Source organism: Sphaeramia orbicularis, chromosome 6 (assembly GCF_902148855.1).
Source record: "Sphaeramia orbicularis chromosome 6, fSphaOr1.1, whole genome shotgun sequence".
Taxonomy (NCBI): Eukaryota; Metazoa; Chordata; class Actinopteri; order Kurtiformes; family Apogonidae; genus Sphaeramia; species Sphaeramia orbicularis.
Window position 1 is genome coordinate 19,621,656 of NC_043962.1, and position 110,153 is coordinate 19,731,808.

General features: G+C 35.4%; 1 protein-coding gene across 8 annotated transcripts; it reads left to right on the plus strand.

Moving 5' to 3' along the window:
* The first annotated feature begins 18,395 nt into the window (after positions 1-18,395).
* Positions 18,396-106,031, plus strand: LOC115421492 (receptor-type tyrosine-protein phosphatase beta). 8 transcript variants are annotated; one of them, XM_030137397.1, is made up of 51 exons: positions 18,396-18,602; positions 55,444-55,465; positions 55,582-55,770; positions 57,552-57,809; positions 57,978-58,238; positions 58,428-58,688; positions 59,031-59,291; positions 59,969-60,229; positions 60,573-60,833; positions 61,511-61,771; positions 61,961-62,221; positions 62,565-62,825; positions 63,503-63,763; positions 64,107-64,367; positions 65,045-65,305; positions 65,495-65,755; positions 66,099-66,359; positions 67,037-67,297; positions 67,487-67,747; positions 68,091-68,351; positions 69,029-69,289; positions 69,633-69,893; positions 70,083-70,343; positions 70,687-70,947; positions 71,250-71,510; positions 71,754-71,993; positions 72,758-73,027; positions 74,631-74,900; positions 75,002-75,262; positions 77,687-77,944; positions 78,051-78,308; positions 80,553-80,819; positions 82,298-82,558; positions 82,651-82,917; positions 86,039-86,302; positions 88,611-88,871; positions 89,553-89,810; positions 90,586-90,732; positions 90,838-91,039; positions 95,150-95,265; positions 95,356-95,443; positions 95,532-95,576; positions 97,449-97,457; positions 97,585-97,672; positions 97,963-98,053; positions 98,290-98,366; positions 98,548-98,682; positions 101,657-101,773; positions 104,050-104,210; positions 104,337-104,472; positions 104,578-106,031. In XM_030137397.1, the coding sequence occupies exons 1-51, from the start codon at positions 18,537-18,539 to the stop codon at positions 104,734-104,736; spliced, it is 10,722 nt and encodes a 3,573-aa protein (XP_029993257.1). In that variant the 5' UTR covers positions 18,396-18,536; the 3' UTR covers positions 104,737-106,031. The 8 variants fall into 8 exon arrangements, 7 of the variants coding, with proteins under 7 accessions (XP_029993257.1, XP_029993261.1, XP_029993263.1 ...); XM_030137401.1 differs by lacking the exon at positions 67,487-67,747; XM_030137403.1 differs by lacking the exon at positions 65,495-65,755.
* The last annotated feature ends 4,122 nt before the right edge of the window (positions 106,032-110,153 follow it).

Consider the following 110,153-nt stretch of genomic DNA (forward strand, 5'->3'; position numbering starts at 1 on the left):
GAAGCTCCCTCCCAACTCTCCATAAAACTCACAGCATGGATCCTGCCCGACTGGGTCTTGACCTTTGGATTAAAATACAACAAGAGTGCCTCCCTCCCAGGGTTAATAAGTTTGTTGTGTCCCTGTGTGGCTCTTTGCATGATTTGGAAAGGAAATTTATGAGACTGCATGTTGCCTTTTGGGTGGAAATGAAAAAAAAAAAAAAAACATTATAAGAAACTGCAAATGTTGAGTGAGTTGAATTTTGTGTCTAATGTGAAAATGTGTAAACTGAGGCAAATGAGACAAACACCTCCCAAATTTAACCTACACAGACTGAAACAGCCACCATCCACCAAAACCAACAACTGATCTAAACTGTTTAATACCTGTTGATCCACTAATACTATCGATACATGTAAATAACTGGTGCAAAATGCAGTCATTCATCTTAAGACATTTCAGGTTGTTCACATTTTTTTGTTAAAGGTTAGTCTGTAAATGTAAATACTTGTGTAATTTTACCTTTTTTACACTAAAACACAGAGAGAAATTTGTGGTTTTCTTTATTCATAGGTTATTCTGATAGTATTTTACTGGTCTGATCCACTTTAGATTGACTTGACCTAAAAGGATTTTAACATCCTTGATTGTTAATATCTTCAGTGTAATTTTACATTTCACAAATTCCTCCCAAGGGCCAGACTGGACCCTTTGGCGGGCCGATTTTGGCCCCCGGGCCGCATGTTTGACACCTGTAATACAGATGCTCAAAACACTCAAAGCAAATCCAAAACAGAAAAAACTCAAGCAGAAGATAACTTTTTCAACTAAATATATCATTTAATGAACCTAAAACCAACCATCTACACACCTACAACCACTGTAATTTGTCAAACTGCATTGTATTTTATTGGTGAATCAGTTTTGAAGAGGATGTCAGTGAAAACCTGAGAAACTGTATTTTACCTTCATTATTTAACTGCACTGATAGGATTAGCAGTTCAGAGGTTATTAACTCCAAAAGACCCAAACATCCACTGGAATCCAAAACCAGTGATGTAAAATGTTTAAAACCTGTTGATCCACTAATCCTATCAATACATGTAAATAATTGATGTAAAATGCAGTTTGTCATCTTTTCATGGTCATCAGATATGACCCATTTGGACGTTCAGTGGCTCTGTAGTGAACGTGGAAACATGGTCATCTTCTACAACATTGATTCACCTGTAAAACCCATGGAGTTTGACAAATGACAGTGGATGGAGACACTTGGTTTATGTTCAGTTAATGATGTATTTTGTAGAAAAAGTCAAGTTTTCTTCATTTTTCTCTGTTTCTGATATTATGACAGTCAATTTTATTCTGAGCTTTTATGAACATCTACATGGTGTGTAAATGAAATATGGGAAAATACCTGATTTTCATTGAAAAAAGGCAAAATACAGAGGATGCTATAATAATAAATGGCGATAAATCACTTAAAAATTCATTTGGGAACTGCCACAAAAGTAGCACTGGGTCTTAATGGGTTAAGGAAAACCACACCTTAGCTTTGGCATTCTTCTAAAAGATATTACCTCATTTTGATGATGGTGTTGGAGAAAACATTATAATTCTGGAAGAGACCACAGCACACCATCAGGATAGAAATGTTTCGTCACAGTAAAAATGTAGTCACTACTTTGTACTCAATTTCAGTGACACTTTCCTCTAAGGAGACGCAAAACAATAGCAGTAAAATACACTTCACAACACAACAGACTGACCTGTTCCTATTCGCTATAATGGTCCCAAATTCAGACCTTTAACAAAACTTGCACTTCTGACTCATTACATTTTTTTTCCATATTTCTGTAGATTTGTGCAGAAAGTTTTTGCACAGCTGGATTATCAAATATGGATACTTCGTAGCTCTGAAATCCAATCATAACATCCCTCTCTATGTAATTATTGTACTGTTCTTGCACCAATAGTCTTAGTCACTTGAAGAACGGTTGCGCATCTGTTTTTCCTTATTTATTACAATAATGCAAGGCCATCACACTCATAAAATGTGCAGCCTTGACCACATTTCCTGACTGTTTACTGTCATCATTCCCGAGGATCTCAGAGCAGATGTCTTTTCAAGGAACACTAGCCAGGTGAGGTGTATTTGTGACTGAATCTCCTGCCGTTCATACGCCATTAATGAATAACTTCATGGTATTTTTGCTCTTTCTATCTTCTTCCAAAATCAGAATCAACTAGCTGAACCAAATCACTTAGACTACACACACACACACACACACACACACACACACACAAAAAAATCCCCTTGTTTTTATGGAAAAAAAACTGGTAGCTGTGGTTACCAGAACAATACTGTAAAAAACACATCAAACCGTAAATGTATTTACAGAGTAACAGGTACAATTAACATTTTAAACATATATATTTAACATTGGATTTCGGTGATATTTACATGTTTAAAATGTTAAATTTATCTTTTTATTACTTTATTTAAAAAAAAAAGTATGAGAATAGGCTTTTATTGCAACATTATGGTCTTGCAATTTAAACTGCACCATATTATTTTTCAATTTACAGTTTTATTTTCTCAAAATAATAGAAATACATAATTTCTACAGACAAATGTGGTTTTGTTAATATACTCTCCCTGTAAAAACTATATATAAAACTATATTTGATTTAATCATTAACACAAAAATCTTTTCAAATAAACAACTTTGCATTGTATTTTCACTTGCAGTTTTTTAATGATGCAATTTTACAACTTTTTGGTGTTAATTCTATGGTCTTTTTTTTTTTTTTTTTTTGACAGTGTAATTCACTCAGACTTCCAAATTACCAATCATGCTGGATGATAAGTTAAAGGGGTTATATGCAATATTTCCACTTTCAAATGTAAAAAATTACCTAAAATGATCACTAAAGTGTTGAGAATACAGAATTATGAAGTTATGCCACTGATGGATTCGTTGGTGGTTTTGGTGCTTGTAAGTGTGTTCTGGTACACGACTTACCCCTGCTGTTTGGAATATACACATAACCTCTTTAATCATCATCATCATTCAAACTCCTGTTGTGTATTTAACCCTTTCATGCATGAATTATGAGAACCTTAATCAAGATTTTTTTTTTCCTAAGTGTTTTTATTCGTCTTTCAGCAATTATTTAAAAAAAAACAAAAAACAATGCAATTGAAATTTTTTTTATGACCCTATTTTTCATGGAGTTGCAAAAATGTCCACTCAGCTGGACACCATGCATTTAATTTTTGAAGCAAAGAAACATGTATTTAGTGACATACTGTGTGAAAACTATGAAATACATTTTTTTTAATGCTGCTAATCTGATGTTTTCTCACATTTTAACATACTCTAATATTAGTAATTAGTCACTTTATGGAGTTAATATGCAAAAAACTAAAACTTGTTAAGAAAAACAGTTAATTACAGTCCAATAACAATAACAAGCAATTAATTTACACTAACACATGTTGCTGCAGATCAGGTTTATCAAGAACAGCAAAGTTACAGTAATGGTATGAATTGCATTGTCTGGGATGATGCATAGGCGTCCACTGTGTTGTCTGATATGAAACGAAAATAAGAAAATCCATGAATATACAAGAGAACAGCTTTTAATAACTGTCCACTGTAGTGACCACTATGCATGAAAGGGTTAAGTCAGGGTTGATCACTGTTTCGGTAACTTTAGATGTGGGTGGTTAAGTCATTTGTTAGTTCTTTCCCTGCTCGATCATGATTATGCGTTCAGTGATGACAGTCTAGTTATCAGTTGACAGAATCTTTGGCCGTAATGACTGCAGTGTTCCTGTATGTAACACTTAAAGACTAAATATTTGCCTTATATTGACTCATCTACGTTTACTGTACACATTTTTCAATAGCAACCCATCTTTATCTCTGATAAGCACCTTCAGATGGAGTTTATGGCTGGCGTCCAACACATATAGTCACTTTAATTAGGAAATTCCTCCATTGTCTTCAGTATTTGGTCTGGAACTTGGAATGTTTTGGTTTCTTTCCTGCTTATAACATCTTTGAAGCAGTGAAAACATTCAGAGGATCACCTTTTCAGTCCGATTTGTGAACTTGAACCTAGTCACAGTGTGCAGTTCTTTGAAGCTCTTTCAAGCTACTCAGCTAAAATATGCAACACAAATATGTGATTAGGAATCACAGGACACACGCTAATGTAATCGGACAACCTTTTTCTCTCTTTGTTTAGGTAGTTTTGTCTTTCTCTATTTCCTTCTTCATGTATGTGGTTTCATTTCCGTAATATAAAACACATCATGGAAAAACGGAAATTCTAAAATGTTGTAGCACACACACACACACACACACACACACACACACGCACACACACACACACACACACTCACTCACTACTAGTCAAATTCTGAACTCTTAGATTCCCTTTCATACCTAAATATAATTACGTGTGGTGAGATTACAACACATATAACTATGTAATAAGCCAAAATATGTGCCAGATAAGAGAGGGTGGTCAGATATAAAACAGTATTCATCAGTAGACCATATAGCAGTCAACAATGAACCACCTCCTCGCACAATTTACATGAAAACTGGACCTTGTGTCAGCCTTTTACGTCTTGTTTAGAGCAGCTGATTATACCACAATGAAAGAACTGAAATCAGCCAGTGGAAAAAAAAACCAAACAAACAAGAAAAAGCCAAAGAGGCGACATGAATTTGCATCATATTTGCATTATCACACAATTTCTGAATACTGTCTCAGAAAAACAAACATGACAAATTCAAAATAACCTCAACAACCATGTGGAATTCATAGCTCGTATTACCTAAGTGACCTTTAAAAATATGTAGACAAATATTAAATGACATAACTGACCAGACCAGAGTTAAAAGAAGGGCAAATGATGAGCCTTTATCTGTGTCTGGATGTCTATGATAATGTTTGTGTGCATGTTAAACACAACCACATGAGCTTTGGATCAGCTGATAGATTTACTAGCTCCGCCAAGGAGGTTATGATTTTGCCGGCGTTGGTTTGTCTCTGTCTGCCTGTCTGTCTGTCCGTGTGCAAGATAACTCAAAAAGTTATGGACGGATTTGGATGAAAATTTCAGGAAATGTTGATACTGGCACAAGGAACAAATGATTAAATTTTGGTGGTGATTGGGGGGGGGCGGCACTGATATGCCTTGGCAGAGGTCTGCGCTCTCTGAGTGCTTTTCTCATTTATTATTTATTTTTTATTATTTATTTATTTATTTATTTATTTATTTATTTTATTCATTTATTTATTTATTTTTTAACCCTTTCATGCATGAATTATGAGAACCTTAGCCAAGATATTTTTCCTGAGTGTTTTTATTCCTCTTTAGGCATGGAAAAAGAAAAAGTTTTTTTGTTTTTGTTTTTTTAGGGAGTTACAAATACGTCCACTCAGCTGGACACCATGCATTTAATTTTTGAAGCAAAGAAACATGTATTTAAAACCTTCTATCAGAAAGTGATACGAAAAACTATGAGATAAAAATATTTTTAATGCAGCTACTCAGATGTTTTCTCACATTTTAACATACCCTAATACTAATCGTTATTCACTTCATGGAGATAATATGCAAAAAAAAAAAAAAAAAAAAAAAAGCCATTTTGCTTTAAAAAAAAAAAAAAAAAAAAAAAAAAGCCCTGTTCATTACAGTCTATTAACAATTAACAATTAGTTTCCACTCAAACATGTTACTGCAGATCAGGTTTATCAAGAACAGCAAAGCTACAGTAATGGTATGAATGTCAGTGTATGGGATGGTGCATAAATGTCCATTGTGTTGGCTGATATGAAACTAAAACAACAAAACCCATGAATATACAAGAGAACAGCTGGAGAAGAACTGTCCATTGTAGTGACCACTGTGCATGAAAGGGTTAAATTTTGGGACAGAAATAGGGCAGTTATGGCCACTTTTTCAGCCAAAATAAACTGTGTGTCTGAATTACTTTGTTCAGTTTAATGTTTTTTCCACTATTCTTCACTCATATATTTTACTCTACTAAATGTCAACCAAATGTCTAGATGTTTACTACATTCAGGACACTTAAGATCCTTTTACACAGCATTTCTGTTGTGGGAATATTTCACCTTTATTCCAGAACAACGTCTGTGTAAACAAAATGGTGGGATCATTTGGTTCCACCTCTGTAACACCTCTGGAGGTAGGAACAGAGCTGTGATAATGGTGGAATCATGATTACGGAAGGCTATGTAAAAGGAACACCTCTCGTTCCAAGGTGTTGTTTTGATGACGTATTGCATGTGTGACCCTCGTGCAAGGGGGATTTAAAAATGAACGTGGGCCATGTACAGTAAACAAACATATCAACGCGACCAGAAAGATGTCGAACTGGGGAGACGCCGACATCTGCAACCTGTTGTCATTTCATGTGGAGGACTCTGTATATGCTAACATTTGTGGAACGGTGAAAGACAGGTCAACTCTAGAGAGGTTAGCAACATCGCTATGCTCAGGGTATTTCCAACGTGTAAGATATACGTCACACTATATGCAACGCTGCATCATTGCCCCTTTGATTCCAGAACGCAGGTGTGTAGAAGTCCAGTCTGTCTCACCTCTGTTAGTCCTTTGGCTTGGCTGTGGAAATCAGTCAGTGGTGGGAAAAAAGGTGGGATCTGTTACGAAAACACAAGGCTTGGGCCCAAATGCATGAGACACAGACAAAATGAGCTTAGTTTGAGTATTTATTAACTCAAAGAATAAAAGTAACAAAAATCTCTTTACAATCGTGGAATCAAAAAATGAACACAAAAATCTTCTCAATCGAGGTATCAAAAGTCTAACAAAAACATCTTCACATACGTGGTAACAAGAAATAAACAAAAAAGTCTTCTCTAACGAGGTATCGAAACATCTAACTAAAAGTTCTTCACAAATCGTGCTTTTAAAAATTAACACAAAAATCTTCTCAGTTGAGGAATCAAAAATATAACAAAAAGATCTTCACAAATGGGGAGCCAATAAACTTACAAAGTGTAGATAAGCAGCACAGGAGAATGTCAAAGGAGATCTTGACTTGGCAAAGCATGGAAGACACACTGACAACAGACACGAGGAGAGGAAGGTATATAAAGGGTAGAGAGGTAATGAACCCCCAGGTGAAGACAAACAAGGGAATCAGGGAGGACGCAGACAAGACAGACATAGTGCACACAAATGAACAAAACCCCTCACCAAAATAAAACAGGAAATGAATGAAACCGACAAACATAAATTACTAGTACTGCTGAGGGTGGTGCGTCACAGGATCACCATCTTGGCTTTTTTCCAGGATCTCTGTGCAAAAGTGGCTTTACACTGCTCAAAACTCGCAAAACCTTGGGTTGGGAACAGCCTAAAACTTTACTTTTTAGACTTTGACAGATATTAGTGAAACTGAAATGCCACCAGATGAATATAGGTTGTTAGAAATGATACTCTGAGTTACTTGTCATTTTTGCAGACTTTGGTTGCAGAAGTATGAGCAGAAGACCACTGGACTTATATCTGCGCATGTTTAACTGGCGGAAAGGATCATTAACCCATAAAAACCCAAACAGCCACCGACGACCAAAACCATCCACTAATTTAAAATGTTTAATTCCTGTTGATCCACTATTCCTATCAATACATGCAAATAATTAGTGTAAAATACAGTTTGTCATCTTTTCATGGTCATCAGATATGACCCATTTGAACGTTCAGAGGCTCTGTGGTTGCCGGGGAAACACCATCATCTTCTACAACAGGGATCACCAATCCTGGTCCTCGAGGGCCGATATCCTGCTTGTTTTAGATGTATCCCTCTTCCAACACACCTGATTCAAACCATAAGCCTATCATCAAGCTCTGCAGAAGCCTGATAACGACTGTCAGGTGTGCGGGAAGAGGTCAAATATCTAAAACATGCACAATACCGGCCCTCGAGGACCAGGATTGGTGACCCCTGTTCTACAACATTGATTCACAAGTAAAACCCATGGGTTTGGATCAATAACAGTGGATGGAGACACTTGTTTCACATTCAGTTAGATTTTACAGAAAAAGTCACTTTTTCTTCATTTTTCTGTTTTTGATTTAATAACCATCAACTTTAGTCTGAGCTTTTATGAACATCTACATGATCAGTAAATTAAATATAGGAAAATACATGATGTTCACTGAAAAAAGTACAAAATACAGAGGATAATGTCATAATAAATGGTGATAAATCACTTAAGAAAAGTTAAATACAGAGAAAAAAATATTTTTGGAATGGTCATAAAAATAGCACTGAGTCTTTATGAGTTAATATGATTAGTGACTGTTTTTACTGTCATGTTAAATATATAGTATACTACATATGTGACAGTTGTAAAGATGTTTATCAAGATCAGTGGTGAAGTTATGGGCTAAAGGAGTGAAAAAATAACACTGTTGGATATGTAGGGGTCATTGTGTATTTACAGAGACCAAGTGGTGTTGAATTTCTGTGGTTACAAATTGCACTAATCACAGCAATACACAGCAATCAAAAGCTGGTTTACTGCAAAATATGTAAAGTGTTATACTATATAACTGTATCATAAATGAGGTGATGCCTGCCAGCTACATGAGGCAGCCAGTGTTACAGTGCACTGACTTACTCCTCTGATTCCAGCATAAAACCACAGTGGTGTTCTTAACCCTTTATCGGGCAAGTGACTATGTTTGGTAATTTCCGAATGCATTACAAGACAGTGACAGCAACAGTTACAGTCCAATGTGGTCTACAGGGTCTGTAAGGTCCACCTCTGCATGAACAGTGAGTGTACCTGCTTTGTTAGATACCATGAAGTAACAGTACTAATGTAAGATATGATGTTCAAAGGGATAATGTGGATGTGGACAGGTGTCTGGATCAGCACTTATGTTGTTGTAATGCTCTAAAAGTGATGTTCTAATGTTCTAAATTACATGTTCCTTTCACCTTGCATGTATTTTTCTTGCATTTTTATATTTATTTCTTGTTTCCTATTTATTTATTTATTTATTTATTTATTTATTTTGCTTCCTTACTGTCGTGGACCAAGCAGTCAAAGCACAAAACACAGGTTTAAAGTTCTAGAAAAAGGGATTTATTTCCCAAAAAAAAAATCTTTACAAAACAGATAACTGAAAAAAAGAGTTATAGGGCCCTTAAAAGAGGTCAACAAAACATAACTCTACTGAAGAAAAATGGCAACAAAACTAGACACCAACTCAACTAACAGACCGGTCAGACAGAGACACTGGGCCGTATATATACCAAAAGAGCAAACCACAGTTAACACACAGGGGGAAAGTAAATAGACATAAACTAAAACTAACACAAAGAAACCCTAATCCCCCCCCGATGTACAAGCTCTTGGTCTGGTCCACGGGAGGGACTTCAGCATAAAAGCCTGCTCCGCCCTCAGCACCATCTTTTGTCTGCAGCAGGAAATACCACCCAGCAGCCAGGTCACTCAAAGAAAAGAAAAAATGAATTAATAGCAAAATGACAAACGATGTAAACTAAATGTGCATGTTCCATCTACTGACAGTGTATTATCAAAGTGCTAATAAATCAATTTTAAACCAAAAACAATGAGTGTTGTATACACTTAAGTGACTGCGGCTCAACATAATTCAACATGAGGTGGTGTTTGAGAGTGTGACTGCTGCAACCTTTTGTGTGGCTGTGGGCACGGCCATCACACTTACTGTTAAGGAACCAAATATGGTAACTTCATTGACCTTGATTTTCTACATAACAATAAAAAATGAAATAAAAAAGTTATAAAGTCTTGTTATGTCCTCCAATAACACTCTAAAGTCAGTGTGATATCATGAATTGAGTAAATATACACTCCATTCACGCCGCTTTAATTGGCGTGTTATCTGGACGCATTATAAGCTTTCCGCATGTATGTTTATGCTGTGTCAAATACCACGTGATTGGGTTAGGTTTAGGGTTAGGGCTTTAGGGTTGGGGTTAGTGTTAGGGTTAGTGGTTACGGTAATGTAAACCAGAGACTTTGGTGTAAATTAACAAATGGCGTTGAATAACATGCAAAAGGATGAAAATGCGTACGTATAGCATGCCAAATGTCATAAGAACTGGCGTGACATACAATACGATTTCATGAGATCAGTCTGCTAAGGCTGAAATTTGGAATTTCAGAGTATTTCCCTATATAGCGCCCTATAAACACGTTATTTCACTCTCCACTGCTTTTGCTTTCGCTGCTGCTGTTTGTGTAGCATCTTGAAACTCCATCTCCATCTCAGTATCCACCTGTGGGTTCTGAATCTCACCAAGGTTATTATCGTTAACGAAAACTAACGAAATGACAAAAACTAGACTTGAAAGAAACGTTTTCGTTAACTGAAATAAATAAAAACTATAATTAAAAGAAAAAAACGAAACCTAACTGAAACTGTATCGTGTGCGTACAAAACTAACTAAAACGGATAAAAATTATGGACAAAATTCCCTTCATTTTTGTCTTTGTCAGTGTTGGATTGATATGAAATTGATTTATTTCACTTGAGCAGTTTTAGCTAGCGGCACCATATGACACTTCGCGGTCTGTCACTTCTTGTCACATGTCGTTTAGAGTCGTCTTCTCATCCCCACTCTACCTGGAAACATGGAGACTAAAGTTGGGAGAAAGCAGCAGAGTCCTGTCTGGGATTTATTTGAATACGACAGCGAGGAAGAGAAAAGTTGTAAAAAAAAAACAACCTAAAACTAATACTAGAACTAAACTAAAACTAAGCATTTAGGAGAAAACAAAAACTAATAAAAACTAGCAAACCTGCTCTAAAAACTAATTAAAACTAACTGAATTAGAGAAAAAAAAGTCAAAACTAATTAAAACTAAACTACAATGAAAAATCCAAAACTATTATAACCTTGAATCTCACCTCCTCATATGGGGTTACTTACAATCACTGCCCCCCACTCTATGCAAGCTCATCCTGCTGTTTCATCCTCAAGGTTGGAGCCAAGATGCCAAATTTCTGCCTTTGCATCATCAATTCCACGTGAGTTGGCTGAATAAACTTCACTGAGCATGGTTTGTAGATGTCTAAGTATTACATGTGTTCATACGGATAGTTTAACGTTGCATAAAATTGTTTGCTTACACATTAGTGGCATCATCTCATACAAGAAACGACTTTATTTTAGATGCTGTGTGATGAGGAAATACAGTAACAGTAGATAAACGTAACATAAACAAGTACAAAATGCAAATACTGTTGATGGTAAAAGAAGAACAAATGAAAAGAGCAGACAAGAGAGAGAGAGAACAGACAAACGTTCCCTGGAGGATTATGTAACAACATTTTCTTGGGAATGGTAGGTCAAAGCGACCAGTTCATATCTTCTCTATCTCCATTAGCCTCATAACAGCCTTTATGGAGCTGTCTGTTACAAAGTCATGGGGAAAAGAAATAAATGACGCACTCAACACAGCGACACTTATTTTCATATCTGAGCAATGATTAAAAGAGCGTTGCATGCCACATAGTTCAGGTAGATGGACTGAACTGCTGCTTTTAGTCTTGGTTTTTAACATTACTTCAAATTATTATGTTATTTTTGACTATACTGGGCATCTGATATAAAGGTTTGCATGAATTCTGAACACAGTGCACATCAGTTTTGTGCATTTATGTATGAATAAATGCTTTTGACTTCATACTCATGCAAAGCAGTGTTCTTGAACCCATTGTTTATCGTAGTTCACCCAAACTCAGCAAATCAGAAATGGTTTTGGCTTGTTCATTTGTCTTAATCTATACTGTATTTTGGTTTAATTTGCATTTCTTATATCTTTTTTTGCCAGTTCCGATTGCTCTTTTTCAAAGTAGTTTTGAACCCTTTTATGCATAGTGGTCACTCCAGTGGACAGCTATTCTCCAGCTGTTCTCTTGTATATTCATGGGTTTTGTTGTTTTAGTTCCATATCAGCCAACACAGTGGACATTTATGCACCATCCCATACACTGACATTCATACCATTACTGTAACTTTGCTGTTCTTGATAAACCTGATCTAGAGTAACATGTTTAAGTGTAAATCAATTGTTGTTATTAGTCTGTAATAGTTTTTGTAAAAATGTGTGAGTTTTTTTTAAATATTATCTCCATGACGTGAGTAATGACTGGTATTAGAGTGTTAAAATATGAGAAAACATTAGATTAGCAGCATTACAAATAAATGTCTGGTAAAGGTTCATACTGTCTTCCACATATCATTATTGTAGGTAATTCATTCATCAGATAAACTAGTAAAGAGAGTAAACAAACAACTACCCCTGTCTGATAAATGAATTACCTAAAAAAAGCATTAAAAATGTTTTTATTTCATAGATTTCACACAATATATCAGTAAATGCATGTTTCCTTGCTTCAAAAATTAAACGCGTGGTGTCCAGCTGAGTGGACATTTTTGCAACTCCATGAAAAATTGGTTCATAAGAAAATTTTCTTTAGGCATGGTTTTTTCATGCCTAAAGAGGAATAAAAACACTCAGGAAAAAAAATCTTGATTAAGGGCCTCATAATTCATGCATGAAAGGGTTAAAGAGTATTTCTCACAAACTCCCCTATATTGCAAATTTAAAAATAGATAATCACACATGATCTTCTCAAATGTCTGTTATGATTATGTTGATAAACTCCAGATAAAGTCCTAGCACCTTTATTATAGTATCTGTGATCAACTATTGAGAACGATGTCAACATGTTTCAGATTCTCTATCGTTATTGATACAGTTCATGTATAACACTGGTCAACAACAAATTTGTTGTTTAAGTTTTTTGAGCTGATTTAGGATAATTTTGGTGTGCTGAATCCAAAAATCACATTAATTTTGCTCAATCAGGTCAACTTTCTGAACTATGCTACATATTAGCTTTTTAACATTTTTGCTTACATTTATGGGCATTTTCACATCATATGATACAAAATTCTTTCATATTTCTTGCAATAAATGAGTTCTGAAGATTTTACTTTTGCCAATTTATGATTAATGGTTTTTTTAATATTACAGGTGAATGAAATGGCTTTGACTAGAAGATCTTGCAAAAATAAGCCTGACGTATTCTGCTACATCTGCGGTGAATACACCATTGTACCTAACAGGAATCCTGTTAGAAAATGATTTTTTTTCTCTTAAAACCTATTTTGGGTGAGAACTATATAAAAAATCAACTGATAAAGTCACAAAAATGTAATCAATTTTGTGAGAAGATCAAATTTTTCAAAATCAAATTAGCAAAAAAACCTGACCTGATTGAGAAAAACAGATGTCATTTTTGGATTTAAAAATGGTCCTAATTCAGTTGAAAAAACCCAGACAACTTGCAAAAAACATTTTTTTGTAACCCAGTGTAATCATCCCCACAAGCTACATATTTATGGATATTTTTTCAACAGTTTCGGATGTTGACGTGAGATTGTAGTAAAAAGATTATCCCGAGAGTTAAATTTTACAGCGATAATGATACTAATGCTGTACTATCATGTTACAGCAGTCGTTGCTAGAGTCAAAAAATGACTCTAAAACTTGTTTCTTCACCTATCATCTGATCACTTTCTGTTGCTTTGGTCAAAAATGCCATGGCATTAGTTTTCCTCATTATGGACGACTGCCAGAGTGACTCACTACTCCCTCTAGTGGTTACATAAATCTGATGGTCTGAACAGATTTAGTTTATATCTCTACAATCCAATACATTGTGATCTTTGGCAGAACTTCCCAACTTTTTCTAAATGCTAATGATAATTTAGGTCTTTTTTGAAAATATTTGAAAGTAGAAATATTACATACAGCCCCTATAAACTACAAATGTTACCGAAGCTCAGATAAGTACATTTATTTATTAACTAAAACCAAAAAAATTCCATTTGCTGAACTACAACAACTCTTACACTGGAGAAAAAGAAATGTCTAAAAATGCAAAATCTAAAATGAATGAAACAGATGACTAAAAAAGAGTGAAGAAAGTGGAAAAACAAGTAAAGTGACCAATTTTGTAACATATTACAAACAACTGAATGCTACTCTGTGTTGGTTTGGTTTGACTTTATTTTAAAAATAAGCAGCAGTTAATTTTGAGATTTAATGTTGTTTTGAAACTACATTTTCATCCTCTACCCAGTGAAGGCCTGCAGCTGTGTGAGCTGTGGGTTTACTGTTTCCTGTACAGCACTGTGTGACAAAACTGATAAAAAATGCTTTAAAAATAAACTTTACATGAAGGCAGTGATGAAGAACAGCACCATTGTGTATTTGACTGCATTTGATAAGCCGTTGGGTAAAAAAGAAAATGAAATTATACGCGTCTCCCCTCAGCTTCCATTTCGCACGTGTCCTTGGAGTGTTTTAAGCACATACACAAAAAAGTAGCAAGTCATTCATTCATTCATGCATCCAAGTCCTTTTCCTCCCACAGGCTTTTTGTTTTATTTTCATGCACAGGAAATAAAAATGATACATTATAGGATGTAGGTTTGCTACAAGTCCTGCAAACCCACGCAGGATTCAGAAACAAAGTGATAGAATGGTGTATATCAGTTCAAGGCCAATTTATAGAAGTCTCAACAAAGACACAAAATAATCCACATCAAATACGATCTTTGAAAAATCCATTAAATCCGACATGCTAAGGAATTATGACACAGGAAATTAATTTTGGGAGTTGAAATGTAATGATGTGTTGGATGATGTTTAGTTATAAATGATGGAATGCAGCAGTAAGTGATGGCAGATACTGTAGTGTACAAAGAGATTTCACAATTCTGTTTGAAATTACCACTGTAAACATACAGGTATTTTGTGAAATGGGTCAGAAAATATAATGCTGTTCTTATTTCTGCTCCTTTTTACTCATAATGTAGACATTCTGCTAAAATGTAAAGGCTGATTTTTTTGTCTTATATCTTTCTTTTTCTTTTTATGAATGAAATAAGCAAAGTAAACTAAAGTAAACTAAACTAAACAGGTGCTTTGACTTGTTTTTTGTACATCACATGCCATGTTTTTGCGCGGGGGTGTCAAACATATGGGGCGCCGCTATCAATTGTGGGCCCCATGAAAGGTTAACGGTGTGGACCCTTTCATAAAATTTGGGGGGGGGGGGTGTATGTGGCGGTGCGGTCCATACATAATGTCACTTTGTGAAAACAAAACTGAAACTTAACATACTTCCAACGTCCGACTCTCAACTTCTATGTCTCTCTTATGCAGCGGATCTTACACGAAATTTTCACAACTTCTAACCTGTATCCACTGGACCCCCTCCACTGCTCTATGGGGCCCCCACAAATGCTGGGCCCCATGAATTTGTCAGGTTTACCCACCTCTTATCAGCACCCTAGCCCATGGGCCAAAACTAGGAACTATGCAAAAATTACATTAAAGATATGAACTAGAAGCACTCGGAGAGCGCAGACCTCCGCCAAGGCTGATCAGTGGCCCCTCCTGTGGGCCCCCCCACCCCCGATCACCACCAAAATTGAATCATTTCTTCCTTATCCCATTTCCAACAAACCCTGAAAATTTCATCCAAATCTGTCCATAACTTTTTGAGTTATGTTGCACACTAACGGACAGACAAACAAACAAACAAACAAACAAAAAGACAAACAAACCCTGGCAAAAACATAACCTCCTTGGCGGAGGTAACAATCAAGGGTATTAAAATCATTACAGTTCAGAGGCCACATACAACCCAATTTGATCTCAAGTGGGACAGACCAGTAAAATCTATATATAATACCGGAAGGTCTCAGAGCGTCTGTGTATGTGTGTATCTGCAAGGTTCTGAGAAAGTGAGATGTTTTTAATGGGCCAATTTGGTACCTACAGTTGAAGAATAGTCCCATCTCCACATTAAATATCTCTGCAAGTTGATAGGACCAATAGTTTGGGAGAAGTGAGTAATTTTGGAACACAATAGCCTTAAAATTATGTTGCTATGCACATGACGGTTGACAAGAAATGCCGTACCACATATGACCGGAAATGAAGTTAAAAACAGGAACGATGCATTTACTTTCTTCCGTCCCTGGATATCGGTATTAATATGACCCGTGCTTCCCCATGGGTCAACACACTAGTACTATTATAATAACCTACAAATAATGATAACGCTAAATTTGTCTCTTTCTTTTAGTATAAAAAAGTAAAATTATGTAAAAAAAAAAAAAAAAAAAAGTTTACATTTATAAACTATCCTTTCACAAAAAATGTGAATAAACTGAACAACAAAGTACAACATAAAATTTCTTCAGAAAAATTGATGTAATTTCAATATTAAGCTTGTAAATATATGTTTTTTGCCTTTTTAGATCTGCTCTAATCTGTAAGTTGTAATGCACATGTGAAAATGATAAACTGAGGCATAATATTGCGTTAAAATTGCACTTATTTTTCTTAAAGGGGTCATATTTTGCTAAAACCCACTTTTCTTAGTCTTTGGGTCATTTATTTGTGTATTTGGACCCTAATAGTTCCAAAAGTTTGAATTTGAACCCTTCAGTTGCTGCAAAGTTACCTTTATATTCATTTGAGTAAAAATCAAGTGGGTTTCTACAATCTGTTGTAATTCCTGCTTAATTTGTTATGTCTATAACTAGTTACATCACAATATTTGCACATATAAGGTCAAGACTTCTGATGAATATTTCTCTGAATACGTCATAATTGTTTGTCAGCAGCAGCGGTTGTAGTAAAAACTGAAAATACGTCCAAACTTCAAGCCAATTTTCTAAAATGTTCAGTTGTTGGTTGAACAGGACAGAGCAGCACAGCCAATAACCTGGAGGGGGTGGAGCATGAAGTGGTTCAATTACATTTAAAGGGCCAGCGCTCAAAACCACCCTTCTGGTGTCATTACTCAGAAATAGGGTTGAAGATGGACCTGTGGAGTTGAATTAATGAAGAATTCAGACCCAAACATAGCATTTACAGTTTATGAAGACCACAGGGAAATGTTTTAAAATGCATTGTTCTATTTAACAAAAGCAAAACATCACTTCGTTAAGAGATTTTAAGGTTATTCATGTTATTCATATTTTATAAAGGATAGTGTGTAGATGTATGTATGTATGTATGTTCATAATTTTTAACCCTTTCATGCACAATGGTCACGACAGTTATTCTACAGCTGTTCTCTTGTTTATTCATGGATTTTGTTATTTTTAGTTTCATATCAGCCAACACAATACACAATACACTGCAACTGATAACATTACTGTAACTTGGCTGTTCTTGATAAACCAAATCTAACATGTTTGAGTGTAAATCAATTCCTTGTTATCATTATTAGACTGTAATTAACAACAAAAGTTTTTTTTTTTTTTTTGGCATATTATCTCCATGAAGTGACTAGTATTGGAGTTCATTACAAACAAAAGTTAAGGATATTTCTTTTTTTTTTTTTTTTTTTCTTTTGTCTTTTTTGCCATTTGTAAATAAAACTATGTCTGCTCATTTAAAAAAAAAAAAAAAGTGTTTCAATTCAATTCACACACAAAAAAAAGTAAAAAAGCATTGTGCAAAAATCCCAATTGAAAAAAACAGCCCCAAAAATTTTAAATAGCCATAACTTTTTGTTTGTAGTGTATGTTAAAATGTGAGAAAACATCAAATTAGCAGCATTTAATGCTTTTAGTTTAGAGTTTTCACACAGTATATCAGTAAATACACGTTTCGTTGCTTTAAAAATTAAACGCACATTTTCGCAACTCCATGAAAAACAGCTTCATAAAAAAATAATAATCTAATTGTTTTTTAAATGCCTAAAGAGGAATAAAGAAAAAAAAAGATTAACGTTGTCATAATTCATGCATGAAAGGGTTAATTTTTTTTTTTTTTTTTTTTTCACTCTAAAACACAGAGTAAAGTTGGGAGTTGACATTATTTTCAGGTTTTTATGTTATTATTTTACTGGGCTCATATATGGGCTGAATGTGGCCCCTGAACTAACATGAGTTTAACCCTGTTCTTGAAACTGGATCATTTCAAGACTTCATGAAAACCTTCTCACGGTCCACGGTGACACATTGGTGATAATAGTGGATCAGGGGAATGAAGGGGTGGGGTGTGGGGGGGGGGGGTGAGTAGAGGGGAGGAGAGGAGAGGAGAGGAGAGGAGTGGTGAATTTCACTGCCGTGGACTCGAAATTAAAAAAAAAAAAAAAAAAAAAAAAAAAAAAACCTTCCCCTGGTGGTGACGCGCCTGTCGCCTCCTGCCTCCTGCCTCCTGCCTCCTGCTGCCGCTGCTCCTCCTCCAGCTGGAGGAGCACAAAGTTTCCACTTCTAACTTTATTCTGCTGATGTAGACACGGGTCCACCACAGCGATCGGACCGAGACACAACGACACGAATCCGCTCTTTTCCACGTCAGAATCAAGTCCGGACATGAGAGCTCTTACCGGGTAGAAAAGACGCTCGAATCAGTTGAATTCCACCGCGTTCCGCATCATGAAGCCGTCTGTGCGCTTCCCACTCCCACTGTGGACTCTGCTGGTCTGTAGTGGACTTTTCAAGGTAAGGGATCGCACTTTGCATCTTCCTTTTTTTTTCCTTCACAGAATAAAACAACACGATGCTTTGTTCGAGTAATGAAAGCTGTTTTTTTTTAATCACACGGATGTGAGTGCACCTGTTGCGCAGGTAGATGTAGTTCAGCTTTCATGACTCCTGCACTGCTCAGGTATTATGGGAACAAAAAGTGGGTAGAAGTGAATTAAACACACTTAAAAGGATGTTTTTGTTGTTTAACCCTTAAAGACCTAAAACTATTTTTGAGCTGACTTCCAAATGATTTTATCCTCTGTTTTTAACTTCTATTTAGTCATATATCACCCTTTATTATCATATTATCTTTTGTATTTTGCTGTTTTTATTACAGGAAAATCCTTTATTTTTCTGTCTTTTTTCCCACTGATCATATAAACCAGGGGTGTCAAACTCATGTTAGTTCAAGGGCCACGTACAGACTAATATGACATAAAGTGGGCCGGACCAGTAAAATAATATAAATAATAGGAAAAGAACTGATAAATAATATCAACTCCAAAGTTTTTTCTTATATTTTTGAGTGAAAAAAGTCAAATTCCGTAATGAAAATGTTTACATCTACGAACTGTACTCGAACATAACACGAACAAATATGAACAACCTGAAAATTGTTTAGAAAAATAAGTGCAATTTTAACAGTATTACGCTGTAGTTTATTATTTACACATGGACGTCACAGCTTGCAGATCACAGTGGATCTACAAATACTCAAAACATTTAGTAAGAGGCAGAATATTGGTACAATTACACAGACTTCTCTTAACACATTTCAGGTTGTTCACATTTTTTTGTAAAAGGTTAGTCTGTAAATGTAAATATTTGTGTAATTTTACATTTTTAAAACTAAAACACAGAGAGAAATTTGTGGTTTTCTTTATTCATAGGTTATTCTGGTAGTATTTTACTGGTCTGATCCACTTTAGATTGAATTGACCTAAAATGATTTTAACATCATTGATTGTTAATATCTTCAGTGTAATTTTTACATTTCACAAATTCATCCCAAGGGCTGGACTGGACCCTTTGGCAGGCCGGTTTTGGCCCCCAGGCCACATGTTTGACACCTGTGATATAGAGGCTTAAAACACTCAAAGCAAATCCAAAACAGAAAAAACTGAAGCAAAAGTTAACTTTTTCCAGCTAAATATATCATTAAATGAACCTAAAACCAATCATCTACACACCTACAACCACTGTAATTTGTCAAACTGCATTGTTTTTTATTGGTGAATCAGTTTTTCAGAGGATGTCAGTGAAAACCTGAGAAACTGTATTTTACCTGCATTATTTAACTGCATTGATAGGATTAGCAGTTCAGAAGTTATTAACTCCGAAAGACCCAAACATCCACTGGTGTCCAAAACAATCTACTGATGTAAAATGTTTAATACCTGTGGATCCACTAATTCTATCAATATATGTAAATAATTGATGTAAAATGCAGTTTGTCATCTTTTCATGGTCATCACATATGACCCATTTGGACGTTCAGAGGCTCCGTAGTGAGTGGAAACATGGTCATCTTCTACAACATTGATTCACCAGTAAAACCCATGGGGTTTAATAAATGACAGTGGATGGAGACACTGGGTTTATGTTCAGTTAGTGATAGAATTTGTAGAAAAAATTACGTTTTCTTAATTTTTCTCCATTTCTGATATTATGACAGTCAACTTTATTCTGAGCTTTTATGAACATCTCCATGATGAGTTAATGAAATATGGAAAAATAGCTGATTTTCATTGAAAAAAGGCAAAATACAGAGGATGATATCATAATAAATGGTGATAAATCACTTAAAAATTCATTTGGGAACTGCCACAAAAGTAGCACTGTTTAATACCTGTGGATCCACTAATCCTATCAATACATGTAAATAATTGGTGTAAAATACAGTTTGTCATCTTTTCATGGTCATCAGATATGACCCATTTGGACGTTCAGAGGCTCCGTAGTGAACATGGAAACACCGTCATCTTCTATAACATTGATACACCAGTAAAACCCATGGAGTTGGATCAATGACAGTAGATGGACACATTTGTTTTGTGTTCAGTTATTTATAATTTTGCTGAAAAAGTCACTTTTCCCTCAGTTTTTTCTGTTCCTGATATAATAACTCTCAACTTTAATATGAACTTTTATGAACATCTACATGATCAGTACATTAAATACAGGAAAATACATGATTTTCACTGAAAAAAACGCAAAGTAAAGAAGATAATATGACAGTAAATGGTGATAAATCACTAAAGAAAGGCTAAATGCAGAGAAATAATCATTTGGGAACTGTCACCAAAGTAGCGCTGGGTCTTCATGGTTAAACATTTTAGATCAGTAGATGGTTTTGGTTTAACAGAAGATGTCACGGCTTCTACAATGAACAATGGTCCTCACATTATAATTTATTTCATAAAGTGATGAATACACTGACCTTCAGTTTGAGAGGTTTTAACAATGGTGAGCTGTGTATTGGAAGATGTGAAGATAATAACACAATTAGAAGACAGTTTTCTTTATTGGACATTTTTGGCACCCTTTAAAAACCTCTTTATTAAGGAAGATGTGAATGTGTTGATTGAGGAGCACAGTTTTTTCAACTACCCATAGACATACCCGTTTCTTTGTCTTTTTTTTGGAAGCAGCAAATTATTAACTCGTGATTTCACAGGTCAGCGTTTGAGTGTCCTGACCTGTCCTGTCAAATGTGTTAAAATGCTCCCCGTTAAACAAAGCTTGCATAACAGTGACAGATAAAACCGAGGCCTCCAGCAGATACAGACCCACCTGTCCTGGTCCCACTGGTCTTTCTGGAGACAGAGAGAAAGGTTGAGAGAGGTTGCGCTTGGTATGTGAGGATGTGTGTGGCCGTTACAAAGGGGTCAGGAATGGAATGAGGTGCAGCTCTGTGTGTCCCTGTCACTCCACGGCTCTTTATGCCAGGACACCGCATTAACTGCATTAATGCTTTTAACAATATACGGCTGCAGTCAAGGAGGATTTTGCATGATTCTCCTGGAAAAAAAAAAAAAAAACACGCTTTCTCTTGTAATCTCTTATAGCTTAACCCATAAACATTCCAAACATCCACTGATCTAAACTGTTTAATACCTGTTGATTCATTAATCTTATCAATCCATGTAAATAAAAGGTGTAAAATACAATTATTCATCTTTTCATGGTCATCACATATGACCCATTTGTACGTTCAGAGGCTCCGTAGTGAACATAGAAACTCCGTCGTCTTCTACAACAGGGGTGTCAAACTCATTTTAGTTCAGGGGCCACATTCAGCCCAATTCAATCTCAAGCAGGCCAAACCATTAAAATTATAGCATAAAAACCTATAAATAATGACAACTCAAAGTTTTTCTTTTCATTTTAGTGCAATAAAAAACATTAAATTATGAAAATATTTACATTTACAAACTATCTTTTCACAAAAAAGATGTGAATAACCAGAAAAAAAAAAAAAAATTAAGAAAAATAAGCAAAATTTTAACAATATTATGCCTCAACTTATCACTTGTACATGTGCATTACACACAATGTTACACAAACATAATATTGTTGAAATTTTGATGTTTGGAATGTGTAACTAAAATAAGAATGTCTACAATATTATGTGTCAATTTATGAACACAACTTACAAATCTGATCTACAAATTAACAAAATATTTAGTAACAGACAGAATATTGTTAAAATTGTACTTCATTTTCAGGTTGTTCACATTTTATTGTAAGGGTTATGAGACTATTGTTTTACTTTAGATCACACTGGGCTAAAACCAGTTCAAAAAACCCTTGACTGTTCGTATCTTCAGTGTAATTTTTGCACTTCATAAAACCATGCCGTGGGCCAGATTGGAACCTTTGGAGGGCCGGTTTTGGCCCACGGGCCACATGTTTGACACCTGTGTTCTACAACATTGATTCACCAGTAAAACCAATGGAGTTGGATCAATGACAGTGGATGGAGACACTTGGTTTATGTTCAGTTAATGATAGATTTCACTGAGAAAGTCACTTTTTTCTTCAGTTTTCTCTGTTTCTGATATCGTAACCTTTGAATTTACACTTAACTTTTATAAACATCAGCACAATCATTGAATTAAATAAAAGACAATACCTGATTATCATTGAAAAAAGGAAAATATAGATGATAATTGTTTTTTTATGTTTCTGATATAACCCTCAACTTTTGTCTGAGCTTTTATGAACATTGAACATTCTTGATCAGTGAATTAAATATAGGAAAATACATGATATGTCCTGAAAAAATGCAAAATACAGAGCATAATGTCAGAATAAATGGTGAGAAAAATAGAAAAATTCATTTGGGAACTTCCGTAAAAGTAACACTAGGTCTTTCCGGGTTAAGGTCAACTAGTACATTGACCCATGGGTTCTAGATGTGGTAGTTTTTATGCTGTTGTGTATTCGTGCATGCTGCACCGTTATCGTCCAGCAGTCACTGCCAAAGCGTTCTGGTCATAGCAAAGTGATGGTAAGGCTATTGTATTCCAAAATTACAAATATCTCCTAAAATATTGGCCCTATCAACTTGCCGTTTTTGCTAGTCTCTTCCTTGATCAAAAATATATAGATATGCCAAACTGCAGCAGTCAGCTCTCTACGGATTTTGGGTGAATCCCCGGATACACACATGCACACAGAGGCCACGATAGCAAATCATCTTCAGACCCATCAACAAAACCCTGAAGGTGCGCTGAACAAAAACACCCCAAAAAATCAGCACATTTACTCAATCACTGTAAGAATCTGTTGTCAAATTACTGCTAACTACAACTGACTATGACTGATTAATATGTTTGACAGATGAACCGCATCAACAGGACATTTTACAAACTATCATCATCAGCAGAATTTGGCTCTAATATCAGGACACGTCACACCTGCACCATGTAGGACCTGGTAAATGTTAAATCATTATTTCTTTTTGCATAATTATTAATCCCTCCTATGTTCCTGATTATTCATCTTTATAGTTATTGTCAGAAAAGGCTGTCTGAGCAAATACATTTTAACATAAAAAAGAAGAAAATACGCCTTAGGTGGTTTCTGAATTGAACTTCCTCCAACTAAAGGGAATATAATATATAATATAATCAACATAACATTTTTATTATTGAGATAGCATTATTAAACATAAAGTTTGTTCTTCTCCCAATTAAAATTATATATTTCTAGTAAGTTTGAGGCTATTTTTTTATGAGTGAGAATATGAAGAAACCAGGCAGTTATTAGTAGTTTGAAAATGATGATTTATGGTTAAAAGGTGATTTTTTTTTTTTTTTTTTTTTTTACATGAATGTAGAGATAGAACATTTAAAACAATTACAATGATAGACAAACCAAATCTGAAGCATTTTCTGATTGTATCAATGAAATATCAAATATGATATTATCAAATATTATCAAAGCAAAAGAGCCCTAAAGACGAAATGAACATGTTTATCACAATATGTAGTGAAATTATAACCTTTGTTATTATGGTTTTGTAGTCCAGCTCCATTAGCAATAGAAACCTGAACTCAATATGTTCCAATACTTTTATCAATTTATTGGATGAAGTTTCTCAAGTGGCATTGCTCACATTTAGGAAAACAGCTATAAATAAATAAATAAATCACCCAGAATCACCTGGATTTTTTCAGTTGGTGTGAAGTTCAGTTCCGGATTGACTGATTAATTCTCATGAGTTTGATGTCCAGTTATTGACTGAGTTATTCACTTACGTATTGATTTAGATGTGAGATACAGTTATCCAGTTTCTAATAACGTGAAAAAAAGGCAAACAGTGCTGAAGTGCTTTCAGGGCTATGTTGATACCAGTCGGTCAATAGGTTATCTGCTTTTTGCTGTTGGAAATGTTATTGTATTTTATCATCACTTTTATATCAACCATTTCTAAAGACTAAATCAGGCTTTTATCATTCAACAGCTAATCTCTAATCCACATGTTTGGAATGCATTTTTATCAGCCAACGGTCCAAATCTTAACAATACTTCTTAGATTATTCCACAAACTGGTCAAATATCACATTTAAGAAGCAACTGTGTATCAGTTTTGCTTGAAATATCATTCAAATAAGTAATCTGTCACAAAATAACTCCCAATTGTTAATTTGTTGTAACTTACAGTATACTGTCTCTGAAAGGGCTGTGGTCATATATAGTTATTTTGTTAATTAATGATAAATACTGTAGTTGTGTTTCTGTTTGGGTAAAATAAATGTGTTTTCTCACAGTAGAAAGGCTTTGGCACTGAACTCATCTAAAATAACCCTACAACCCAAATGTCTATTTAATTGAATGTGTTTATTATTATTTTTGCTGTAACTGTGCAATGCAGGTGATTAACCCTGTAAAGCCTGAACCATTAAATTATCGACAGAAAATCCAAGTTCTTTGAAACTGGAGCCTTTATTGGTCTTTCTGAACAACCAAAAAACTTTTTTTTTTTTTTTCTCAAATATCAATTTCCATGAATGATTTTCAATTTTGAATCATGTTTGATACATTGTGGTCTCAATGCTCAAATATTCTTATTTTTGAACAAACAAAAATAATATAACACAAACATGTCTAACAAACTGGCAATTCCTATTCAAAATTGGCAAAGTTCTGCCTCCTGACAATCTTGTAGTGTCACTGGAAAGGCCTCTGGTGAACAGATTCCTCCCCCCTGGTGGATTATCTGTGTATTGCATGTATCTAATTGTATACATCAGGTTTTTCAAGAAAAAAAAAATTGCACTGATCATGTAGAGGGCTTCAAAACTCATGTATCAAATATGATACAGGGTGGGGAAGCAAAATTTACAATATTTTGAGGCAGGGATTGAAAGACAGTGTATGACCAATTAGTTTATTGAAAGTCATGAGAATTTATTTGCCACAAGAAAATTGACATAATAGAAAATGTTTTTATTCTATGTGTCCTCCTTCTTTCTCAATAACTGCCTTCACACGCTTCCTGAAACTTGCGCAAGTGTTCCTCAAATATTCCGGTGACAACTTCTCCCATTCTTCTTTAATAGTATCTTTAAGAAAGTCGACATTGCTGTGTGATGTTCTATTGGGAGCATGTTCTAAAACGCCCCAAATAGCAGAATCCAGAGGGTTTAGATCTGGGCTAGAAGGTGGCCATAAACATGATTCCCAAAAATTGCTAAAGTTGGATTTGTTGCTGTTGTCAACAAGTGTTTTGGCGTTCTTGTGTAAGATTTTAACTTCAAATCATATTTTACTGCATTTCTAACGGTCTTGTTGTCTACCTCAAGTTCAATTGCCATTTTTCTCATGGATTTGGTTGGATCCTTTAGGATTTTGGATTCGAGAGCTTTAATAAAAGCTTTGGTACGTTTTTTGTTGCTTCCTCCACTTCCAGACTTTCTCGTAATAGTTTTGCTCATAGTCATTCTCTTCTTTATATTATAAACAGTCTTTATGGACACTCCAACTATTTTTGAAATCTCCTTTGGTGTGACGAGTGCATTCAGCAAATCACACACTCTTTGACGTTTGCTTTCCTTATTACTCATATGGGCAAAAGTTTCTGAAAAGGTATGGATAATAGTGTTAGGTATGATTATGACATCAATATATGTTTGGTTTCAAAACAACTGACGTAGTGCCTGCTGAGAAAAAACAACTAAATGTTCATTGTAAATTTTGCTTCCCCACCCTGTACATTCAGCATTATAGGGTAAAATAGGAAATTTGTTGTTGAAATTATGTTTTTTGGCAACACTGTTAGCAATCTATGTGAACTTCATCCAGACAGTGAATAGTGTCATGTCATCAACAAGACAAGACAGGTTTTTGCCACTGTTTCAATATAGCGTGTGAGTGATGCTTTTCAAATGAGGAACTAGTAGCAGCATGTTATACCACTGTGTAAGTGAGAAGAATGGGTTAGATATTTTTAAAGATTTTGACATCAGTGGTTCTTCCCAGTAGTTGGTAACTGCTGTCAGAGAGGAGGAGGCAGACCAGAAATCACTCAAGGGTCTTTTCTGTGACCAGTTTTATTAATACAAACCAACACTTACAAAAGCACAACAAAAAATATACTTAGTGGTGACCTCCAGCACACCCCACCCACCCACAAACCAAAACCAGCGTCTCCAGGGGTCTGTTACAACATACAGCAGGAACAGAAGGACTGGAGGTCAGTGGCGCTGTAAAGAATTCGTTCTTCCGCCTTCAGTTGAATCGTTGAACAGTATATAAAAGTTTGGCGCCACAAATCCTCACTGCTGACCTTCATTAACAATATCACTAGAAGTGCTTTTCCACTGTATTTGAGTCACTGTGAAGGGGTTTCCAGTCAGATTCAGTCATTTGTTTCACTGCAGAGGTTAATGTTAACCCTTTAAACCCTGAGCCTAAAATGGTCTGTCTGGACTTTTTTTTAAAATTATTATTATTTTGACAATAAAAAGGTTAGAACACATGCTGTGAGTGAGTCCTTTTGCCCATTTTTCCAGAGAACTTTCAAAATCTAGCAGTCATTTATAGGGGTGTAAGAAAATATCGGTTCTGCAGTATATCGCAATATTTCATTTCACAATACTGTATTGATATTAAAAAGTACTGTATCGATATTTTTAGGTATTTATTCAAATATAGATATATTTTTTTCTCTTTGTTTGTATTTTTGTATTATTATTTAACACTATTTTCTTAAATAATGGTAGTTCCTTTGTTGGGATTGTGCAAAAATAATTTATGAACTAACAGAATAGGAACATTTGAGCAGAATCTTAAACAGTAATGTCTGTAAAATATAATTGAAGTTTTAACAGAGGAAAATGTTGTGATATAACATTAGATCCTGTTGTGATCAAATAAAAATGTGTTTAGTGTTTGTGCAAATTTCTGGTGTAATTCAATTCTTCCAGGAAATAAAAGAAACAAAACCAGTAAAAAATTACCTTTTTAACAGTATCGTGATATATTGTATCGTGATCCTAGTATTGTGATTTGTATCGTATCACCAGATTCTTGCCAATACACACCCCTAGTCATTTACAATTTAGTGCGTGTTAAGATACTGCTAAAATGGCTTCTTCTCCAGCTTCTAGTACAGGCATGAGTGGAATTACTGTAATAATTCACTAAAGCCTATAAAGTGCAATGTCTCAGGTTTTAGAAGATGTTAGAATTTTTCCAATTACACAAAAAGTGAAAAAGTTACAGCCATCCAAACTGCATATGCACAGGGTGTGTCAGCGATGACGCATCAGGTTTTAAAGAGTTAAGAGGGAATTTTTCCAAACTGACATTATATGCACTAAAGTATCATCAGAAAACAGCTAAATCTGTAAAATACTGTCCAAAAATTAATGGTCACCTCCAGATTAAATTACTGGATTACAGAACATGTTTTCATGGAAGTAGAAAAATGCATACACAGTAAAATATCTGTCAAAGTGACCCATATTTCAGTTTGCAGTTATTGTCAGAGTCTTTACCATAAGTGCTGTGCTGGCTTGTGACTAGAGGGTTGTTGGTTCACTTCCTAAAACCAGCAGGAAAACTGTTGGCTGATGTGCCTTTGAGCAAGGCCCTTAACGCCCCCCCCCCCCCCCCCCCCCCCCCCCCCCCATGGCAGCCCACTGCTCCTACATTCTGCAATGTGTGATGTTTTCCTGCATGTCCAGTGCGTGATGGGTTAAATTTCAGTGCAGAGGTTCAGTTTCACTGTGCTGTATGTACACTATACTGACAAATAAAGAGTTTTAATTGTTAATTGTAGTGATTAGCACTACTGTCTCACAGCACATAGGTCTTCAGGTTTCCACCCCATTAAACAACAACATTAGAAAACATCTACTGGCAAAGAATTCCTAGTATGTGTTCACGTACTTGGCAAATAAAGATGATTCTGATTCTGATTAAAAAAAAAGGGGCATACATAGGTTTTTTAACTGTTGGTGCCCCTAACCAAGGTATCAATGAATATCTGCAGATGGTCCCTTAGTGTCTTCAATGGCTGCTCACTGCTCCACTAAATGCTAATGCTAATACTAGGTGTAGTGTGTAATAGCATGGGTAAATAAAATAATAAAGTGAGTTAAATCTTTATGTCTAATTGCCTTTTATCATATTCTCCTTATTTAGGTTAGCATACATATATGTGATGGAGTGTCAGTGCACTGTAAAAAAAAAAATCAGTAATTTAACAGAATTTTCACTGTTTATTTTATAGATTTTTCCTGTATTTTTAAGATACAGGAAAATATCAATGAAATGACAAACATTGACTGTGATTTTACATGTCAAATGTAAAACAACATGAAAGAACTGTAACTGTGAATAACCAAAAAAAAAAAAAAGAGTTTTTATCAGTGGATTGTACAACTTAGTCTCATTGAAAATTATTTATATATATATATTTATAGGTAATTTGATTGTTTTAATACATGAAAATATTCTTTATTAAACATTAAAAAGTAAAAAAAAAAAAGAGCAAAATCTCATATAAAGTTAGGGCAAAAAACTGTATTTTAATTATGGAAAATTACTGTATTTTTATGAGATGGTTATATTCCGTTATTTTACAGTATTTTTTCGGCACCCCTGATGCCGGAATAATACCATTTTTTTACCTTTTTTTTTTTTTTTTTTTTTTTTTTTTTACAGTGTGACATTTATTAACATGATCCAGCAGTAATTTGTTTTGTGTGGTTGTAATTTCTGAAGTTATGTTATATAAAATACAATACACATTTGCACACCAATAAATACTTTTTTAAGGAGTGGAACAATTTCTTTGCAATTCTAATTTGTACTTATTGCAATAATGGGCTTTAAGTGTTTTTATTGTTATATTCTACTGAAAAAAAAAAACAACTTTCTCATTCTCAAGTTACATTAATGCATACGGTTTGTCGGAGCCACTGGGTACATAAGCAAATGTTTTCAGGGTCTAATGATCAGGTCTAAGTGAAAGTATGTATTTTAGAATTGAGGAAGTCTTGTTTTGTGTTGTGGGTGTCACATCACATCTTCAGGAAATTTTCATCAAAGCTGTGCTGAGTTAAGAAAGATAAAAGCAGGGTGTTCAATGAGATATTTACGCCCGGTGTGATCAGAGACAGTGTTCAATGATGAGGGTTTTTTTTTTGTGTGTGTAAAGAGGTAAAACCTGCTGCATTTTTTACATTTTGTGTTGTGATAACATCAGAGCTAAGAGGTTTAGATGCTGTTAGATGTTGTTCCCTTTAGGTCATGGCAATAAAGTAAATGAGTTCATTTTAACTTCCTTTTTCTGACTAATTGTTAATTATAAATATTAAGTTTATTATCTTTACCACTTTGCCTTTCCTCTTTCCATCACATCTTATCTGTTCTTTTCAACCAGTATCATTTCCATTGTCTTCCTCTGTAATCTTGTCTCTTCTGCATTTTTGCGTTGACATCCTGTTCACTTACGTCTCAAACTCTCAAACACCCTTTACTGTGTTCGAGGGTGTGTCGCACACTGGTAAGAAGTGATGGGTGACACTATCATCCAGTGCTTCCTTACTGAAGTTAGAAGAGATGCAGCTGGGCGTTTCACTTTTATGTCTTTTAGGTTAGAGATCATTATAACGTCATAGGGAACAATAGTCTGTATTAACGGACTGTTTATATTTATTGATCTACTTCACCACAGTTTTCAGCATCATACATTATATTTGTAACCGCAGAGGGATGTCAAGTCCAAAGTAAATACATATAAATTTAGAAACATGCATGCGTTTGCTAAAAGGAGAACAAAAGTTAAAGCAGAAAACAGGAAATTATTTTCTTCCCATGGAACATTATTTAGTTTTGCATACAAGAACCTGACATTTATAGGGTTTCTATTTTCCAGGAAGCTCATATTTCACACTTTGTATAATTACTAGTTAATTATAATACTTATTTTTGATGTTTCTTCTGTTATTAAGTTTTCATACAGATTTTTGGAAAATTTGAACACCTGTAAAATGTTTTCACGCACACTTGAACAGTCTACATTTAATCAAAGTGTATTTTACATACATTTATAAGATGTCAGTGTCACTAAAACTGCAACAAGTGTGTGCATATGTTTTATTTCCAGATTATAATGTGTATCATGAAAATATCTATGCTGAAAATGTGAAACCTTTTCAGTATTTTGGCAAATAATGTCATAGAATTTAATTAAATTGGTCATATAGAAATGGAAAGCAGTATAAACAACATACAGTCGTAGAAAAAATTATGAGACCACCCCTTGTTTTCTTCAATTTCTTGTTCATTTTAATGCCTGGTACAAGTAAAGGTAGATTTATTTGGACAAATATAATGATAACAACAAAAAGAGTTTAATTTCAGAGCTGATATCTAGACATTTTCCGTGTTTTCTTGATAATAACCAAAATCACTTCAGTTCTTACATCAATACCTATGGCACTGTACTGACAAAAACAGTGCTTTTAGACATTCCATGTTTTCTTTTCTGTCTGTTTTAGTCACATGACACACACAGGAGTTAGTACTTGATTGCATAACTATTGTTTGTGATGACTTTTGACGGTCTAAAAATTTTTTCCATAACTGTTGCACTGTACTGTCCTATTTGTTGTTGGATAAAAGTATCATGAAATTAAATCCATTCAGTAGTTTAAACATAGTGTAACTGCTTCATGTCCTTGTATTCAGGGACTTTTTATACCATTTGTTCAGTTGACAATAAAAAATAAAAATAAAACCATGGATGTTTTTAAGAAGTCCTAGTGTGATTACCTTGGACAATATTGCAATCAACCTTACTTTTTATCAAGGGAAATGTACAGGTTACTCATTCAGAAAGTTAAAAGTACAAACATAAACTATGATAAAAATACAAAACTTAAAAAAACAGACCTGGTGTTCTCTTTTCTGCCATTTTGCAGTCAGATCACCCAAAATCTTCTAAGTTCGGATACTCAAATTTCCTATTTGCATTCATATAATCCTACAGGCTGGTATTACAGTTACTATTGCGATTTTGCAGCCTTTACTAAAAATATACCTGAAAGTGAGAGTGTGGTTTGTTTGTCAGGTACGGTCCACAGAGAGTATGTGCACTCACCCATTAGTAACCCAGGAAAAGTACAACACTTTGCATGAGTTTATTGTTGTATGGACTTCTACTCATATCTACTGCACTAGTTTCTTTATGTCTTTGTCTCTGAGCTTCAGATATTAAAACAAGTGGCTGCGTACAGAATTTCCAGACCCTCCGTTTGTGGTGACTTGATGACGTACGATGAAGATCTGAATACAAACGTCTCTCTCCAAAACGTCGTCTGTTTCACTGTATCCAAATAACAAAGTACGAGTGTCCCTGTGTCTTGCATCACATTATTGGACTGAAGAGCAAAAGTCACAAATCAAGTCCTCCTTTGTGGAATGTTGCACCCTCCACCCTCCACCCACTCCCATCCCCCTTCAGTGGCATCAAGAAGCTTCAGATTAACATCCCCAAACAGGCTGCCTTCGACCAGAGCTGCGCCTGGAAGCTCAGCATGTATGAGATATATTACAAAGAGTCCCAGTTCCCCAGTCCATGTAAATGAGACACAGGCTCCTCTCCAGTCCTCAAAGGCCTTATTGTCAGCAGACTGCTATCATTTTATCAGTGGCCTCTGAGCCAGCTATGTCCAGGCAGGGCTGTAGTTAGCATGAAAAATTATTATTTTTCTCCGTCTTCTCTCGTCTTCCTAACACTCAGTCATACCACATTTAGATGGTGAGAAATAGAGGGCTTGGGTTCAGGTTTGAAACACTGTGTTAGCAAATGATGCTCGCAGATAATGATCAGTAGGTGTGTGACGGAGGTTGATGCTCGGTGGCGATGACAGACAAGTGTTGAAAAATGTGGTTTCCAAAGATTCACGTCACCGCAGGTTTGACAACGCGGGGCTGACAGTGCCAGTAATCACACCACTTTTGAGCTTCTGCAACCATTAAAGGCAAAATAAAACCAGCTGTACTTGGTGTTGACGTCGTACTTTAGCACTAAACTGCAACTTTACCTTCATAATAATGATTTTATCTATAGGATTCTAGCTGATAGAGCTGCACAATATGGCCAAAAAAACAAAACCTCCTATCTGCAAATTTTTAGATTCTGAGTTTTCACATTAAATGGTGAGAACAAGGATGACTCCACATTGTCAGTCTATCTGCAAGTAGGGATGTAACGATTACCGGTATAACGATAAACCGCAGTAAAATTCCCAACAGTTAGTATTACCGTTTAAATTCTAATTATCATGATAACCGTGTTTGATTACCGCACTTTGAGAACTAATGGTACTGCACATTTCCTGGAGAAGCAGCAGCACTCTATCTATCTATCTATCTATCTATCTATCTATCTATCTATCTATCTATCTATCTATCTATCTATCTATCTATCTATCTATCTATCTATCTATCTCTCTCTCTCTCTCTCTCTCTCTCTCTCTCTCTCTCTCTCTCTCTCTCTCTCTCTCTCTCTCTCTCTCTCTCTCTGAAAAAGAAATTCAAACAATTCAAACTTGATATGGAAAATGGTCAAACAGTGTCCATAAGGTGCCATCTTTAATGCACATTTGTATGTTTGATGTTTACATGGTAATATTTTGATGTTTCTGCAACAGAAAGTACATTGTGGCTTTTATTGAATTTTCTTTCTTTCTTTCTTTCTTTCTTTCTTTCTTTCTTTCTTTCTTTCTTTCTTTCTTTCTTTCTTTCTTTATGTAATTTTCAAATACAACTTGGTTAAATTATTTCAGTGTGCGTATTAGTACTTTTTGAACATTTTGAGCACAATTTCAACAATATCGTGATAATAATGATAACCGTGATAATTTTGGTCACAATAACCGTGATATAAAATGTTCATATCGTTACATCACTATCTACAAGACAATCCGGCCCTTTCTTATGGCATGAAGGTCACCTGACAAAAACCTCCTAGACCAGGGGTGTCAAACTCATGTTAGTTCAGGGGCCACATAAAGCCCAATATGACCTGTACTGGGCCGGATCATTAAAATAATAACATAATGATACATAAATAATATCAATTCCAAAATTTGTATATCTAATTTCTATGTTTTAGAGTGAAAAAAGTAAGATTATATTATTAAAAATTTTACATCTACAAACTATCCTTTAAAAAATTTTTTTTACTTAAATGAAGATTTTTTTTTTTTTTTTTTTTTGGCTTAATTCAAGATTTTTTTTAACTTAATTGAATATTTGTTTTGCTTAATTCAAGATTTTTTTTATTTAATTGAAGATTTATTTTTGTCTTAATTCAATATTTTTTGCTAAATTTGAGATTTTTTTTGGTTTAATTGAAGTTTATTTTTTTCTTAATTGAAGATTTTTTTTTTTCCTTAATTGAAGTTTTTTTTTTTTTTTGGCTTAATTCAAGATTTTTTCCTTAATTCAAGCTAAAATTTTTTTTTTGCTTAATTCAATTCAAGACTGTGGAATTTTTGCACTTGGCAAAAACATCCCAGGGGCCGAACTGGACCCTTTGGCGGGCCGCATTTGGCTCCTGGGCCACATGTTTGACACCCCTGGCCTAGACTTAAACATTGTCAGAGTAGAGGCCTATCTCACGTCATCAGGAAGACTATTCCAGAGTTTAGCTGCAGCTCTACTAGCTGACAGACAGTAACAAAAGTAGAACATCTGGATAATAATAAATGACCGGAACAATTTATACAGTATATGTGAGACAGAAAATTAAAACATGTGGCAGCTTGAGCTCATAGTGTAGGTCACTGGTATTGTTTTCCACAGTCCACAGGGAGCTGGAGTCTATCTGTAGCATACATTGTTCTTCAGGGTCTAGGTCTAAAAGAGAAAGGGCATGTATAGTCCTAGTTTCTTTGGTAATTTAAGGCCAGTAATAACACCCCTGAGCATAGTACAGAGGAGGCAGTATGATAATAATAATAAGAAAAAAAAAAAAAACACAGTGTGCTTTCTGGGCACACAACACACCCCACGCTTCACTTTCACACATACCAAACATCACACTGATCACACGTCTACAATCAGTGTGAAGGGTGGTGGCCAGTCCTGTGTGTCCAGAAAGCTGTGGGCGTGGGTATGTATGCATTCATGCATATCTTCCTCCTTTTGCAACTAAAGGAGGAAGCTCTAATGGCAAGTGCATTGTACTCAGATGAGTATCTGCGCAGCGTGGCACAGTTGAGGGGACAGTAAATACTCCGTCACTCATTTCCATAGCCTCTGATCTGGCCCGTGATACTGTAGCAGCGGCAGGACTGCGGTGTGGGAGGCTGGTACCTGGAGACAAACACACTCATAGTTAAAGCTGTCATACACAGTGTGGTTTTGGAGGCAGTGGGTATTTTTAGACATGGCTTTCAGCATTGTTTTATGATTCATGTTTCTATAGTATTCCGCAGGAGGATGCTCATAATATTGCACTTATATTTGTGGAACATTTGCAAAAAATGAACACTCTTAGAGAATTAAAAGTATATTATATGGACGGAATACTATGTAGACAAAATAGAAAACATAATTTATCATCTCAGTTATTACATTACATCAGGGGTGTCAAACTCATTTTAGTTCAGTTCCACATTCAGCCCAATTTGATCTCCAGTGGGCCGGACCAGTAAAATAATAATAGTGAAAAAAGTAAAATTATATTATGATCAGGTTTACATCTACAAAGTTTCCTTAAAAATCTGAATAACACAAACAACTTGAAATGTCTTAAGAAAAACAAGTGCAATTTTAACAATATTCTGCCTCGGTTTATCAGTTTATCATTTACACATGTGCGTTACAATCGTGCAAAACATTTAGTAACAGGCAGAATATTGGTAAAATTGCATTTACTTTTCTTAAGACATTTCCGTTTGTTCATATTTGTTCAGGTTATTCACGTTTTTTGTTAAACTATAGTTTGGTAATGTAAACATTTTCATGTAATTTTATTTTTTTACACCAAAAAAACAAAGAGAAAATATGGGATTGTCATTATTTATAGGTAATTATGATAATATTTTACTGGTTCTGACCCACTTGAAATCTAATTGGACTGTATGTGTCTGTATGTGGAACCCGAATTAAAATGATTTTGACACCACTGATTGTTAATTTCTTCAGTGTAATTTTTGCATTTCATCCTACGGGCCGGATTGGACCCTTTTGTGGGCCGGATTTTGCCCCCAGGTCACATGTTTGACACCTGTGCATTACATATATTATCTGCATTTAACAAATTACATTAAATTATATGACCAATTATAATGTATTTCATGACTTATTTAACAGTTTCAAGTGAAAAGAAAGTTTCAAGAAAACAGTCCCCCAAAAAATTATATCTAATGATCGGAAAACATTCCTTTTTTATAACTACAGAGGAAAAGGCAATATAATGTGTTAAGTGTTGTTTTATTGACTTAACGGCTGTAACTAAGTACATTTATTCATAAACTGTGGCAAACATGTAGAGATAACTGCACTTTTTACATCACTACATTTGCCTGACAGCTTATACAAACAACATAAATCCAAATGTGTCCAATAAAATACAGAAATCCAAATGTGTTGGTACCTGTTGACAATGACCTGAAGCATTATGTGTTGCTTTTATGCTTTATTATTCTGGTTTTCTGAGTGCATGAAAAGTTGACTTACGATATGTGGTTCTCTAGGGACAGCGATGCTAGAAATATATGACATAATATAGTATGATTTGATGCATAGCATAGATTGAACTAAGCTGTAAGTAGAGTCATAGAAATGACTTCAATGCCTTAAACACCTACAGCAGCTACAACATACATAAGAGTAAAACACTGATAGAGACTGTTTTACTGAATAATTTTGACATTTTAATGATAATACAGTACTGTAGGGGTCCTATTTTGCTAAACCCACTTTTATTAGTCTTTGGTTCATTTATTTGTGTATTTGGACCCTAATAGTTCAAAAAATTTGAATTTGAACCCTCCAGGTGCTGCAAAGCTATCTTTATATTCATTTTGGCAAAAATCAAGTGGATTTCTACAACCTGCTTTAATTCCTGCTTAATTTGTTATGTCAATAACTAGTATGTCACGATATTTGCACATATAAGGTCTAGATTTCCGATGAACATTTCTCAGAGTACGACATAATTGTTTATCAGCAGCAGTTGTAGTAAAAACTGAAAATATGTCCAAACTTTGAGTCGATTACCTAAAATGTTGAGTTGTTGCTTGTATTAACGAACACAAGTGGCTGAACGGGACAGAGCAGCACACTCAACAACCTGGAGGGGGCGGGGCCTGAAGTGGCTGATTTGCATTTAAAGGGCCAGCGCTCAAAACAACCTTTCTGGTGTCCTTACTCAGAAATAGAGTTGAAGATGGACCTGTGGAGTTGAATTAATGAAGAATTCAGACCCAAGCAGAGCATTTACAGTTTATGTAGACCACAGGGAAATGTTTTAAAATGCATAATTCCATTAAAAAAAAAAAAGCAAAATATCACTCATTTAAACCACTTTTGGGTTTGTTGTTTTAGACTCATTATTTAGATACAACCAGGAAAATACAGGAAGTTTTTGAAAATGAAAAAATGAAACTTCAGAAAGAAGCGTCAAGTATTTAGTGTGACGTGTTTCTAACTCTTTCACTCAGACAATACGAGATCTACAACACTCATTAGCTCACTGGTCTAATAAGTCATGAGCTATTGTGAAGGTCGTCGTCATCTTTATCTTCATTAGCAATTTCTTCAAACATGTTCTCAGACAAAACTACTGGTTTAATTTCAAATTTTATATGTAGCTTCCTTGGAACAATGTCTACAAAGTTGGTGAACAGTTTTGAGAAATTTAGATTTTTGAATTTTTGATAAACTTTTAAAATATTACCTTTACTTATCATGGGCCATATTCTGATGGTGTATGAAATGAAAATGGTTAGAGATATCAATATATTTACTATTGAGCACTGATAGGATGTCATATATGGACCCCACTTCTATTGGCAGATTGATCTCCTGCATCACAGGACTCTAATGTAGCGGCAGAACCTGACAACCTCGCAAATTCAAGTTATTTATTCTTCATAGAACATGCCAGTGAGATATGGGGGCATCGATCCTAATTTTTTTTTTCCTAATATTTTACACCAGATTTCACTGAACACGTGTTATATTCCTTATTGTCTGAGAACTGTAACACTAAACATTTAGATTTTTGCCAGTTTTTTTTTTTCATGTGTTTTTAATACTTTACTTATATTTCCTGTATTTTCATGTTGTAACCTAATAAAGACACTGAGAAATAAATACAGTATATATGCTCATCTCAAACCTGCAGAAACTTACTTATACTTCATTAATGTTTTGAATGCAGAGCTTTAACATGTAGTTGAGTATTAGTGATTTAACTTAAGAAAAGGATCTGTCCATGTCTTCTACCTCTGCTGACCCTAACATGACTTTAAACTCACCTAGACAGATCTGCGCTGATTTATTGGCTAATGTCGTGTGGCTCTCGCCTTCCCGTATTTGACCTTGCTAATCTGAAAATATGAAGTCTAATATAATGCTCTACTTTAAAGTCCTTTATGATGTTATCAGGGGTGGGATAAGGAAGTACCAGGAAGTTATGTTGGAGCAGAAACAATGAGTAGGTCACTCATGGGAAACTACCGAGGCAATGCTCTTCAAATAGAGAACAAATTGTTAATTGTTAAAGGCTGACAGAAGAAAGTGAGAATTGCAGCATTTAAAAATCTCACCACACTTCACATGTGATGTTTTTATGAGATGATGAACTTCTGTATTTGGAATAGGGTAGCAAGTTGTTTTTTAATACAGATTAACATGCACAACCAAAAATAATAGGAAACTAATCGAGCTGTGAACCTCATCTACCATAAAAAAAAAAGGTCTAATCAGGCACATATCACATAAATAGACTTTAAAACAATGAATAATGACTTCTTTCATTATGTTGCAACAGTTACTGATCACACAGAACACATTCTTTACTACAAAAGGATGACAGAGTGTGATTTTAACAAATTGTCAACCTCCCACACACAAAACCTTCGAAGCTCTCGAGGATTTTCTGGCCCAGTATTATCTCAAAAGAAGAACTATTTACACAGTGTGACCAAGAGATTATGGAGAACATCTTGAAGACGAAGTAGTGGAAATGGACTGGACACGAGAAAAGGTCGCATCACATAGGCTACGTTCAGACAGCAGGTCTTAAAGCACAATTCGGATTTTTTGGTGAAATCTGATTTTTTTTGTGTGTTCGTTCATATTACAGATTAAATGTGACTTCTATCAGTTTTCAGTATGAACTGAATGCAACCTGCGTGTGCAAAAGAGGTCCTGATGTAATACGTGACCACATGTGTTTTTCCCACCGCTCCACCTCCTGGGACGCAGAATTATGACGTTTATCGCATTTCAATGATGTAAAGGTCAGATAAATGTGACCTGGCCGTTCAGACTGAAGTCGCATTGCAAAATATCTGATACGTTTCAGATTTAGGATCACATATAAAAGGGGCCTGGGTTGGATTTGAAAAAAATCAGATTTGTGCTGTGAAACTGTCTTTAACAGGTCGGATGCAGGTCAAATGGGCAAAAAAATCAGATTTGCACTGTTCAAACTGTCTTTAACAGATCAGATACAGGTCACATATAGGCAAAAAAATCAGATTTTTGCTGTTCAAACTGTCTATAATAGGTCAGATACAGGTCACATATAGGCAAAAAAATCGGATCTTTGCTGTTCAAATTTTCTTTAACAGATTGGATACAGGTCAAATGGGCAAAAAAATCAGATTCGCACTGTTCAAACTGTCTTTAACAGATCAGATACAGGTCATGTATGGGCAAAAAAAAGTGGAATTTGGCTGTTCAAACTGTCTTTAACAGGTCGGATACAGGTCACGTATGGGCAAAAAATCGGATTCGCGCTATTCAAACTGTCTTTAACAGATCAGATACAGGTCAAATGGGCAAAAAAATCGGATTTGTGCTATTCAGACTGTCTTTAACAGATCTAATACAGGTCAAATGGGCAAAAAAATCGGATTTGTGCTGTTCAAACTGTCTTTAATAGGTCAGATACAGGTCAGAGATGGGCAAAAAAATTGGATTCGTGCTGTTCAAACTGTTTTTAACAGGTCGGATACAGGTCAAATGGGCAAAAAAATCGGATTTTTGCTGTTCAAACTGTCTATTACAGATTGGATACAGGTCAAATGGGCAAAAAAATCGGATTTTTGCTGTTCAAACTGTCTATTACAGATTGGATACAGGTCAAATGGGCAAAAAAATCGGATTTTTGCTGTTCAAACTGTCTATAACAGATCGGATACAGGTCAAATGGGCAAAAAAATCGGATTTTTGCTGTTCAAACTGTCTGTAACAGATCGGATACAGGTCACATATGGGCAAAAAAATCTGATTTTTGCTCTTCAAACATTCATTTTCAGTGCTGTCAGCAGCTAAATTTGAGATCTGTTCAAAATGTCCAAACCAGGTCAGAACTGTCACGGTTTAGTCTGAAACATGGATCAGCAAAAGGCAAATTTAGCAAAGATAATAACATGACATGATAACTTTATACCCTCGTAGGGCTGGGTGATAAAACGATAACGATATATTGTGATATAACTTTTTCTCGATAGAAATATGAGACATGCTCGATACAATTTCGATAAAATTCATTCGTCCATGTTTTGACAGACATGAGAGCAGCCAATCATAATTAAGTAGCGCCGCACCGAACCAATCATACTAGAGCCATGTAAAGTTAGGTTGACACACACAGCACAGGTGTAAGAGCAGCTACAGCACACACGCTAATGTTTGGGCTGCAGCGGAAGGTAATGAGTGTTCCCTCTGGAGAAAATATGACCGAGAACTTGGGCAACCGGGTTACTGAAAAGTAACCGCAAAGTCTCTCTCTGTCTCTGATGACTTCACAAGTAACTTATGAGTAATGGAAAATTTAAACTTGACAAAAATAGTGATTTGATTTATATCGTGATACACATCGATATTGTCTGATATGAAAAAAAATTATGGTGATGATTTTTTTTCCATATCGCCCAGCCCTATACCCTCGTAAGTCTCATACTCAAACTCATCTACATAGAAAAAACACAGTAATTCTATCATCAAATTTAATTCTTTTCATTTAAAGCTGTGTCCAGTGGTGGAGATAACAACAGTACTTCTAGTTTTTATCACTTAGTCACTTTCTTTGACTCTAAAAGTTGCTTCTTACATTTTTCATTCCATCTGGTCACTTTTTGACACTTTAGTGTTAAAGACCTAGCGGAATTAGTTTTCCTCACCATGGTGGACCCGCAGAGTGACTCACTATGCCCTCTAGTGGTCACATAAATAGATTCAGTTCATATCTGTACAATCCAGCACTTCGGCATCTTCGGTAAAACTTCAGAGCTCTTTATTCTGAACACTATTGATACTTTTAGGTGATATTTTTTTGTTCCAAGTGTTTTTATTTCACACATTGAATCATCCACAAAAGCATAATACAGTCATTACTTTTTTATACCCAAACCCATAAACACTCCCACCCTGTTGCACCATCAAAAGAAGATAATTAATTAAAAATAACAATAATAATAAAAAATGAGAGACTCAGATAAGACTCCTCTGGAATAAGTGAAGGATTTACCTCTTTTATGTGACTCAGAACAGTTTGCCAGGTACTAAAAAACTTATTGGCACGTCCTCGTATAGAATATCAAATTTTTTCCAACATTAAATGCTGTAAAAGATCCAGAAACCAAAATGTAAATGTCAGCGGTTGTTTATCTTTCCATTTAAGTAGTCTTTTAGGCCATATTTTAATATTTTAAAGTGGAAATACTCCTTTAAAAAATAGCTCCTTTAAGATGCTCACAGTGACGCACACACAACTGTTTTCGTTTGAGTCAGATAACATGATTTTGCAGAATTTACAGCCGAAGAGGAATCCACTTTCTCCACTCAGCAAGTCAACAAGGGCGCCGGCGCTCACCCCTCCTCCTTATGCAACTGAGCGTAATTCAAGGAGGAGAAACTATGTATTATGCATTTTTTTTTTTTTCTATTTTCCACATTATCAGATTATGAAAAGCTAAGGTTAAATAGGCTGATCCCCTGAACAAACAGCTTTTAAGGTGATTTGGCGATTGTCTTTGTGTCTTGACTGTTATTACGGAGGAAGGAACTGGGGCGTTATCAGGAGGCGAGCAGCAAAGGCAGACTGGGACTCAGAGTGGCAGGCGGGCGGGCTGCCTTTAGGGTTGATGTAATGTTTATATACTGGTCAGAACAACCATTTCCTCCCCCCTCATGTAGACAGGCCCAGTCAAAGGGCACAGGGCGAGAGGGTCGTTGGCGGAGTCCCAGCCAAGTATGTTTCACAATGAACATTAAATATGGTCGCTTAAGTCAAAGTCCAACACAAGAAAGAACTCCACAGAATAAGTGTTTTTCTTTAGTGGCTTTGATAGCATTATGAGCTGCTGTTGTACCGTTAAAACTAGGGATGCACCGATACCAGTATGGGGCATCGGGTCCGATACTCAGCGTGCGTACTTGTACTCGTCAAGGTTATTATTGTTAATGAAAACTTATGAAATGACGAAAACTAGAATTGAAAAAACATTTTTGTTAACTGAAATAAATAAAAACTATAATTAAAAGAAAAAAACGATAACTAACCGAAACTGTATTGTGTGCTTACAAAACTAACTAAAACGTATAAAAATTATGGATAAAATTACCCGTCGTTTTCGTCTTTGTCAATGTCGGATTGATACGAAATCGATTTATTTCACTCGAGCAATTTTAGCTAGCAGCACCATATGATACTTGATGGTCCGTCACTTGTGGTTTCCAGTCGTCTTCTGGTCCCCACTCTACCTGGAAACGTGGAGACTGAAGCAGCAGAGTCCTGTTTGGGATTTATTTGAATACGATGGCGAAGAAGATAAAAGATATGAAAAAACTAAAACTAAACTAAAACTAAGCATTTAGAAAATAACGAAAACTAATAAAAACTATCAAACCTGCTCTCAAAACGAATTAAAACTAACTGAATTAGAGAAAAAAAGTCCAAACTAAATAAAACTAAACTAGAATGAAAAATCCAAAACTATTAGAACCTTGGTACTCGTACTTGTAAAAGTAATCCGATACAACTGCGCCGATACCACTTACGGCAGCGTGACATTTGCAATTTAGTGCATAAAAGTAACACTGACTGCGATTACGGATGTGGACGGAGCATTCTGTCGATCCTCTGTGTACATTCCATCTGTTTTCCAGGTGCTTGCGGATGCGTACCCAGACGGAGAATACCACCGGGAACTGTGGAGGTAGAGCAGGGGTGTCAAACTCATTTAAGTTCAGGGGCCACATTCAGCCTAATACGATATAAAGTGGGCCGTACCAGTAAAATAATATAAACAGAACAGATAAATAATGTCAACTCCAAAGTTTTCTCTATGTTTTTGAGTGAAAAATGTAAAATTTCAAAATGAAAATGTCATGAAAAATCTACAAACCATACTTGAACATAACATGAACCTGAAAATTTTTAAGAAAAATAAGTGCAGTTTTAAAAATATTACGCCTTGGATTATCATTTATACATGTGCATCACAACTTACAGATCACAGTGGATCTACAAATACATAAAACATTAAATAACAGGCAGAATATTTTTTAAAATTCCACATACTTCTATTAAGACATTTCAGGTTGTTCATATTTGTTCAGGTTATTATACATTTTTGTGTAATTTAACTTTTTTACACTAAAACAAAGATGAAAATGTTCATGATTTATAGTTTATTCTGATAGTATTTTACTGGTTCTGACCCACTTTAGATTAAATTGACCTAAAATGATTTGAATATCCTTGATCGTTAATATCTTCAGTGTAATTTTTGCATTTCACAAATTCATCCCACGGGCCGGACTGGACCCTTTGGCGGGCCGGATTTGGCCCCCGGGCCACATGTTTGACACCTGTGAGGTAGAGGATCTGTTCAAAGAGCGACTGTGTGAGTTAGAGAAAAACTACTGACGTATTTATGACAACTACCCTCATCAATATCAATATTAGTATCCACATTAGTGTTGCCTCTGTCATCTCCATGGTTATTATTACTGACTTTCTTCGTCTTCACAAAAAACTTAATGTTTCGTCGTGGTATTTGTCCAGTATGGTTAATTAAGAGCGGCGCCCCCTGGTGGATTGATTGAGAAACGCTCATTCCAACACATTAAATGTCAGAAGCAGCACTTAGCACACGACAATAAAGCACATTTTCAAAAGTAACTAAGAACTGTAATGGTATTATTAAGTACTCATATCAATACTCAGTATCGGCAAGTACTCAAATGTAAGTACTTGTACTCAGTCTGGAAGAAAGTGGTATTGGTGCATCCCTTGTTAAAACGCATATAAAGTCATATAATATATGTGTGGTATGTGTAATGTGTATACGGATATGCATTTGGGTGGAAGCAGGTTGCCATGGGGATACGTAAACAAAAACCTCCCATCCATCATTTGCTTCTTTCTTATTTCTGGGACAGTATTTCCCCAAGGGGACTTCTGGTTATTTCTACACTCTGCGTCAGCTCCGAGTCACAATGGCCCGAGAAGTTCTTCTGTTTATTTAGTGAGAAGAAATTGGGTGATAGTTAGGAAAAGGGCCAAGAGAAATAAAACATTCTGGAGTCATAGCTCTGAGAGGTCACATCCCCAGAGTTCATTTTAACATGAACATTTGAGAACATGTCAGATTGTCATAGTAGTAAGATGCAGCTCTCAGATGCTGGAATGTGACCTCTACCATATTCTTGTGAAGTCCGGAGGGCTGGAGTTGATGTTGTTGAGTTTTACATCTGGATCCAGCTGTTCCTCAGATTAAATCATCCTCCTTCTACTTTATTTCCGTATATAGCACAGCAAATATATCTGCAGTTTCATATGTGTGGTTCATATGACAAAACTGATCTACATTCTCCTCAAATGTTGCTGGACTTTGATAATATTTGTCATGATTGTGTGCTTAATCAGACCTGTTTAGTTTCATTAACCCATTAAGACCCAGTATTACTTTAATAGCAGTTCCCAAATGAATTTTTCTCTATATTTAATCTTTCTTAAGTATTTTATCAGTAATATTATCCTCTTTATTTTGATTTTTTTCAGTGTAAATCATATATTTTCCTATACTATTCCTATTTATTTCACTGATCATGTAGATGTTCATATATTTATCCTTAATTTAACCAGGTAAAAAAAAGCCTCATTAAGATTGCAAATCTCTTTTTCAAGAGTGACCTGGCCAAAGAAAAGCAGCATAAGCATGGTGGCGAGTTTAGAAAAAAAAAGAAAGAAAAAAAAGCAGTATAACACACAGTTTCTTCTGACAAGACAAGACAATGAACATAAAAAAAAAAAAAAAAAAACAACTTACAATTGATAGTGACAGAACAATCATTTGTGCACGTTTAAAAACAGTTACATTGACCAAGCTCATTGATTTCATGCTCCTTTAAAATAGCTTTAACTTCCTAAGACCCAGGAAATGTCAGCAAAGTACAAGCTTCTTTGTTTTTTATTAAATGAGTGCCTATATTGGAAACATCATGATGCAACAGTTTTTTCAGATGCAGTTTTTAAAATTTTTATGGAATGTCCTTTGTGGTGGACAGTTTTCTTTTCTTTTTTTTTCTATAAAGTTGTGAAACTCTTGTGCACAAATGTGGACAGTGGGTCTTAGGAGGTTAAATTCACCTATAGCACAGGTGTCAAACATGCGGACCAGGGGCCAAATCCAGCCCGCCAAAGGGTCCAGTCTGGCCCTTTGGATGAATGTGGGAAATGCAAAAATAGATATTAAGAAATTAACAATCATTTTAGTTCAGGTTCCACATTCAGACCAGTTCAATCTCCAGTGGGTCAGACCAGTAAAATACTATCATAATAATCTATAAATACTCAAAACTCCACATTTTTCTCGTATTTTCACGTATTTACACTAAAACAAAGTATGATGTCACAAAAAAATGTGAATAATCTGAACAAATGTGAAGAACCTGAAATGTCTTCAGAAAAATAAGTGCAATTTTAACAATATTCTGCCTGATACTAAATCTTTTGTGTATTTGTAGATCCACTGTGATCTGTGAGTTATAATGAACATGTGGAAATGATTAACTGAGACAGAATATTGTTAAAAGTACATTCATTCTTGCAGTTTGTTCAAGTTATTCACATTGTTTGAAAGGATAGTTTGTAGATGTAAACATTTTCATTGTTTAATTTGACTTTTTTCACTGTAAAATATAGAGAAAAGTTTAGAGTTGACATTATTTATATATTAATATGTTATTATTTTACTGGTTTGGCCCACTGAAGATCAAATTTAGCTGAATGTGGCCCCTGAACTAAAATGAGTTTGACACCCCTGACCTATAGTAACAAGTTCAGACAGATTTAGGTTGTTTTGCATTTAGAGGGGGCAGCATATTGAAATACAGTCTTACCCAACTCTGTTCATCAAAGCTCTCAGTAAATTCAAAGGTTATTATATCAGAACCGAGAAAACTGAAGAAAAAGCAACTTTTTTAGGAAAACACAGTATATCATTATCTGAACATAAAAGCAAATGTCTCCATCTACTGTCATTGATCCAACTCCATGGGTTTTACTGGTGAATCAATGCTGTAGAGCACAGGTGTCAAACATGCAGCCCGGGGGCCAAATCTGGCCCGCCAAAGGTTCCATTCCGGCCCTGCAGGATAAAAGTGCAAAAATGAACCTGAACAGTCCAGATTGTCCAAATCATTTTGGTTCAGGTTCCACATAGAGACCAATGTGATCTCAATTAAAAATAACAACACAATAACCCATAAATAATGACGACAACATTTGTTTGTGAAAAATTATGTGGAAAAAATTTAAGTGAAAAATTAACATTACATTGTGAAAATGTTTACATTTACAAAACTATTCTTTCACAATAAAACGCAAATAAATACATAAATAAAAACAAAGATGAACAACCCGAAATGTGCAATTTTAACAACATTCTGCATGTTACTAAATGTTTTGTGCATTTATGGATCCACTGTGATTTAGAGTTGTGTTAATAATAAGAGATGTAATATTGTAGAAATTGTTCAAATTTTAGTTCCAAACTCCAAACTTTTAACAATATTCTGCCTGTTACCAAATGTTTATGGAACACTGTGTGTAATCTACATGTATAAATAATAAGTCGAGGCATAATATTGTTAAAATTGCACTAATTTTTCAAATGAAATTTCTGTTTTTTCAGGTTATTCACAACTTTTTTGTAAAATGTAAATATTTTCATAATTTCATTGGGGGTTTTTTGTACTAAAACAAAAAGAAAAACTTGGATTTGTCATTATTTATAGGTTATTAAGTCATTATTTTACTTGTCTGGCCCGCTTGAGATCAAATTGGGCTAAATATGGCCCCTGAACCAAAATGAGTTTGACACCCCTGCTGTAGAGGATAATGTTTTCATGTTCACTACAGAGCCTCTGAACGTCCAAATGGGTCATATCTGATGACCAGGAAAAGATGACAAACTGCATTTTATACCAGTTATTTTCATGTATTGATAGGATTAGTGAATCAGCAGGTATTAAACAGTTTATATCAGTAGATGGTCTTGGTTGCCAGTGGCTGTTTGGGTCGTTATGAGTTAAGAAGTAAAAAGTGAAAAAGGTCAATATTTTCAGATCTGTCGGGTGTAAATTTATACGTAACTAACTCAGGGTCATATTTGTGTTTCAGCATCACCCCATGAAAGTCTGCATAAACTCTTCCGGTCACCTTCCGATCGAATATTTATCTTACCTGCTGCACATTTTTCATCTTTCGTATTCTTATTACTATATATTGAGCCTTTTTCAGTTAAACAGTGATTACTTTTATATGAGTGAAACTGTATGTTCTTAGTTAAACCAGCTTTATTAAAGAAGCAAAATTAGTAGAAGTTTTGTCAGTTTTTCTGTGTGATTTTACTTTTTCTTTTTTAGTTTAGTAGCTTGATGGTTGCATTATTACACAAGACATTCAAAACTCAAAAAGGAAAGAATTAAACACAAATTAAAATCCTAAAGCAGGGGAGTCAAACTCATTTTAGTTCAGGGGCCACATTTAACCCAATATGATCTCCAGTGGGTCGAACCAGTAAAATATTAACAGGGAAAAAAAACAAAATTAAATTATGATAATGTTAACATCTACAAAAATATGAATAACATGAACAACTGGAACTGTCTTAACAAAAACAAGTGCAATTTTAACAATATTCTGCCTCAGATTATCCTTTACACATGTGCATTGCAATTTATATTACAATTACAAATGCACAAAACATTTAATAACAGGCAGAACATTGGTAAAATTACATTCACTTCTCTTTAGACATTCCAGGTTTTTCACATTTTTTGTAAAATAACAGTTTTTTAATATAAACATTTTCATGTAATTTTACTTTTTTACATTAAAACAAAGATAAAATGTGCTGTTTTCATTATTTATAGGTTTAATATGATAGTATTTTACTGGTCTGACCCACTTGATATCTAATTGGTCTGTATGTGGAATCTGAATTAAAATGATTTTGACATCCTCGATTGTTAATATCTTCAGTGTAATTTTTGCATTTCACAAATTCATCCTGCGGGGCGGAATGGACCCTTTGGCGGGCCAGATTTGGCCCCTGGGCTGCATGTTTGACACCTGTGTCCTAAAGGGTCAAAACACAGTGTTCCAAATCTCTCTGATGGGACATTTTAGAGACAATTTGACAGATTAGTGTTGCTAAATGACCCATATTTTTACCTTTAAATTCCTTTTTGAATAAAACAAAACAAGGAGCTACTTTATATTGAAATAAATGTTGGAATGGCAGTGAATTAAAATTTGCTCTTTGATGGGACATTACTGTGTTTTGACCCTAAACCTGAGTTCCCAACCAAATGTAATGCTTTCAGAAGCCTTTTTGTAATGTAGAAGTTCAACTGCACTCAGATCACATATCAATTCATGCGTAAATATTTGCAGACATATTGTAAATATGATAAAGAGGAAGGTTTTTTTTGTGTATGTGTTCAGAGAAAAGTAACATTTCATCAATCAAAACCTATCCACTATGGTGGGAAAGTGAAATATGCCACCCTCTGTAACACCTAACGTTATTAGCGCTCTCTCTGACAGGGCGTTTGTGTGAAGCTCCTCTACGCTAACACCCTTCACAAACAGCAGAAGTACAACCACACACATCTGTACTTCCTCATGCAGGCTGTTTTTCCACTGAAAAAGGCAAAATCCACCTGAAATATTCTCCATTACGTACCACATTACGTACTACACCTAATACCCTGCACCAGGTCTTTAAAGAGCTGGAGACTTGGACCCATCATGTGCCAGTTAGAGGTACCCGGGTATGTCAGAAAGAATGGAGTCTGGACTAAGAGGAAGGGCAGGGTCAGAGCTGAGAGTAAAAAGGGAAAAGTTAAGGAGAGGACAAAGGTCTCCAGACACAAATGGGTGGAAATTAATGAGGCGCGGACTTTTTTTCTTTCTTAGTTTCCTTGTCTGATGATATTTAACAGAAGCTGCACAATGTCGCAAATACGTCATTTAAAAAAAAACAAAAAAAACCAAAAAAAACCCCAGCTAATTTAGCTGCGTCATAAAGCAATGTAACATTAAACAGCACTGTAGCAAAGATCCCAAATGAATTTTTCTCTGTATTTTACCTTTTTTAAGCAATTTATCATCTTTTATTATACTATTATCCTCTGAATTTTGCATCTTTTTGGTGAAAATCACATATTTTCCTACATTTAATTCACTGATTATGTAGATGTTCATAAAAGCTCCAATTCAAATCGAGGGATATTATATCAGAAACAGAGAAAGTTGTAGAAAATGGGACTTTTTCAGTAAATATATCAGTATCTGAATGTAAGAAAAAGTGTGTCCATGCACTGTCATTTATCAAACAGTGGGTTTTACTGGTGAATCAGTGCTGTAGAAGATGACTGTGTTTCCACGGTAACTACGGAGCCTATGAACGTTCAAATGGGTCATATCTGATGACCATGAAAAGATGACAAACTGCATTTTGCACCAATTATTTACACGTATTGATAGGATTAGTGAATCAACAGGTATTAAACATTTTCTATCTGTAGATGGTTTGGGTCGCTGGTGGATGTTTGGGTTTTTATGGGTTAACTGGACATAAAATACACTGGTAACTTTTAAGCAATGTGATTCATAATTGATTGATTACACTACACTATTTGCTGATATAATCTCTGATTCTGGAAAATAATGATCCATATTGTATTTTGTCATAATATGAACAAAATGATAGTAAAATTGCTATTATTTTAACTGTTATATTATTAATTAAAGTGTAGGATGTGTCTGTAAAGTGAATTTGATGTCCAAAAATGTTATGCAAGACAATTGTTCGTAACTTATACTGCACACGCTTAACCCTTTCATGCATGACTTATGAAAAAAGGATCCAGATTTTTTTTTTTTTTTAGATTGATTTTATTTTTCAAAATTAGGCAAAAGTTGAAATATATTTTTATTTTATTTTTTTATTTATTTTTTTTTAAATATGGTTTTATTAAGAAGATATTTAACCTCCTGAGACTCAGGAAAGTACAAATTTGGGCTTTTTAAATTCAATAATTGCCTTTATTGGAAACATCATGATGCAACAGTTTTTTCAGGTGCATTTTTACATTTTTATGGAATGTCCTTTGCGGTGGTCAGTTTTTTTTTTATTTTTTGTTTTCTTATTTTTTGTCTAAAGCTTTGAAACTCTTGTCTAAATGTGAACAGTAAACCCATGTCAGGTTCTGAGGAGGTTAACTTTAGGAGATCACAGATCAGTCCACATTCTACAACTTAGATGATCCTTTTGCTCATTGTGTTGCTGAGTGTCTGTAGAGACTGCCTTCGTGTGGTTTGGAGAATATTGCCTTTAGAACCCTTTGGAAAGTGAGTTAAACTATGTGTGGACATTATGCATGAAAGGGTTAATCAATGTCCTTATGATTTTACACAAAAAAGCAAAAGCCTTTCGGCCGATAATCAATGGTCAAGGTTTAAAAAAATTAAAAATACATACATTGTACAAAAATAAATCAGAAAAACATCCAAAGCATTCCCAACTGTGCCACCATGAAATGCACTAACATGGTTTTAATATAGAGTAGTGCTTTCTATATTCACTGGTAAATCCTACTATATAATGCACGTTCTGTGTCTGTCCGATCAATGTTGCAGCACAGGAGGGTGTTTGTACAGATTTTCCTCAGCCTTCAAAGGCCCGATCTCTGCCAAACTCGCCAAATGAATAGAAACAATACCTGACTATCTATTAGCCACAATTTTATGTCCGTATTCTAATGTTGTGAGGTATGCTGGGTGATTTTAGCCTCTCATGCTATCATACGATGGTACCACGGGTACAATGCCGCTAGTATTTTTAATATATGTTTAATGGTTGATGAATTAGGACAAATTGATTTTTTAAGCATGATTTTAAAACCTGTGTTTTAGGAATGAAATGAGATGAAATTTCTTTTTTAGGAAACAATATGAAATTTAGGAACTTGAAATAAATATATATGTTTTTAACTATTGTAATTATCAGCTAAGGTGAGTTTGTATTGCATGTAATGTAAACGTTCTATATTGTTTTTGTTTTTTTTAAACCCGCCACCATCACCCCTGTTCAGAAGACAATTTTATTTCTAATTACAGCTTATGTTTGAGTAACAATCTCCAACTTTAAATTCACATGTTCATCCATTTCTTGCTTGTATACATATACATAGAGGGAGGGCTCAGATAGTCCAAAGTGTACAGGGACAGGACGAGACAAGACAGTGGGACAAATCAGACATAAGACTCAGACTTCCTTTATTGTCATTTAATAATGCACCATCAGTACCTTATCAAACGAAATTTCAGGTGCTTAGCTCAACACAGTGTCAGTTATAAAAATAAATAAAAACACACCTCACGAAATATAAAAAATAATCCAAAATACTGTAAACATGTGTATATGTATAAAAATTAGATTTAAAAAAATTTAAAGACTAAAAGACTAAAAACTAAAGTGCATAGTGCAATAAAGTGCTTCAGATTTATACACAGACATATGTGTGGATGTCATGCATGAAAGGGTTAATCAATGTCCTCTACAGACTTGTCATCTTGGATTTCAGCTTTCTAATACACCATAACTAGTTCTGTTAGTCCAACTGATGTAACATCCACACTGTCTGTTGTGGTCGTAGTTAATGATTGGTCATGTCTGATATTTGTTGGTCAGAGAAAGATGAGAATAATGCAGGTTTGCCTGGTGATGCCATGTGTTTAATATTTAGCTTTGTGGTAAACAGACCGAATGGTAACATGTCAGCGAGTGAGTCAGGCTGTTTAAGTTTTGGCTAATGAGTAATGCAACATCAGAGCTTTGTGTTTGATATGATACAGGGGAAAAACCACAGTGGAAATACAATGAGTGTAAAATTAGTACTCATTATGTGCCGAGTGTTCAGTACTTTGAACCTTGGGATATTAGATATAGACATATAACCCTACAAGGAAGAAGAACATTATACTGGGCTCTAGTTCCCCCATATTTATTATTACCTGAGGACACAAAGATTAGCTTGGTTCAACTATTACCATGGTTCACTTCCTTGTTTAGCTGGTACACAATGGTCTGTTCTTCTGTTACAATGGCACCTCATCCAGTAATAGCATACTTTTAACTTAATTTACACAGCAGAAATAGGTTGTGCAATGATGTTTAAACAAAGAACTTCCTCATTTTTTAATGAAATTAATGACATGGATTAGAGGCTGTTACAGACAGACTAGTTCTTGTATGTTTAGATCTAAAATGATAGAGTCAAACTACTTCTAGGCCAATAAAAATATATTATTATGGGAGTTATCAGTGTCAGTGAAAGTGAAAAAGTATTGTCTACAAAAAATAAAGTAGAATACATTAGGATTTAATGGAAAAACTTTGAGTACATGTCGTATTACGTCCTGATGACGACACTGTGTAGTTGAAATGCAGTGGTAGGTAACAAACGTTTTTATTTTGTTTTAAAATTAGTGTAGTTTAGTTTATTGTTTATTTATCAGGAGCAATGTACAAATATATGAATACAGTACTCAAGCAAATTTTATCTTCCGTACTGTTGGACTTCTGTCAGTCAGTATTCTCTAAAATATCGTGGATCACATCTTTGGAATAATCTATGTCTTGAACTTCAATCAACATCTTAATCGTTATTTGAAAAGCATCTGAAAAGGACTCTAATTTCCGAATAAATGTAAGGCTTTATATCATTTGATTTGTAGTTTTTACTTTTATTATTATTTCAGTTATATCGTATTTTTATTCTTCATTTCTTTTTTGTGTATTATTTATTTCTGGGGAGGTATTTATATAAGCCTTTTTTGGCTTCTATCCTCTCATGCACAATGATGTTACTTGCATGATAATTTCTTGTATTTGTGTTTCATATTGTTTGTGATGTCCAAATAAATAAATACTAAATAAATACTAAATACATTAATCTCAAAGAAAAGAGATGCTTTGCACCAGAGTTAGCTACAAGCTACTTTCCATCTGTTGTCCCCGGGCAGGTGCACACACAATATAGAACATTGTCCCTCGATCTTGTCTGTTTTGTCCTACTGTCTTGTCTCGTCCTGTCCCTGTACACTTTGGGCCCTCCCTCTATGCATATGTATGCAAGCAAAAAATGGATGAACATGTGAATATAAAGGTGGAGATTGTTACTTAAACACAAGCTGTAATTAAAAATAAAGTTGTCCTTCGAAGAGGGGTGCTGGTGGCGTGTTAAAAACAAAAACAACAACAACAACAGAAAACCCCAATATAGAACATTTACATTACATGCTCTACAAAACTCACCTTAGCTCATAATTACAATAGTTAAAAATGTATATATTTATTTCGAGTTAATACATTTCATATTGTTTCCTAAAAAAGAAATTTCATCATATTTCATTCTTAAAACGCAGGTTTTAAAATCATGCTTGAAAAAAAATCAATTTGTCCTAATTCATCAACCATTAAACATACATTAAGGGTATTTATCAGTAAATATATAAAGCTATACTCTATATCAGCGGTGTCAAACTCATTTTAGTTCAGTTCCACATTCAGCCCAATTTGATCTCCAGTGGGCCAGACCAGTAAAATAATAACAGTGAAAAAAGGAAAATTATATTATGATCAGGTTTACATCTACAAAGTTTCCTTAAAAATCTGAATAACATGAACAACTTGAATTGTCTTAAGAAAAACAAGTGCAATTTTAGCAATATTCTGCCTTGGTTTATCAGTTTATCATTTACATGTGTGCATTACGATCGCACAAAACATTTACTAACAGGCAGAATATTGGTAAAATTGCATTTACTTTTCTTAAGACATTTCCATTTGTTCATATTTGTTCAGGTTATTCACATTTTTTGTAAAAGTACAGTTTGGTAATGTAAACATTTTCATGTAATTTTACTTTTTTACACCAAAAAAACAAAGAGAACATTTGGGGTTGTCATTATTTATAGGTTATTTTATTATGATAATATTTTACTAGTCTGACCCACTTGAAATCTAATTGGACTGTATGTGTTTGTATGTGGAACCTGAATTAAAATGATTTTGACACCATTGACTGTTAATATCTTCAGAGTAATTTTTGAATTTCACAAATTCATCCCGCGGGCCAGATTGGACCCTTTGGCGGGCCGGATTTGGCCCTCGGGCCACATGTTTGACACCTGTGCTCTATATTAAAAACATGTCTGTCTCTATGCTGACTGTAAATCTCTATTTTTGTTCTGACTGTGGTGCTGAGCTGTTTGTTTTGTTTTGTGTTGTTTTGAAAAATGAAAATTTAATAAATATATTCTTTAAAAAAATAAATAAATAAATAACATGTCATTGCATCTAATGGTGGCACAGTTGGGAATGCTTTGGATGTTTGACTTATTTTTGTACATTGTGTGTTTTTGTTTTTTTTTCTCTTTTTTTTAACCTTCACCATTGATTATCTGCAGCAAGGCTTTTGCTTTTTTGTGTAAAATCAGGATCTATCTGTTAAGTAATAGGTAAAAAATATATAACAACTCAACAACTAATCTTAAACGTCTGTACTCAAGTTTCCATGTGAGTGTGAACCACATTTAGATCATCACACAAAATTTACAGTAAATATAAGCAAACAGTTCACTGAATATGAACAATGCTAATTATTAGGTGGGTTCAGAAAGCTAAATGTTGGTTTGTTTTCAGCGACTCTAAAAAGAATGTGGTAAAATCATCCCTGGTCAGTGTTTAGAGCTGCTGAAAACATCTGCAGGAGGATTTCTTAGGTTTTTACTGGACGGATCATGTGTTACAGTGTGAGTCAAACAGGACTTTGTGAAAATACTAATTGAAAGGTAGTTGAAACGGTTAATTAACAGTTTGGTTTTATCACTTAAGAAAAAGGAACTGATACTCTGACACATGTTCCTGGAACTGGAGGTTGTTTTTTAACTCACTCCTGACCTCTGCTGGTGCAAAATGGTTTAACACTCTCTTCTCTGTTCTTACACCCACAGATCTCACAAGCTCAATGTAATGGTAAGGCACTTTGTGTTTTGTTTTTGTTCTGTTTTATGTAACTTTTTTTTACCCAATACATTACTGTAATATTGATCTATTTGTCTAATTTCTGTTCTTGTTGATTTGTCTCTTAGCTGTTAACTGTGATAGCAATGCAACAGCTCCACTAGAAACAACAATAACAACAACAAATATAACAATCGAGTTTGCCCAAAGTGACCCAAACTGCACCTTCACAACCACTTCACTGACTGATCTGATTCCTGGAGCTGTCTACCGGATATTGAATAATTGTTCCAACTGCTGCATCAACGTCACAACCAGTAAGTGTAGAAGTGCATTCTTTAATGGAGTGAAATTTAGTTTTTTTAATGGAGTTATGCATTTTAAAACATTTCCCTGTGGTCTACATAAACTGTAAATGCTATGTTTGGGTCTGAATTCTTTATTAATTAAACTACACAGGTCCTTCTTCAACCTTATTTCTGAGTAATGACAGGAGAAAGGTCATTTTGAGCGCTGGCCCTTTAAATGCAAATGAGCCACTTCACACCCCACCCCCTCCAGGTTGTTGACTGTGCTGCTCAGTCTCGTTCATTAATACAACCAACAGCTGAACATTTTAGGTAATCGGCTCAAAGTTTGGACATATTTTCACTTTTTACTACAACTGCTGCTGACAAACAATTATGGCATACTCAGAGAAATGTTTGTCAGAAGTCTTAACCTTATATGTGCAAATTTTGTGATGTAACTACTTATAGATGTAGCAAATTAAGAAGGAAGTAAAATGGGCAATAGAAATCCACTGAATTTTTGCCAAAATGAATATAAAGTAGTGCTGTCAAATGATTCAAATTTTTAATCAGATTAATATCAGGGTTGCTGTGGATTCATTTTAATTTATCCTGATTAAATATACATTTTTAATCTATATTAATTGCTTTTCATTTTGCATGAGCAAACAAGCAAACTCAAGAAAGAAGGGAATATATATGCACTTAACGTGTTTGTCACAAGTTGGGTGACGCGTTAGCCAAAATGCTAACAGTATCCCTGACTAATGTATGCTTCGTGTTGGTATTTTAGGCTTGAAGTGCTTTGGTGAAAACAAAACTCCTTCCTGCAGAGTGTGTATAATACTTTATGCCAGTTGACTGTTTCGTCTTGGGTTTTTTTGTGCTCATATTTCCATCCAGAGGGCCAACGTGCTGTTTAGCATTGGTTCTGCTGCCTGTCACTACTGGATCAACTGCCCATTTGTTCATGTGTGACAGTAACTCTACTTGGACAAACTGCCCCAAATGCATCGGCAGAGACGTTCAGAGTCATTCTGTACTGTAGAAGGGGTTAATTGTGTTAAAACTTTAAATCAGATTAATCATAATGATGGATTAATCTGCCCTGATTAATGCCTTAATTTTGATAGCCCTAATACAGTGGTTCTCAACCTTTTTTGGCTCATGACCCAGTTTTAACATCACAAATTTCTGGCCACCCCAGACATTCAAAACGGAGACATTTTTCTCTTGGAGATGTCTTAGCGGGGCCAGGCGGATGAAGAAATCTTTCCATTCTCTGTTTGATCCTCTCAGATGTTACATCTTGCATTTTGTTTGAACTTGATTTTTATTAGGAAAAATTTGTGGCGTTTTAATTTTAATAAAATATATAGTGAATCATTAAAAAATATTTTTATTAGTAATTTATTTACATTTTTTTAATCAATTACTAGAAATTTCAGGCGACCCCATATGAATTCCCTGCGACCCCACGTGGGGTCCCGACCCTAGGGTTGAAAAACACTGCCCTAATATAAAGACAGCTCAGCAGCACCTGGAAGGTTCAAATTTAAACTGTTTGAACCATTAGGGTCCAAATACACAAATAAATGTACCAAAGACTAATAAAAGTGGGTTTCGCAAAATATAACCCCTTTAATAGATTACAGCAAATTATGTGAAAAACACCACTTTTTGTAATACTATATTACTAATATCATTGCTTTTGTTAATTTTTCTCACTGGTGTTTGTTCTCTCCTTTAAAGTATACAAAGAAAATGAGTGATAAGAATATCTGTACATGTCCAACTCTGTTTCATAGAACCCGAGAAGGTCAATCCAACTGTGACTGAAACCACAACATCCACTGTGTCTCTGAGCTGGACTAAACCAGAGGGAAATGTCTCAGTCTATAGAGTACAGTGGACTGATGGAAACACCAATAATGAAACGGATGTGACTGACACCTCTGTAACCATTTCTGGTCTGAGTCCTGGTGTCAAGTATGACATAAATGTTACCGCAGTGGCTGATGATCATCATACTGTGGGACAGACTGCCACCACATCCACATACACAGGTAAGTAAGAGATGATGTAGAGAATAGTTGTATGTCAAAATGCACAGGACAGGGGGACTAACTGATCACTGATTTTCAGATCCAGATTTGTTCCTGATGTTTATTACAGGTGGAGTTATTTTCACTGTTATTTCTTCCTCTTTGCGTTCACTTTTCTCTAAATCACAGAGCCTGAAGTAGTCAACAATCTCAGTTTATCTAAAGTTACAATATCCTCTGTGTCTCTGATCTGGACTAAACCAGAAGGAAACAGTTCCTTCTATTCAGTACACTGGACTGATGGAACAAACAGACACAATAAAAATGTGACTCAAACATTTATAAACATTCTGAACCTGACTGCTGGTGTCCAGTATAGTTTTACTGTTGCTGCTGTGGCTGGAGATGAGACAACTGTAGGAGAAGCAAAGACAGTTTCATCGTACACAAGTAAGATGTGCAGTAGTTTAATATGGGATTTTAATACCTTTTAACAGCTCTACACTCACTTTAATCTCTTCTATATGTAACTTTAACTTTTGACTTCTTTCTTACATTGTTATTTCCTGATGTTTGTCATATATTCATGCCATTTCATTATCATCTTGTCTTCTGTGTATTCACTCGTCTCTAACTCAGAGCCTGAAGTAGTCAGAAACCTCACTGTCAATGAAGTCACAACATCCTCTGTGTCTCTGATCTGGACTAAACCAGAAGGAAACAGTTCCTTCTATTCAGTACACTGGACTGATGGAACAAACAGACACAATAAAAATGTGACTCAAACATCTTATTCCATCACTAACCTGACTGCTGGTGTCCAGTATACAATAACTGTTACTGCAGTGGCAGGTGATGGATACACTGAAGGACAGAATACTTCTGTTTACACATACACAAGTAAGTTCAGACTGTGACTGTGGTTGTCCTCTATGGGACTGTACTGTTCACCACTGGGGAGAAGAGTCTATAGACTTCATCTGAGTCTGGACATTGATGGGACATTATTATATAAATAGAAACGGCAACGGACTCAAAGTGAATCCCACAAAAAAGAGACATGAGTTGAACTCTCAGCTGTATGGAGATGCATCATAATGTTGTTTTAGTAGAGCATAAGTCTTTGATTTTGTCTTGATTTTAAGGATTATTCTTCTAATGTGCAGCTGTTTTGCTACAGATGAATTATGATTTGAATGATCTAAACACTTTGTGTCCCTTTATCACTCCTCTCTAATTCAGAGCCTGAAGTAGTCAGAAACCTCACTGTCAATGAAGTCACAACATTCTCTGTGTCTCTGATCTGGACTAAACCAGAAGGAAACAGTTCCTTCTATTCAGTACACTGGACTGATGGAACAAACAGAGACAATAAAAGTGTGACTCAAACATCTTATTCCATCACTAACCTGACTGCTGGTGTCCAGTATACAATAACTGTTACTGCAGTGGCAGGTGATGGATACACTGAAGGACAGAGTACTTCTGTTTACACATACACAAGTAAGTAAATAAGTAAATAAGTAGGTCAGACTGTCCCTACTTGTCCTGTCTGCTGCTCTGGTGCATATTCATCAGGTTAAGAGACATGAAACAAACATTGGGATCTTACAGAATGATGCCATAGGTAAAACAGCTGAAATGAAATATCTGAATAATCACAAATAGGATCACATGGAGTAATGCCAGATTACTGGGTAGTCATTGTTTGCAGACTAGAGGCTGAATCCAGAGCATAAGCCCTCTCAGAGGAGCTGATACCTCTCACAGTGACATTCACTGGTCAAGTTGAGACTGAGTCTGATTGTGTTGATGGCTGGTTTGGTCATCATCTACAGTGATGCTGTGATAACTGGCTGTAGTGTAGAGACAGAGGTGTTTTTGGCCCATTTTTCTTATTGCTTTTTCTTTAATCTCGATAGGGACTGACAGAATGATGTCATGTTTTCACAGTGTAGTTTATCTCAGTTTATAATATAGTGTTAAAAGCAGAAGGAATCAGAAGTGTCCCTTCTCTGATATAAGAGAAGTCAAAGGATGTACTCTAGTCATCTATTGAGAAGATTGTTTGGCATGTAATGAACTGTAAACCAAATCATAAACAAACAATTGTGAGATCATGTCTTAATGGCTTATCTTCAACACTCTTTCTGTCCCTTTATCACTCCCCTCTAACTCAGAGCCTGAAGTAGTCAGAAACCTCACTGTCAATGAAGTCACAACATCCTCTGTGTCTCTGATCTGGACTAAACCAGAAGGAAACAGTTCCTTCTATTCAGTACACTGGACTGATGGAACAGACCGTGTTACTAAAAATGTGACTCAAACATCTTATTCCATCACTAACCTGACTGCTGGTGTCCAGTATACAATAACTGTTACTGCAGTGGCAGGTGATGGATACACTGAAGGACAGAGTACTTCTGTTTACACATACACAAGTAAGTTCAGACTGTGACTGTGGTTGTCCTCTATGGGACTGTACTGTTCACCACTGGGGAGAAGAGTCTATAGACTTCATCTGAGTCTGGACATTGATGGGACATTATTATATAAAATAGAAACGGCAACTGACTCAGAGTGAATCCCACAAAAAAGAGACATGAGTTGAACTCTCAGCTGTATGGAGATGCATCATAATGTTGGTTTAGTAGAGCATAAGTCTTTGATTTTGTCTTGATTTTAAGGATTATTCTTCTAATGTGCAGCTGTTTTGCTACAGATGAATTATGATTTGAATGATCTAAACACTTTGTGTCCCTTTATCACTCCTCTCTAATTCAGAGCCTGAAGTAGTCAGAAACCTCACTGTCAATGAAGTCACAACATTCTCTGTGTCTCTGATCTGGACTAAACCAGAAGGAAACAGTTCCTTCTATTCAGTACACTGGACTGATGGAACAAACAGACACAATAAAAGTGTGACTCAAACATCTTATTCCATCACTAACCTGACTGCTGGTGTCCAGTATACAATAACTGTTACTGCAGTGGCAGGTGATGGATACACTGAAGGACAGAGTACTTCTGTTTACACATACACAAGTAAGTAAATAAGTAAATAAGTAGGTCAGACTGTCCCTACTTGTCCTGTCTGCTGCTCTGGTGCATATTCATCAGGTTAAGAGACATGAAACAAGCATTGGGATCTTACAGAATGATGCCATAGGTAAAACAGCTGAAATGAAATATCTGAATAATCACAAATAGGATCACATGGAGTAATGCCAGATTACTGGGTAGTCATTGTTTGCAGACTAGAGGCTGAATCCAGAGCATAAGCCCTCTCAGAGGAGTTGATACCTCTCACAGTGACATTCACTGGTCAAGTTGAGACTGAGTCTGATTGTGTTGATGGCTGGTTTGGACATCATCTACAGTGATGCTGTGATAATTGGCTGTAGTGTAGAGACAGAGGTGTTTTTGGCCCATTTTTCTTATTGCTTTTTCTTTAATCTCGATAGGGACTGACAGAATGATGTCATGTTTTCACAGTGTAGTTTATCTCAGTTTATAATATAGTGTTAAAAGCAGAAGGAATCAGAAGTGTCCCTTCTCTGATATAAGAGAAGTCAAAGGATGTACTCTAGTCATCTATTGAGAAGATTGTTTGGCATGTAATGAACTGTAAACCAAATCATAAACAAACAATTGTGAGATCATGTCTTAATGGCTTATCTTCAACACTCTTTCTGTCCCTTTATCACTCCTCTCTAACTCAGAGCCTGAAGTAGTCAGAAACCTCACTGTCAATGAAGTCACAACATCCTCTGTGTCTCTGATCTGGACTAAACCAGAAGGAAACAGTTCCTTCTATTCAGTACACTGGACTGATGGAACAAACAGAGACAATAAAAATGTGAATCAAACATTTATAAACATTCTGAACCTGACTGCTGGTGTCCAGTATAGTTTTACTGTTGTTGCTGTGGCTGGAGATGAGACAACTGTAGGAGAAGCAAAGACAGTTTCATCGTACACAAGTAAGATGTGCAGTAGTTTAATATGGGATTTTAATACATTTTAACAGCTCTACACTCACTTTAATCTCTTCTACATTTAACCCTAACTTTTGACTTCTTTCTCACATTGTTACTTCCTGATGTTTGTCATATATGCATGTCACTTCACTATCATCTTGTCTTCTGTGTATTCACTCGTCTCTAACTCAGAGCCTGAAGTAGTCAGAAACCTCACTGTCAATGAAGTCACAACATCCTCTGTGTCTCTGATCTGGACTAAACCAGAAGGAAACAGTTCCTTCTATTCAGTACACTGGACTGATGGAACAGACCGTGTTACTAAAAATGTGACTCAAACATCTTATTCCATCACTAACCTGACTGCTGGTGTCCAGTATACAATAACTGTTACTGCAGTGGCAGGTGATGGATACACTGAAGGACAGAGTACTTCTGTTTACACATACACAAGTAAGTTCAGACTGTGACTGTGGTTGTCCTCTATGGGACTGTACTGTTCACCACTGGGGAGAAGAGTCTATAGACTTCATCTGAGTCTGGACATTGATGGGACATTATTATATAAAATAGAAACGGCAACTGACTCAGAGTGAATCCCACAAAAAAGAGACATGAGTTGAACTCTCAGCTGTATGGAGATGCATCATAATGTTGGTTTAGTAGAGCATAAGTCTTTGATTTTGTCTTGATTTTAAGGATTATTCTTCTAATGTGCAGCTGTTTTGCTACAGATGAATTATGATTTGAATGATCTAAACACTTTGTGTCCCTTTATCACTCCTCTCTAATTCAGAGCCTGAAGTAGTCAGAAACCTCACTGTCAATGAAGTCACAACATTCTCTGTGTCTCTGATCTGGACTAAACCAGAAGGAAACAGTTCCTTCTATTCAGTACACTGGACTGATGGAACAAACAGAGACAATAAAAGTGTGACTCAAACATCTTATTCCATCACTAACCTGACTGCTGGTGTCCAGTATACAATAACTGTTACTGCAGTGGCAGGTGATGGATACACTGAAGGACAGAGTACTTCTGTTTACACATACACAAGTAAGTAAATAAGTAAATAAGTAGGTCAGACTGTCCCTACTTGTCCTGTCTGCTGCTCTGGTGCATATTCATCAGGTTAAGAGACATGAAACAAGCATTGGGATCTTACAGAATGATGCCATAGGTAAAACAGCTGAAATGAAATATCTGAATAATCACAAATAGGATCACATGGAGTAATGCCAGATTACTGGGTAGTCATTGTTTGCAGACTAGAGGCTGAATCCAGAGCATAAGCCCTCTCAGAGGAGCTGATACCTCTCACAGTGACATTCACTGGTCAAGTTGAGACTGAGTCTGATTGTGTTGATGGCTGGTTTGGTCATCATCTACAGTGATGCTGTGATAACTGGCTGTAGTGTAGAGACAGAGGTGTTTTTGGCCCATTTTTCTTATTGCTTTTTCTTTAATCTCGATAGGGACTGACAGAATGATGTCATGTTTTCACAGTGTAGTTTATCTCAGTTTATAATATAGTGTTAAAAGCAGAAGGAATCAGAAGTGTCCCTTCTCTGATATAAGAGAAGTCAAAGGATGTACTCTAGTCATCTATTGAGAAGATTGTTTGGCATGTAATGAACTGTAAACCAAATCATAAACAAACAATTGTGAGATCATGTCTTAATGGCTTATCTTCAACACTCTTTCTGTCCCTTTATCACTCCCCTCTAACTCAGAGCCTGAAGTAGTCAGAAACCTCACTGTCAATGAAGTCACAACATCCTCTGTGTCTCTGATCTGGACTAAACCAGAAGGAAACAGTTCCTTCTATTCAGTACACTGGACTGATGGAACAGACCGTGTTACTAAAAATGTGACTCAAACATCTTATTCCATCACTAACCTGACTGCTGGTGTCCAGTATACAATAACTGTTACTGCAGTGGCAGGTGATGGATACACTGAAGGACAGAGTACTTCTGTTTACACATACACAAGTAAGTTCAGACTGTGACTGTGGTTGTCCTCTATGGGACTGTACTGTTCACCACTGGGGAGAAGAGTCTATAGACTTCATCTGAGTCTGGACATTGATGGGACATTATTATATAAAATAGAAACGGCAACTGACTCAGAGTGAATCCCACAAAAAAGAGACATGAGTTGAACTCTCAGCTGTATGGAGATGCATCATAATGTTGGTTTAGTAGAGCATAAGTCTTTGATTTTGTCTTGATTTTAAGGATTATTCTTCTAATGTGCAGCTGTTTTGCTACAGATGAATTATGATTTGAATGATCTAAACACTTTGTGTCCCTTTATCACTCCTCTCTAATTCAGAGCCTGAAGTAGTCAGAAACCTCACTGTCAATGAAGTCACAACATTCTCTGTGTCTCTGATCTGGACTAAACCAGAAGGAAACAGTTCCTTCTATTCAGTACACTGGACTGATGGAACAAACAGACACAATAAAAGTGTGACTCAAACATCTTATTCCATCACTAACCTGACTGCTGGTGTCCAGTATACAATAACTGTTACTGCAGTGGCAGGTGATGGATACACTGAAGGACAGAGTACTTCTGTTTACACATACACAAGTAAGTAAATAAGTAAATAAGTAGGTCAGACTGTCCCTACTTGTCCTGTCTGCTGCTCTGGTGCATATTCATCAGGTTAAGAGACATGAAACAAGCATTGGGATCTTACAGAATGATGCCATAGGTAAAACAGCTGAAATGAAATATCTGAATAATCACAAATAGGATCACATGGAGTAATGCCAGATTACTGGGTAGTCATTGTTTGCAGACTAGAGGCTGAATCCAGAGCATAAGCCCTCTCAGAGGAGTTGATACCTCTCACAGTGACATTCACTGGTCAAGTTGAGACTGAGTCTGATTGTGTTGATGGCTGGTTTGGACATCATCTACAGTGATGCTGTGATAATTGGCTGTAGTGTAGAGACAGAGGTGTTTTTGGCCCATTTTTCTTATTGCTTTTTCTTTAATCTCGATAGGGACTGACAGAATGATGTCATGTTTTCACAGTGTAGTTTATCTCAGTTTATAATATAGTGTTAAAAGCAGAAGGAATCAGAAGTGTCCCTTCTCTGATATAAGAGAAGTCAAAGGATGTACTCTAGTCATCTATTGAGAAGATTGTTTGGCATGTAATGAACTGTAAACCAAATCATAAACAAACAATTGTGAGATCATGTCTTAATGGCTTATCTTCAACACTCTTTCTGTCCCTTTATCACTCCTCTCTAACTCAGAGCCTGAAGTAGTCAGAAACCTCACTGTCAATGAAGTCACAACATCCTCTGTGTCTCTGATCTGGACTAAACCAGAAGGAAACAGTTCCTTCTATTCAGTACACTGGACTGATGGAACAAACAGAGACAATAAAAATGTGAATCAAACATTTATAAACATTCTGAACCTGACTGCTGGTGTCCAGTATAGTTTTACTGTTGTTGCTGTGGCTGGAGATGAGACAACTGTAGGAGAAGCAAAGACAGTTTCATCGTACACAAGTAAGATGTGCAGTAGTTTAATATGGGATTTTAATACATTTTAACAGCTCTACACTCACTTTAATCTCTTCTACATTTAACCCTAACTTTTGACTTCTTTCTCACATTGTTACTTCCTGATGTTTGTCATATATGCATGTCACTTCACTATCATCTTGTCTTCTGTGTATTCACTCGTCTCTAACTCAGAGCCTGAAGTAGTCAGAAACCTCACTGTCAATGAAGTCACAACATCCTCTGTGTCTCTGATCTGGACTAAACCAGAAGGAAACAGTTCCTTCTATTCAGTACACTGGACTGATGGAACAGACCGTGTTACTAAAAATGTGACTCAAACATCTTATTCCATCACTAACCTGACTGCTGGTGTCCAGTATACAATAACTGTTACTGCAGTGGCAGGTGATGGATACACTGAAGGACAGAGTACTTCTGTTTACACATACACAAGTAAGTTCAGACTGTGACTGTGGTTGTCCTCTATGGGACTGTACTGTTCACCACTGGGGAGAAGAGTCTATAGACTTCATCTGAGTCTGGACATTGATGGGACATTATTATATAAAATAGAAACGGCAACTGACTCAGAGTGAATCCCACAAAAAAGAGACATGAGTTGAACTCTCAGCTGTATGGAGATGCATCATAATGTTGGTTTAGTAGAGCATAAGTCTTTGATTTTGTCTTGATTTTAAGGATTATTCTTCTAATGTGCAGCTGTTTTGCTACAGATGAATTATGATTTGAATGATCTAAACACTTTGTGTCCCTTTATCACTCCTCTCTAATTCAGAGCCTGAAGTAGTCAGAAACCTCACTGTCAATGAAGTCACAACATTCTCTGTGTCTCTGATCTGGACTAAACCAGAAGGAAACAGTTCCTTCTATTCAGTACACTGGACTGATGGAACAAACAGAGACAATAAAAGTGTGACTCAAACATCTTATTCCATCACTAACCTGACTGCTGGTGTCCAGTATACAATAACTGTTACTGCAGTGGCAGGTGATGGATACACTGAAGGACAGAGTACTTCTGTTTACACATACACAAGTAAGTAAATAAGTAAATAAGTAGGTCAGACTGTCCCTACTTGTCCTGTCTGCTGCTCTGGTGCATATTCATCAGGTTAAGAGACATGAAACAAGCATTGGGATCTTACAGAATGATGCCATAGGTAAAACAGCTGAAATGAAATATCTGAATAATCACAAATAGGATCACATGGAGTAATGCCAGATTACTGGGTAGTCATTGTTTGCAGACTAGAGGCTGAATCCAGAGCATAAGCCCTCTCAGAGGAGTTGATACCTCTCACAGTGACATTCACTGGTCAAGTTGAGACTGAGTCTGATTGTGTTGATGGCTGGTTTGGACATCATCTACAGTGATGCTGTGATAACTGGCTGTAGTGTAGAGACAGAGGTGTTTTTGGCCCATTTTTCTTATTGCTTTTTCTTTAATCTCGATAGGGACTGACAGAATGATGTCATGTTTTCACAGTGTAGTTTATCTCAGTTTATAATATAGTGTTAAAAGCAGAAGGAATCAGAAGTGTCCCTTCTCTGATATAAGAGAAGTCAAAGGATGTACTCTAGTCATCTATTGAGAAGATTGTTTGGCATGTAATGAACTGTAAACCAAATCATAAACAAACAATTGTGAGATCATGTCTTAATGGCTTATCTTCAACACTCTTTCTGTCCCTTTATCACTCCTCTCTAACTCAGAGCCTGAAGTAGTCAGAAACCTCACTGTCAATGAAGTCACAACATCCTCTGTGTCTCTGATCTGGACTAAACCAGAAGGAAACAGTTCCTTCTATTCAGTACACTGGACTGATGGAACAAACAGACACAATAAAAATGTGAATCAAACATTTATAAACATTCTGAACCTGACTGCTGGTGTCCAGTATAGTTTTACTGTTGTTGCTGTGGCTGGAGATGAGACAACTGTAGGAGAAGCAAAGACAGTTTCATCGTACACAAGTAAGATGTGCAGTAGTTTAATATGGGATTTTAATACATTTTAACAGCTCTACACTCACTTTAATCTCTTCTACATTTAACCCTAACTTTTGACTTCTTTCTCACATTGTTACTTCCTGATGTTTGTCATATATGCATGTCACTTCACTATCATCTTGTCTTCTGTGTATTCACTCGTCTCTAACTCAGAGCCTGAAGTAGTCAGAAACCTCACTGTCAATGAAGTCACAACATCCTCTGTGTCTCTGATCTGGACTAAACCAGAAGGAAACAGTTCCTTCTATTCAGTACACTGGACTGATGGAACAGACCGTGTTACTAAAAATGTGACTCAAACATCTTATTCCATCACTAACCTGACTGCTGGTGTCCAGTATACAATAACTGTTACTGCAGCGGCAGGTGATGGATACACTGAAGGACAGAGTACTTCTGTTTACACATACACAAGTAAGTTCAGACTGTGACTGTGGTTGTCCTCTATGGGACTGTACTGTTCACCACTGGGGAGAAGAGTCTATAGACTTCACCTGAGTCTGGACATTGATGGGACATTATTATATAAAATAGAAACGGCAACTGACTCAGAGTGAATCCCACAAAAAAGAGACATGAGTTGAACTCTCAGCTGTATGGAGATGCATCATAATGTTGGTTTAGTAGAGCATAAGTCTTTGATTTTGTCTTGATTTTAAGGATTATTCTTCTAATGTGCAGCTGTTTTGCTACAGATGAATTATGATTTGAATGATCTAAACACTTTGTGTCCCTTTATCACTCCTCTCTAATTCAGAGCCTGAAGTAGTCAGAAACCTCACTGTCAATGAAGTCACAACATTCTCTGTGTCTCTGATCTGGACTAAACCAGAAGGAAACAGTTCCTTCTATTCAGTACACTGGACTGATGGAACAAACAGAGACCATAAAAGTGTGACTCAAACATCTTATTCCATCACTAACCTGACTGCTGGTGTCCAGTATACAATAACTGTTACTGCAGTGGCAGGTGATGGATACACTGAAGGACAGAGTACTTCTGTTTACACATACACAAGTAAGTAAATAAGTAAATAAGTAGGTCAGACTGTCCCTACTTGTCCTGTCTGCTGCTCTGGTGCATATTCATCAGGTTAAGAGACATGAAACAAACATTGGGATCTTACAGAATGATGCCATAGGTAAAACAGCTGAAATGAAATATCTGAATAATCACAAATAGGATCACATGGAGTAATGCCAGATTACTGGGTAGTCATTGTTTGCAGACTAGAGGCTGAATCCAGAGCATAAGCCCTCTCAGAGGAGCTGATACCTCTCACAGTGACATTCACTGGTCAAGTTGAGACTGAGTCTGATTGTGTTGATGGCTGGTTTGGACATCATCTACAGTGATGCTGTGATAATTGGCTGTAGTGCAGAGACAGAGGTGTTTTTGGCCCATTTTTCTTATTGCTTTTTCTTTAATCTCGATAGGGACTGACAGAATGATGTCATGTTTTCACAGTGTAGTTTATCTCAGTTTATAATATAGTGTTAAAAGCAGAAGGAATCAGAAGTGTCCCTTCTCTGATATAAGAGAAGTCAAAGGATGTACTCTAGTCATCTATTGAGAAGATTGTTTGGCATGTAATGAACTGTAAACCAAATCATAAACAAACAATTGTGAGATCATGTCTTAATGGCTTATCTTCAACACTCTTTCTGTCCCTTTATCACTCCCCTCTAACTCAGAGCCTGAAGTAGTCAGAAACCTCACTGTCAATGAAGTCACAACATCCTCTGTGTCTCTGATCTGGACTAAACCAGAAGGAAACAGTTCCTTCTATTCAGTACACTGGACTGATGGAAAAAATAGTGAGAGTAAAAATGTGACTCAAACATCTTATTCCATCACTAACCTGACTGCTGGTGTCCAGTATACAATAACTGTTACTGCAGCGGCAGGTGATGGATACACTGAAGGACAGAATACTTCTGTTTACACATACACAAGTAAGTTCAGACTGTGACTGTGGTTGTCCTCTATGGGACTGTACTGTTCACCACTGGGGAGAAGAGTCTATAGACTTCATCTGAGTCTGGACATTGATGGGACATTATTGTATAAAATAGAAACGGCAACAGACTCAAAGTGAATCCCACAAAAAAGAGACATGAGTTGAACTCTCAGCTGTATGGAGATGCATCATAATGTTGGTTTAGTAGAGCATAAGTCTTTGATTTTGTCTTGATTTTAAGGATTATTCTTCTAATGTGCAGCTGTTTTGCTACAGATGAATTATGATTTGAATGATCTAAACACTTTGTGTCCCTTTATCACTCCTCTCTAATTCAGAGCCTGAAGTAGTCAGAAACCTCACTGTCAATGAAGTCACAACATCCTCTGTGTCTGTGATCTGGACTAAACCAGAAGGAAACAGTTCCTTCTATTCAGTACACTGGACTGATGGAACAAACAGACACAATAAAAATGTGACTCAAACATTTATAAACATTCTGAACCTGACTGCTGGTGTCCAGTATAGTTTTACTGTTGTTGCTGTGGCTGGAGATGAGACAACTGTAGGAGAAGCAAAGACAGTTTCATCGTACACAAGTAAGATGTGCAGTAGTTTAATATGGGATTTTAATACCTTTTAACAGCTCTACACTCACTTTAATCTCTTCTACATGTAACTTTAACTTTTGACTTCTTTCTTACATTGTTATTTCCTTATGTTTGTCATATATGCATGTCATTTCACTATCATCTTGTCTTCTGTGTATTCACTCGTCTCTAACTCAGAGCCTGAAGTAGTCAGAAACCTCACTGTCAATGAAGTCACAACATCCTCTGTGTCTCTGATCTGGACTAAACCAGAAGGAAACAGTTCCTTCTATTCAGTACACTGGACTGATGGAACAGACCGTGTTACTAAAAATGTGACTCAAACATCTTATTCCATCACTAACCTGACTGCTGGTGTCCAGTATACAATAACTGTTACTGCAGCGGCAGGTGATGGATACACTGAAGGACAGAGTACTTCTGTTTACACATACACAAGTAAGTTCAGACTGTGACTGTGGTTGTCCTCTATGGGACTGTACTGTTCACCACTGGGGAGAAGAGTCTATAGACTTCACCTGAGTCTGGACATTGATGGGTCATTATTATATAAAAGAGAGACGGTAACTGACTCAAAGTGAATCCCACAAAAAAGAGACATGAGTTGAACTCTCAGCTGTATGGAGATGCATCATAATGTTGGTTTAGTAGAGCATAAGTCTTTGATTTTGTCTTGATTTTAAGGATTATTCTCATAATGTGCAACTGTGTTGCTACAGATGAATTATGATTTGAGAGATCTAAACACTTTGTGTCCCTTTATCACTCCTCTCTAACTCAGAGCCTGAAGTAGTCAGAAACCTCACTGTCAATGAAGTCACAACATCCTCTGTGTCTCTGAACTGGACTAAACCAGAAGGAAACAGTTCCTTCTATTCAGTACACTGGACTGATGGAACAAACAGTGAGAGTAAAAATGTGACTGAAACATTTATAATCATCACTAACCTGACTGCTGGTGTCCAGTATACAATAACTGTTACTGCAGTGGCAGGTGATGGATACACTGAAGGACAGAGTCGCAATGTTTCTCAGTACACAAGTAAGTATAACATTATTTAGCGCAATGGATGTTTTTTGTCCATGATTCACCAAGGATGGCCACCTGATAGACACTTACAGAGGGATGGTGTGTAAAAAATTGTGTTTTCAAACTGCTGTCCAGTATATAGTACCTGTTGCTGCAGTGGTAGAACAGTCACACTTATTGTTATGTGTCTATGTATTAAAATGTTCTTGACACTTTTGAGGTGGGCTAATCACAGCTGCTCTCACATTTCTTTTACATATCTAACTCCATTGTCCTCCCTCTATCTCCTCTCATCCCACTCTTCTTTCCTTCAGAGCCTGGTAAAATTTTGTCACCCACTGTTTCCTCGACCACATCCTCCCTGTCACTAAACTGGACCAAACCTCACGGTGTTGTGTTCACGTACAAGCTGACCATTGATTACAGTGGTGGAAACCCAGAGACACAATATTCCAATGCTGCCACTGCTGAGTTTTCAGAGCTGATCCCTGGTACTCAGTACACAGTCACAATCACTGCTGTTGCTGGAGATAATAAAACACAAGGAGAAAATTACACACTCTCTGCATTCACATGTAAGTCGCACTATCTGTGCTCTGCTACTCATTTATATATTAATTAAAAATACACACTCATATGTCTTATTCAGTTTATGTGTGGTACTAGCAAATCATACATTTTTGTACCTCTATGTGTATTCCATTTACCTTTTCATATATGGATTACTTCTATATATAGCGTTTTCATCCCTATTATGACAGACACATTTAACAGAGTAATGACATAAGAACTAAAGCTTGTTTTCTATTGTGTTGTAGATCCTGCAAAGCCTGAGAACATTACAGCAAATCAGTCAACTGATTACCTCTACATCAGCTGGACTTTACCAGCAGGAAGGGCCGATCGATATATTGTACAACTCTCAAATGAATCAAATGAAACTTTGATCCAAAGTGCCAAGTTTACTGGATTACTACCAGGTCGACTCTACAACGTCACGGTGACGGCTGTAGCTGGAAACTTAGCTAACGTGTCTGACCCCATTTCAAAGGCCACCGGTAAGTTCAGCATTTAACCCTGTAAAGCCTGAACCATTAAATCACTGATAGAAAATTCCAGTTCTTTGAAACTGGAGCCTTTATTGATCCTTCTGAACAACCTCTTTTTTTAAAAATATCAATTTCCATGTATGAGTTTCAATTTTGTATCATATCTGATAATATCAGGTTTCAGTGCTCAAATATTATTATTTTTGAACACACAAAAACATAATATAACACAAACATGTCTGCCTCCTTCCTCATTAATGACAATCTTGTAGTGTCACTGGAAAGGCCTCTGGTGAACGAATTCCTCTCCCTTGGTGGATTATCTGTGTATTGCATGTATCTAATTGTATACATCAGGTTTTTCAAGAAAAAAAAAAATATCACACTGATCATGTAGAGGGCTATAAAACTCATGTGTCAAATATGACATGTTTGGCCTTATAGGGTTAATGTATCACGTCATTTTCTCAGATGTGTGGAAGCATCAGCAACATCAACATACACAATTTCTGAAAGTTTTTAGTTTCTGTTACAGTAGTTAAGCATTACTAAAGGAGTGAAGCTGTCAAATTTTAAAGAATTTCTTAACTAAGCCATCTAAGCTATGTCTGAGCTTTTCCAAAATGAGCCTCTGAGAATTAAAAAAGAATGAGAGCCTTTCTTGTTGCATTAATTAGCATCTGTGTAAGCTGTTGTAACTGAAGCAAAGTATGATCAGTATATTTGTAATATGTGTTTTTTTAAATGTGCCTGTTGTTCTTTGTGTTTGTCAGTTCCCACCCCTCCACAGTCCGTCAGTGTGACAGACAAAACAAACTCTTCATTGCGTCTGAATTGGGAGATGGATTCCCTGCTGGAGGGTGCTTCAGACATCTTCTACTCAATCACCTACCAAGGGGGAGACATAGAACGCACCGAAAACTCCACAGACAATAGCACAGAACTGTCATCACTCTCCTCTGGGACTTTATATAATATAACTGTGATAACAGTGGGGCCGCAATATTTAAGAAGCACAGAGGCCAGAACATCTGCTTATACCTGTAAGTACGACATGGATGTGTTTTGTTTTTTTTTTGTTTTTCTGAAGTGACACAATTTACTGTGGAAGAACAGGAAAACAATAAAATAGATTTGTAACATCACAATAGCACAGAGAAAACAAGACAAAACACAGATAGTAAATAACTAATGTGGAGTAATCACATTATATCAGGTGGTCTACATGAGTTTTACGTATGTGTGTCTAATAAAAACACCTGTAGGATAGTATATCCTCCTGAGACCCAGCAATGCATTTTTGTCCTCTGTAGGGGACAAGAGTTTCACAGCTTTACTTAAAAAAAAAAATCCTGTCCACTGCAAAGGACATTCCATAAAAAAATTTTAAAAAAAATAGAAATTGTATTTGAAAAAGTGTTGTATTATGCTTTTTCCAATCAAGACAATTATTTAATGTTAAAAAAGCCAGAACATTTATTTCCTGAGTCTCAGGAGGATAAAGATATTTGAGAAAATCTATAATAAAATCTATAATGTCTATAATTAAAAGTATTGGTTTGAATCATACACATTGTTCTACAATGAGTGTAGAAGACAGATTCTGTTTCCTTGCTAACCTGTTTGTTATAATGATCCTGCAAATGATTTTGACCAGTTCCAGTTATTTTACAACAGATATTAACCACCTTATTCAGTACATGTCTCGGCTTTATCTTGACCAGGGGTCTCAAACTTATTTTCTTTCAGGGGCCACATTCAGCCCGATTTGATCTCAAGTGGGCCGGACCAGTCAAATAATAGCAGAATGACCTGTAAATAATGACAACTCCAAATTTTTGTTTTTGTTTTAGTGCAAAAAAGCCTCATTAAATTATGAAAATACTTACTTTTATAAACTATCCAAACAAAAAAGATGTGAATCACCTGAAAAAAAAGAAATTTCTTAAGAAAAGTAAGTACAATATTAACAATAATATACCTCAACTTATCATTTCTACATGTGAATTATGGATCGGATCTACAAAGACTCTAAACACCGAGGAACAGGCAGAAAATTATTAAAATTGTGCCTAATTTTCTTTAGACATTTCAAGTTGTTCATATTTGTTCAGGTTATTCACGTTTTATTGTTACAGGATAGTTTGTAAATGTAAATATTTTCAGAATTTAATGATATTTTTTGCACTAAAACAAAGACAAAAATTTGAAGTTGTCATTATTTTTAGGCATAATGTAATATTTTTTTCAAATCAAACTGAGAAGAAAATATGCAGTCATTATTTTTTGTAGGTTATTCTGCTGTTATTATTTTACTGTAGATCATATTGGTCTGTATGTGGAACCTGAACTAAAATGAGTCCCACAGCCTTGACTGAGGAATTTCTGCACTTTGCAAATTCATCCCACGGGCCGTATTAGAACCTTTGGCGGGCCGCGTTTGGCCACCGGGCCACATGTTTGAGACCCCTGATCTTGACCATGGTTGCTAGTGGTTGCCATAAAATCATCATGCATCATTTTTTTAATATATATAATTCTCTTAAACAACTTCACATTTGCTCACAAATGTTGATTTATTGTCTGGCACTTAATCATATCAAAGTAGTAGCTTTATTTCATAAATTTGCATGTTGTTTTTTCTAGTGCCGAACCCTGTTGTGAACCTGAATGCTTGGCCTGAGTCCACCACCTCAGTAAACGTAACATGGTCAGAACCTGTAGAACCCAAGCCCTATTACAGATACCAGATTCTAATCTACGAAGCTGCAAATGAGACACTTGCAGGCAACAAGACAACCAGCAGTAACAGCATAATTGTAAATCGTCTGAAACCAGGAACTGGATACAATATCAGTGTTGTGACGTTAACTCCGGGAAGTCAATCCATAGAACAAAAGACATTCAGCTACACAAGTAAGGCTTTTCTTTTCTGGAAACAGCAGAACCTGTGATTGTTGTAAAATATCCTTCAATCTGAAAGTATCATCGATAACCATCTGTGGTATTCCCTGCAGAGCCCAAAGCAGTGACCAACCTCACAACAGCTCAAACCTCCACTACCATCGAGCTGACTTGGAGCAGACAAGATGATCATAAGCCTACTTACAGCTACTCGGTGAAAGCGTTGCTGAATGGACACATGGTTAAGGAGGCTACCACAGAGATGGGGAGTTACAACTTCACCAACCTGGAACCTGGAACTGTGTACACTTTAACAGTGGTAACGGTCATTGACGGAGTTCAGTCTGCTGTGGAATCCACATCTGCCCAAACATGTACGTCAACAACGAGATGCAAGATTCTATGTTGTCGCTCTTTATTTTAACACATAAGGACTCAGTGTTACTTTTATGGCAGTTCCCAAATGAATTTTTCTCCATATTTAACCTTCCTTAGGTGATTTGTCACCATTTATTGTAATATTATCTTCTGTATTTTGTGTTTTTTCAGTGAAAATCTGCTATTTTCCCACATTTAATTCACTGATTATGTAGATGTTCATTAAAGCTCAGATTACAGTTGCAAGTGGTTATATCAGAAACAGAGAAAACTGAAGAAAAGAGACTTTTTCAGGAAATACATCATTAACTGAACATAAAAACAAGAATCTCGACTGTTATTGATCCAACTCCATGGGTTTTACTGATGAATCAATGTTGCAGAAGATGACGGTGTTGCCACGTTCACTGCTTAGACTCTGAACATCCAAATGGGTCATGTCTGAAGAGCATGTAAAGATGAAAAACTGTACTTTACACCAGTTATCGACATGGAGTGATAAGACTAATGGATCAATAGGTATTAAACTATTTAGATCAGTTGATGGTTTTGGTCGCTGGGGGCTGTTTGGGTCTTTATGGGTTAACCCTCAAAGAGCTAAACAGCAGCAGGTTACCAAAAGCATCCACTGACATAAAATGTTTAATAACTGTTAAACCATTAATATTATTAGTACAAAGAAATAATTAATGTAAAATGTAGTTTTTCAACTTTTCACTGGTATCAGATATGACTCATTTGGACGTTCAGAGTCTATGTAATGAACGTGGAAAGACTGTCATCCTCTGCAATGTTCATTTACTTTTTTACCATGTTTTCTCAGTTTTGAATTAATAACATTTGCATTTACTCTAAGTGTTTAAGAAAATCCACATGATTAGTAAGTTAAAAATCGTCACCTTCCTAAAATAATTAAGTCTTTTTTTTTTTTTTTTTCAGATTTTTCAGGAAACACCAAAAACGTAACCAATTGGCGATTATTTTAGGAAGGTGATGATACTGGAAAATGCAGAAGAAGATCAGGGTCACTGGAAAAAAAAAAAATAAGGTCCAATATATATTTTTTGTTATTATTCTGAAAAAAATGTCAGAATTCTGTGATTAAAGTCAGAATTCTGACTTTTTTCCACAGAATATTTTTTTATTATTGTTCTGAGATTAAAGTCAGAATTCTGAGGGAAAAAAAGTCTGGATTCTGACTTTAATCTCAGAATTTTGACTTTAATCTCAGAATTCTGACTTTTTTTGTCAGAATTCTAACTTTTCTCAAAATAATAAAAAAAAATATATATATATATTGGACCTTATTTTATTTTTTTCCCAGTGGCTCTAGGAAAATACCTGATTTTCGGCAAAAAAATAAATAAAAAATGCAGGGATAATATTATATTGAATCACAAAATAAATCACATGATAAGCCTTTTAGGAAAGGTTAAATTTAGAGAAAAAAAAAAATTGGAAGTTGCCTCATAAACAACTCTAGGTCTTTAAGGGTTAATATATTAATACTTGCAAACAATTTTTTTCTGTCCTGTAGTTACATTAGTAAAGAAATTACATTATCAGAAGAATTATATATATATTATATTCTAATTATTTTCAGACTGCTGTGTTAAAATTTTACGGAACATGAAAGAAGAAATTTAGTTTAAGCTACTGTCACATAAGCTCTCATAACTCATTAACTTGCTAAAATATAGAATATTTATTCTGAAAACAACTGAAGTTTATGTGTGTTCTCTTAATGCACAGGTGTCAAACATGCGGCCCGGGGGCCAAATCCGGCCCACCAAAGGGTTTAGTCTGGCCCTTTGGATGAATGTGTGAAATGCAAAAATTACACAAAGATATTAACAATCATTTTAGTTCAGTTTCCACATACAGACCAATTTGATCTAAAGTGGGTCAGATCAGTAAAATACGATGGTAACAACCTATAAATACTCACAACTCCAAATTTTTGTCTTTGTAAATGTAAACATTTTCATATATTTACACTAAAACAAAGTATAATTTTGCAAAAACTGTGAATAACCTGAGTAAATATGAACAACCTGAAATGTCTTAAGAGAAGTAAGTACAATTTTAACAATATTATGTCTGTAAATGAAAAACTGAAGCATAATATTGTTAAAATTGCACTTATTTATTCAGTTTCTTCATGTCATTCACATGGTTTTGAAGGATAGTTTATAGATGTATACATGTTCAAAATGTAATCTTACTTTTTTCACACTAAAACGTAGAGGAAAGTTTGGAGTTGACATTATTTATATATTATTATGTTATTATTTTACTGGTTCCGCCCACTGCAGATCCAATTTAGCTGAATGTAGCCCCTGAACTAAAATGAGTTTGACACCCCTGTCTTAATGTATTTAATTTGTCTGAAGCTATTTTCATTCATTTTTATTTTCCAGTTCCTGACCAGGTTTCACACATCACAATGAGTGGAACTACCACTACTATGACAGTGAGCTGGGACCGGCCACAGGGGAGGGTGGACTCCTATATTGTTTGGCTTTACAACGACAGTGGGTTTGAAGTAATCAGCACCAATCTGATCAATACGAACACAACCTTTGGGGGACTGAAACCAGGAGTTCGTTTCTGTGCTGTTGTGATCACCAAAACCGGAAATCTGGAGACTAATAGTTCAGAAGTTTGCAACGCAACTTGTGAGTTACATTGTTTCTAAAACTGTGTCTACCACAACTACAACAGAATGAATCTCATGTATTCCTATAAGGGCTGACTTGAGGGTTTTTTTCCTCCTCGTTCTAGATCCGAACCCTCCCGGGATGATCCACGTAACATCTCAGACAGTGCACTCCATCAACTTCACCTGGGATTTTCCAGAAGACATGGAAGACCGTGACCAGTACAACTTCAGTGTCTCTACACCCAACGGATCATTTCTCATCGAACCCAACTGGTACCTTTTGGAATATCTCCAATCTGGAACCCTCTATAGTACCTCTGTTGTAACTGTAGGGGTGGAAAACTATAAAAGCACAGAAGTGACAACACAAAACTACACCAGTAAGTGACTTTAACCCATAAAGCCTGATACTGCAACCAAAACCATCTACTGATCTAAACTGTTTAATGCCTGTTGATCCACTAATCCTATCAATTCATGTAAATAATTGGTGTAAAATACAGTTTGTCATCTTTTCATGGTCATCAGATATGACCCATTTGGGCGTTCATAGGCTCCGTAGTTACCGTGGAAACCTTTCATCTTCTACAACACAGGGGTCAAACATGCGGCCCGGGGGTGTCAAACATGCGGCCCGGGGGCCAAATCCGGCCCTCCAAAGGGTCCAGTCCGGCCCTTGGGATGAATTTGTGAAATACAAAAATTACACTAAGAAATTAACAATCCTTTTAGTTCAGGTTCCACATTCAGACCAATTCAATCTCCAGTGGGCAGGATTCAGTAAAATACTATCATAATAACATAAATAATGAGAACTCCAAATTTTTCTCTTTGTAAATGTAAATATTTTCATGTATTTACACTAAAACAAAGTATAATTTCGCAAAAAATGTGAATAAACTGAACAAATATGAACAACCTGAAATCTCAAGAGAAGTAAGTACAATTTTAACAAGATACTTCCTGTTTCTAAATGTTTTGTGTATTTGTAGATCCACTGTGATCTGTACGTTATACTGCACATGTGTAAATGATAAACTGAGGCAGAATTTTGTTAAAATTACACTTATTTTTTCACTTTGTTCATGTTATTAACATTTTTTGAAAGGAGAGTTTGTAGATGTAAACCTTTTCATAATGTAAATTTACTCTTTTTGCTCTAAAACAGGGGTGTCAAACATTAGGCTCGGGGGCCAAATGCGGCCCGCTAAAGGGTCCAGTTCGGCCCCTGGGATGTGATGTTTTTGCCAAGTGAAAAAATTCCACAGTCTTGAATTGAATTAAGCAAAAAAAAAAATAAAAATAGCTTGAATTAAGGAAAAAATCTTGAATTAAGCAAAAAAAAAAAAAAAAAAAAAAACTTCAATTAAGCAAAAAAAAAAAAAAATCTTCAATTAAGCCAAAAAAAATCTTCAATTAAGCCAAAAAAAATCCCAAATTTAGCAAAAAAAATCTTGAATTAAGCCAAAAAAATCTTCAATTAAGTTAAAAAAAAAATCTTGAATTAAGCCAAAAAAAAAAAAAAATCGTCAGTTAAGTTAAAAAAAATCTTGAATTAAGCCAAAAAAAATCTAGAATTAACAACTTAATTTTTTTTGTTTGTTTTAGTACAAAAAATAACATTAAATTATGAAAATATTTACTTTTACAAACTATCCTGTAACAATAAAATGTGAATAACCTGAACAAATATGAACAACCTGAAATGTCTGAAGAAAATTAAGCACAATTTTAACAATTTTTCTGCCTGTTCCTCAGTGTTTAGTCTCCTTGTAGATCTGATCCATAATGCACATGGACAAATGAGAAGTTGAGGAATAATATTGTTAAAATTGCACTAAATTTTCTTACATTTTTTAATTTAAATTTCAGTTTTTTCAGGGTTTTTTTTTTTTTTTTTGGATAGTTTATACAAGTGAGTATTTTCATAATTTAATGTTTTTTTTACACTAAAACAAAGACAAAAATTTGGAGTTGTCATTATTTATAGGTTATTCTGTTATTATTTTACTGGTCCGGCCCACTGCAGATCAAATTTCACTGAATATGGCCCCTGAACTAAAATTAGTTTGACACCCCTGCTCTAAAACATAGAGAAAAGTTTGGAGTTGACATTATTTATTTTTTATTTTTTTTAATTTTACTGGTCCGGCCCACTTCAAATCAAATTTAGCTAAATGTGGCCCCTGAACTAAAATGAGTTTGACACCCCTGTTCTACAATATTAATTCACCGGTAAAACCAATAGAGTTTGATAAATGACAGTAGATAGAGACACCGTGTGTATGTTCAGTTAATGATGGATTTTGCTGTAAAACTTACTTTTTCTTCAGTTAGCTCTGTTTTGATATTATAACTTTTAAATTAAGTGAGTTTTCATGAAGATCTAAATTAAATGGAGTAAAATAAATACAGGAAAATATGTGAATTGGTGAAAAATGCAAATATAGAGGATAATATTATAATAATAATAACTATGAGAGAAAAATTAAGTTGTGAACTGCCATAAAAGTAGCACTAGGTTTTTATGGGTTAACATGCATCCAGCAGCAGCTTTTGTTTTGTTTCATCTTTATCAATGTGTGATTAAACCTCTTTATATCCACTGTGTCTCATTTTCTCAGGACCGTTTTCTGTCACCAACTTGGAACTGTCTGAAATCACCACTAATTCCGTTACACTGATGTGGATCCAGCCAGAAGACAAATCTTATTACTCATTTTTGGTGCGAGTTGCCACCAATTCAAATATTATACATGAAGAGGTCGTTTCCAATAAGACATACACAGCTACTGAGCTTCAGTCTGGCACCAACTACAGCTTCAGTGTCCAATCACAAACACCAGATGGCACTACGGCGCCGGAGGCAGTGACGGTGTCCTGCTTTACAAGTATGTGGATGTTGTAAAGGAGATGCTTGAGAAAAAAAAAAGGAAAAAAAAGAAAAAAAGGAAACCGGTGCTGGTAGTTTTGTAGCTGTTGGATGTCCATTGAAACATGAAAGTCTCATCATTGGACAAAACCTAACACTGAGTTCAAGTTACATTTCAGATTTACAGATTTTCTTTGTCTCTTAAAATTTGGCAAACAAAATATTTTTTAAATCAAATTTTAGGCTAAACAGTCACTTGACATCTTACCAGTGAGCAAGAGAGATTTGGGTTTTTTTGGTTTTTTTTTTTTGTTTTTTTGACAGGGACAGTACTCACTAAACAATGGAAGCACAAGAAACAGCAAATAGAATAGAATAGAATAGAACAAAACTTGAATAAAACTGTGAATAAAATAAACATAAAAATGCAATGTAGTGTAAAAGGCACAAATACATATTCTAATGATTCTAATACTAAATACATGAATAAGAGTATACCACTGCAGTACAACAGCAGAAGGCAGAAAGAGTGATATTCAGTGTCCATGTTATTGTTTATGAGCCACACCTTCAACTGAAGAGTAAAATAACTGTAGGTGTTTGTTTCTCTGATGAGTACTTGTAGTAAATACCAGTCTTTGGATGCTGTTTAGAACGGTATCATTGTGTGACAAACAAAGGCCTGCAGCAGAGGAGGAGTTTTATTATGTAGAAGTATTTGATTAAAAAAAAAAATTGTATTTGGTTTCTTTTCTTTTCTTTTTTTTTTTTTTTGTTTGGTTTCTGATCCAAGACTTTTAAAGCATGTTTGTACAAATTTTTGAGCAGCTTCAGTGTAGTTTTATTTGCTTGTGCATGGTTTGTTGGACAATATGTAAAGTGTGACAAGTATGGTATCACATTTATATATAGTTTAGTTATGGTAATACTTACTATACTCCAAAAATGAAAACAAAACAAAACAAAAAATATCTAGGTCCAATTTGTTGAGTTTTTTTTTTTTTGTTTTGTTTTGTTTTTTCTTTTTTAATTGACAGATGGGAATCAAACCACACACCTATGTAGACACTTAAAACGCAGTGTATAATTTGTCCCATGGCACCATTATATCACATTATATTAAAAAAAATATTATTATTATTATTATTATTATTATTGTACTGTTGCATGCATAATTTTCTTTTTCTTTGCCCTGCATTGATCCTGTTTCTGCCTTAACCAGTGAGTTTCCCCATTTTGTAAAGATCTGTAAAGTTTAATCTTATCTTTTTTTTTTTTTTGTTGGATCACAACTTAAAAAAAAAAAGCTTAAATGTCAAAAGTAATATATAGTCAAGAAGCTCCATTTGACTGTGAAAACATTATTTACCATTTATATTGACCTTAAACCAAGCATCAAAACAATAACTTAAAACTTAAAAAAATAAGCATATATGCATTTATTCATATTTACGCATTTCTTTTTTTAAAGGTTATGTTATTTTTTTCTGTTTTCAGGACCTTATAGTATTACAGATTTGCAGGCTGACACCATCAACACCACCTCTATAAATCTGACGTGGGAGAAGCCACTGGAATACAAGAGGGAATACACATATTTTGTCACAACATCAGGCTGTGGTTCCAAAAACCAAACCTTCCAAGAGGAATTTGCACTTATTTCAGCGCTCAATCCTGGGACTGACTGTACCCTCTGTGTTGTTGTCCTGGCACAGAATGGCATAGAAGGAGCAGAGAACTGTACCTCGCAGTACACCAGTAAGACTCAGGAATTCTGACCATTTATCGTCCTTCGTATTTCAAAGGGACAAGCTCAGTATTAATTCTTTTCTTTCTTTTCACATTAACAGAACCTGAGGCGGTGCAGCTCATTGTCTCCAGTCAAGGCTCCAACAGTTCATTGCTGGTATCTTGGCAAAAACCTCAAGGGAATGTTGAGTATTACAGTGTTTATCTGAATAACACTTCAGAGAATTTCCGGTCAGAGGCGACGTACAATGATACAGTTGGCTACCACCTCTTCACCAACCTGTCAGCAGGAAGGCTTTACACCGCCCTGGTAGTCACAGAGTGTGGACCTTTCAACACATCATCTGAACTCGTCACCAATGCAACTTGTAAGTTCTGATTAGAAATTCTTTTAACCCTGTCATGCACGAATTATGAGAACTTAATCAAAAAATTTTTTCCTGAGTGTTTTATTCCTCTTTAGGCATGAAAAAAACAATGCGATTTTCTTCTGAAAAATAAATTAAAAATAAATAAATAAATAAATAAAAATAATTTTAAAGAATAAAAAAAATATATATAAAAATAAATAATAATGAAAAAAAAATCTTATGAACCTATTTTTCATGAAGTTGCAAAAATGTCCACTCAGCTGGACACCACACATTTAATTTTTGACACACAGAGACATGTATTTATTGATAAATTGTGAGAAAACTATGGGGAGGGCTTGGGATTCTGGGGGTTTATGGTCAGGAGAGCTCTACATAATGCTACCAATTCATGTCAGAAAAGATATGTAGTGTCTTAAAACTTTAATAAAGATCTGTGTAAAAAAAAAAAAAAAAAAGAAAAATCCATGAATATACAGGAGAACAGCTGTAGAATAGCTGTCCATTGTAGTGACCAGTGTGCATGAAAGGGTTAAATGATTTCAGATTTTTAATTATTCCTGCAGAATAATGTCTTTTTTTTTTTTCTTTTAACCTTTAAAGACCCAAACATCCACAGGCGACCAAAATCATCTACTGATCTAAACTGTTTAATACCTGTTGATCTATTAATCCTATCAATACATGTAAATAATTGGTGTAAAATACAGTTTGTCATCTTTTCATGGTCATCAGATTTGACTAAGGCTGTGTATCAGCAAGAATCTGGTGATACGATACAAATCACAACACTAGGGTCACAATGCGATATATCATAATATATCATGATACTGTTAAAAAAGTAATTTTTTGTTTGTTTGTTTGTTTTTTAAAGATTATTTCCTGGAAAAATTAAATTACACCAGACATCTGCACAAATACTAAACACATTTTTATTTGATCAGAACAGGATCTAATGCTATATCACAACATTTTTCTAATTATCCGAGTTTCCACAGGACCTACCGTCTGCCTCTCAGACAGTAAAAAGTGCTTTTAGGATGATTCAAATAATCATTTTTTTTTAAATAAAAGAGTGTTAAATAATAATAAATAAAATAAAATGTAAACAATAAAGAAAAACAAAAACAAAAAAAAAGTAAAATGAACCTCCACAATATCTGCATTTGAATAAATACCTAAAAATATAAATACAGTACTTTTTAATATCGATACAGCATCGTGAAATGAAATATCGCGATATGTTGCAGAACCGATATTTTCTTACACCCCTAAATTTGACCCATTTGGACATCCCGAGGCTCCATAGTGAACGTGGAAACACTGTCATCTTCTGTAACATTGATTCGCCAGTAAAACCCATGGAGTTGGATCAATGACAGTGGATGGAGACACTTGTTTTATATTCAGTCATTTATATTTTTGTAGAAAAAGTCTCTTTTTCCTCAGTTTTTTCTGTTTCTGATATAATAACCCTCAACTTTAATATGACCTTTTATGAACATCTACATAATCAGTAAATGAAATATAGAAAAATACATAATTTTCACTATGAAAAATGCATAGTAAAGACAATATTATTACAATAAATGGTGATAAATCACTGAAGAAAGGTTAAATAAAGAGAAATAATCATTTGGGAACTGCCACCAAAGTAGCACTGAGTCTTTATGGTTAAACATTTTAGATCGGTAGATGCTTTCGGGTGTTTGAGGGTGATTTGGTTTATGTTCAGTTAATGATATCCCTACTGAAAATATCACTTTTTCTTCAGTTTTCTATGGTTTTGACATAATAACCCCCAACTTTAATCTGAGCTTTTATGAACATCCACATTATCAGTAAAATGAATATAGGAAAATACATGATTTTGACTTTTTTTTTTAAAAAAAGCACAAAATACAGAGCGTAATATCATATTAACAGTGATAAATTGTTTAAGAACGGTTAAATAGAGAGAAAATTAATTTAGGAAGTGACATAAAAGTAGCACTGGGTCTTTATGGGTTAAAGCCATACAAGCAAATAACTTCAATGCTGCAAATCATTCAAACCTTAAAAATATAACTCTGTGCGGGCATGGATCAATATTCTGCTTACATTAGATTTTACAATTTCCTTAATAAGCATTGGTACACAAACAAATAAAATATTGTTTTCATTTTGGATGGAAATACAGTCAAGGAAAAAATTATTAGACCATCAAAAGTCATCAGTAACAGTGGTTATGCAATCAAGTACTAACTCCTGTGTGTATCATGTGACTAAAACAGACAGAAAAGAAAACACGGCATGCCTAAAAAGCACTGTTTTTGGCAGTATTATTTATGTTTTGCTTGTTGGCATATATTAAATTTCATTGCATGTTTGTAATAAATCACTAAAATCAAAGAAATCAAGAAAACCATGGAAAATGTCTAGATATCAGCTCTTAAATTAAACTCTTATGACCTATTTTTGTTCTTATCATATTTGCCCAAACAAATGTACCTTTAGTTGTACCAGGCATTAAAATGAACAAGAAATTGAAGAAAACAAGGGTGGTCTAATAATTTTTTCCACAACTGCATGTTTACTACCATCAGCTGGGAGCTTTGGCAATTGGAACAAACCATACCATGAAATATGGAGGGGGGAGACGGGGGTCAGAGGCTGCCTGGATTTTATTCTTTTTTTTACCAAAACAAAACAAAACTAATGCAAAGAACACATATGTTTATCGTGCTTAGTGACTTGTGAAGCAAATATTCTTTTATTGTGAAAAGTAAAAAAAAAAGACACATTTAGAAGAGCAATTTGTACAATAGGTACTAGACAGTGTATTATTAATATGATAAGTAATGAAATATATATATAAATAAGTGTCCAAAAAATGTTGTGGTTATAATGAGGAAAGCAAAAAAAATAAATGCTGATAAATCACTTAGGAAAGCATAAAGGTAGATAGAAATTCATTTGTATGTTGTGCTGTATGTCTTAAGGGGTTCAAATACAGACAGAATGAAATACCCTTTTTGTTTGCATACCTGTCAACATTAGAACACCTCACTGAGTCTTTATATGAACTATTAGAATTACGATATGTCAACTAACTGAACTCTTCTGTCCATCTGCCTAGTTCCAAACCCTCCTGGACCCATTACTGTCCTGTCAAAGACAACCCAGACCATTGTCATTTCTTGGGAGAAAGCCCCTCTGATGGCTGGTGCTTTATTCCATTACCAGCTGATGACCAACCCAAATCATGGAGACAGAACAACCAACTTCAACAATTATACTTTTTTTCCCTTGGTTTCTGGGACGCCCCATAACATCTCTGTGAAAACAGTGGGCGTCATGGATTTTATGAGTGAGACAGTTGAGAGCCACATGATCACTACGAGTAAGGAGTTTACTTTCACAGCCAAGCAGTTTGCAAACATGTCTATGTCAGGGTTGTCAAATATAAGGCCCGTGGGTCAAAACTGGCCTGTCAAAGATCCAATTTGGGTCGCAGGATAAATTTATGAAATGCAAATGTTACACTGAAATATTAACAAAGAAATCAAAATCATTTTATTTCAGGGGTCACATACAGACCAGTTAGATCTCAAGTGGGTCCGACCAGTAAAATACTATCATAATCAATAAATAATGAGAACTCCAAATTTTTACCCAAATTTTTTTATTTGTTTACATTCTAGCAGTAAAACTATTGGTTGAATTCATTCCAAATTTGGTTTATAGATTGGCAGTGACCCGGAATAGATCTCATTACATTTTGGGAAAAGTAGGTCAAAGTTCACTTTTTTTTTATGAATTTTTAAAATCTCTTATTTCCCCATTACTTACTATGGGTGAAATTTCAAATGTCTGTAGCAGCAGAACTATTGGTTAAATTCATACCTAATTGGGTTTATAGATTGCCACTGACCCAGAATACATATGGTTACATTTTGGGAAAAGTAGATCAAACCAAGGTTCTTGTTAGGACTGGAAGTACGAAATCTGGACCCAAAAGCACGACCAGCAGACAAAAATACAATTAAGTTGTGTTTATTAAACACAGACAGGGAATACAGTTCACATAAAAAGGTTTTGGGGAACTCCTCAGTGAATGGTCTAATAGGATTCGTCTCAACGTCCGAATCCAAAGGAGGAAACCCACGGCCCGGGTCGGAAGCACATGAGGGGAACCCGACTAGGAGAAAATAGAGGAGCGTCAGGGGACAGACCAGGTTATACACAGGGAGACTAGCAGACAGGCAACAGTACATAGGGGAAAAGGCAGAATCACATACCATGAATCCGGGCAAAAAGGTCAAACACGGGAGTGGCTGATCAGGCTGAAGTACAGACAGGGGGTCAGGCAAAACTCAGGAGTCAAGGAACAATCCGGGTCGGAAACAGACAGGCAAACAAACAAACAGGATCTGAAGAACGCTGGTAAGTAGACACACCAAAAAGGAGAAATACAAACTGGCACAGGACAGGGGAAAACACAGGGCTTATATACACAGGAGGAAGGGAAGACAATGAGACACAGGTGGAACAAATCAGGGCGGGGACAGGTAATCAACACAGGTGACACAGTTAGGGAAGGGAAGTAAAAACACCAGACATGACACAAGAGGAGAAACTTAACAAAATAAGACAGGAAATGACAGACAACATAAAAGACAGACAAATCCAGACACAGTCTGGGAGCTGACATGACAGTTCTAATAGTTTTGGATTTTTCATTATAGTTTAGTTTTATTTAGTTTTGACTTTTTTCCTCTATTTCAGTTAGTTTTAATTTGTTTTTAGAGCAGGTTTGCTAGTTTTTATTAGTTTTCTTTTTTTTTCTAAATGCTTAGTTTTAGTTTAGTTTTAGTATTAATTTTAGTTTTGTCAAATCTTTTATCTTCCTCCCATAAATCCCAGACAGGACTCTGCTGCTTTCTCCCAACATTAGTCTCCATGTTTCCAGGTAGAGTGGAGACGAGAAGATGACTCTAAACCACAAGTGATGAGAAGTGACAGACCGTTAAATATCATATGGTGCCACCAAGCTAAAATGGCTAGAGCAAAATAAATCGATTTCATATCAATCCGACATTTACAAAGATGAAAACGAAGGGAATTTTATCCATAATTCTTATATGTTTTAGTTAGTTTTGTAAGCACAGAATACAGTTTCAGTTAGTTATCATTTTTTTCTTTTAATTATAGTTTTTATTTATTTCAGTTAAACAAAATGTTTTTTTCAATTCTAGTTTTTGTCATTTCGTTAGTTTTCGTTAAGGATAATAACCTTGGATCAAACTTCAAATTTTTATTAGTTTTTAAAATAAGCTACAAAATGTACAAGGGGTGGGGTTTGTTGTGCCTGGCACCACTTGTTCTCTTTGTTTCAGTGTATAAAAAAGTTAAATTACATGAAAATACATTTACAAACTATCCTTACACCCCCCAAAAAAAGTGTAGGTTGCAATGCACATGTGTAAAAGATAAACTGAGGCTTAATATTGTGAAACTGCAATTATTTTTCTTAAGAAATTTCAGGTTGTCCATGGTTGTACATGTTCACATTTTCTGAAAGGATAGTTTGTTATTATTTTACTGGTCTGTCCCACTTGAGATCATATGACTAAAATGAGTTTGACACTCCTGATTTATGTGTTTATTGTCTGCACTAACATTTACTTCTCTCATATTTTTCTCATCAGAACCATTTAGTGTGACATCTCTTCAGAGTTCCCAAGACGTGCGCAATATCACACTTACCTGGGAGAAACCTATGGAATACAAGGACAGCTATAGGTTCTATTTAACTTACAAAAACAGGACCTCCAGCAACAGTGCCATAACTACAAATTTAAAACATACCTTCAAAGAGCTGAATCCTGGGAGTTCCTATACCTTTAACGTTACAACGGAGACGTTAGATAAAACTCAGAGTGACACAGAAACGATCACCAGCTGCACAAGTATGATCAACATCTTGAAGGAGTTAATATTACTTTATGCTCATCATGTTTTTTTATTATTGTACTCATATTATTTATAATTGTAACATTCTACTAACATTTTTTTTTTTCCTGCAGCCTTTAAATATCATACTGGCTTTCATATAAAATTACATATAACTACACTGCAAAAATTTAAATTTTACCAAGTGTATTTCTCTCATTTCTAGTCAAAATATCTCATCACACTTAAAATAAGACATAATCACCTAAAGAGTAACTTTTCAGTGAGATATAAGAACTTATTTTTAGACAATAGATCTTGAAAATCTTCTTTCAAGAAATCTTACCAAGATCATTTTCACTTGTTCCACTGGCAGATTTTTTTTTGCTTAGTTCAATTTTTTTTTTTTTTTTTTTGCTTAATTCGAGTAAAAAAAAATCTGCCAGTGGAACAAGTGAAAACAATCTTGGTAAGATTTCTTGAAAGAAGATTTTCAAGATCTATTAAGTTCTAATAAGTTCTTATATCTCACTGAAAAGTTACTCTTTAGGTGATTATGTCTTATTTAAGTGTGATGAGATATTTGGACTAGAAATGAGAAAAATAAACTTGGTAAGATTTAAATTTTTGCAGTGTAAATATTTTCCGTCTTTTCTTACATGTATTGTTTTTTCATTTGTTTCTGTTTGATGTTACAGCTGCAAGTCAAGTGACTAACCCACACTGTCAGCCTATAAATGATACAAATGCGACGTTCAACTTGTCCTGGTCGAAGCCTGATGGCGAATACACCGAATTTAAAGTCGAAATGGGCAATCAAAACGAGACGAGGAAATGTTGTTTTGCATTATTTTCCAATCTTCGTTACTACACTAATTATACGGTGACAGTGACGACGCAGAGCTGTGGAAAATCCAGCACTCCTGTCTCCCATACCTGCATGACGGGCATCACAAGTAGGACCTGATGCTTTGGAAACACATATTACACAATTATGGAGTTTTTTCAGTGTAACATACAGATATTATATTATATACAGATATATATTGTTTGCTGTAGTTTCCTCAGTTGTTCTGAACTGAACTGAAATTACAGGCTTTTTTTCTTTGAGGAATGAACATACAGTCGAGGAAAAAATTATTAGACCATCAAAAGTCATCAAAACAATGGTTATGGAATCAAGTACTAACTCCTGTGTGTATCTTGTGACTAAAACAGACAGAAAAGAAAACATGGACTGCCTAAAAGCACTGTTTTTGTCAGCACAATGCCATAGATATTGATGTAAGAGCTGAAGGGATTTTGGTTATTATCAAGAAAACATGGAAAATGGCTAGATATCAGCTCTGAAATTAAACTCTTATGAACTATTTTTGTTGTTATCATTATATATATATCAAAACAAATGTACCTTTAGTTGTACCAAGGGATGGTCTAATAATTTTTTCCTTGACTGTACACTGTTGCGTGTAAAGTTGGAATTAGTTAGTTTTCAGACATATTCCTCTTTTTATTCCTACTTCATAATGATTACATACTGAGCCCTACACTTCATCTATCAAGAATAAATCAATTGTCACACTTATTTCATGAAAAGAGGTAAAAAAAAAATATTTTATTCCAACTTTATGGGCATTAGCATATTTTGCTTTTGTTGTTATCATATCATGTTTATCATAATTTTGAAGAAAACCTTCCACAATCAAATGTTTTTCTTTCTTATTTGCAAAGATCCACCAATCCCATCGAAATTTGCAGACCTGGTAGAAGTGATTGAAAAGGTATACAACAAATTCACGCTTCGGATTGAGGAAAATGTGCTAAACAACACCAATGGACCAATTAAATATATTGGAGTGTTGGTGACAGATAACCTAGGTGGGTTTTTTACCTTGATAAATGTTGAATTGTTTCATACTGTGTTATTCATTTACCTCTTTTCAATGAATTCAGCTTCAGACAAGGTGTTTTGTGTTTTTCCAGGTACTGACAGTTCAAAGAACGAGTACTTGAGCAGCACATACAACGACTGGAAAGCCAAGAAAACTACGGCATACTTAGCTACAATCCAAGACATCAAACCTCAGTCCCGAAGCACCAACAATACTCTTACCATACAAATAGGAGATGAAAGCACATGGGAGGGTTATTCTAATGGCCCTCTGGAGGCCACTGGACAATACCGGTAAGGACACAAATCATGCTGTGTATGAATCTGTGGGCCTCAGTAATAATATAGAATATGTATGAAGGGGTCTATTGGTTTCACTGCAGGGAAAACCAGTCAGCCAGCCGGTAGTTAAGAAGAATTATTGGAAGGTTTAACATTAAATGTATGTCTCCAGTGGATTAATTTTACTGAGAGTGATCCAGTGATTTGACCGAGTCCATGTTTTACTGATTTTAGCTTGTTCCAAATAGACTGACACTGCTGATATTTTTTTTTTCATCATGCAAAAATGTATCAATACATCAAAATATCTCAATAACAACACAAACAAGTAGTCCCAGGCACAACAAACCCTGCCACTCGTACGTATTGGAGCTTTTTGCGGCATCGATCCAGCTAATGTCATCATGTCTATGCATGTGCCGATGTCAGCATATCAATTGCTTCTATATATGTGCCAAGTTTGATGTAAATTGAAACAAAATTGATGCTTTTATAGATGTGCAATTTCGCCCATTGTAAGTAAATTGGAAAAAAATAAATAAATAAAAATTCATAAAAAATGTGAACTTTGACCTACTTTTCCCAAAATGTAATGACATCTATTTTGGGTCACTGACAATATATAAACCTATTTTGGAATGAATTCAACCAATAGTTTTGATTCTAAAGTGCTAACAAAGAAACAAACAAAGAAACAAACCAAACTAAAAACAATACCCCTTACCTCCCCTTCGGCGGGGCAGGGTAGTAAGGCGATAGCCAATAACATGTCTTACTATTTCTGTCCTGAGAAAATTACCAGGAATTATCTACTCTCTGAATTTAGAACCTGAACTAGATTTTTTTTCGTGAGCATCAACTATCACTAACCTTAGAACTGATCAAATGGGCAAAAAAAAACAAAAACTAGAAGCACTCGGAGAGCGCAGACCCCTGCCAAGGCAAATCAGTGCCCCCCCTCCCCCATTTTTGTCTGTCTGTCTGTCTGTCTGTCCGTGTGCAAGATAGCTCACAAAGTTATGGATGGATTTGGATGAAAATTTCAGGAAATGTTGATACTGGCACAAGGAACAAATGATAACATTTTGGCGGTGATCGGGGGTGGGGGGGCCACTGATCTGCCTTGGCGGAGGTCTGCGCTCTCTTTTCTAGAAAAGCACTCGTAGATCGCAGACCTCCGCCAAGGCAAATCAGTGGCCCCCTCACCCCCCCACCCCCGATCACCGCCAAAATTTTATCATTTATTCCTTGTGCCAGTATCAACATTTCCTGATATTTTCATCCAAATCTGTCCATAACTTTTTGAGTTATCTTGCACACAGACAGACAGACAGACAAACCAATGCTGACAAAAACATAATCCATAATCCATCCTTGGCGGAGGTAATTAGGTGAGATTTATTTTTGTTTTTTGAGGGATTACCAGAGATCCTCTATACAGCAATGATGTAGTGATGTACCCTTGTATGTATGGGTAAAAATGTCTGTTACATCATGGGATGTTACAAAACCTGCCTCTGTGGTTAACATAGTTATTTAGTTATATCCTCCTGAGACCCAGCAATACATCTTTGTCCTCTGTAGGGGAAAAGCATTTCACAGCTTTATTGAAAAAAAAAAACAACAACAACAACAAAAACATCCACTGTAAAGGACATTCCATAAAAAATTTAAAAATGCATCTGAAAAAAATGTTGCATCAAGCTGTTTCCAATAAAGGTGATTATTTATGTAAAAAAAAAAAAAAACTTGTACTTTCCTAGTTCTCGGGAGGATATGGTTGGGCCTTTTCCATCATTTTAGGGATAATTGCATGTGCAGTCTAATGTTTTCATGCAGTTTTTCTTCTCAGTTTGATTAGATTAAAATTTCCAGGCGTGAAAGTGACTCCAGATGATGGTGCTGACCAAATAACCAGTCTAATCCAGATCAAACTGAACCATGGTTTGGTTTAATACAGTCAAAAAATTGTGCGTGTGTGGGGGTGGGGCTGATCAGGGGAAGTTATGCAAGGTTGCCATTACCAAAAACAAAGGAACAAAAACAGACAGAGGAAGTAACAAATGAGGTAACTTAACAACAAAGATACCTTTCATGGAACTTCCCCAGTAATATGAACTGGTTCACTTGCTGTCTCCTAAATGGGTGTGGAGAATGATGTGAGAATAGCTCAAAATTGATTTAAAAAATTTAGAATAGCTGATAATATGCTAATATTAATATTTATTTTACTAAAATATACCTAGACAATCTTTTGCTTTATTTTCCTGGATGTTTTTTTCCTCCTGTTACCAGATCCTGTGAGTGTGTTGTGTACACACAGACAAGCATCTCTGTCTGAAAATGACATATTTAACATGCTACTTTATTTTTTATGTTTTTATTACTTTGGTGACTTGGAGGATGTAAGAATCAGTTGATATTTGTAAATCGTGTCCTTTTGACATGAATGGGACCGAATGTTCAGCTAGTGTCCTAAAGGGTCAGGACAGTGGAGAAACCCCCGTGACACTGATCAGGGATCAGTCTTGATCTTAACTGTCTTTGTTCCACTATAGAAGCCTAATATTAGCTATTTACCACTACTGGAGCTAAGTTCTACAGATACTATTCATAAAACTTATTTTCAGTACAGATCAATCGACTGAATCTTTAACTCATGCAGACTTTTACCTGCTTATTACGCTGTTCAGTATGTTAATATTGTTATAATGTGCATTAGAAAGCTGGCAAACGTAGTTTCCTGTTGTCGTGTAAAATTTACTGCTGCAGGTGGGAGACGTCTGTGGTCCCTTTGACACTCTTCCACACTGTACTCGGGGATGTTGAATTTATGTCTCTGTACTCCCTAATCTATGTAGTAAAGCTTCATCAAGTAAATGCACACGAGTCAAGTCAAAGTCACAGATGGAGCAGAATTCGAGCTGCATAAAGTGTTTATTCATACACAGAATAAAACACTGAGTTGATATCTGGAGAAACAACAGTTTTTTGCTCTGGGAGACCATTTTTATTTTCCCAAAAATAGGTTGGGTTTTAGCTATAAACCTTCCCTTTTTACCATATTTAGAACATTATTCTAGTCACGTTAGAGCAGTGTTTTTCAACCTTGGGGTCGGGACCCCATGTGGGGTCGCTTGGAATTCAAATGGGGTTGCCTGAAATTTCTAGTAACTGATAAAAATAAAAAACCTACAATAAAAAAAAACAAAAAAAAAAAAACATATTGAGTTGAGAGAGACAATCACAATACATAAATTGTGATAATAAAATAATCATTGATGTCAGTTTCAGATGCTGCACCTCTTTCATAATTCATAGTTTGAGTTGTTGTTTGTTCAGTATTAATTGTCAGCCTTGTAAATACAAGCTGGACTGACTGTACATATCCTGACCAAGGAAAATACAATTCTGACTTTGTTCAGTAATCTACACCTGGCTTTTCTGCCTCAGTCCATAAAAATATACATTATATAGCCTAAATATCATCTAAAATTAATGTTTATTTACAACATAGTATAGCAAATTACTACATGATCAAAAAAATGTAATTTTAGCAACAAAATGTCTGGAGATGCCAGAAATTTGTGATGTTAAAATGGGGTCACAAGCCAAAAAAAGTTGGGAACCACTGCATTAGCACCTGCCTTTTTGGCTTTGTCCATGATAGAGTAAATTTTTACAGGTCTCTATCTAGATTGGACAGCATATATACATATGTAACTATTTCCCAGTATTAATTTGTCATATATAAATATGTAGCTTTTTCCTGGAATATGTAAATTATTTCCCAGAATGTCCAAAATTTCCACTCACGTGTACTTTTGTCCGCCATGTTTTGAAAACTTTCCATGGGTGAACGTGTCTTTTTGTAGTGGTTCTCCCAGGACAAAAAAGTCAGCTACTCTGGTACAATCTTCACATTACACTACGAATAACTTCTGGCATGCAAATGAATACTGGATAAATACTTTTGACTATAAATTGAATATTTTTGATTAAAATACTGCTTTCTGACACCACACTGTCTCTAAGTACTTATCAAATATCTTGTATGGATGCATAGCTCATGGAATAGGATGCAGAGACTGTGAACTGATGGTGGTTTGTGTAATTTTGCAGATTGGCCATTGTGTTGTTCACCGATCTGAAGCTGAGTGATAAGCTCATAGATACAGATACTAGCCTTTCCTCAACAACTGACTTTTATATAGTGGTACACCTCCCACAGAACCCAGGTATTGTCTTCATCACCAGGATTTATTACAATCCAATTTTCCCATTTTTTGATGTAAAACTCATTTGTCTACTCTATGTTGATATTTTAGCTACCATTGGTATTGCTGTCGGAGTGACACTTGGAATTTTCTGCATTCTCTTCTTCACTCTCATTGGCTTCATTATCTACTGGAGAAGGTTTGTCACTGTAATACTGAAAAAAATATAGAAAAGAAAAATGAAAGCTAGTGTGTATGGGTCTAACTCTTGCATTCTTGTTCTATAGGGTGTCCAACAAAGAAGCCTCAGATATTCAGATCCATTCCATGAGGTACATTTTCCCCTTTTTTTCTCCCTATTTAAAGTTTAAACCAAAGGTGTCAAACATGCGACCAAAACCGGTACGCCAAGCTGTCCGTGAAATTCAAAATGTACACTGAAGATGTTAACAATCAATGGTGTCAAAATCATTTTAGTTCAGGTTCCACTTACAGACCAATTCAATCTCAAATGTGTCCGAACAGTAAAATACTATCATAATAACCTATAAATAATGACAACTACAAATTTTTGTCTTTGTTTTAGTGAAAAAAGAAAAAAGTAAAATCAGCCCATATGAAAATATTTACATTTACAAAAAAATATGAATAACCTGAACAAATATGAACAACATGAAAAGTAAGCGCAATTGTAACAATATTCTGCTTGTTATTAAATGTTTTCTGCATTTGTAGATCCACTATGATCTGTGAGTTGTAATGCACATGTGTAAATGATAAACTAAGGCACAATATTTTTAAAATTGCTCTTATTTTTCTTAAATGTCAGGTTGTTCACATTTTTAAGGACACTTTTTAAATGTTTAACTCTTTATAGGTCACTCATAGAGATACTCTGAAATTCTAAATATCAACCGTAGTGTGTTATCGCAGGACATAACAAGACTATTCCTTTTGTGAAATTTTCAATGGGTGGTGAAGTTACCATATTTAGTTCCTTGCCCATAAGTGGCCAAAAAAAAAAAAAAAAAAAAATTCCAAGAAGTATATATAAAAAAAATACAAGAAAAACATGCGTAATGTGCTAAGAACATGTATTTTAGAACATTAGAACAAGTGCTGATCCAGACACCTGTCCACATCCACATTATCCCTTTGAACATCATTCCTTACATTAGTACCATTACTTCATGGTACTTAACAAAGCAGGTATACTCACTGTTCATGCAGAGGTGGACCTTACAGACCCTGTAGACCACATTGGACCTGAGATTGTTGACTCATTGTCCTCACTGTAACTAGAGGGGTGTATCAGCAAGAATCTGGTGTTACGATACAAATCACAATACTAGGATCATGATACAATATATCACGATATACCATGATGCTGTTACAAAGGCAATTTTTTTGTTTGTGTCTTTTTTTTAATGATTATTTCCTGGAAGAATTGAATTACACCAGAAATATGCACAAATACTAAACACATTTTATTTGATTACAACAGAATCTAATGCTATCTCACAAAATTGTCCTGTATTAAAACTTAAATCGGCTATGTTTTACAGACATTACAGATTTAGATCCTGCTCAAATGTTCATATTCTAGTAGTTCATAACTTACATCATAATATTATTTTTTTGCAATCCCAACAAAGGAACTAACATCTTTCTCTTAGACAGTAAAAAGTCCTTTTACAATGCTTCAAATAACCATTATTTAATAAAATAGTGTCAAATAATAAGAAATAAGATATGAACCAAAAAACAACAATTAGTCTCAGCCATATCTGCATTTGAATAAATACCTAAAAATATCAATACAGCACTTTTTAATATCGATACAGTATTGTGAAATGAAATATCACGATATATTGCAGAATCAGTATTTTCTAAAACCCCTAACTGTAATTGTTGCTGTCACTGTCTTGTAATGTGTGCAGAAATGACCAATAATCGTCACTTGACCGATAAAGGGTTAACGAAGTTTTTAAGGAAACAAAATTTTTAAGAAAACCGTGTAAACATTTTCATAAAATAATTTTTTCACTGTTATTATTTTGCTGGTCCAGCCCATTTGAGATCTTATTGGGCTGAATGTGGCCCCTGAGCTAAAATGAGTTTGACACCCCTGGTTTAAACACATAGACAGGAATTAAACCTCACACTGTTGCTCAACATTGTGTTTTCCTCTTTTTTTATTTCAGAGCCAAAGTGTAAGTATAAATCCATTAAATCATTACATAGTAAGACAGGTATAGACTGAAATATGCCAAATATCAGATATGTTTTCATCTCAGTAATGCTTATATTTATTTAACTTGTGGTTTTCCATTTGAGCAGGAGTATACCTGTGAGGGTGGAAGACTATGAGGCTTACTACAAGAAGCAGAAAGCAGACTCCAACTGTGGCTTTGCTGAAGAGTTTGAGGTGAGACAGGAGTGTGATACTAAAGGGCTAGTGAAAAATAAGTTGTACATGCGTGTGTGTGTACTCGTGGCGGTGGCACTGGGGAAAATATAAAAATAATGCACATTAGATATTAAACAATACATTAGGATGTAATGTAGAAAATAAACATTGTGCTTTTTGATTTTAGTGTTGGTACAATAGAGAAAAAATATTTATCACTATTGGCTAAAATGAAAATTTCAGGTTATATTATATTAGGTTTTATTGTCTGGTTTCCAGTTGTCATCTCCTCTGTGTCTTTTTTAAAGGATCTGAAGGTTGTTGGAACAGGTCAGTCCAAAACAAATGCTCTCAATCCGGAGAACAAGCCCAAGAACCGCTACAACAACGTGCTTCCATGTGAGTCACCTTCATCCCACTGCTGCTTTTAGCCATAACGCTCCTCAGTCATCCAGCTTATTCATCCACTGTCATTATCATTGTTCTGTTTTTGATCAGCTGAGTCAGATTTCAGAACAGTGCAATAACACGGAGTATGCACATAAATGTAAATTAACAGTGAGTGTGTGAGTGTGCCTGTAAAGTCCGCTCTAAGATTTTTCCTTTTCCTTTTACCCATTTTCTTCACCTCTTAGACGACTCTTCTAGGGTGAAACTCTCTATTGTCCATGGGAGTCCATTTGACGACTACATCAATGCTAACTACATGCCGGTGCGTACTGACACTTATTAAAGCAGCTCTGCCTCAGTCATCGCTTCAGCATCAGTAAACATCCTCCTAAACCACCCTAACTCCTCATTCTTCTTCTACTTACTCTGCCACTTCCACACATAACAGGTTCATAAAAACTAATCTGAATAAATGTTTGAATGCCTTCTGTTCCATTTTCCAGGGCTACAACTCCAGGAAGGAGTTTATTGCAGCTCAGGGCCCGCTGCCCACCACCGTCAACGAGTTCTGGAGGATGATCTGGGAGAAGAATGTCCGTACTCTGGTCATGTTGACACGCTGCAATGAACAGGGACGAGTGAGTATGAACACGAAACACCACAATGAGTAGCAGCGAGCATGTCGACATGAACATTCACACCTTGGGTTGTACGTCGTTGTGATCAGAACTCAGAAACTGTACAGTAGTAAATGAATTAATGACTGAATTTTTAATTTAATTCAATTCAGTTTTATTTGTAGAGCCCTGTATCACAATAAGGGCTCACAGGGCTTTACAGAATTAGTTGAGTATGAAAATATACAACAGTCAAATAAACAGTAGATGAAGGAAATGGGTTCATGTCCCAGGCATCCCCTGTCCTTATGTTGTATTCCAGAGTGCTGGGAGGTAGAATATATCTCATTTAAGTTGACTACATCCTACCTCAAGTATTCCAGCTGATCCATGTTGAACATAAACAACAAACATGGAGATCACAGATCTAAGCTGCTATTTGCTTTGTTGCGGAAGAGGCCTTTTGACTGTCGACAGTTCAGTGTTCTCATATACACCAATGAGATGAAAGAAGCAAAATGACGGATGAGCTAATTATACATTGTGAAATTTTCTTCATTGCGAACTTGCACACTGTGTGCTGCCATTATTGTACTGACATCATGTTGTAGTTTGCAGTGAGGTCAGGGTACTTTGAACTGGCCCCACTTTGCAACAAGGACCTCCGGCTTGGACAGGCACTCTGATGCATTTTATTGAGCTGGACATCGGAAACTTCCCATCTCCCAGCACTCTGGAATGTAGCATAAGACCCTCCTTCTCGGCAAGGAAAAACCCCAAAAACCCAGTGGGAAAAGAAAAACCTCAGGGAGAACCACAATAAAGGAGAGCTCCACTCCCATGGATGGACAGGCTGTAGATGAAACCAGGACTGATGGACGTCCATTTGCGGATGTAGTTCCAGTCTGTAAAGATGCAGTAGGGTGGGGGCACATGAGGGGGTCCATCCAGACAGATGAGGGTGAAGGAGGAGGTCCAGGGTCACAGGTCAGGACAGGGCGCAGATGAGTCACCTCAGATCAGATTACGTGTCATATACTTACATGCCGGGCCCATATAGGCTTATATGACACTACTGACATTGAAAACAGGAAGATGACCAACATATAAAGCCTATACTCACCCCAATAACAATTACATAAAACAAGGTGCTTTTAGTTCAGGATACAGGGTTCTTTGGCTAAGTTTCCATGCCTTCCTCAAAAATCTTGCCAAACTATATACACTCACAGTCAATGAAAACTTTGAGGCCATATTTTTCAACATAATTTGTATTTTGAAACCCTAAACTGGAATTTTCTCATATGAGTCATTTGTTTAGGATATTGGCATACAGAAACAAAAATCTAAAGTTTCAAGAATAATTTCAAAACAAAAAACTTAACAAAAGAAAATGGCACCTGCTAAACACAAAGTCATAGCAGTCAATACCAGGTAGTGGTCCTGGTCAGGAGTTGTCACTCTCTCTCACCCTGGACACGGTCTATCGTCAACAGAGTCTGTCATGTTGTGGCGTTCAACCAGGTTTCTGATTGTGGGTTGGGAACAGCCCATACATAGGCCTGGCTATATCACTGGAGCTCAAACCATCCTCCACCATACCCAGTGCCAACCCGGAGACGTTGTTCATGTGATAGACGTGGCATGATGCCGTTCACTGGACTAACAATGGTGGCCTTTTTGGGCCTTTATATAGGCCTTCAAAACCAATCCTCAAACTGTGCAGATACCCACTGAGTATTGCTTAATATGTATTTGGTCCACTTCTGCAAAGAGACCAACCCATGTGCAATGAACCGTGACAACATGACAACTCATCATTATCTCAACTACCCGAGCACTAAGTCATCAATAAATCCACAATGAATAATTACAACCCCCCTACAAGTAGAAATATACATACATTTCTACCTCAAAGTTTCTATTGACAGTCAGTATATTTTATTTCCAAATAACCAACTCAACATATCCCCATCAGGCATCCAAAACAAATCTGTCTTTTTACATTGAATTTTCTCAAACATAACAGTTCTGACATCCTGATATAAAGGACAATAAAACAGAAAATGCCATAGTAGTACACATAGCAATGCAGTGTCCTGATTGTGAATGTACGTCCTTATGCATCATATTCTATAAAAATAGGTCTAGACAAAGAAAAAAACATGCTTTATGTAATATTACTGAGTGTTCTCATCGCATACCATAATCAAAGATGCTGTAAATAATTAATGATTCTTAGTTTACCCAAAGGTTGCAGATTCATCAGTTATACATTATGTAACATAAAACTGAAGAATTTGCACACAAATCTGATGATGACACAAATATAGTCTATATTGCCGCATATATAGGATATAATGTAGTATAATTAACTTTACATGATTTATTCAAAAATGAAGTGTGTATCTATATCGACCTGGTTCATAGGTATACATACAGTTTTAAATAAATATACTGTACACACTATTTTTATAGGAAATACATACTGTTAATATTGTTAATAGATATACATACTGTCACATACTGTTAATAATGTAAATTGTGCATATTTATATTTTATCCAGTTTTTTTTTTTTTTTTCAACTAAGCTCTATTCTTATGTGACTTTGTTAAATTGTAATTTTTTTTTACATTTTCTTAGCTTTCTTATCTTATATTCTTTCTTACTTTTAGTTTTAGTAATTTTATATTTGCTCTATTCTTATTTCTGTAGTGCTGGTGTTTGTTAATATTGCTGCATTGACTTGAGTTGTACTTCTAATTTCAAACACACAATGACAATAAAGGCAATTCTGAAAAGTAGGTTACAGCCAACATCTTAAAACATTTTAAGGAAGAGGAATTTTACTTTTTCTTTTTTTTTTATTCTCATCAAGTAGTGTGCCTGCTAGACATAACCAAACTTGCATGCAGATTTTTTTCTATTTTGCAGTATGTACTCTGAATATATTCAGCCTGTTGCAGCTCAACTGGTGTCTGTTTTCCTTTACAGGTAAAATGTGAGCAGTACTGGGATTCTGGCACCAAGCACTATGAAAACATCACTGTGACAACCACCTCTGAAATACCACTTGAAGACTGGACCATCAGGGATTTCGACGTTAAAAATGTAAGGTGTAATATTAGTGTCTGCTGATGACAAAATATCATTTTAAGAGGGTGAAAATTAATGCATTTTCATCTTTGTGTTTTTATTTATGTTTTCATTTTCTATATAAAACCCTGTGTATATATAACAAAAAGCTTGAAATTAAAAGAAAAGTTCAGTGCTTGGTAAAGGTGAGGATAACTGCAAAGAAACAGAATTAATAAATAATTATGTCTGTCTAAATGTGTGCAACAACAAGAAAACTGCAACTTTCGCTAAATTAACCCATACAGACCCAAACATCCACCGGCAACCGAAATTATTTACCGATAAAAATGTTAAATAACAGTTGATCCAGTAATCCTATCAATACATGCAAGTAATTGGTGTAAAATACAGTTTGTCATCTTTTCATTGTCATCAGATATGACCCATTTGGACGTTCATAGGCTTTGTAGTTACCATGGAAACACTGTCACCTTCTACAACACTGATTCACCAGTAAAACCAATGGAGTTTGATAAATGACAGTGGCTGGAGATGCTTGTTTTTACTTTCAGTTATTGACATATTTGCTGAAAATGTCACTTTTTCTTCAGTTTTCTCTATTTTGGATATAATAACACTCAACTTTAATCTGAGCTTTTATGTACATTCTATATGATCAGTAAAATAGATGTAGGAAAACACCTGATTTTTACTGAAAAATGCAAAATACAAAGGATAATATTAGAAAAAGTGGTGGTAAATCACTTAAGAAAGATTAGAAATAGAGAAAAGTAGCACTGGGTCTTTATGGGTTAGTACAAGAAATGATGAGGAGTTGTGGAGACAAATATGAGATTAAAGCTTTGACCTGTGGTTTGTATCAGAACACAAAGCTGAAGCGCCAGCTTTATGTTTGTGACTAAATACCTCTTACTTTATGTTTATTAGCTTCTCAATCAGCACTTAAGGTAGTATGTTATTGTTTCAAATACTACATCTGACTCACAGTGTTGACCATGATGATGAACCAGCTTTTAATATTTGCATTGCAGCAGTGGATGGAAACATGCTTAACCCTATAACTCCATACGTATCAAATCTGATACATGAGCTTCAAAGTCCTCTACATGATCAGTGTGATTTTTGTTTTAAACCTGATGTATACAATTAGATACATGCAATACACAGATAATCCACCAGGGGGGAGGAATTTGTTCACCAGAGGTCTTACCAGTGTCACTACAAGACTGTCATCAATGAGGAAGGAGGCAGAACTTTACCAATTTTGAAAAGCAATTACCAATTTATCAGACATGTTTGTGTTATATTATGTTTTTGTCCATTCAAAAATAATATTTGAGCATTGAGACCTGACATATCAAATATGATACAAAATTGAAATTCATACATTGAAATTGATATTTAAAAAAAAAAAAATGTTGGAGTTGTTCAGAAGGACCAATCAAAGCTCCAGTTTCAAAGAACTGGAATTTTTTCCTTTCAGTGATTTAATGGTTCAGGCTTTACAGCAGGGGTGTTAAACTCATGTTAGTTCAGGGGCCACATTAAGCAAAATTTGATCTGCAGTGGGCCGAACCAATGAAATAATAACATAATATTATATAAATAATGTCAACTCCAAACTTTTCTCTATGTTTTAGAGCGAAAAAAGTAAAATTATTCGATCAAAATGTTTACATCTATCAACTATCCTTTAAAATAATGTGAATATCATGAACAAACTGAAATTTCTTAAGAAAACTAAGTGCAATTTTAACCATATTCTGCCCCAGTTTGTCATTTATACATGTAAATTATAACTTACAGATCACAGTGGATCAACAAATATACAAAACATTTAATAACAGGCAGAATATTGGTAAACTTGCGCTTCAGACATTTCAAAATGTTCATATTTGTTCAGGTTATTCACGTTTTTGTGAAATGATAGTTTGTTTTAGTGTAAATACAGTAAAATGACATGAAAATTTTTACATTTGCCAAAAGAAAAATTTGGAGTTGTGAGTATTTATAGGTTATTCTGGTAGTATTTTAATCTGACCCACTTGAAATTAAATTGGGAACCTGAACTAAAATGATTAATATCTTTGGTGTAATTTTTGCATTTCACAAATTCATCCACAGGGCCGGACTGGACCCTTTGGGGGGCTGGATTTGGCCCCCGAGCCACATGTTTGACACCTGTGCTTTACAGGGTTAAATTCCAATATAAAAGCTGCACTACATTTGGATAGAAATACACAGCACCTACTGTTGCATACAATCTGTAGCTGTTGTTTGTGTTTTAGGTGAAAACCGCAGAGACCCGTTCAGTGCGTCACTTCCATTTCACTGCCTGGCCAGACCACAGGGTCCCAGAGACCACCGAGCTCCTTATCAGCTTCAGACATTTGGTTAGAGAGCACATGGACCAATATTCCAGGCACTCTCCAACTGTAGTCCACTGCAGGTCTGTCAGAAAACACACACACACACGATACTGGCTCTAATTCCATGTAACTATTTCCAAAATAACTAAATGAATAAATCTTCTCCTCTTCTCTCATGTCTGTCTGTTCATCTCATCTACACTCAGTGCTGGCGTGGGACGCACTGGAACTCTCATAGCCATCGATCGTCTCATCTTCCAGATTGAAAGGGAAAACATTGTAGATATTTATGGCATCGTCCACGATCTGCGCATGCACCGAAACCTCATGGTGCAGACAGAGGTAGGACAACCCAGGAAATATACACATATGTAGGCTATTTTATGCTGTTACATAATCAGACTCCTGCAGCTTTAGTGTATTTTTGTTTACACACTGTCTCTACAGGACCAGTATGTGTTCCTAAACCAATGTGCAATGGACATCATCAGATCAAGAACTGGAACCAACGTGGATCTGATCTATCAAAACACAGCTGCACTCTCTATTTATGAGAATGTCCAACCTAATCAAGGTTTTTCCAAGAATGGGTACCACAACACATAGGCTCCAAAGCAGCACCTGTCTTCCATCCTTCTCTCATTGGGAAGCCAGCCTTTTTAACAAATGTATTTATTTTTATAATCCACCAGTTCCACTTTTAAAAATTCTGTAGCATTGTGGATTAAAGTCACTCTTGTGGTATTTATTTGTGAAAAAAATGTTTGATGGAGGGACAAAAAGGGTATAATCAATGACCAAAAATATTTTATGAAAATTTTGTCAGATTAAATATCGAAGCTTTTCTTATTATTGGCTATTTTTATGTCCTTCTACTGTTTATTTTATTTCTCTGCTTACTTATTACTGTATATGATGCTGATGATTAATTGTTATACTCAGGTAATGTGCTGGATGCTGTATAAATATTATTACAGACATTTGTGATAAGGAAAAAGTTGCGAATTTAAAAAAATGTAAAGTGCAGGCTTGTATAAATCCTGAACCCTCTGCGCTTTAGTACCAGTGGGTGGCACTGTTCTTTTTTTCTTTTCACTGTTGAAGCCTAAATGGATAAAGACAATAACATATTATTTTGTCATATTATTGAAGATGGTCAGAACATCTAACTATTTTGCTTAATGTGTTTTTTACTATTTGGACTGTGCAATGGTGTTAATGAAGAAGTATTTGTATGCACTGTAAAAACTTATGCACTGGATGCATGTATGTTTCTGTACCATTCACAATTTTAAATTATGCAATTTTTTTCCATCAGTAGAATCGACTTAGCTTTGGCCAGTACTTTGTGAAACTGGAATATTTCTTTTAACCACACATTTATAATTTTCCTTTTTTTTTTTTTTTTTTTTTTTTTTTTTGACAATTTTAGCAAATGCTCAGGAATTTAAGCAACGGAAGATGAACTCTTTTCTGCACTGTACATTCCTCCAAGGGCCAGCAACAATGTTATGTCACTTCCTGCTGCATATCTCGTCTATCTATGGACATTTCCTGTTTCTATAAAAATGTTTCTTTTCAGCTTCTGACGTGCAGAATTTTCCATGAGAGAGGTACTAGTTTTTTGTTGTTGTGTTTTGAGGATAAATGATCTCTGTAGATATTTTTGAAACCGCTGTCTTATTTTTATGTCTCATAATATACTTAAATGTATTAAAAGCACTTACGTTTTTAATGACCACAAAAATAACTGTTAGGCACAATGTTTTAAAATGTTATGGATTGCATAATAAACTGCTTGCTGGTACAATGCATAAAAAATATAAAAGGAGCAAAACTTTTATGTTTGTGTGTTTTACAACTTGACAAAATGGGATTAAAAATACCATATTTTATTATGAAGCATATGAAGGCATGTGTGAGGGAGTATAGACCATTCTCATCTTAACTCTGGCTTAGCAGCTCCAATAGTATTTTATGTTATTCAGCTGTATCATGTGAAAGAGCTGATATCAGTACAGGTTGGAAGAATTTGTGTTTCACAAGCCTATTTCTTTCAAGATATGTATTTCATCATCTATCTGACAAATGCTCTAAGCACTGCACTTCAGATAAAATTGTTTTGTGAATTGTTAATAGACATTTAGTCAAATTGAGAGATCAAAAGGAGCAAAACAGTAAAAAATTTGCTGCACGCTGCAGAGGAGGACTGGGCTGGCACACCTCTGCATTATTCAGAGCAACTTTGACACTGCAGGTAGACTTAGCTGAATGCTTCCCCAAAGAATAAATTAATAATGCCATTTCTGTTTTTCTGCCTCATGAGACAAAGGCTTTTTACACAGACATGACAGATAAATGTCAGAAAGTCCTAATATTACAGCTAAGAGCCAGCCTACACACTTGGGACCCGGGCCAATACGTAGGTGTTTTTAGGGGTCAGGTAAGGGCACTGTGGTAATGTAAGATTTTCTTCAGCATGTCAGCTCCAATGAGCCTCATCTCTTACACTGACTCTGCCTTGTCATCCTTATTTTATGTCGCTCAGATCCACAAGTTGCATCTAAAGATAGATTTGGCATTTAGACTCCTCTTTCTACTTTCCTGTGCTGTTGTAATAAAAGCTTTAGAGGCAGCTGGAGTTGTTGTCACTACAATCTAACAAATATATATGAAACTGTGTTTGATGAGGAGTTCAAATGCTTATGTTTTAACTCATCTACAGTTTGGCTGTTTGTAGGGTGGTCAGGACCCTCTGTGTGTTTTCTTGATTATGTTCAATTCAGTTCAGTTCACATTTATTTACAAATCATTTAAAATACGTATACAAGTTGTATTCATAATTTCCAGCAAGATATGATTTTGTAAAAAGAGTAACCTCAGAAGCTATCCATAGCTTATAAACAGGGGCCCAAGATATTAAGCAAAACAGTACAATTTATTATGAAAAACAATCCCTATTTCTAACTAAACTAAACCCTAACCCTTGCTCTAAAAACGATGTAAGGTCATTCCAATAAATACAGACAATATAGAATTTAGTTAGTATCAACACATCAGCACATCAGGCACATGAGGAAAAAAATACAATAACACAGATTAAAATTAAACATATTTGACAAGCAATTTTTGTTTTAATTGCTTTTTAAATACGGACAGGGATGCAGACTCTTTTATGGTGCTCTCAATCTCATGTTCACACTTTAACAAAGATCATAAGACCAAACTGAGCAGTAATGTGGACTGTGAGCTTTCCTGGTAACCCTGAAATAGTAGTCTCAAGGGATTGGAGAGTTCAAAGGCAGAACAATGCTCATTTCAATTTTATTCAATTTCTGTTAATGTGGACAGAAATGTATACTGTTTCAAATTTCCTAAAATGTAATTCTAGCTCATCACAAAAAAAAAAAAAAAAAAAATCCTAATTGCAGTTTCAAACCAGGTGCAAATAGATATTTAGTCACAAATGAGGACTTAACCTACAGTTTATCATGGGAAATCAAAATCACAAAGCTTTAGGATCTTTTACTGTTAGTGTACACATTAAGGTCTGAATAGTTGCAGGTGTTTTTTAGAACAACAAACTAATTTTGGTAACAAAGATGAACATTTTAACAATTTCAGTGGCTGCAATGAGCCCGTTTACACTGCACAACTCAGACCATTAAGGTGCAAACCTTACGAACTGTGCAAAAACAGAAACATTGCACATTTTTCTTTTCCAGTCAAATCCTTGTCCATTCTCCAAACCTAAACTCTTTGTCTAGTCAAGTGACAGATCACCATAGCAGTAGATTTGTTTGTCGTACATCCCTAAAATGGCTCCAGGGTGCTCCAACACAAACATTTGTTTCACCTGCTGCATGTTTCTAACCTGAAGAAAACAAAAACACCCAGGTGAGACCCCATGCCCCCCGACCCCACCCGGCAAGCCTTTGCGTGCCCCCTGGAAAGCCTACCCCACAGTTTGAGAAACACTGCCTTAGAGTATAGAGCAATAAGTACATTTTGTGGATAAGAATTTTTTTTTTCTACCTACAAGAAGAAGAAATACCAATACTTTGACATAATCCACAGGTGTCAAACATGCGGCCCAGGGGCCAAATCTGGCTCGCCAAAAAGGTTCCATTCTGGCCCGCGGGATGAAAGTGCAAAAATTAACCTGAACAGTCAAGGTTGTCAAAATCATTTTGGTTCAGGTTCCACACACAGACCAATGTGATCTCAAGTAAAAATAACAACACAATAACCTATAATTAATGACAATGACAAATTTTCTTTGTGAAAAGTTATGTTGAAAAAATTTAAGAGTAAAAAATTACATTACACTGTGAAAATACTTACATTTACAAAACTATTCTTTCGCAACAAAATGCAAATAAATAAATACATAAATAAAAGATGAACAACCCCAAATGTGCAATTTTAACAACATTCTGCCTGTTACTAAATGTTTGGTGCATTTATGGATTCACTGTCATCTGTACTTGTGTTAATAATAAGAGACGTAATATTATAGAAATTGTTCAAATTTTAGTTCCAAACTCCCAGATTTTTACAATATTCTGCCTGTTACCAAATGTTTATGTAACATTGTGTGTAATGTACATGTATAAACAATAAGTCGAGGCATAATATTGTTAAAATTGCAGTAATTTTTCAAATGAAATTTCTGTTTTTTTCAGGTTATTCACATCTTTTTTGTAAAATGTAAATATTTTCATAATTTAATTGGGGTTTTTTTGTACTTAAACAAAATGAAAAACTTGAATTTGTCATTATTTATAGGTTATTAAGTAATTATTTTACTGGTCTGGCCTGTTTGAGATCAAATTGGGCTAAATATGGCCCCTGAACCAAAATGAGTTTAACATCCCTGACATAATCCATTGCCGCTGACCTATATTTTCTGTCTGTGATGTTCAAGTACGAGCTAAGGTTAGTTAACTTTACTTTTACTTATGTTTGTATAACATTGACACTGCCCACATCAGGGGCGATTCTAGGATCAGAGATTTAGGGGCCCATCCGGAGCACTGGCCAGGCAAGAGAAGTTGCACTGTTTTGTACATTTTAACGCAATTTCAGACCATCGTTCCCACATTTGTGAAAGAAAAGCATAACATTTTTTGCATATGAGAAACTCTGTGACTAAACCATCAAATCTGACAAAAGTTATTTAAATACTGAGCCACAGTAAAAGAGGAATGGATTGGAATTATAAAAGAAATACACCCTAAGTCTAATTTCTGGTGGAAGACAATCCTCCATTTTGATACAGCAGCTCCTCAATGTATATATCTACAATAGAACGGGAAAATTAGTGTCAGAGCTACCAGATCTACTTCAAAACACTGTCTGCACATGACAATACATGGACTTTGCAGGTTCCATCAGTGGAACATTTATAAATCTGTTTATAAATGTACATAAACCAATATATATATATGAAATAACACTTACCGTCAAAACATCAGCAAACCAGTACTTTTGTCATTCGTTTTACAATTAATCAGATAAAAATACCTAACATTTAGCACTTTTCATCTCTGAGGCAGATAATTTCTAAAAAATTGTAGACCAGAGTATATGTTAAGTGTCTCCATGCTGTATTTTTGTTGTTAAAATATTACATTTCAACCATGTACTGTATATGGTTTTGGCATTTTCTAGCATGTTAAGAATGGACATAAAGTAAACAAGAAAAAAGAAAAATTCAGCAACCTTCAAATATTTTAGGGGTGCTGGGAATCAATTTAGGGGTGCTTCAGTACCTCCAAAAACTTTATCACATACCATCAAAACATCAGCAAACCAGTACTTTTGTCATTCGTTTTCCAATTAATCTGATAAAAACACGTAACATTTAGCACATTTAATCTCTGAGACAGATAATTTCTAAAAAAAACTGTAGACCAGAGTATATCTTAACCCTTTCATGCACGAATTATGAGAACCTTAATCAAGATTTTTTTCCTGAGTGTTTTTATTCCTCTTTAGGCATGAAAAAAACAATGCAATTG

Excerpts from the sequence above, each read along its gene's own strand:
- LOC115421492 (XM_030137397.1), top strand. The coding sequence starts at position 18,537 with ATGAAGCCGTCTGTGCGCTTCCCACTCCCACTGTGGACTCTGCTGGTC. Across the intron at positions 67,748-68,090 it reads TTCTGTTTACACATACACAA|AGCCTGAAGTAGTCAGAAAC; the intron begins GTAAGTTCAGAC and ends TCTCTAATTCAG. Across the intron at positions 74,901-75,001 it reads AAAGACATTCAGCTACACAA|AGCCCAAAGCAGTGACCAAC; the intron begins GTAAGGCTTTTC and ends TATTCCCTGCAG.